The following is a 138349-nucleotide window of genomic DNA, read 5'->3' on the forward strand; positions in this document are numbered from 1 at the left end:
ATTAAAAAGAAATACAAAAAAAAATCCCCCTGTCAAGTTTCAACCTGGAGGTATGTTACACCAAAAATACATACAGTAAATCATAAAAGAAAAGAAAAACAGCCTCAGTGAACAAAAACACCGTGTTCTTTCTCAGACCAGGGTGGGACCGACCTCACTGATCGCCTCCAGGGTGAAACCAGACGACCGACTCCCAAAATGTTTTGACTTTTTGGAGGAAGAAATAAGAGGTTTTCAGGCCTCCCATACCAACCCCATCCAGTGATTCAAACATGAATAGCTGTTTAGTCCCTGTAGGGTATTAATGTACTCATTATATGCTTTCTATAAGGTTTTGTTGTTGCGAAAAAATACCTGAAAAGAGGTAGGGTGGCAAATATTGGTCAGTCAGACACTTGAAGCGTCTCTCTCCTCCCTTAGCAAGAGGGAGGCGAGACAAAGAAAATAAAAACGAACAGATAAGAAAAGAAACAGCTGAGGATACTACATTTCCCAGAGTATCAGCTATCCCTTCGCCAGGCTCCCAGGTAAGGTATACATAAAAGTACGAGGCACAGAAAGGAGTCATTACTTTGAGATTGAGGTATAGCACTTGGACTCTGCTGACCAAGTCGACATATAGTTTATGTATGTCTATAAATTACATTGAGTACAGGTAGTTAAGTCTGCGCCATTTTCCGACTGACGAATATTGCTGCCCATCCCATTGGCTCGATCCTGAGACATTTACAGTACTGAAGGCTACTGTCTCACGCCCGCGTCTGAAAACGACTGCGTTTTCAATGCAAGCAGCGTGAAGTGAAACTAAAAGCTAAATAATAAAAACAGCAGTCGGTTGAAAATAAAAACTGACGGTGCCATCTTTTATGCAGATGACAGTTCTGTTTTTTTAAGTTTGAGATATTCATTTCTGTTCACTACATTCATTTTGTGTGTATTTGTTAATATATATGTATATATAAAGATATATACTGTTCGCTTAAGTATATAATATAGTATGAGGTTTCTTTGAAACAGCAGTGAGACTCAGTTGCAAGAAGGAGGACTTTTTCGGACAGGGGGAGCCGTTAACCACGTGACTATAAACAATATTTAAAAACAAAACCAAGAAACAAAATGAATTTAAATAAATACACCTTAAATGGCATGCACCTCAGTAGATCAGGGTCGGCTGAAATTTGACTTTTTAAATTACCTGAATTTTCAAAAAGTATTAGCAAATTTAAAGCAAGTGCCGAATGTACATTTAGGGTCGAACATGTCTTCAAGGGGAGAGAGAGATTTTTTTTAAATATAAACGTAATGTAAATTATACACAGATAGTTTGGCTTTGGAGCACTCGCCCCTCTCAGGGGGATTCGGTTTAAGTGCTGTTGGAGTTTATTCATGCAAACCTGTGCATTAAGTGCCAATTAAACTATTCTACACACACATAACATGTTTTATAAGCACAAATCCATGCTTTGCATGCATTACATGAGGCATTTGTTCTGGGTTTTTAGTTTTCTAGAGGGCGGGGACATACTGTACGTTGTCAGACTGTTTTCACAGCTGGCTAAGCAGCTCCTCTGCCTTTTTTCAGAGGTGTGTTCAAAACAAGTGCTTTACTTTCGACACCGGGGCTTCAATCCTGTTTTAACTATGAGATCAGTGCATTGTCCTTCGCTGGGTCCAACTCACCGCTCAACCTTTTAGACACTTCAAATGCTCAGCATTGTCAAAGTGTTGGATGCATTTCATGCATAACATCCCCTGACAATTTTGTTTCAGGGTCTTTTCTAAAGCTTTTCCCATTGGCCATAAATACCTGCCAATCAAGCCAAGGGAACTACAAATATTTAAACTCAACTTGTGGATAACCAATAACCACAGAGGGTATATTAACATTGTATGAAACAGGTAGTACATTTTTCTAATTCTAATTAGATTGTGATTAATTCATAACTTAGAAAAAGTTTAAGATTAATAGTGTTGAAATCCTCTCATAATATATCAAATTGACCCAAAATCAGCCCCAAAAGAGTGGTGCATGCCATTCTTTAAGAAAATAATCAAAGAAAAAAAAAAAAAAAAAAAAGTAAAATATACAATACATTTGAAAAGGAGTGAATCATCATCATTTCATCTGAACAGAGGAACAGTTCTCATGTTACACATCTCACAGACTGGGCGAGCACCAGGCAGTGTTTAGGAGCGAAGAGCAACATTTACCACAGAGCACAAAAACATGAGCACCAGAAAGCTTTTGTCATCTCCCTCAATCTGTTCCTGATGGAAAATACCAGAGGAGCATTTTCCTCTCCGCCTGCGTCCTCTGAGGGATAATCCCCACCTGGAAAATGAGATGATGGTTTTTCTGGTGCTTCAGCGGCGAGGAGGGAAAACAACAAGACGACACTACGCAAAACTCAACTTCTTCAAGCTGACCATTTTTTTATCTTTTTTTTTTTTTTGAATCATGGAGGTAATCGAGAGGAAAACAAAAGAGAAGTTTGGGTCCAAGCTGCAGCTTTCTGAAAGTCTTCACACTAAAGCTTTTTTCTTCCATCTCTCTGCCCTCCGATCGCTCCCGGCCCTATATCCCCCAGAGAAGAGCTACACTACGTGCATAACCTCAAACAGCTTTCTTTCTCTCTTGAGTTCGCTTACTTTTGAAAAGTGCTATTTTAGAAGTTTACCGCTAGAAATTTCGCTCCCCAAAACCCAACATCAGTTTTCTGTTCTTTGTCGCGATTAATTTGCAGGTCTATCTGCTATGGCTCTGCCATATTTAATCACATGGCCCCTCCCACAAGACAAAGCATTAGTGAGAGGCGTGTCTTGTCCTCCTGTTTGTCTGCTATAGGTCCAACAGGAAATGACCATATTTGAAACCCACATTATCTGTCTCAGTTACCCTGAGTTACAATGAGGAGAAAAGAAATCATCCAGAATCACGGATTGGCTTTAACATCATCAGTCATAATAATTTATAATATATTAAATCTTCCTTTCCCTGGCTTCTATCAACTACCCCTCCCCACTGCATATTGCCCACCCATCATCCCTAAACGCCCCTCAATAAATGCACATTGTTGTAGTTAACTGCCGTTAAAACTGTCTGAGGTTTGAGGGAAATAAACGTTTAAAACTCATCAGCTAAGCAGTTTGATTAGAAAAGGAAAAAAAACATCAGCAATGTATTGTTGTTTGCTAAGACTAGCTAAAACTCAGTAGCTTAGACTGGCTAAAGCCTCGTATAGGAGCTAGATAATCAAGTTGATAGCAGCAGGGTTTCACATTCTGATCCTAAAAGGCCTTCATCCAATAAAGGTCTCCATGCAAGGGATGAGCTCCCTTCGGTCACCGTTTGGAGGGCAACCTGAAGGCGGCTCCAGCGTTCCAGGATCAGCAGTGAGACACTGATGGAGGTTCATGAGGTAGCAATCCGCCTTAAAAAGGCTGATCCATAATCAGTTTACCCCTCAACTTGTCTCTTGGCAAAAAAAAGAGGGTTTTTCGAGCTCCCTGGGATCTGATTATGGATCAGCGTACGCAGGCGATGTGCACCACTGACCCATTATGAGGTTGCGACTGGGCTTCGGAGACAGACCAAAATAAGTGCATGATGCAAGGGCAACAATGCCGAGGTAACCTGGTCTGTAAGCGCCGGACCAAAAGTGTAGTGCAAAAGAAAGCAAAACAAATGAAAAGATATCGATAAAGGAAACAAGTTGATTCTAGAAGTCAGTAGTGTCCACGAAACTCACAAACATGCATCCCTGAATGACTTTTGTGTCTTTTCTCATTCAAAAAGGACGGGTTAATGTTGCTTTCGTCCGCACAGAGATTAGCGGAATATCTTATGGAGGAAAGAAAAGATTTGCAGTTAAAGCGTCATGGCTACCTGGCAATAAGAGGATGGGTTTTGATTCACAACCCTGGCGAGGAATATCAATGGTATGATTAAACTTTACAGTTGGCTTCAAATGTAATAGACTGTTCACTTACCAATTTCAGATAGTACTCCGTAAGAGAGGGGAGCAATAAAGGGGCTTATGTGTCCATGGAGTTAATTTTCAACCTTCCCCTCCTTCCCATTATGTTCCCCAATTGGAATGTTCCAAAGCCCAAACTGCACTTTTAAGCAGCATTGGTTCAGTCTATCAAGTTCAGAAAAAGGGGAAAGGGTTTTTTTGGGCTGGGGATTATCAGCATGCTTATGGAAATTTCATTTGATTTATGTCTTTAGCTGCATTTGTTAAGCCCCTGGATATAAAAGCTAAACAAATGCTAATACAGCATTGCTTAAACCACGCTTGTTAAAAACCATCTGATTAGTTGTTTATCTCACGTTTGTTTTTAAGAATCCTCCTCATATTATCCCTGCGTTTGTGCTCACCCAGATACTGCAAAGTAAGTTGGCACAAATAAAGCCCCATCCATTTTCAAATTACTTTTGTCATTTGACTGAGGTTTACATGTGTATGTCGTTTAGTCGATTGGTTTGAAATTGTCTTCAATCTCTTCTTTTACATTGTCCTGGAGCTCAGCAGCAGCCAGTGGCGGCCCGTCGTCTCGCGGTGTTGCGTTGAGCCTGTTCTCCGACTCCCCAAGAGGAAAATCCAGGCCTCCTGCTTCCATCTTCATCATCAGCTTGAGCTTCTTCTTTGGGGGGTTCTTCAAGGTTCCAAGGCGCTCCTTCACCTTGTACTCCAGGGTGCTGTGCGGGATCCCGTACATGTTCTGAGCCTTGGACACACTCATCTTCCCGGTCATCACTTGGGTTATGGCCTCCTCCAGGATGTCTGTGTTGTACTGGCGATAACGGCCCCTCTTCTTCCTCGGCTGCTTGGAGTTGGGGTCCCCTTCTGCGTCAGAGGTGGAGTACGCTGGCCCAGAACTGGAGTGGTCCAAGTCGGAGCTCCAGTAGTCGGCAGCGCCATCCAGAAGGCTTCCAAGACTTCCTCCCCGGCGGTTCTGCTTGGGTAGGATGGCTCTCAGCTTCCGGTTTAGACTGTTTTCACCATGACATCCTCCCCCAATCCCCATGGCGCCATATCCGTACAGCTCGTTGCCATGGGGGTCCCAGGAGAGATCCATGCCCCGAACTTGTGGGATCTTTAGGTCGACAGGAGGCGAGTGGCCCTGGTCCCTCTTCCCCTCGTTGTGGTGGTGGTGTTGGGCTTTGGAGACATGATTGTGGTGGTGGGAACTTTTGTAGGAGAAGGCTCCGTGGTGGTTGTGGTGATTCTCCAGGAATGTAGGCAGGTCTTTGAGGTCGCTGAGGGCCCCGTTCAAAGCTCCACTGGCCTGCTTTAGCTTCATCAGGCTTTCGAGGTGGGCCTTGCTTCCCCAGAAAGAGGAAGAGCCCTTCTGGCCAAGCAAGGCGAGGGACTGCGCATGATTGAGCAAGCCTGCTGACTCTAAATTAGCCAATGAGAGAGCAGCAGGCTGGCTCAGGAGGCGGTGCTTCTGGCTGAGGAGCTCTTCCTTGATACGCAGCGAGCGGGCCAATGGCGGCTTGAAGGAGGTGGAGTTGGCGTAGTTCTCCCTCAGTCCGTCCTGCAAGCTTCTCTGCAGCAAACCGTCCTCGTCCACCTCTGGCAGGGTGTGTTCCGCTTTAATGGGACGTCTGGATGGAGAAAAACAGAACAATTTAGGGATAGCGTCGGGTGTCTTCAAAATCTGTAATGCGTTGATTCAGAATCGAAGTCCAATTTGTGCCTTTTTACCACATATTAGAACTATCATTATTAAACATCACTTCATTTCCAGTGAGTGTAATTGATTTTAAATTGAGGTAGGGCGAGAATGTAATTCATTATGTTTTTATCTTTAAAACCCATTCATTCTCAACAAATACTGGTTTTTCGAAATTGAAAATTGAGGATTTGAACTGCGTCTATTTTGAGTTGAACACAGTAACAAAGTCAAATTTAGACTTTGAGTTTAACTCATCTTCTTCTAGGAGCAGTTTGGGTTGTAAAAACATTAAACACAATTAAAAGGGCTTGAAATGTAGATATTAGCATACTTCTCATAAAAATTCTCAAACATTTGTATTGGCAAAATGGTTTCATTCTTGTTATACCATCTTTAATCTAGCAACTACTACTTTAAGAAGGCATTGTTTATCTCCAGAGTCACAATCTACATTTATTTTGTTGTTTTGGATAATAATTTGCTTTAAAATTGAGTTTCTTGAATTAAAATGCAGTCATACAGTATGCGAGCGTTTTTTATTTCTTTCTGAAAAACCATGTCTGCTGTTGAAACATACGCTTGCATTAAATTGCATCGACTCAAAACTGCTGCGGCCAATGCTCCTACTGCTGAGTAACTATAGCAACAGTGGAAAGGCTCTTTAAAAAATGCTCCCTTAGGTTTGTCATAGCGGGAAATGGCTTTCAAATCAACGGCTGGCTGGGGGGAGAAGAAACTTGAGGGGAAATACTGTATCTCTCCAGTGGAGACATAGTCTGGTGAGCTGCAGAGTTACCAACTGTGCCATGTGGGGAGTCCTCAGCGGGAGCTTTAAGACAGATTACCACAGTGGGCGGTCTCGGGCTCGATGGAGACAATACAGGGTTAACGAGAGGCTTTGGAGTCTGTACTCTCTAATAGAGTCATCAGGGAGGACGCGCCAGACAGATTCTGAGAATCAATGGGAACACGTATTTGCAAAAATAAAAGAATAAAAATAACACGCAACTTACAAATGATGTACATAGACTCTTATGGCACTACTTCTATTCTATTTGATTGTATTTTACTTGCACTATTTTATGTTTTATTGTGTTGCACTGTTGGAACAGCCTGGGACCTAAGATTTTCATCGACATACGGTACACTGTAGCTATGTACACATGACAATGAAAGCCTTGAATCTTGAATGACACTGATAGAAAGATTGTTTCAGAATCTGGGGGTATGCTTGGTGCTCCCCGAACAACAGTGTGTGCATTGAGGCTAAACATTTTGTTGGCAATTATATCCTGCAGCCTTTTGTACGTCTTTTCTCCATGAATATGTGTCCCCGGTGTTCCAGGGAACTCACCAAGTGTCAGAAAACACAACCCTCTCTATTTTCCTCCATACCCAAATCTATTAAAAAGGGGCTGCAACGGATCTGATACAGACTGATCCAGATTTGAACACTTCTATGACGTCACAGAAGTGGCGCTACGGCTATTGGGCCAACTCCACCAATCAGGAGGAGACAGCCACGGACATTGCCGTTGGAAAGCGCTGGAGACGCTGTAGTACATATGCCAGGCCTGTAGATGGTGCTGTTCTCACAGAATCAGCCCATGATGCAAAGACAGTGTTGAATTGAGCGAAATGAGGAATGGATAAAATGCATGATCTGTTTGGTATTTTGAAAAATAAGGTATGGTCCTACACTATATTATTCACATATAGCATGACAGGTCCACATGTCATTGTTACACCAGGAGTAAATGGAATAGCATTTAGTCCATCATGGGACATCTTAAACCAGGTCTGATTGAACTTTTTTGGTCATTCTTAAACAATCTAAGTAAAAATGTGATTATACAGAAATCAGTTATGCTTCTAAATAAAAATATAAAGAAATAAAGAATGTACAAACAAAAAAATGTAGTTTTTGTCTGAGGTCTTTCTACAAACATGGCCAGGAAAGTATTAACCAGTAACCTATAATACAAACTGCAACCTGGTGTCTTAAGGTGGTGGTTCAGTGGGGGTGGAAACTCTGTACAGGCTCCACCTCCTCCTGTAGTTAATATTACATGGCCTCATCATTAGAGACTCCTGGTGAGGCTCGGGGCCTTTAGGAGGGCCCGAGCACCCTGAGGGAGTAGACTGAGCCCTAAGGGGCAGTTCCTTGTTTGCCTATCGTGGAAATACCTCCCGATGGCAAGGTTTACCTGCTGGGTCCTTTGTCTGTGGAAAATTGTTTGACAAGGGTGTGAATGAACAAAAAGCTTTTTTGTTGATGTTTTTTTTACAATTTAAAGGAATGTATGCCTTTCTCTACTAAACTAAATGGAGAATTCATTTTTTCATGGGATATTGCCAATTCCCGAGGACAATGAATTATTAATAGTGAAAAATCAGAATTTTTACCATCTTCTTTCTTTCACTCTTGCAGAACCTGTGAGTTTTATAATGATCCTTACTGCAGTTATATTAGAACTTCATTCCTGATCGATTGAACTCTGATTCGTTTTAGCCAAACCACCTTTTTACAAACTGTTAATTTTTGCTAAGTAATAACCCATCATTGGACTACAGAAGGTCAGTCCAAAACAAAAGACCTGAAGTGTCACAGTCTTGAAACATCAGATACAACTCCTGGTTAAAGGCCAGGTCCATACTTGAAAATCTGTAGCTGCGTTTGCTCTATTGATAACTTTAATGCACTTAATTTCAATCAAGAACTAGTGGGATAAACACTGGCCTTGTTTGCTAGCTCTGTTTCTAGGCAACACTAGTTTTTACCGGAAAGAACCACTCTTGTGACGGCCATTTGGGACTTGCGTTAACTATCATTTCAAAGCAACACTTCTCATATCTCACTTTAGAAAGCAAGTGGAGGTGTGTTTACTGTTGGACCAGAGAGCCCACAGGGGGGGGGGGCAGATTTCTATGCCCACATCCTCCTCCACAACCACAGCCACGCAGAAATCCTGCATTCGGGGCAGGATTGTGTATCGAACCTCGACTAATCCATCTTTGACCTACAGATCAAATGCATTCCTTGAAATGGCAGCCGCGATTAGCGCTGATTGTTTATTTTCCCTCTGGATGCAGGATGCGAGTATGATGGCTACCGATTCAAACATGACTTCAAGGCAGAGTACTCATCCATCAATACATGACTGCACTAAGGATTGTCAATAGATCCACTGACACGGAGGAGAAAAGAGAAAACCGGTTTTGGGGGGCGTGGAATATAGATGTATAAGAGAACTGGATGAAACGTTGGAGGCGGGGCTAATTCATTCATTCCCTTTATTTACTTCCAAAAACACAGTGACTTTACTAAGTAACACTTGTGCTTCTATTGGCTAGCGCTCCAACACATTGTACGTGATAGGCTAAGGGGTGGGACATCTCTAAGCAGAGCACAACAGAGCCGGTCAGCTAACCAATCAGAGCAGACTGGGCTCTGGTTTCAGACAGAGGGTGAAAAGAGGTGCTGCAGCACAGGCAGTATAAGAACAATAAAGATTTTTTTGAACATTAAAGCATGGAGACATGTCCCAGTAGAGACACAACATACAAATAAAAAACACAAATCTAGCTTAAAAGGTCGCCTTTAAGTAATGTGAACTTAATATACTTAAAACTCAAAATATACATCATTTAAAAACGTCTCATACCCAATGTAATCTTGATTATTTCCCTAGAATATTGAGCACCCATATCTTTTTTTGTCTTTTTAAATTACAAAAAGTAGCACTGTGAACATTGCTTACAGTACCAAAAGCAGATTAATGGCGGTTAAGTATGACTGAAATGATTGAGCAGCTGGGAACCCAAGTAGAGAACTGTCTGAATCTAAACCAACACACAGGACAACTTGTCTAATCTGACAGTAAAACAATAACTGCTGATAAAATCTGCCTGATGGTTTTCATCCACTCGTGAAATCAATCTTTGTCAAAGGAGAAGCTTGACTGCGGTTGGGCATCTGACTTAGATTTGAATCATGATCATTAGAACAGTATCATGTTCTTCCCTCAGGCTAAACTCCACACAGTACTTAGTGTTAAGACTGACAAGTGCTCTGTGGCTCAGGAACACAACAGGCGTTACTGCTTCAACCTCTCCGCTGTTGTTTTAGGAGAATGGCCGTGGCGCAGAGGCTGGTTTGACTAATCCTGTTATCTTACCCTTTGACCCTGGGCTCAGGGGAGAAGCCGGGGAAGGTTTTGAGGTTGCCTGCGCTGAGGCTCTTTTTGGTGGAGAGGTCCAGGACGCCGTCTGAAGAGAAACAGGAAATAAAAGATTTAACACAACTTAGCGTGAATCAAAGCAGTAATGGTTTTAAAAGAACACACTGCACACGTAACTACATCTCTTCAGGGCTGGAAAAGTACTTTTTTATTATTTCAGGTCTCTTTTTTTATTTACCTGCTATTCAACTATTGCTGTAACTCTGAAAATGTCCCCGCTTTGGGACTCACAAAGGATTTCTGATAGAGATGTCCCGATCCGATCACGTGATTGGGGATCGGAGCCGATCACGTGATTTTCAAAAGATCGGAATCGGGAGAAAAAAATCGGGGATCGGGATTTTTTTTTTTTTTTTTTTGTATTCAATGTTACAAAACAAAAATGACCATGTTCAAGTCTTAAAGTCATCCTGAGGCCTTAGTTTTGGTTTCAAATGACACAACATCATGTATGTGTTGCTTCTTTGGGGCTTGTTTTCATAGACCTGGTTGCTTATTTCTCTCAAATCTGGCAACACAGTGGGCAGGGCGCAGTGTCTAATTGTAGCAGTAAGCTAACGAGTACTGAAAGCTTTATTTTGTTTTGATCCAATGCTGCACAACTGAACTGATCCAATGCTGCTGTGAAAGAAAGAAGCTATATCCATGTTGGATAGAATATCCAATTTAAATAAAAAAATAACCTTAAGGGACAACTTGAATGCTTTTTTTCTTTTTTTTTGTCTTAATGCATTGCATAAAGATCGGATCGGGAAAAATCGGTATCGGCAAATTGTCAAAATTAAATGATCGGAATCGGATCGGGAGCAAAAAAAGGTGATCGGGACATCCCTAGTTTCTGATTCTGTATTCCGATATTATACTTAAGCAAAGGGGGGGAAACAAATTGTAAAAATACTTTGTAACAAGTTCAAGTCCAGTACTTAAAATCCTGCTTTAAGGGCAAAATAATGAACATCTAACTATACGTAGGAACCAAAAGGACATGTACAGCTCATTTCAGCTTCAAATATATATTCAATTACTGGATTATGATTATTGATGCATTAATATGTCTATCAGAGCTGGTCGGGCTCGACTTAATTTGAATTATCTATTCTCTTCTTGAGATTTATGTATTTGAATGCATGCCACTTGTTTGTTAAAAGGCATTATAACGTTATTTTTGTATCTAATTTTATGATTAAATCTAGTATGTTTAAAGTAGAGACAAGAACATTTAAAATCCACATTTGTCTGTTCAATCACATTCATAATAATCTTTCTCCTATTTTAACAAGACAGAAGAAATACCTTGTTGTTTAACAATAAGAATAATATGTACCAATCAATCTTTGACTAACCTGAGCAGTTCACCATATTGGCAACTATGCTGTATGTTAATTAATTCTATCTGTTTCTTTGTTTACCATTTAAAAAACATTATCTTCTAAATCAAGATGAAGGAACAAACCTGAGGAAGAAAGAGATGAATATTTTAGATATGTGTTTGTGTGAGTTATACATGAGGCAGAATGCAGTCGATCCCATTGCACTTCTTTTAAATACAATCTATTAACGTCTCTAATTCATTTTTAGCAGCTTCTGCAACTGCTTGTTTCTGTGTCTGCATATGGAAACCACTGAATGAAAAAAGCCTGAGATACTATGTTGTGCTTCTGAACAGGTGGTCTCTCACTTAAGCAAGGAAGTCTGGGAAATATGGCCACATGCTGTGTGTGAAATCTCAGTTTCTTCGTGAATATGTTCGTCAGCAAATCAGGTCACAACACACACACACGTAGAAAATATGAATCATGATGTGTGAGAGGACATGAAGTCGAGGGGATATTAGCAAAGCTGATGTGCTCTCAAAATGTAAACACTATGGTAAGATAGGAAAATGGTGAGTTATTGATTAATAGACTCTAGATTTTGAAGACTTTTTAAATATTTTTCCAGACTTTTTTTAGTTCACGACTAGAGCGCTGTTTAAAATCGTTCAATTTTTCCTTCTTATCTGATGGTTTTTGCCTCAAAAAATCCAAAAGTTAATGCTTTTGAAAAGACTGATTTGGGAAACAAACAAAGTCTTCCCAGAGCAATTCTAACGTATACTGATAATTCATCTCAGTCATCAATCTGTGTGTTTTTCTGTTGTAATCCCTAAAGTGCAGTTGACCTTTTGACCCCCCCGTGAGCCTATATAGGCAGGACTCGTGACTGCTGCACTAATCTCACTAGCTTGTTGTTGTTTAGTCCAACAACAAATATATTCAAATGAACTGTACAGCCCAGAGGAATCAAACATATATTCAAATGAACTGTACAGCCCAGAGGAATCAAAAATATATTCAAATGAACTGTACAGCCCAGAGGAATCAAACATATATTCAAATGAACTGTACAGCCCGGAGGAATCAAAAATATATACCATAGTTATGTTTAATACACAGAATCTTACTTCCAAAATTAATCTTAATCAAAATGCACTTGAGTCACAAAATGCCCAGGGATAACCACCACGCTAAATTACAGTAATGAGGTCCTTCCTCGATGTTAACATGCTTGTTTTCACACATTATAAGAACTTACAGTATTAGAGAGTTATATGAAAAATGTATTTATTCTCAATGTGAAGATTATAGCTGCCAGATGCCCTCAGCTCGAATCAGATCATACACGGCAACTCGTCCTTACAAAGTATTATGTAACAGTCCTGCTCTGTGTTGGGTAAAATATGTGTTCAACAAAATCAAACTAAAGGACTTAATTGACTGAAATTCATCACAAATAAACTTTCCGAAGTAAACCAACTAACTGTGAATATCAATCTTGTTCTGGAGGAGAACATTGTGTTTTTCACTACATAATATTTGGGTTCTGTGTAATAAAAAAATATGTATAATCTTATCTCATAGTCATTGTTTTTTGTTACTTTAACTTTTTTTTTTTTTTTTTACAGTCAACCCAAATCATGCGTAAAGGCAACTCAGTATGGTCGCACCTGGTGGGGAAGGCGGGTAGTTTGGCTTTGGAAATAAAAAACAGTTTGAAAAAAGATTTGGACTTGCCGCTACATTCCTCATGCCCTCAAACTAAATCTGAGAGCAAAGGTTAAATCCTAGTCTCTCTGTGGGTTCACAATGCACCCTGTTCAATTACATTTGACTCATTGTCAACGTAAAAACAAATTTGATTGCTTGAGCATTTTAATTTTTCCTAAAATGAAATCTACTGAGTGTGTATATGATCCAGCTTTGGGGATTACCAGAGTCACATTTTGTCTAAAAGGAATCCCCCTGTATGTGTGGGAGAGAGATAATGGCAGAGCATGAGGTGGTTTGGAAATGCCTAAATCTTTTTGGTGAAAAACTCCAGAGGCTTACTGTAAGCAGATTCTAAAAAGCTGGTATTAAAGAGGGTCACTGATCATGATCATGATCATCAATGGTCACCGGTCACTGAGTTGAGGGTTGAAACAACGAGCTGTCGCTTCCGCTCTGCAGCCGGTTCTGAGAAGGACGGGCAGCCCCCCTGCTGGGTTGGTTTGATTACACTTCAGCCACAAGCTTTATTACAGAGATCAATGTTCTGCTGCAGAGGCTGAATCCTAAACAGGAGGCCGTTCAGAGATCTGAATGTGTTCAATGATAGTCTCTGTGTGTAGAAAGGGAATCTGTGAGAGCAGTCTGCTAATTACAGCTAACTGTAGTCAATGTGCATTTGCAACAATCAAACAAAACAAAAATAAATATGTTTTCAGGTGAACAATTTGGACCTGATTCAGATGTTTATGATTGTTTAGGTGTCTTTTAATAAGCAGGTAGTCATATCATTAGCTAGAACTAGCTGGATCTGATCGATATGGACCCAAACGCGAGTGAAGTCTAATCTGACGGGAGAGAGAGATCAGCTGCTGCTGACGAGTCGACACGCAGCTCTGCATGATCACATGCAGCGGTGAGCGGACAAAACACACTTCAGGTTAGAATATCACACGTAGCTATTTTAATTACCTCTCAAACTACCTAAACTAGTTATAGATATGTTTAGTTTTACGGTCGGGTCACTCATTACTGGATCCGCGAGCTGCATGATACTGACGTGCTGTCAGGAGAGGGAGAGAGCGCTCCGTTTATTATTCCCGTGTTATTGTCCAAAGTTACTGTATAAATTATTACTTTTTAATAATCTAGTTAATCTACTATAATTAGTTTGTTTAATATCCAATCATATCAATTTGTTTTAAAGCTCACCGGCACTTTTCTCATTTTGGCCGGAATATTTCAACTTTAACGGACATGTTGACCGGCGAAACAAATGTGTAACGGAAACTCTGGTGTGTGTGTGTGTGTGTGTGTGTGTGTGTGTGTGTGTGTGTGTGTGTGTGTGTGTGTGTGTGTGTGTGTGTGTGTGTGTGTGCTCTCACCCGGCTGGCTCGGTTCCAGTTCCTCCTCCTCCTCGTTCTTTTTGACGGACAGGTCGAGCGGGCCGTCCTGGTCGGCCATGAGAAGCTTGCTGAGGACGGGGTTCTGTGCAGAGGCAGCAGCCGTCCCCCCCCCTCCTGACCCGTTACTGGTCCCCGTGCCGTTGCTGCTCTGGATGCATGTCGGTGCTGAGGCGGCAGCAGCGGCGGAGTTTGGGCTGAAACCAGGTCCCGGGGTGGGGGAAGGAGAGGAGGAGGAGGAGGAGGCAGAAGATGGAGGGGAGCCGGGCGCGATCAGAGGCGCCGCTCTCGGCAGGCTTTGGTCCTTCATGGTGCCGTTGGGCAGGGGAGGAGAGTCGTCCTGAGTAGTTTTTGAGGTATATTCGGCAGCGAACTGGCGGATCATTCGCTGCATGATCTCACGAGCCACTAGAGGAATGTGAGGTTCTGAGAAACTTGGGAGGTCTGGGGAGAAATAAAAAAAACCAGAAGATAAGATTGCTGGCAATGTACATCAGAGAAATGAAGACACTAGAAATAAACAGTCCAAAATATTTCTGAAATATAAATAAAATAAAATAGCATTAAAAAGTTACAAACATGTGGAAAGTATACATTTGGAAATACAAATTTCGCAACAGCACACATGTCAGAATCCCGTACTCCAGGAACAACTCTTTATGTTCACCAGTTTATTCATCCTGAAAAATGTAATCCTGATGCTATACTGAAAATAATCAAACAGTCGCTCAGAAGCAGCTCTTAATCCTGCCTATTGCCCACCATGTCTGTGTGAGATTACTGCCTGCCATCCTCCCGCTGCAGCTCTCATACCTTCTCCCTAAAATCTACCCAGGATTCTCTCTCGATTTCACTCCAACGTCGAGCACTTTGTCGCTATTTTAACTTGTAAACGGAGGTGTGTGGCACAGTGGATAGTGCGTTGGTGTTGGGATCAGGGGCTCACAGGTTCAAACCCCACTGCAGTCAGCATGTCGTTGTGTCCCTGAGACACTTCACCCCAAATTGCTCCTGTGGGGATTGTCCACCGTATTGAGTCTGTCAGTCGATTTGGATAAAAGTGTCTAACAAGTGACATGTACTGTAAACCAGATAAATGTATGCATGATGATTCAGCCATGTGTTAATTGTGTTAAGGGTTAACAAATTGCAAATACTTTGTTTCCAAATTCTTACAAATTAGTTTTTGCTTCTTCTTTCTATTTTATAATCAGTGAAAATGCCATCTTGTTATATTTTGGACTGTGACACAGCCTGGGGCTTCTGGGAAATTGCATTTGGTGTTTTTTGGGCAATTTCCAGACATTTTTAAAGATAAAATGACCAAACTATTTTATAATTGAAGGTGAATAGAAAGTGATTTGTTGAAATATCACACAAAATTCCAGTGACCTAACATTTAAAAAATGTTTTTTATTGGTTCGTATAACTAGAGAGTATGACGGTTGAAAAAACCTTAGGCTGTGGCTCAGTGGATAGTGTGCTGGACTTGGAACACAAGTTGTACTCAGCTTAGATTCTATCATCATTCAGAGCATTTCATTTATCAAAACACAAGTACAGTGAGACAAAGATTCTAAATAAAAGAACAATTTCAAAGTGCAACAAATACCAAGAGACCGGTGAGAGTCTGGGAGGAATTACAGAAACCAAACGTCCAATTATCCCCTGCTGCGACAACACAAACATCAAACACTCATGCATTCATCTCATCGGGTAATTCCCATTGAGGAAAACAGAGCCACTCATTTGTTATTAATGCATTAATCTGCCATTGTCCCAGATAAATCAACTGCACTTATCTCTTTATAACCGCCACATGTAGTATATTTGGTTTCTCTTATGCGTGCCAGCGAGTCGAAACCTAAATCCTCCAAACAATACATTAGACCCAAAATATAATCCTGTGCTGAATTAATCCAAAAATAATATACGTTCTGCACTTAATCCACTGTATATACAGCACTTAATCCTCTCCAGTGAGCAAGGTTAAGGCACAGTAATATCAACGTTAATGCCGTTTTCAAACATGCCTTACACGACATCTGCATTATTTCTTCATATATTTCAAATTATCTAGTTTTTCTGAATTTAGATGAAAAGTTGAAGGGGTTTAACAGCTTGATTGCCATTTCTTCACATTGTGAACTAAAAAAACAAGTAACATAAATAAATGTGTGAAAAATACTCTTAAAACTTCTCCGTCTTACTTATTATTGTGAACTTTTGGCACTTGAAGGCCAACGGCAGCCTGAGGCTCTGCTGAGTGTTGGCTCAAGACTAAAAGGTGACTTCGTAATCATTCGTCTTTAAATGATGTATTATTTAATATCCTTGTTGGCTTGCTTTCTACTTTAGTTTAATCCTTAACTTTTGTATTAAAGATGACACTTTGTTTTAAAAAGTGTGATTAATTATTCAGGCAAACTTTAAAAACAATGGATGTTATTTTTCACAAGTCCGATGCCAAGCCTCTATTTATAAAACCAGTATGTGTCGCACATTGAGTTTGAGTTTGCATTGTTGCTCATTATTAAGCAATGTAAAAATAAACAGTGCTGTTAACACACAATTACAAAATGCTTTACAGATGATTAAACAAATCCATGTCAAACACAGGAAGACAACTGAGGTAACACAAGTCCAATCTATCAATGAGATATTTGAATCATAAAATAAAGAAAATATCCTTCAACATATAATCCTAAACACCTTTAATCCATTTTCAATAAAAACCTACAACTTAAAGGTCACTAAACCCACTTCTTCGTGTCTCTTCTACATCAACATGTGTCCCCTCTTCTTCATGTCTCTTCTACATCAACATGTGTCCCCTCTTCTTCATGTCTCTTCTACATCAACATGTGTCCCCTCTTCTCCATGTCTCTTCTACATCAACATGTGTCCCCTCTTCTCCATGTCTCTTCTACATCAACATGTGTCCCCTCTTCTTCATGTCTCTTCTACATCAACATGTGTCCCCTCTTCTTCATGTCTCTTCTACATCAACATGTGTCCCCTCTTCTCCATGTCTCTTCTACATCAACATGTGTCCCCTCTTCTTCATGTCTCTTCTTCATCAACATGTGTCCCCTCTTCTTCATGTCTCTTCTTCATCCACATGTGTCCCCTCTTCTTCATGTCTCTTCTTCATCAACATGTGTCCCCTCTTCTTCATGTCTCTTCTTCATCAACATGTGTCCCCTCTTCTTCATGTCTCTTCTACATCAACATGTGTCCCCTCTTCTTCATGTCTCTTCTACATCAACATGTGTCCCCTCTTCTTCATGTCTCTTCTACATCAATATGTGTCCCCTCTTCTTCATGTCTCTTCTACATCAACATGTGTCCCCTCTTCTTCATGTCTCTTCTACATCAATATGTGTCCCCTCTTCTTCATGTCTCTTCTACATCAACATGTGTCCCCTCTTCTCCATGTCTCTTCTACATCAACATGTGTCCCCTCTTCTTCATGTCTCTTCTACATCAACATGTGTCCCCTCTTCTCCATGTCTCTTCTACATCAACATGTGTCCCCTCTTCTTCATGTCTCTTCTACATCAACATGTGTCCAGTCTTCTTCGTGTCTCTTCTACATCAACATGTGTCCCCTCTTCTTCGTGTCTCTTCTACATCAACATGTGTCCCCTCTTCTCCATGTCTCTTCTACATCAACATGTGTCCCCTCTTCCTCATGTCTCTTCTACCTCAACATGTGTCCCCTCTTCTTCATGTCTCTTCTACATCAACATGTGTCCCCTCTTCCTCATGTCTCTTCTACATCAACATGTGTCCCCTCTTCTACATCAACATGTGTCCCCTCTTCTTCATGTCTCTTCTACATCAACATGTGTCCCCTCTTCTTCATGTCTCTTCTACATCAACATGTGTCCCCTCTTCTCCATGTCTTTTCTACATCAACATGTGTCCCCTCTTCTCCATGTCTTTTCTACATCAACATGTGTCCCCTCTTCTTCATGTTTCTTCTACATCAACATGTGTCCCCTCTTCTCCATGTCTTTTCTACATCAACATGTGTCCCCTCTTCTTCATGTCTCTTCTACATCAACATGTGTCCCCTCTTCTTCATGTCTCTTCTACATCAACATGTGTCCCCTCTTCTTCATGTCTCTTCTACATCAACATGTGTCCCCTCTTCTTCATGTCTCTTCTACATCAACATGTGTCCCCTCTTCTTCATGTCTCTTCTACATCAACATGTGTCCCCTCTTCTTCATGTCTCTTCTACATCAACATGTGTCCCCTCTTCTTCATGTCTCTTCTACATAAACATGTGTCCCCTCTTCTTCATGTCTCTTCTACATCACCATGTGTCCCCTCTTCTTCATGTCTCTTCTACATCAACATGTGTCCCCTCTTCTTCGTGTCTCTTCTACATCAACATGTGTCCCCTCTTCTCCATGTCTCTTCCACATCAACATGTGTCCCCTCTTCTCCATGTCTCTTCTACATCAACATGTGTCCCCTCTTCTCCATGTCTCTTCTACATCAACATGTGTCCCCTCTTCTACATCAACATGTGTCCCCTCTTCTTCATGTCTCTTCTACCTCAACATGTGTCCCCTCTTCTTCATGTCTCTTCTACATCAACATGTATCCCCTCTTCTTCATGTCTCTTCTACATCAACATGTGTCCCCTCTTCTTCATGTCTCTTCTACATCAACATGTGTCCCCTCTGTGGAAAGAGACTCTGAAAGTTTCAGGAACAAAGATTCTCTCTCTTTTTGATCAATTTCTATAAAAACCTGTCTGAAAATGAGCTGATCAGATTTTGGCCACTTTATGATGTCATAACGATGTTTTGGCTTGTGTAACCATTAGCCAATCACCAACCAAGGTAACCCCCCCCCTCCCTTATCACCTGAATCTCCTCTTAGAGCACCATTGAGTTCTTTGTAACCAAATGTCTCTCAGAGGGGCGTGGGGAGGGGCTCCTTATTTTCATCTAAAGTAACAGACAGAGAATCAGCACTTTTGAAACAGGGCTGAAACAGAGGGGATTATGGGTAATGCTGCAATGATCTGTTTGGTGTTTCAGCCAATCAGAGACAAGCTCTGGATATATCTGAGACCTGTAATATATTGATGACAAACAGTATAATAGGGGACCTTTTAAAATAAAATAAAAATGTTCAAGTCCAATTTTTATGAATACAAATACATTACATACTCAATACTGTGGACAATCCCCACAGGAGCAATTTGGGGTGAAGTGTCTCAGGGACACAACGACATGCTGACTGCAGTGGGACTCAAACTTGCTACCCCCTGATTCAAAGTTCAGCACACTAGCCACTGAGCCACAGTCTCCCGTATATTGTACCTTATGACAGTTTCCTGTTTTATGTCAGACTTGCTAAGCAGTCCGCTACAATGACTAGGAAAACACTACAAACTATGTGTAATGTTTAACAAAATCCATGAGCAACCAAAGCAGTTGTATTATTCCAATGTGTGGTATAAGCTTTGATTTCTATTCTGTTTCATCACTGAGGTGTGTACGTAGGTGTTGTTGCCAGATGTTGTTTGTGATTCATTTCTTAATCCCTCATTAATGCGATTTGACTTCTTCACCTAAACATGGCACAGTGTTATCCCTAACACTGATAGGCAATAAAGGAGCTCAAAGTGTAAAACAAAATGTACGCATGACTTTTGTGTGGTGTCAAAGACCCCAATAACATTTAGCTGATCCACCAAATAGTTTTACTGGATACACTGTGTGCTCGCTCTGCAACACTCAAACACGAGAGAGTTAGTTTGCTCGGAATGGGCTCTAATCACGCGGCAACATTTTGATTTTGGGAAATCTCTTGGGGAAACCCTGTGTTTTTGCTTGATAGGAAATGGCCGTTGTGTAACGCTATAGGTTTGTGCATAGGTACACAAATGGTCTCGCCTCAATATAACAAAGCAGAGTGGTTTCACAGCTGCACCTTTTCCAGAAACATTTCCGCGAGAGGTTCAGGAATCCTGCATTCCACCGAGAGAGGAAACTGCTTCAGAAAGCATGTTTGCCACAAGCAAAGCATCATCCTTTTAGACAGGTTTTCATCAGCAAGAGAAAGGATCTGATCAGCCAAGTGCAGTGCAGTGATTTCAACAGTGTATATAGTAGCATTGGCCAGCATCATTGCGCATGCCTACAACTTTAACTGTACATGTTGCTAGCCAAATATACTTTCATTGCAAATTAGATTTATATTGGCAGGTAAAAAGCAAAGATTATGAGTTTTTAGACTACATCTGTGACCACTTATGAGTTTGAATACAGCTTAAAACACTGTAAACATGACTATCATAGTGTGTGTCTGTATTTACGGTATGATTGTCTAGTGCCCTGGTCTGTGTGATGGTGTATCGGTCTTCAAGCAACATCTCTACAGGAGGCCACATTGATTAAGGCTGGCCATTGATTTGACAGACCTCTGCTTCCTCTCTCCCTCCGACCAGGAAAAAAAAACATCTTCAAATATACATCAATAAATGACATTCAGTTGATGCTTTCTATCCAGAATCCAAAGAGACTTACACTCTCCACTGTTAGCCATGCCTGAGGACACTTCAAGATATTGATAGCAGGGATTTAAAATCGTGACCCTCTGATTGGTAGACGACTACCAAAACCACACAGTATGTCTGTATAATGAGGTACATTCAAAAAGCACCACAAACTACATCTTCCAAATCCTCAAGTTGAATCAACACCTCTTAAACAATGTTTATGGAAGTGTCTCCCAGATAAAGTGTAGTCAGCCCAATCTTGGCTGAAAATAAGGTGCAATTTCCACTTCAATATCAAAATGTAAGTATGCAATTGTCATATGAATTATTATTGTCAGTCCTACAGTTTGATTACATCAACTCTCATTCTTGGTTGCTTGTCAGCGTGTGACACCTTTTGTGAAAAGTTTTTTATCTATTGTGCTGTGTTCATGTATTATTGTTATGTCTGGTAGCAAGCTGTTTCTCCTAGTGAAGGGTGTACTCTTCCACTCTTTTGAAACCTTCCTAAATTCAGTATTAGTTTCCTGCCCTCAAATCTCCACTGTGTTAAATAACCTTCCTAAGAGTTTCCAACATGGCCTCTCTTTTTAATGACGGCACTTTTAGTAAAGGTCGGAAAAGTGGGTCGGCCTCTCTGGCCCAGATCTTAACCGATTTGGGGTCTACCTTGAGGGCAGAATCGTCTTTTTGCTCCAATTTTAAAACTTTGTAAAAGTTAAATTTGGTGTCCCTCAGGAGTCGATCCCTGGTCCCCTTTTTATCCCAACCCTGCTAATTGGCATACTTAGGCAGAAGACACACTACTTGTGAAAATATCATTCTCTAACAGAGACCTGATTAAGTTTAGTGAAGTCTTCAACATGTGCCTCATGCATAACGTTTCAAAGTGCAGACATTGAAGAACATAGAGATAACGTTTACTCAACACGTTTTTGGAATCAGAAAAATTACAAGAAGATTTGACAACACTGTTTGGTTTTGTTAAAAATTAAGAGGACGTATATATTCTTGAAACGATGGCCTATTGTATTGCGATGAAAAACAATAAAAGCAGGAATTCCACACTGGTCCATTTCATTAATATCCCATGGATTTCCATAATAGAGAGATTTCAAGTCCTAAACGGTCTGGTTTCATAAAAAAACATGGTGGAAATAATTGAAAGCAATAAAAGTCTAAAATATTTGATACACTGATATGTTATGCTCTTATGGGACTCATCTTTTTTTATTCCCTCGTATTAACGAGTTTGTATAGGTGAAATTATTATACTTCAACTTTTTTCAGACATGCTATAATATGATATTAATATAAAATATCTTAATTAATTAATTAACTTTTTATTATTACTTTTTTTAGACATTGTGTGTGTGTGTGTTTGTGTGTGTGTGTGTGTGTGTGTGTGTGTGTGTGTGTGTGTGTGTGTGTGTGTGTGTGTGTGTGTGTGTGTGTGTGTGTGTGTGTGTGTGTGTGTGTGTGTTTTACCTTTTCTGTGTAACACAGCATTGAGGAAGTCGTGGGCCTGTCTCTCCAGCCGGCTGATCCGAGACGGCTCCGACAGCACCTGGCTGCCTCCACCTTTCTCTGCGCTGTGCTCCTATAGATACATAAGAGAAAAGAGTGTGTTAAGGCAAGGTCCGTCCAAAACATAAACCCCTCACACACCAATACATCACACGGTAAAACCCCCAGTTGTATTGTATATTGTTTAGATGTGAGCCTTCATAAGAGCCTGCTGCAGCTGATGTGCAGATTTTTCCATCTTTCCAAACACATTTTAGGAGTTCTGGTTCCCATGTTTATATGCCTGAAAGAAGATCTGCGGTTAACACAAGCTGAAGAGATTTTAACATTTTGTCCTACGACATAAAGTACGTCAGTAAATACCCCACTGTTGAATTTAAAAACAGCGTTAACATCAGCCGCTTTTAGCTTAGCGGTGGTGACGTGAAGTCATGTGACCTTCCTTTATAGCCTAACGTTAGCGTTTTACTTCAAACATCCCAACATTGATCTAATATGTAGAGATTAATCTTCTGAACAAAACGTGTAAGTATGCTAACCGTGTTTGCCACAGATTTTCTGAAATATTCTGAAATCCATATTTTAGCCGAGGGAAACAGGGAGATGCTAACTCCATCTCCACTGCCCCACTCAGTTGACACTACAGGGAGAAGTGATGTCTCACTTCTCTTCTTTTCTATCTGGCAGCCAATCAAACGGCTTCCTCAGGATATCCAAGGTCTCAGGCCCTGGCGAGACTCCGCTAGCCGCTAAGAGGAAATGTGTAGTCAGCTTTTATATCTAAAGGGCTTAATAACAATGTGAGTGTGTGTTGCCATTGTCTTCATTAACAGGGAATTTGGGTACGTCTGTTTACGTGAATGTCAACACTCTGAGATGAGTGTGTTTCAGTATTCCTGCCTCTCTTTGTTTCTCTTTTGCTTGCATGGCTTCAGATCAATGAATCAATGAATCCCGCCCACCGACGCTCCTCTGGCATTTCACAAAAAAGCGGAGGGTAATAACAGAGAGGTCTGGAGAGCTTTCAAGCCCTAACATGAATACACGATCGTATTGAGCGGGCAAAGGAATACAATTAAATCTGCTGCAAATGTTGCCTTATTATTCCCCCTTATTAGGACGTGCTCACTGCAAGTAGCTAACATCATTATTGACCAGTCAAACAATGCTCCAAAGATCCTCTAATCCCTGCCAGGCTTTGGTAAATTGATTTTACACTGTTGATTATTTACTCTCGTGAGTAATTACTGTATTACACGCAGAAACATTGTTGTATTTTATATTCCATTGGAGTGCCTGTAGCAACAATACTGTATTAGCATGAGCAGATGGGGCTGATGGGGGGGGGGGGGGGGGGGGGGGGACGACGTAAGGATGCTTTTAGGAGGCAGATGGCTGACCCCGCAGGTCGCACCGGGGTCAAGTTGAAAAACAAGCAACGGCCGAGGGAAGGACGCCCCTCCTAACTTCCTTCCCTCCCTCGTTCACTCGCTCAATCACATCCCAAAAATAAAGACGGAAGTAACGGACAAAGAAGTCCTTAAAAAGTCATCCGAGGAGGGGAAGGCAAACTCCCTTCGATGATAAAGACCGTGTGATGAAGTCAAACATGTGAGTATGTTGACATAAGGGCACATACATCTGTTTATCTAATCTTACATTCTGCTTTATTTGTATTTTAAATTTATAAAGCTATTTCTGCATTTATTTGTAGGTATCACTTGTAGGTTATAGGTTTACTCCCTTAGTGGTTATACTTTAGGTTATTTACTGTTCTTTGTTAGTTTCAAATCCTAAATTGGGTAATTTCATACCAACGATGATACAAACATAATTTAAAACTAATTATATGGAACTCTGTTTGATGCTGAAAAAAACGTTGATTTCTTATAAAGTCCAGATGAAATGAGCAGATGTTTTGTTTGCATCAAAATGTTGTCTTTTTTAAATTAATACAATATCAATATTGGAATTAATTGTAGAGCATGTGATGATATCAAAAAAGAGAATTACTATGATCCATATTTTATCACTGCTTTCCTCCTTACATTTGGGTTTCATCTTGTTCTATCGTTTGAGCGTTTGTGCCGTTGTGATGCTTCACGGAGAAGCAGGTACCACAACGTCCATCTTTCTGTGTGTGTGTGTGTGTGTGTGTGTGTTACACTCATTATTATTCTGCTCCCATCACTTTTCATCCCAACGAGAAACTCCGAGAGGAGGCACCGGACGCTATGGGAGTCTCACTAATTTACACCCATGTCACCCTCCTCCACACACACACACACACACACACACACACACACACACACACACACACACACACACACACACACACACACACACACACACACACACACACACACACACACACACACACACACACACACACACACACACACACACACACACACACACACACACACACACACACACACACACACACACACACACACACACACACACACACACACACACACACACACCTCCAAATCATTGTGTCGCGCTCCTTTCATAAGCTAAATTGGGGTCAAGACCATGATGGTTGAACAACACAAATGACAAACTTAAAAAAAAAAAAATGTGGAGCCTCGAACAAAAAGCTCAAAACAGACGACGGACCGAAACAAAATGTGCAGAAAGAGAACAAATATGGAACATTTGCATAACATGTATTGGGCTTGAAGGAATCATTTATATGTTGCAGAATATACACGTACAAAAATATCTTCAGAAACAATAAATCCATTTAGTTTTACATTATAATGAACCATCTTCTATCAAACATACAACGGTAAAGAAAGCACTGAAGATGGTTTTATATTGTATTATGTTTTTTACCCATTATCCATATTCTCTTTATATTTTATTCAAGACTGTCTTTCATTTAATTTAGATACTGATGATTCTTTTATTGTACGCCTTGTTGCACCATCACTTTGCAATCCCATACATGTATAAAGCTATACTGTTAGTTCATTTCTATAAGACTACATTGTGTGGTAATATGTTAATTTGCTTTCTTAGCATCGACTAAAAGCAGGACGAGCCGAATCACCTAGGTCTTAATAAACTTTCATAAATATAAATGTTACATAATTAGCATTTATAGTTTTGTCTACTCCCATTATTATATAAAACATATCAAATTTAAGCAAAACATCTTATCTGCCAAGTTGATTATAGCACTGCAGCATGGATATGTGGATTATTGTCTGACAGGAAGTAGAAATGTTGTGATGTGTCATACCCATGGCATGATTGTATAATAAGAAGTGGATACAGCGTGGGAGGCGGGGCCTCGTTCATTCCTATGAGAGCTGCTCATTGGCGCATGAAGACAAAATGGCCTAACTTTAGAGAGAGCGAAACGTCACGAAAGTATTGATATAATCATATAATCCATTCTTATTGTGCATCCATGGGTAAAGGTAAAACTCATGTTAGACCCTCCAGAAAAACGCGGGCAGAAATCCTTGATTATGCGATTAAACATGCGGGGTTTTTATGTGATTTTATGCGGTGAAATTGCGGGAAGTTTCAAAATATGCGGAAAGTTGCGAAAAAGAATAGATTTTTTTTAAATATTGGGCTGTCTTATTTATTCTCTCTCACACACAACCTGCCACTAACGTTAAACCCCTTTCCTATTCAATTAAACACATTCAATGTTTATTTATTGTAAAAGCAATTGGGCTATTTTAAATCCCACACACACACACACACACACACACACACACACACACACACACACACACACACACACACACACACACACACACACACACACACACACACACACACACACACACACACACACACACACACACACACACACACACACACACACACACACACACACACACACACACACACACACACACACACACACACACACACACACACACACACACACACACACACACACACACACACACACACACACACTTCTCTGCCTCATTCTGTTTTCATTTACTCGTTCGTTATCTGACCAGCTTCAATCTTATTGGCTACTCACTTTGTTTCTTGTAGGGTTTTGGAGATTGATCCCTCGGTGAACGTGAGTTGTTTGGCTTTCTTGTCCGCAGCGGCAGAAAGCATTTTCGAATGTTTGAATGAATCAAAGTGCTGATTATGCGGTAAATTCTGCGATCGCAGACTCGCGTTTTTCTGGAGGGTCTATGTAGTACTGAACACGTCACATGAACGTGCCGGGTGGCGCGGTCCCGTGGGTTAGATGCACGTTCATAATGCCCAGGAAAATAACTCTCAGAATAACGTTATTAGCACATTTTACAACTTGAGGACCGAATGTTTTTAATAAGGGCTATACAAACGTTCATACTGGGTAGTTTATTTAGTTTAAAACAAATTATCCAACGATTTACAGACGTCTCTTTCCCAATGCTAGTCAATGGGAAAAAGTATTTCCGGGCCCAGCGACTGATACGGTAGTGCAGTACCGCCGTTTGGCCACAACAAATATTTTCCTCGGATTCCGGCGCACTTCCTGGGGGCTTGGTCATACCTTGACTTTCTCGCGTCTTAAGCAGCAGAAGAGACAGTTGTCATCGAAGGACCAGTCCGACACTTCCTCCGGCTCGCAGTCTGGAGAGAGGAGAGGAAACAAAAGGAAACAGGTTTAATCCCAAATATATTGATTTTTATCATTTACTGACTTTTTTAATATGGATTTTTAAAGATAATTTGATATATTTATGGATATTTTTTTTCCACATACTATAATATGACGTTTTTAATAACTTCATCATGATTTTCTCTTACTTACTATGATATGACTTTTTGAGTCTTTACAACAAAATATATTGACTTTTAATTACTTTTTAATGATATGTAATAATATGACTTTTTATGATTGTTATCGACAAAATGCAGACTCTTTAAAGATTGATTAGAACTTTGTTGGATGTTCTACACTCTGACTTTCATGATTACAGATTGATTGTGGTGTTAATCTTGTATTTGCCCCGGTGACATCAGCTCTGTTACTTCTATATTAATTTATAATTGTGTCCTTATGACATTTGGCATCACTGTTTATATTGAAGCTTTACATTGAATTGAATTAAGAGAGAGGACACTGCTGTTGACTTGGTTACAGCTGTTGCCATGGCGCTGCATTTCCTTTAAAAAAAAAAAAACCTCAGTTCAGATTGAAACCTCAGAGTGACCGAGACACAGAGAGAGAGAGAGAAGATACAGAAACACATTAACAAATCAATACGATCACAATATACTGGACATACAGACATTGGTCCAAACGGAGCTCAGGAAAGAGAGAGAGGTTTAAAGAGGCCCTATTCTGCCTTTTCCCTTTCCTGTATTGTGTCATATAGGTTTGTGTGCATGTTTTATTTGTATTTAACCTTTATTTAACCAGATAAAAAGATGGAAATAGAATCTCATTTGCAATGCTGACCTGGCCAAGAAGGCAGCAACGTTACACATAACACAAACATATAAAATACAGAGAACATAACTAAGAAAACAAAAGACGAAATAGCAGTCACTACATTGTGCACATTAGGACAATAAGAAAGGTGCACTACTTATTACTTCAAGAGCAGCTGGTGGTTAGGACTTCAGACAACTTCAATTTAAAACATGCTATTGAGACAAGTAAATGGTCTGCAAAGGCTAACATCCCTGTGTTCTCTTAACGCCTCCATTGGACTCCTTTGTTTAATTCCTGAACATAGTGACATCACTATAAAACAACGTATTGGCTAGCACTCCAACACATTGTACATGATAGGCTAAGGGGCGGAACATCTCTAAGCGGTTGACACAATCACAACAGAGCCAGCCAGCTAACCAATCAGAGCAGACTGGGCTGTCCTCTCCTGAGCAGGAGAGGACTCTTTAAAGTAGAGACACTACACACTGATATACACCTGAACATCAGCAGGAGAGGACTCTTTAAAGTAGAGACACTACATACTGATATACACCTGAACATCAGCAGGAGAGGATTCTTTAAAGTAGAGACACTACATACTGATATACACCTGAACATCAGCAGGAGAGGACTCTTTAAAGTAGAGACACTACATACCGATATACACCTGAACATCAGCAGGAGAGGACTCTTTAAAGTAGAGACACTACATACCGATATACACCTGAACATCAGCAGGAGAGGACTCTTTAAAGTAGAGACACTACATACCGATATACACCTGAACCTCAGCACGAGAGGACTCTTTAAAGTAGAGACACTACCTACTGATATACACCTGATCATCAGCAAGAGAGGACTCTTTACAGTAGAGACACTACATACTGATATACACCTGAACATCAGCAGGAGAGGACTCTTTAAAGTAGAGACACTACATACTGATATACACCTGAACATCAGCAGGAGAGGACTCTTTAAAGTAGAGACACTACACACTGATATACACCTGAACATCAGCAGGAGAGGACTCTTTAAAGTAGAGACACTACATACTGATATACACCTGAACATCAGCAGGAGAGGATTCTTTAAAGTAGAGACACTACATACTGATATACACCTGAACATCAGCAGGAGAGGACTCTTTAAAGTAGAGACACTACATACCGATATACACCTGAACATCAGCAGGAGAGGACTCTTTAAAGTAGAGACACTACATACCGATATACACCTGAACATCAGCAGGAGAGGACTCTTTAAAGTAGAGACACTACATACCGATATACACCTGAACCTCAGCACGAGAGGACTCTTTAAAGTAGAGACACTACCTACTGATATACACCTGATCATCAGCAAGAGAGGACTCTTTACAGTAGAGACACTACATACTGATATACACCTGAACATCAGCAGGAGAGGACTCTTTAAAGTAGAGACACTACATACTGATATACACCTGAACATCAGCAGGAGAGGACTCTTTAAAGTAGAGACACTACACACTGATATACACCTGAACATCAGCAGGAGAGGACTCTTTAAAGTAGAGACACTACATACTGATATACACCTGAACATCAGCAGGAGAGGATTCTTTAAAGTAGAGACACTACATACTGATATACACCTGAACATCAGCAGGAGAGGACTCTTTAAAGTAGAGACACTACATACCGATATACACCTGAACATCAGCAGGAGAGGACTCTTTAAAGTAGAGACACTACATACCGATATACACCTGAACATCAGCAGGAGAGGACTCTTTAAAGTAGAGACACTACATACCGATATACACCTGAACATCAGCACGAGAGGACTCTTTAAAGTAGAGACACTACCTACTGATATACACCTGATCATCAGCAAGAGAGGACTCTTTACAGTAGAGACACTACATACTGATATACACCTGAACATCAGCAGGAGAGGACTCTTTAAAGTAGAGACACTACATACTGATATACACCTGAACATCAGCAGGAGAGGACTCTTTAAAGTAGAGACACTACATACTGATATACACCTGAACATCAGCAGGAGAGGACTCTTTAAAGTAGAGACACTACATACTGATATACACCTGATCATCAGCAGGAGAGGACTCTTTAAAGTAGAGACACTACATACTGATATACACCTGAACATCAGCAGGAGAGGACTCTTTAAAGTAGAGACACTACATACTGATATACACCTGAACATCAGCAGGAGAGGACTCTTTAAAGTAGAGACACTACATACTGATATACACCTGAACATCAGCAGGAGAGGACTCTTTAAAGTAGAGATACTACATACTGATATACACCTGAACATCAGCAGGAGAGGACTCTTTAAAGTAGAGACACTACATACTGATATACACCTGAACATCAGCCGGAGAGGACTCTTTAAAGTAGAGACACTACATACTGATATACACCTGAACATCAGCAGGAGAGGACTCTTTAACGTAGAGACACTACATACTGATATACACCTGGACATCAGCAGGAGAGGACTCTTTAAAGTAGAGACACTACATACTGATATACACCTGAACATCAGCAGGAGAGGACTCTTTAAAGTAGAGACACTACATACTGATATACACCTGAACATCAGCAGGAGAGGACTCTTTAAAGTAGAGACACTACATACTGATAGAAACCTGAGCATCAGCAGGAGAGGACTCTTTAAAGTAGAGACACTACATACTGATATACACCTGAACATCAGCAGGAGAGGACTCTTTAAAATAGAGACACTACATACTGATATACACCTGATCATCAGCAGGAGAGGACTCTTTAAAGTAGAGACACTACATACCGATATACACCTGAACATCAGCACGAGAGGACTCTTTAAAGTAGAGACACTACCTACTGATATACACCTGATCATCAGCAAGAGAGGACTCTTTAAAGTAGAGACACTACATACTGATATACACCTGATCATCAGCAGGAGAGGACTCTTTAAAGTAGAGACACTACATACTGATATACACCTGAACATCAGCAGGAGAGGACTCTTTAAAGTAGAGACACTACATACTGATATACACCTAAACATCAGCAGGAGAGGACTCTTTAAAGTAGAGACACTACATACTGATATACACCTGGACATCAGCAGGAGAGGACTCTTTAAAGTAGAGACACTACATACTGATATACACCTGAACATCAGCAGAAGAGGACTCTTTAAAGTAGAGACACTACATACTGATATACACCTGAACATCAGCAGCAGAGGACTCTTTAAAGTAGAGACACTACCTACTGATATACACCTGAACATCAGCAGGAGAGGACTCTTTAAAGTAGAGACACTACATACTGATATACACCTGGACATCAGCAGGAGAGGACTCTTTAAAGTAGAGACACTACATACTGATATACACCTGAACATCAGCAGGAGAGGACTCTTTAAAGTAGAGACACTACATACTGATATACACCTGAACATCAGCAGGAGAGGACTCTTTAAAGTAGAGACACTACATACTGATATGAACCGGAAAATGAGCAGAATATGTATTTTATAATAAAAAAAATGGTTTTTATGGCAACATGATCACACTGCTTCTAGTTACAGTAAACCTGGTTTTCGCAGCAGCTCTTCTAGCAATTGCATAAGTTTCTGTTATTCAAATCACATTCCTCACTTGTTTTTCCTGAGAGATGTGCGATCGATAAAAATACATTTCGGTCCCTCTCTTTCTCTGCTTCTGCGGCTGTAATGAACAGGTAAGAGGTCAGCTGTGTGTGAAACCTGTGGTTTTGTCACTTACAATATACCTGAGAAGACGCCAATTAGCTCGCGTCCCTCTGCTAATGTGACCCTGCAACCTGTGTGTGTGTGTGTGTGTGTGTGTGTGTGTGTGTGTGTGTGTGTGTGTGTGTGTGTGTGTGTGTGTGTGTGTGTGTGTGTGTGTGTGTGTGTGTGTGTGTGTGTGTGTGTGTGTGTGTGTGTGTTTGAGAAGACAACGCCGTCAACATGATTTTTAAGTCCCTGCTCGCCGTGTGTACATGCACTTAATTAACCAGGTGACTGTTTCTGCAAATGAAAAATAAAGTTTTCTTTAACCAACATTAAACCAGTTTAGCAAATGAAATACGTCGGCATCAGGAAGTGGATTTATCTGCAATTTAGACGTGTGTCTAAACACGGCTCAACATACGGCACACTTTTTTGCTTTCAAAACCCTTCATCAAATAGGGATATTGAGTATTTCTGCAGCACGAAGTGAGTTTAACTGCATAGACATGTCTCAAGGTTTTGAAACAGTTGTGATTGTGAGCTTGTGCTTGAAAATACTTCATACATGGAAATCAACAACGTGAAAGCAGTGAGTAAATATATATTTGAATAATGAGTGTGTGGGAGCATCTTGTATCGAAGACAGCACAATTTATCAAAATGTAGATATACATTTGATTATATACCAAGCGCAAATATTGAACAATGGAAATGACATTATTCTATAATAACGAGGCTTGTTTTTCGAATGAACGCATCAACGAATGACGTTTTGTTATAGTGTATATTTATATATCCTATTGTATAGTACAATATAAACGACAACACGGCTACATAGACCGCAGTCTTCATTACTTTTAACCTCGACATACCACACTGCCTACATTCTACACAATAAAAGCCCCGGGAAAATAATATTCTTCTCCAGGTATTTCGCCTTTTGTGTAAATCTGTCTTTCATTCTTTGTCTTTTTCCACAGCTCCACTGGAGATAACGTGAAAGCAAAGTATCACATACACTCTTTCTTTCTCCCCGTCTCTTTGCCCTGCGATTATATCCATGGTAGTCCAGGTTAATAAATGATCCATTTATTAAGCCCTCTTTAAGTAGTTTTTGTTTGGAAATGTGTTGAGAATAGGTGAGATCAGTGTTTGTATGTGAGAGAATAAGTAAGTACGTTTCTCCACGTGTTTGCTGAACTCCTCAGTGCTGCTTAAGTGTCTTAATGTCCGCAGGGTAAGACAAAACATAAATACACCACAACATTTTATTCTATGAAAATGAGTGATGGTGGTGGGTTTCAGTGTGTCTGCAGCTCCGTATGTGAACAAGTGCCTGCTTTACTCTGAGAGATTGTGTGTGTTTGAGTGGAAGTGTAATGCATGAGTGAAAATGACGTAGACAAGCCAGAAATATTCTAAAAATGCCTTAAGTTGGTGGGGGAGGGAGGTCACATGACTCCAGGACGGCAGGCTGACCTCGTTTCTCAGAGATCTGTTCGTTTAGGCAGGGTTGTTGGTCATTCTTGCTTTATTCTCATGGCATTCATTTTCTATTTGTGTCAGTTTTCATTGAATCAGATCACATTTTTGGTCACCATGTTTTAGGTTATATAAGTAAGTAGTGGAAGTAATATATAAGCGTGAACACATGGCTTCTGGGCTTGCGTATTCAGATTTTATGCATTACAAAATGAGTGACCTATAAATAAATGACACATTACATAACTGCAGACACACAAAACCGCTCTTGTATCCTCCTGAGATCCAGATTGGTTTTGTACATCACTTTAGGCCTGAACACATCAAGTGCTTCACAAAAAACTGAAAAACTGGCCTGTGAATAATTTTTGTATCGGGCTTTTATTCTGATATGTTCACTGTGCAGAGCTAAACAAATATCGACATAAGCCTTAAAAAAAATACATCACTTTTGGACAAGTATTTTTCACATTCTGTCTGAATTACTCTCTAGAAAAATGACATTTAAATAAATATATTAAAGAGGACATTTTATGCTATTTTTCACGTTCATGTTTCTATTAACCAGTTCAGCCCTGAGCCTGTTTTTCAGGTCTCAGGCTCGAAAATGACATTCCCAGAACAATTGATTATATCTTCACTTCTAAAAGGGTTAAATTAATAATCTTTTTTCTCAAAGTAATGATAAACCTGTGAGTTGGATGTAGAAAAGTCAGAATCAATATAGAATTATTTTAAATTCAGATTGAACAAATGCAAATTATAATATTCGTTCCAAAAAAAAGATTTACTTATAGTGAAAACCACCCTTGAATGATGGGATCGGAGACTAAAAGCTTTAGGAATCCAAACTATAACATATAATAAGTACCCTGTATCAAGATTGATGCAAAAAAAGTGACATTTGACCTTTTTGGAGAGGTTTAGCAAAACAAAACACCTCTGAATCTGTGGAATCTCAGCTTTCATATGGTATCTTGTTTGTGCAGATCCGATGAAGTAAAGATTGCTAACATGAGTTATGTGTTAAGTGCGTTAGCATTATTTCGTTTAGTGCTAATTCAGAGGCTCGGCGTTAGACTGGTGTTTTGTTTCGGTAAAAATGGTTCATATCGCTAGGTAGCTGAGTTTCTTCCCGTTAAGTGGGTATGACACATTCATAGTTTGTTAAATGTTGAGAAACCCTCAGATGCTGTTTATTGCAAGATGTTGCGGGAGCCCCTGCCCCCGGGTTTAACAGGTTAAGTGTCTCTACTGGGACATGTCTCCATGCTTTAATGTTCAAAAAGCTCTTTATTGTTCTCATACTGTCTGTGCTGCAGAACCTTTTCACTCTCTGTCTGAAACCAGAGCTGCTCTGATTGGTTAGCTGGCCGACTCTGTTGTGATTGGTAAACCACTTAGAGATGTCCCGTCCCTTAGCCTATCACGTACAATAGCCAATACATTGTTTAATATTGATGTCACTATGTTCAAGAAGTAAACAAAGGACACACTAACCTATATAACACACTACAGGAGAGGGGAAACCCCCAAACAGCATAATAATGCCTCTTTAACCGTCTAACTTGGGTGCTGTTTGGAAATATAACTTATTAGTTCCAAGTAAACAACGGTATATTTTTTCATTGAACCCTCATCTCTTGATCAGTCTGTGTGGGGGCCTCCTTTTCTCTGAGTTGCCTCTTAAATAAAAAGATCCACATTTAAATGAAAATGTAAGGAACATCTATGGTGAAAATCTATGTGTCAGAAACCCAACACCAGAGCAGACAGACTTGTTGTTCTGGAAAGCAGCTTCTGTATGTCACTCTCTGACTCTTCAGTCTGCTTTAAAATAAGCATTTTAGTGTTTTTAAAAACAGACAACGAGAGCATCAGAAACCAGCTTCTTGTTTTTCTTTCTCGACATCTGTGAGGATTTTTCAGCAAGCCATATTTGGCATAAATTACACATGGCCGTCGTATGAATGAATCATATTGTTATGTATTCTAAGCTCTTCTGGCAGTATTGGCAATTATGTTGGCATGGCAATACATGTCTGTAAGTATCGTATTGTATTGATTAATAGATAACGAAGCACTGTTTATTGTTATACTGGTATATTCTTCCATATTGTTTCTCACACTGAGTCAAAAGTATGTTTTAAAGCCTTAAATGAAACCATACATGTACAAAAACTCTTTTTCACAAGATACAGGAAAACTGAATCAATGTAATAATTGGCAGAAAAACTTCAATATGGTTCAATAGATTTATTTTCCTTATTGATTTGTTTGTTAGATTTACAGTTTTCAGTCATTTATGTGTCATAAGGTAAGATTTTTGAACATTAATTAGTAATATTTGTTCAAAATAAGGTTGTTTTTGATTTAAAATAAGTGGAACTGCATTTGTGTTTGTGTTTGTTTACCTTGGAAAAGAGTGATATCGTTGACTAGTCCCGGCCCAAACAAGCCTTCCAAGATGCTTTCAAAGCCTACGGGGAAAAAGAGATGTGATGTTAATGCAAGAGGACATGTTTGATATCAGAACAACAAAATGACAGCAGCTTAAATACATAACACAAACACCGTAAGGAAGCTGTCAAACTGCAAGTCGAAGCATTTTGGAGACTTTTTTTCATCTTTTGAAGGGTTAGGAACATGAACAACAAAGTGCTTTTCCCATAGGGTTTATTTTGCTGATGCACAGCCCCCACTGCTCTCCCATTGCAACCAACATTTTAAAATGAAAAATATAAAAGATAACAGCACAAAGCAGTTTTCAATCTGAAAGGTGAAAGGTGAAAATATTTGTTTTTAATTTTGGAAACTAATCCGAAAAAAATCACATTCACACATTCTTTCAGACAATGGAGCTGTTTTTAGATACACATATCTAGACAATGATGTGAGAGCATAACACACACACACACACACACACACACACACACACACACACACACACACACACACACACACACACACACACACACACACACACACACACACACACACACACACACACACACACACACACACACACACACACACACACACACACACACACACACGTGCACCCACACACACACACACACACACACACACACACACACACACACACATACACACACACACGCACACACACACACTTTTTTTCCTTCATATTATTTGAAGCAAATTAGCGCTTTACCTCTAATACACCAGGCTAATCTCACTTTTTTTATTAACTGTACATACATCTCGCTCTGCTGTTGCCTGGCAACCACATACAGCGAAACATAAATACATATTGCAATTTTCAAACTGACCCCCCCCTCCCCCCACCTCCCTCACCTCCTCCCCCCCACCTCATCCTCTATTAAAGGGAGATGGAGAAAGGGAGACAAAGACACGTGGATGTGTGTGTGTGTGTGTGTGTGTGTGTGTGTGTGTGTGTGTGTGTGTGTCTGTGTGTACTTTTGCATGGAACAGAAAAGGTTACTGGAGCAAAGACACACACACACACACACACACACACACACACACACACACACACACACACACACACACACACACACACACACACACACACACACACACACACACACACACACACACACACACACACACACACACACACACACACACACACACACACACACACACACACACACACACACACACACACACACACACACACACACACACACACACACACACACACACACACACACACACACACACACACACACACACACACACACACACACAGTTCAAGTGTAGCCACTTGTCAGGCCACATAATTAACACTGCAAGAATATATTAGCCGAGGAAAAAAACATCAAAATATTACGGTCTACCTCATGACAACTTTACAAGAAAGCAGAAGGAGTGTCTTTTTGTAGTACAATAACTAGTGATGTGAAATATTTTGTCAGACAGAAAGGCTCATTTTTAAAGCAATTAACTTCCAGACTTTGAGAAATACTTGAACTATCTGAAAGAGAACAAGATCATATTTTTAAATATGAGATAAAACACTCACTATGTGGTAAAAAGCAGAGACGTGCATCTTTAATTTGAGGGTATTGGTGGAAGTAAAGGGCCCTACTCTGCTATCTTTCAGGTTATTAGAACTGTATGTAGTGTCTCTACTTTAAAGAGTCTTCTCCTGCTGATGTTCAGGTGTATATCAGTATGTAGTGTCTCTACTTTAAAGAGTCCTCTCCTGCTGATGTTCAGGTGTATATCAGTATGTAGTGTCTCTACTTTAAAGAGTCCTCTCCTGCTGATGTTCAGGTGTATATCAGTATGTAGTGTCTCTACTTTAAAGAGTCCTCTCCTGCTGATGTTCAGGTGTATATCAGTATGTAATGTCTCTACTTTAAAGAGTCCTCTCCTGCTGATGTTCAGGTGTATATCAGTATGTAGTGTCTTTACTTTAAAGAGTCCTCTCCTGCTGATGTTCAGGTGTATATCAGTATGTAGTGTCTCTACTTTAAAGAGTCCTCTCCTGCTGATGTTCAGGTGTATATCAGTATGTAGTGTCTCTACTTTAAAGAGTCCTCTCCTGCTGATGTTCAGGTGTATATCAGTATGTAGTGTCTCTACTTTAAAGAGTCCTCTCCCGCTGATGTTCAGGTGTATATCAGTATGTAGTGTCTCTACTTTAAAGAGTCCTCTCCTGCTGATGTTCAGGTGTATATCAGTATGTAGTGTCTCTACTTTAAAGAGTCCTCTCCTGCTGATGTTCAGGTGTATATCAGTATGTAGTGTCTCTACTTTAAAGAGTCCTCTCCTGCTGATGTTCAGGTGTATCTAATTACATTTGTATGCTTCCCCTTCACATGATTTCAGCATTAAAAACACATGATCACATGGGTTTAGGTCATCTGACCAACCAATATGTTTCCAATGTTTCTAAATGTTTCTTTAGGGTCCATTGTCCAGTCTAAAGATGGTGTGACTTTAATAAAAAAAAAAACGTTAATCTAATAAAGCTGAAAACACCCTTAAATTAAAGCTGAGTCTTGACATTTAAACCTCACAGTTAATGGTTTATGTATTGACTTTGCCTTCATTCCTTTGACCTGCAGGGTTCAGAGTTGGTGAGGGGGATGGGGAGCATGTGATGCTGCAGCTACATATTTGCATCCTGTGGACGTTAATGAGGAGGGAGAGGGAAAAAAACACGGAGGAATTTAATATAAAGATGGCGATCATGTTCAGGTTCAGCACGGGCTGCAGTTATTTCTTGTTTCAACATCTTCCTCAGCCTTACATGTATATAGACACCGCGGAGCAGTGTGCATTATCACAACATCAGTGCCACTTTTTTACAAAAATATTTAAATCAATCTCAGTTCATTATGAAAATCTGCCCATTTCAAATCAATGAAGACCTTCTTGATTATTGCTCTGGACATGGATGTATAAATGCCAGTATATATTATTGCCATGAAAAAAAGTGACGTGTGTGTGTGTGTGTGTGTGTGTGTGTGTGTGTGTGTGTGTGTGTGTGTGTGTGTGTGTGTGTGTGTGTGTGTGTGTGTGTGTGTGTGTGTGTGTGTGTGTGTGTGTGTGTGTGTGTGTGTGAATGATGGAAATTCCTCACTACCAGTCCCTTAGCTTGTTTTTGGCCCGATGCCAGAAACAAATTACATTGTTTTATTCATTAAATTCCTGTAAGACCTAGCATGTGGTGATAGTATGATAGGCCACACACACACACACACACACACACACACACACACACACACACACACACACACACACACACACACACACACACACACACACACACACACACACACACACACACACACACACACACACACACACACACACACACACACACACACACACACACACACACACACACACACACACACACACACAGTGGTTATGTTTACAGGATGATATATCATAAGTAGGACTATTCTATTGGCTAGCGCTCCAACACATTGTACGTGATAGGCTAAGGGCCGGGACATCTCTAAGTGATTGACCAATCACAACAGAGCCGGCCAGCTAACCAATCAGAGCAGACAGAGACAGAGCTCTGGTTTCAGACAGAGGGTGAAAAGAGGTGCTGCAGCACAGGCAGTATGAGAACAATAAAGAGCTTTTTGAACATTAGAGCATGTCAGTGTAGAGATGCTTAAAAATTACATCCCATCACCATCGTATTCGTCCTCTATCCCAAAACAACATTCCTTTTTTTTTTACCTCCTCTGTCCTTGCTTTCTTAAATTACTTCAACACTATCCCCCCCACATTCACTCACACACATACATAAACACACACTCTGACACATCACAAAGATCCCTTAAACCTGCACATGCAAAATTCATGCAGCCTACAAAGGCAGCTTTGATAAAAAAAAAACGAAATCTTCAAAGAATTTTCAAAAGCTGCAATATTTCCCCCCGCTCTGAAGCTGCCATTATGCTCAGAAACACAGCTATGCTTTCAAGTCAGAGGGGGGAACTAGTTAGCGTTTCAGCGTGAGGAATCATCACGAGAGTCAAAGTTACACGAGCCAATGCAATTCAAGCCACAAGACAGAGAGTGTTTCCATATTTAAAGTGACAGTCACAAACGCATCAGTGGGGTAAAGAAGAGGAAGATGACTCCGCCGCGAGGCAGAGGCCGGGATCGGACAGATGAGATCCAGGATGTGATTGGACAAATGAGATTAGGAGATGCGATTGGCTGGATGAGATAACAGCGAAAAAAGTCTCCTGAGCCACGGGGCAAAAAAGCTCCAGAAGATGTAGTTCATCTATTGAACTGGAGCCAAAAGCATTCACACATGACATGGTACACTCTAAAAACGAATTCAGGCGACCTTTCAACTTAATTAAATGCATGGTTTCAAGATAAAAATGTGAGTTAATCGATTTAGATAAACATTTTAAGTTGCAAACATTGATTTATAAGTTGTGTTGACGTAATAATGTTGGTTATTACATCAACTTAATATTGTGTGTAATTTGAAATCTGATTTCTGCGTTAATTGACTTAAAACTAAATTCAAGTTGTAGCAAGTAATGCAATTGGCTTGATAGCTTAATTGTTCTACACCTTGAGTTAAGGATTTCAAGCCCACTCCCACTTAAAATGCCTGGACAAGTTCCGACAGTTAAGACAAATAGAAATATACAAAGGACATTTTAAGGTGAGTGTCATCTTTTGTCATTCAAATACAGTAGATAGCCTTGTGGTTGCACTGTATAGGCAAATTGCTGTTAGACCAAAATTAGCAGCCTTTGAACTGTGAATAGTTCTGTGAGAGGGTACAAAGCAGTAGAGGCTACTGTGAGAGTAAAAATACTTTGGTTACTATTGTGATATCGCTTTTTATTAAAAATGAATCTCGGTGAAGCAGATCAAGGACATGCTTCTGGAGGTACGATCGTTATCAGAGTTGTCTTTGAAATGCAAGTTGTTGGCAGTCACCCATTCAGAACATATTCATTTAGGTCATTTCTCTTTTTTTCCTTTTTCAAAAATAGCACAATACAATTGAATGCGCAGAGAACTATAGCCATCCGCTGCCTTGCCGTGTGCCTTGGAGGAAAGGAAGAGGACCTTTTCAAAGAGTTTAGCGACGCCATTAAAAATCCATACACAGTGTAAAAACACAGGACAAAAGCACTGCTCTCTGTCAGTTACATTTTGAAGCATATTGCACTTTTGGCCACACCCCAATCAATAATATCTTAGCAACGTTCAGCATGGATAGGTGTTGACAGCAATGGCATGGGAAAAGGATTGTGTACAATTTGAAAAGTGGCTTCTGCTCTTCACTTAACCAGTTCACATATTGTATGGTACTTGCACGGTTGAGATTGACAAAATCTGTCCACATGCATTTAAACACTAGGCAAAGTACTCAAAAGCAGCTCTGTGTGTCTTCAGGACCACATTGCCATGACGACACACACCTGCAGACTCAACAGGTGAAAGCAATACCAGCGTTGCTTTAGCAGCTGGTAATAATGAGTGACAGTTTAAAAAGTATGCAATTACCTAATTCATTATCTCTTATGCGCTGACCTATTATTCAATGTGCTTCAAAAGGACATGGATATCGCCTTCATCAGTGACCGGCCCACCCCAGGATCTGACCATACGATGGCAACCATCGTGGTGGAGGGAAACAAATGAATGAGCAAGCATTCTGCGTTAAATGTGTTCATACTGTTTGATAATGACTGTCGGCAGTGTAAACATCTTTGTTTCATCTTTTGTCAAATGTATGTGTGTGATCTGCAGATTGGTTCCATTGAGAGTTTGTTTCTGTAGTTTCACAACAACTTTACAGATTGTACATATTTGGCGCTGGTTTTGAATATGCAAAGGCCTCTAACTTCGTTGTGATGGCAGCATTTATTTGCTGTGTCCCCATTTCCCATGGTAATATGGCTAATGTGTTTATTTATTATTTGTGGGGCAATTTACATTTGTGTTATTTATCTTTTTTTTCAAGATTGAAATGAAGCTCAGCGCAAGTTCTTTCAGGAAGACTGGGTGTATATACATTCACTCCACAGCTGCTTATAATCAGCTCATCACAGGCGTTCTCTTTAACCTATTACATTTCACCTCATTCTCCAGCAGCCAATCAACGTGCTGCAGCCAAACTATAAAATGGTTCTCCTCTCTCCTGCAGTCAGCTGTGATTTCAGGTGTTCATGCAGCTTATCATATGGTTTCAATAAATGTTCAAACTAAATGAATTCTCTCTTGATTGAAACATCATGTGTTGAAATAAACAACTGCAGTTCAAAATAAAAAGTGAATCGCCTAATATTTTTGTTGTGGAATTAATTTCTTTCTTTAAAGGCAAAAACATGAAAAAGCTAAGAAAAAAAAAATTTGAATACAATATATTTGGAGCAACTTAATTTATAAATGGCTGTCAACTTAAAAAACATGTGTTCACAATGAGGGTAATTAAGTACATACAACTTAAAATTCCTTTTAAATCATGTGGTAAAACTAGTCGGAACAACTTAATCTTTTGAGTAATCAACTTCAAAACTTGTGTTTATGCTACCGATTATTAAGTAAGTGGTAATTAAGAACACCTCTGATGTAGAGGAAAAGCCTTCTCCCCTAACTCAAATAACTTTGTTGCTTTAAGACAATCTCATTAGAAGTTGTCTTAACTCAATAAACATTGATGCAAACTGTTGCGTTGATTTTCTTTGTTGAGCCAAGGCATTTGTTTTTAGAGTGTAGAGAGAGAGAGACCACACACACACACACACACACCCACACACCCACACACCCACACCCACACCCACACCCACACACACACACACACACACACACACACACACACACACACACATCTCTGAAACCTCCACAGTGTCCAGCCGCGCAGCCGAGAGCAGCGTGACACACTCTTAGACGCACACATGCACACAAAGACACACAAATACATGCATTGAAGGGGGGGTGGGGGGGGGGGGGTCACATGACACTGAGCTAATCCACATCTGCAGCAGAAAGGACAAACAAACAACCAATAACATGTAAAAATACAAATCAACACAATCCAATTGGGTTGATCAACGAAGTAAGGAAAGGTTTCAATCAATGGCAATATACAGGTAGCGTAATTAAATCAGCAGCTGCCTTAATTTGCCACCTGCAGAGTGAAGAGCTCTTAAATCTAGTCGATGTTATTGCAGAAAATCACTAGTTTTGGTGTGAATACCCAGCTTTTCTAACACTGTGTCATCACATGGAGTGGTAATATCAAGAGAATCATTTCTTGTCTCTTATTTTCAATGCCAACATACTTAAAAAATAATAGCCGTCCTCTTTTAACAATAAACACTTGATCAAAACAGGCCCATTTAAGTCGGTTTGCTTCAATATTGTTTTAATGTTATTTATTCAACGATAAGTCTGTTTTCATTTTGATTAGTTAATACATTACAGCAGGGTTGGTAGCTCGCTAGTTGCTCTTCTGAGCCGGCGGTCTCCGGTGCGTAAGTTTCCACCACAAGAAGCCGCATGAAGACTAGGGGGGAGTTCATTCAGTGGGATGGTGAGTAGATGGCGGGGACACTCCAAACCAAGTAGAGGATTGTTCCTCTTAAAGCACTTAGATAAACGTTGCTGAGTCTGTCAGGGTTCTTAATGACTTCCTTAATCTTGCTTTTTTTCTGTTGTGTAAAAGAAAACAAACTTTCATCAACCACGACAAATAAGAAAAGAATACAAATCTATAATGAATGAAGGACACTCAACCAAATCGTAAAAAGACACCACAAGCGTTGGGAGTCAAACTAACTAAGTAATCGACCACTATACGTGATAAAACAAGACTTCCACAGACATTAACACTGATGACAAATGTAGGTATAGACAGAGAGGCAGTATACGATATATTCCTAATAAGTAACGGCCAGTCTGTTGGTTGCAGAGACCAAACTGAATAACTGTAGGCTGTGCAAGAGGAGCACAAAGATGAGCCATTAGCTGTTTTCTCTTTGAATGGAGAACGTTTAATAAAATACCGGGAAAAGCTCGATGTATGGGCTTCTGTGTGGACATGGCAACAGGGAAATCCAGCCAGTACTACATAGAAACACGCAGGGAAAAAAACAACAAGAAACACTCCCAGTGCAGCTGAGAGCAACTGAGCTGCTCAAATATTCATCCGGAGCATGCTTGTTAAATCAAAACACACACACACACACAAAAACAGCATCTCTGCCACTTCTAACAGCTACTGGAAACCAACTCGACACTGAAGGAAACATCCCAATCTACATGTGAGTGAACAAGGAGCGAATGCACAGAAACAGGGAACTGACGTTTGGCTTTCTTGTGACCATTGGACCAAAGCTATATATAGTTGCTGCCTGAGCATTAATAATTTAGCATGACCAAAGCCCTCAAAGCAGGGCCCCTCGCCTGGCCCTGATCAAATCAATACCTAATTAACCCTAACAGGAGCTCCAGAGAGGAGGAAGTGAGACAACATGAATGAGAGGGATGGGGAGGTTCAACAAGCTTCAGACGTGACACTCTCTGTGGTCGTTGAATTTTTATATTTTCTCCTGACAACAGTGGTTATGGCTTTATAATTAAGGTTGTGTCTAAAACACACAGGGTTAGAAGCTCTTGAGTTCTTACAGTTAAACCTAAAGTATACGCCAATAGAGTGGTCCAGGAATGAGTCCTAAAACCCAGAAAGAATGGACCACTTCTGGATCCCTCGTCTTAAAGAAACCGTTTTTTTTAATGTTTTATTTTGTAAGATGCCTGAAATGAGGATTGTGGTTAACTCAAGCTGGAGACTTTAACGGGTTTCTTTCCACGACATAAAATACATCAGTAAATATTAGGGATGCACCGAATATTCGGCCACCGAAAATTAGAATGTCAGAGAACAGGGTTACGTTGGTAAGCTAACGTGTTGTTGTGATGACGTAATCAAAACGCGGCGACAAGCACGGCGCGCGACCATGCTCGCGGCTGGCTCACAGCCAACATGTCTGCCGCTTGGAGATATTTCAAAATATCAGAGAAAGAGGCGCGGATTGCGATTTGTAAAACGTGTTCAGCTGACATTTCTCGAGGGGGTGTAACTGCAAAGACTTCCACCACTTCAGGATTACTCCACCACTTGAAATCAAAACACCCGGACAAATATGCGGACTATGATCAAATCACAAGCACTGACAGCGAGAGACTGTTCAGCGCTGCCTCTCATGTGCTTGATGAGAAGAGGAACAGACTTATGGCTGATAGAGCAGAGAAGCTACTGTTCATTAAAAGGAACCTCCCACTTTTCCTTAATAAGTAGACAAGGCTGGCTTATCATAAGCTTATCTAGTTCTACATGTCTACTCTATACCCACTTTCCTGAACAATTTTCATTGTGAGTTATAATTCACCATCTCAGGTTATCATTAGGGGGAAATGACAGCAGCACAGTGTTCAATATATTGTACTTTCGGTATCTAAATGATACAATGTTGTTTACATTGCTCATGAGGACAGACCACCTTATTTGCAGATTCTTGAAATTGTAATTTAATTTGTAATTGATTGTGGATTTTGTATCCAGTTTTCACTTTATGTATCTTTATACAATGTTTACTACTTTGCTTATGAGGACAGACAGCCTTATTTACAGATTCTTGAAATTCAATTGTAACTTCATTTGTAAATAGTTACATTCATGTGGATTTATCCAGTTTGCACATTTGTATGCATGCACTTATAGGTGCATTTGTTGTTGTTGAAGGCCTGGCTGTCACAGTCTTTATTTACACTATTTTGTTGCAGGCCTACTGGCCTAGATGTTTATGCAGTTTTAAAGCACCTTGGCTTTGTTCTGAATGCACTTTGTTGTAGTTATCCTACAGAGAAAAGAAAATTCACTTGACTTGGAATGAATGTACTGTATTCATTCAAAAGTGCTGAATAAATGTTTTATGGACCCTTAATAGTATTTATTATTTAAGTTAAGTTTTGCCATAATCATGTCTTTTTCCATAATCAGGCAGCTGAACAATATTGGTAAAAAATGTATACCTTATATATTTATATTTCTATTAATCATTTTCGGCCTTTCGGCATTCGGTTTTCGGCCATCTGTTTCCTATTTTCGGTATCGGTTTCGGCCAAGAATTTCCCATTCGGTGCAGCCCTAGTAAATAATTATGTATCAGAATATTCAGCTTTGAAAATGTAAGAAAACGCGGAGAGAAAACCTTTGGGAGCAATATTTGTTTTGAACTTTATTTAGTGTATTCAGTGTGTTCTCTTTTGTCAGACCGTCTACACACGTTCTTCAGTCCTCGTTCAATCAAGTCAACCCGTGTTCATTTCAACAATGCCGGTGCAGGACGCCTATAATCCGCTGCAGTTTTGTCAGTGGCGAACCGCCAGGGCCTTCAAGGTATTCAGAGAATACCCTGGAACACTCAGATAAAACAAACAAAGCATCGATTTAATTATATAAATAAAATGTAATAAAATGAATAAATGAGAATCGTATCTGTGTTGTTGATCTGTAATATCACAGTGTCTACAGAAGGTCCAGTTGTGATAGACACGGTTCGCCACTGAGTTTTGTTAACTTCTTGCATCAGGGTCAGCATTCACATACCGGTTGTTGATTCTTTTTCATGCGACATCTAAAGATATAAAAACATAAATTGTTTTGCAAATTAAAAGTGCTCCAGGAAACCCCTTTAAATGATCAAGAGCCACTTAACAAAAACTCAATCTTCACCAACAAAAAGTCCCCCGCAAAAAAGGTATTCCATCACCGCCAAAGTCTTCTCTGGATGATATTAAACTTATAACAAAGACCAGAGATTTTGAACTATGAAGGTGAGAATGTAATCCAAGATGGAGGATGCTTTAGAAATCAATGGTGCAACAGAACTCTTTCATCTCAATGATCTTTGCTCTCCACATAGCTGCACATTTATTTCCACAGAGGCTGCTTCTTTTTTTTTAAAGAAAGTTAAGAATAACATTCAGTGTAATTCTTTGCACTTTAAACCCTGATTATAACCTTCATGCAGCAAAAACATATAATCCACCTCGGTGACAGTGAGAGACATGGCCGGGGGATTCGGGATTTGGAAAGACACGAGGACATCACATGACGAGTCGGCAAGCAGAAACACTAAAACTGAAATGTGCTGGCTGACCAATCTTCATATTTACTGTCATTTGGACTCAACTCAAAGTGACTATACAGTTTGCTTAGTTCAGCAGGAAGTAAAGTGACCTGTGAAATGAATGATACGTGCAGTTAATCTTATATATGATCTTCTTATGTCTCAGTATGTTCCTCTGCATGGTCTTCAATATTAGGAGGACATGTTGACGCACCAACCAAAGGAGCATGAACAAAGACTGCTATCATCTTTCAACATGCACATGACACCAGGAAAGATCAAACAATATACCATTTCACATGTTTCAGCTGCTTTTAAAGTTTGATAATAAAACAATTAACACATAACTACAAATGCTGCTTTATAGCCAACCCAGTCTCACGGCATTTCGTGTTTTAGTCACGAAATCAATTGAATCTATTGATTTGTGTTCACCAACACGATTTTGGCATTTTTTTTCGTGTCAAACTGAACGATTTCAGAAGCAATGTATTTCTATTGGTAGTCTGTTTCGTGCCTGCACCACGTCTTTGTGTCCGGTCGGGCCTTGGAAGACCAGAAGCTTTGTGATTCATAAAAACATCTTCTTACTCAACATCTTACCCTAAGCCTAACCCTATCCCTATTATTTGAAATTGTATAATGTCCGAGTCTTTTTTCCGTCCGCGTGGAAAAGAAATGGCTCAGAGCCTCAGAATACATCTGTATTTTTTGTCATCTTTTTTTCCTTCTAGTTTGTTATTATTTGGTGCAGGCACGAAACATACTGCCAATAGAAATTCATTGCTTCTAAAATTGTTCTGTGTCAGAATACTGAAATCTGTATTTTTTTTAATCTGTTTTTCCTTCTAATTTGTTATTATTTACATTGCTTTGAAAATCGTTCTGTGTGTCACACGAAAAAAAAATGGCGAAATCGTGTTGGTGAACACGAATCAATCACTTCCTGTTAGGGTGACCAGACGTCCCCGTTTTCCGGGGACAGTCCCCGTTTGTATTGGCCTGTCCCCAGTTGAAACTGTCCCCGGAAATGTCCCAGTTTTTTAATATACGTTAAAAACACATAGCAAGGTGAAATAAAACGTTTCATGTCAGGAAACACTGGGTAAACAGACTGTGGTCAAACCAGCCCCCACTTCGGAAAACACAGTCAAAAGCACGTTGTATTGCGGTGCGCGAATATCCTATGGATTACGGTAGAGGCCTGTAAAAACTGCCTTCAAAATAAAAGCGTAACAACAATAACAAATATACCTAAAAAAACACACCAAACATATTCATATACTGTATACTGGGGCTTAAATTAAGATATATGTACTGTATAATGTGATCAATAATAATTAAAAACAAACTACGTATAACTACCACATTATAACTGAGTGAATGTGAAATGTAAGTATACAGTTATGAAGGCATATCTGACATTTCCACTGGGTGACTAATTTCAATTGATGTTGACACCATCTCACAACACTCCTAAAATAACATTACTTTCTGAAACACAATTTAAAATGTATGCTGTTTAAAATCTTAAATTCGAAGTCAATCAAAGACTTATTTCACTTCAGGGTGACAGCAGGAGACCCCATCTAGTCACTCAGAGAGAATCAGGACAATCTGATGTAGAATTTCTAAATGGAATACTTTTGAAATCTCATACATGGGCTATCGTCCTTCTGTTTTTATACAAGAATAAATAAAAAACTGTCAAATAATCAAAGATTTGTTTCACTCCAGGGTGATAGCAGGAGACCCCATCTAGTCAATCAGAGATAATCAGGACAATCTGATGTAGAGTTTCAAAATAAAAGACCTTTGAAGTCTCATATATGAGCTGTCGTCCTTCTGTTTGTATCCAACAGTTCAAATGTTCGAATTACATTAAACCAGAATTGTCCCCCTTTTTTCTTTAACAGTGAAGAAAATGAGATATTGACCGCAAAACTCAAAATGTCCCCGGTTTTCATTTTGAAAATCTGGTCACCTGTTACCTTGTCTCAAAAGTCAACACCACACTGAAGAATAGCCGCCTTTAGCTTAGCGGTGGTGACGGGATGTAGCTCCTTAATAGCCTAACATTACCTTTTAATCCTAATTGCATTTACACTATTATACACGTGGAGTTAATAGGTGAAGGTTATCGAACACCTAGGTATCATAAATGTTTGTTTGTCACAGATTTTCTGCAATATCTCAAAATACATAGAAACATCCTGTTGCTTTTTGTCAATGCTAACTTCAAGGTTGGCCTATACCTGTAATCACTGCAGCCATTGTCGTTCGAACCCAGTATGTAGCACAATACAACACTTTCCTTGGTGTGTTTTCTTTCTCTATACGTTCAATTTCACAAAAAATGACACTGAGATCGATTCCTGTACATTCTGTGGCTTCTGTATTTAGGTGTCTCTGAAAGCTCTTTGAATGGCTCTTTCTTCTGTGCGAGGTTTGTGACATTGTTGTCACATGTCCCCCCAAGGACCAGCTGTCTGGTTTGACTGACTGGATGATGTTTGACTGACTGCTGGTAAGAAATAAAATCCACTACGACCTTGGTGCCTCTGCGGAGATTGAGGGTCTGATTTCAAAGCAACAGAGGACACACAACAAGCGAGAAAAAGGGAGCTAGAAAGCTTTTTATCACTGTAATCAACACGTGATGACATGGCAGCCATTTTAGTGCTTTCAAACTTTTCTAGTATTTAATTGCGGCCTGTTAGGGGGATTGTTTGTAAGAAATGACATCCTCATGGGTTCATTAATATGTATGTGGCTAAAATGTGATTATTTTTTGATGTGGTGAAATGAACGGCTGTCAGGATGTCTTCATCTCACATGAATAAAATAAAATATTGCTTATGCATCCAATAATTGCCAATTCATCTCCTTGTTTTTAATGCAGATAAAAAACATGTCTATTATTAAAATGAACTCAATAAAACACTTCAAACTAAAACTAAAGGAAGGTTACATTTGCCTACCTTTTTACTTCATTAGATTCTCATGCTTGAAATAATAGACACATCAGTAATGGATCTCAATCAGTTTTAATTGACTTCATTTGAGTCCCTCAACCCGATGGTCAAACAATAGAATTTTTTAATGCAAATTGTTAACAATCTCCATTTTCTTTTAAAGCGAGAAGTCATGAAGTGCTGAAACTCACAGAGATCAACAATATCCTTTCTTCTGTGCAGGAAACAAACTTCAGTGAATCTATTGAATCATTATTTTAGTCTGTGTGAGAACAAATACAAATATAAAAGCTTGTTTACTTCGTGTCACAACCACCTCTGGCAGTGTGTGTATGTTTGCATACATGTGTGTGTGTGCAGGGGAATGAGGAGGAAATGAATCAAGCAAATATGTGCATGATTGGCCAAAGGCGTGGTGAAACACAGACACTCAAACAAACTACAGAAAACACACACACACACACAGGAAAATGAAACACACAGCCTAAACACAGTGTGTCGATTCAATCTGACGGCTTCTGTGGAAACCAAATCCCTAATCTCATCTCATCTCTCTCTCTGAAGTATCCGGTGATGAGCTCAAAGGAGGCTGATGTGCACTGGCAGCTATTTCTGTGACTAACGCAACACAATTGCACATACATACACACACACACACACACACACACACACACACACACACACACACACACACACACACACACACACACACACACACACACACACACACACACACACACACACACACACACACACACACACACACACACACACACACACACACACACACACACACACACACACACACACACACACACACACACACACACACACACACACACACACACACACACACACACACACACACACACACACACACTTGCTTATTAATGCAGCAGAGAGTCTCTAAACGCAATCAAAATTGGGCGGTGCCTCACAAGAAAGGTGAATCAACCCAAGGATACACACTTCACATCAAAAAGGGGGGTAAGGAGGTTTCACATTATGCTTCTATGGCCGGTCACACTTCCAACATTTGAACATGGTCATGGCTCGAGGAAGGAGAAGAAGAAGAAGAAGAAAGTAGGTCGAGCTCTCTGATTGGCTGACGAATCACCCCCCAACATCAAACAGCAGCACATCGTATGACTGCATGTGTGTAACGAATCGCTTTCCTCTCACACTGAGTCAATGCATTACAAATGAAAACGGTTGGTCAAGGCGAATTTGGGAGTTTGCCGTTTCCCATAATGCATTGGGGTTGAATTGGACTCGGGGCGTGGTGCAGCTCGATATCTAGTTTTCTTTTCTGTTCACATTTTCTGCAGCAGCGGGAGGAAAGAGAAATAAGAATCAGTCCAATTACTCATCTAATTATCTAATTATTTCATTATGTGGTGGAGAGCAGGAAGGAGCATGAGGATGGACTCTGTGCTCCTTCCCTGGAAATACTTCAAATGATTACCTCTCTGGATGTTACTTCTGCTTTGGATGCTGCTCTTCCAGTGGAGATGTTACTCCTACTTTTACCAAATATTCCCGTCTGTTAATTAACTTCCTCATTACAAAGGCCCGGGACCCCCACTGAGAGGAACTGTTATCCACCCCATACAAGCATCCTGTAAATCCTGCTTAACCCATTTGCCCATTTCTGCTCAACACTACTTATTTTAAAAACCTGCACAGCTCTCCACTTTGAATATTTGTTATATTTTATTTGACTGTACTCAGCTTCTTACACATGTATATGTATGTGTACATATTGTGTTTTATTTTTAATTAGTTACAATACTTTAAAAAAGCTTTTTAAAGGATTTTTTTTTTGCTACGTATTCGTTTCTGTATGCACCATTCACATCAAATCTAATTCCTTATGTGTGTACATGATAATAAACTGATTCTTCTTGCTTCCCCTTCTTAATTGATCTGACTTCCAACCTGAACGCTCCCTCCCCTTTCTCTCCTTGCACCTCGTCAATTGAAGAAAGAGTGAAAAGAGAGGGTGGTGCTGAAGTGCTAACGAGAAACTAATTAAAAACAATTAAAGGAGAGGGGGGGAGTGTGTGTGTGTGTTTGTGCAAATGGAAGAAGTGTTGATGTTGGGGGGGGGGGGGGGGTTGTAGTGATTAGTGAGCTATTAATGAATGTGAATGGTAAATGGTGGATTCTTTCATTTTCTGCCAATTAACTTGCCAGCCAAAGCGGTAAACAACAGGGGTGAGAACACACTAATATACACATACGGTGCCTTCAAACACCGTCGTTTATTTCAGCTCTGCAGTGTTTGCGTGTTGAATTCACTGCAGTAAGATACCTATGAGGGCTTCAAAGTTAGTCAACGTTTGGGTTTCGGCTTCCCACAGTTAAATGAAGTTGACCACCTGGGAAATGAACGTTTCAAATGAGCGTTTGTCTTTGAAACATGGAGTTGCTTAGATTAGTTGTTATTACTTTTTTTGCTGTGTCTTTACAATATATAGATATTTAACCAATGGCTTTATGATTAAATTGATAGCTGCTTAATTTTGATATCTAGGGGGGCGGGGAACTAGTCTTAGGGTTTCTGTATTCATCATTTTGGTATTTATTTTTTAATTTGTGTTTCTAGTTTTTGTTTTGTTTTTTTAAAATATAATTTGATCTCTAAGTGGACCAGTTTGTTCCATTTAACTTTCAACATATACTAACACATGTATTCCATATCCCAGTATAATATATATTGCAGGAAAAGGAATTGCAACATTGGTTTTGTTCAAATTTAGTGCAGACATACCTGAAGTAGACACAATCAAGTGTTTGCTCAAATCCATGATTATTGGGATAATTCATCTTGAACTGAATACCATTTAAGGTAATCATAATTATAATGTTGGCCATAATATGCTTCCCTAGCTGCTGTTAAAGTAGATTTAGTTAAGTGAGGGAAACATTGCTGTGTGATTGGAAATTCCTTTAGCTGGTGTATTCATTATTAATTGCATTTTCGAGTAAAATAAAACACTTTATTTCTCTGTTATTATTCAATAGAAACACAAATCTCATAATAACGATGGTCTCTAGTTGCTCGTATCAAAATAATGAGGAGGACCAGAGTCACCCACCACAGAAATAATTAATAGAAAAGCTGTTTTATTGCTATAAAGACATGCATGTTAGTCGCCGGCAAAATCTAGTCTGATAAAATTAAGCGTATGAAATCACATCAGCTGATTATGATCTGCACAAAATCAGCTATTTATGTTATTAACAGTGTTCTATGCAGCCCAGCTAAGTCCATGATGCTCATTTAAAGATAAAGGGGGTGGAAATCGGATTTATTTGGACTCCCCACTGCTGCCAAAAATCCCTAAACTTGGCAGCGTGACAAGCGGCACAACATCTGTGTTGGAGAGGAAATGGGTCATGTGACTTTTGTTTAAAAGCTGCAGATTTGGATTGCTTCTGAACCGGCACCACGTGGGCCAGCAGTTTCTCAAATAACTGAACCCTGAATACCAAATAAGGGGTGGGATTCGTTTACATGTCTTAACGTAACTTCCTGTTTTATATAGACATGCTTTCGGAGAGATATGCTACAGTTTATATGAAGGAAAAGTTCATATTATAAAATATCGATACTTGGCATCCGTGTATCGATACAATATCGCCACGCAAAGTATCTCGATGCTATGCTGTATCAATTATGTCCCCCACCCCTAATGCTCACTAATGCCAAGAAGAAGAAGTTCAACGAAGAAACAAAAGACCAGATTTCAGTCGAGCCGTCGTACGTGCATCAATCTCTCTGGTCTTCAGGTTCGTCTATTTCTGTACCCTCACACCTGCGAGGTGTTACTGTTACCACGTCTTTGTGCAACATGTGAGAGACAACCGAAGAGCAGATTCTAATGATTGTATGGAAACAGCTTTTGGAACAAAGGAGAAAAAAAGAAATCAAGCATCCAGACACGTTCAAGGCTCATATGAGACAATACCAATCTTATTAAAAGGTTATATGTCACAATAGCAATGCCAACAAGTCTACGTTTTTCAAAACATCCTGGTAGGTTTGAATTGAAGCGGTCATCGAGTACGGAGTCCCTTAGGTGACAAGGAAAAGAAAAGAAAAAAAGTGGCTCGTGCACACGTGAAACTTTCTCTCGCGCATAATGAAGTCATTTTTTACATTTGTTTTGTCAACTTGAGGGGCTCTGTAAACTATAGATGTTTGATAGATACATACTGCTTGTTTAATCCAAACAGTCCAAAGCTCAAACATCATTTTTTCAATGATCGAAGAGTAAAATAAACACATTTAACAAACCGGAACCAGAAATAGGTATTTTCTTATAAATAAAATACTTTTTTAAAAGAAATTATGAAATTCTTGTTATGAAAAGTGGAAGTTTGGAGGGATTTAACATTACAAAACCCATAATGCATTGTAATTTGCGGCAAATCTGACGCGGTTGTACAATTCAGTGAGTTTAGAGTATTTTAAGGAGCTCAAAATTGCACAAAGAGTACAAAATTAAAATCATATTTATAATAATCCAATCAAATTGAATTGAGTTCAATGGATTAATTGGCTGTTCGCTTCAAAACAAGCAAAAACATAAGTGTAAAAATCATTTTCCGACATGTTTCGTCCCTCTACTACAGGGGTGGGGAACCTTGTTCCTCTCAAGGGCCATTTCAATTTTTACAACATCCTTTGAGGGCCGTACAAATTATTGAACTCAACGTCTGCTTAAAAAACTCAAATCACAGCCCATTCATTTCGCCTTTCTTTCATGCTGTGCAAAGAAAAAGCAACCTCTTAATCCAGATATTTGACCATGACCCGCACATGCATGCACCGTGGCATGACCACCAAAACAGAAAGATATGGACACAAGATGTGTGCAAATGTATTTAGTTTCATATCCATGTGGACATGATTTACGTGTGGCGGGGACATTTTCAAATGTTGAAGTTAAAAGCATCAATCTGGTGCACTTTGAGAGCAACATGAAGAGATCTATGGATACATCTCTCAACACCCATATGAAACAGAACTGTAAGCAGATCTTTTTCTTTATGGATATTTTACAAATCACTTCCCTTTCAAACTGTATTCTTGTTTATTAATAACAACTTTTTGTTACTGTCATATTAGTATTGTATAGCTGTTTACTTTATTCTCATATTTTTTCTATAACTATAATGATCATATAAAGATGTGCCTTTACCTCAATGGTTGGAGAAAGAGCTTCTTATATTCGTTAGCATAGCTAGCTAACCAGATGCTAATAACAACAAAGTTATTGACTGTATGATCAGTGTGACAGATGAGCAGATCGCCACTGGACTTTCAACTAAAGACACAGCCATGCAAAAACTGCGGCATGTGTACGGCTCCTTATGGGTATTGCAATTTGTGAAGTCCCGGCCCGGAGCCGCGTTCTGGTGCTCTCCGTTAGAACTACACTCCTGTCAGACGAGAAATATACCACGTGATGACACGTTAGGCTCGTGTTGTGTTCAAGGACCCTGACCTTGGCCAGGAAAAACAAGCTTGTTTAATTATTTTGCGGTCTAGATTTCTTGAATTATTTTCTTTTTTGCGTGTGTTTATAAATTACCTCGAGGGCCGTACCAAATGGTCTCGAGGGCCGTATACGACCCGGAGGCCGGAGGTTCCCCACCCCTGCTCTACTACGACACTATCAATCTTTTAGATGTCGTACGGCTTGAGAAAGCGTAACACTGTTCAGAGAGACTCGTACTTCTTTAGACAGTCACACAAGGTCCAAGGTTTCACTATTCAGTCACACTTCTTAATGAATGTCCTTGCAGTGGAATAAGCCATTTAGGATGAGAATCAAAGCACTAAATATGTAAAAGTCATCGACTTGATTAGATCAAATGGGTCAGTGTTGACTCGTGCAGGACTTAAAGAGACGCTAAATATCAAATGGACTTTTATTCTGCATTCTTTAAAGAAAATAATTTCCAAGTGCTTTCCAGCCTTTGATTGGCCAACTCCTCTCCACATGACTGTCTTTCAAAAAGCAACAAGGTCGCTATAAAAAGATGTGAGAAATATAACACAGAATGTCAAAGAGAGTCAACAATGAGACAAGAAATTAAATGAACTTTGTAAAGCCAGGAGAGCTGCGTTACCTTTTCTCCACCTCTAATTATATTCTTTTCAGTCACAGGAATATATTATCCACAGCGGGGAATGAAAAGACTCTAAAATATCATCTTGAAGTAGGGGGGGAGTTGGGAATGTAAAAGAAGCAGAAAAGGTTTTAAACTGTTACTGAGACAGAGACCTTGCCTTTTAGAGACCACCTCGCTTCAATGCACCGGGGGCCTCCAACAGGCACTTAAGACTTTATCATTTCTAAAGGGCAGCAATTTGCAATTCACTGGAAACAGAAACCTTTCAGATGAAGAGGGCGACACAAGGCTGCGCGTCTGCCACTGAAATCTTCAGTTTTTTTTTGTTGCTCTCACATAATGGACGCCAACAAACCTTTAGCAAACATGACAACCTTGGTGCAGCTGCAGGTTTAAACTGCATCCAACTGCTCATTCACCTTCAGCCTGCAATGGCCGCTCTTTGAAACGTTTGTAGAGGGAAGATACAAGATCATGTAGGGCAGCTTAGTCGAGAAAACATAAGTTCAGATCATCTTCAACCTTTCAAGCACTTGAGAGCTTTGCCTGAAGTCCAAGATAAACGGTCTGTTCGCCTAAATTCGATCAAAAACTAAAAAAAATGTTAGGACGTGAGATATTAAGTAGGCAAATGAACTCAAACACTTATTTTGCTGCAAAAGGAAAAACTCGTGCGGCTCTCATGTCAGGGCTACTTGAGTGAGTGTCAGCAAACCACCAATCACAATCATTCTTGATCAGATCACAGCAGGATAACCGAGCTCAGCTTGTTGCTCTGATAACGTGAGATCCAGAAGTCCGTGACTAAAATCCTTCATCCGGTTAAATATGGTTCAAGAAATACCAATTGTATTAAAGTTCAAGAAAGGATGGTTTGCGGACAAAAAAAACTGTCTTTTCTGCAATTCCTGTATTTTTTCATATCGCACTTCAGATTTTTCCAACATCGTGCAGCCCTAATATCTACTGATTTCTCTTTGTGCTGAGAGTTTGGGTTTTGTTCAACCAGGTTTTACGATGTTCTGATATAACATGTTCTGATACGAAACAGATTAATGTTCGATTTCTGGAAAACTCCATTACACCTTAAGGGCTACATCCATACTTGCCAACCTTGGGACCTCAGAAATCGGGAACTTCAAAACCACCGCCGGGGGGGGGGGGGGGGGGGTGGTGCTAGTTGATCGCCGGAGCTGTATTAGATTAACATTAACATGCTTATTGTAGTTGTAAATGCACTGTCTTGATGGAGCATATGTGTGGGCTGGACCTGTATTATAGGAAAGGAGTGAGCAGAGGGTAGAGTAGTTGTTGATTCTTGTTCTGTTTTCTGTGACTATCTGCCTCACCCTCTCAGAATGTCAGTCGCACGCGCTACTAAAGAGACGTGTTACCATGGAAACCAAACAATGGTGTAGCTGTATTAAAGTCCGAGTGGAAACAGTCCTGAGTAAATCGGATTTAGTCTGAAATCGGGAGAAATGCGGGAGAAATATGACCCCGGGAGGAAACCGGGAGAGGGCAATGAAATCGGGAGTCTCCCGCGAAAATCGGGAGGGTTGGCAAGTATGGCTACATCTCATCTGCGGCCTGAGTCGGACCAAAACATATATATTTTAGATCTAAATTGGTTGGAAAGGTTTCTACAATATAAGTGTTTTCTATTTGTGCTGTGAAGGCAGTTGTAAATTGGATGTCTAAAAGGTTAGCTTTGCTCTCATGTGTTGGGCGTTTTCCTAAAATGCCTTAATCTATTGCTGACGTGTTGCCCTACAATTAGACTATCATTGTGTTTTTCTGCACAATAGAGGAAAAGTGGTAGCCATGCTGAATGAATAATCAGAACAGCAAAGACAAATTGGGGAAAGCCTGTTTGAATACAAGTCCATAAAGATATCAATGATGGATAAAGAGTCATGCCACTCATTTCAAACATCAAATCACGTTAAATAAGATTGATTTATATCTTGTATATCTGGAAGAAGCTCTCCAAAGTCTTAGGTCTTGAGGACTGGGTCCGTCCTTGACACTAAAGTCAGTCTACCTCAGGCTCTACTCGTAAGCCTCGTAAAATGCTGGAATGTTTCTTTATAAAACACACAAACTGGAAGCACGGTTGGATAATCACCAGGTTAGGATATTACTTTTCTTTGGTCTCTCTACGAATCAAGACCACCATTGTTAAAATGCACTTCAGGTTTGTAAAGAGTTTGAACTGTTTCCAAAGAGGTCCACATTTTTGAATTTGAAGACCTTTATGAGCTGTTATTAGGGACCTCTTCAAGAAAGTAGTTATCTCAAAGCAACATTTCTAACACTGATTGCAACCCATTTCGGCATTTCTGGAATGTCATATTTCAGTGCTGTGAACACAGTCAATGAAATGCAATCATACAGCATCAATAGCATCCAAAACCTCATGTGTCTCAAAACCCAAACGATTGCATTGCCATCTACTCGAAGAGGTTAGCTAGACAATGTTCTCTGTGGCAAACTTTTGATGATATAACTGCACTTCTTTTGTCTGTTGGAAAGCATGTACAGTGTGGATTAGTCTCACACGTTCCCAGCATTTCTGGATGTGTGGGCTGTTATTTGGGAATTCTTCAAAGCAACATTTCTGACACTGATTGCAAACAACTTAGGCATTTCTGGAATTGCATTTCTCAGTGCTGTGAACACAGTAAAAAAAATAAAATCATAATCCAATAGCATCAAAAATCTTAAATATCTAAACACCAGAACTATTGCATTGCCATTTACTAGTAGGGGTTAATGCGAATATGTTCTTTTGATGTTATAACTGCACTTCTTCTATCTGTTGGAAAGCACAGTGCGGGTCAGTTTCACACGTTTCCACAAAAGGCGGTGGGATCACGGGGGGCTTGATCTGAGGTGATTGTCGTGCAGGCTGTTGGTCCCGGTTCATCACCACAGCGTCCTGCAGCTCAATGTAACAGGCTGCTTGTTACGGCGCGTGGCAAAGTTTCCCGCATTAAAAAGCAACACTGTGGGAAAGTTGTGTGGCGGTGGCACACGAGTCAACAACCACATGCTGAATCTCCTCGTTAGCATCAAAGAGCCGTGAAGCCGGAGCCTTTGTCTGCGTCGTTATCTCCCAACGCCGAGCTTCTGAGCCCAATCTTCCTCTGGTAATTACCATCAAGTTCTCTGCAAAGGGAGACATAATGGCTCCACTGTGTAACCCAAAAAAAAAATTCGATCATAATCCACTGCACAAATGACGCATTCTTCTACTATCAAATGAGAGACATCCGAGGCTCAGATGGAAAAGCAAATGAGGTCTAATCTTGTTAGTCGATGGTGTGTAACTTATCAGCAGCTTTTTCCTATAAGAAGGGTTTATTTTTAGCACTAACCCGCGTCTAGTTTGCACCCCTAACTATATAAAACCAACATAAGGGTGCAGAGTTGGCACGGTGGTCATGCTACAGGTCAGGAATCCCTTTGAGAAGGGTATGATCTGCTGCCAGAGCTTTCTTTGGCTCACAATAACAGTGGAGAGGTGGTTAAAATCCCTTTCAGGCATGCATTGAGACCCTGAAATCATAGACAATACCTAGAGGAGTTGTGTGTGAACGCAAATTCTTGGAACGGACATCAAACGGACAAAACCCCGTCAGATTCCTTGTACAAAGTTTATATAATGTACCATTCAGCCCATTGAGCGCTAAAGTGATGGCAGTTTCTATTGTGGCTTGCCTGAAGCAGGAAGAATTCGAACATCCGAGTGTCAAGACGAAGGGTATATACAATATATACAACGGCAACAGAAAGGTTTCATTTCAGAGACGTCTTCATTCAGGAAGTTCTGCCTGGAAGGTTAAACGCAAAACATTTCAAAGAACAACTAAATATTTGGTTGTTTTTGACCAAATTTCAAGCCATGAGTTTTCCCAACGAAAGAACCAGTCGTTTGCTACGTGTGAAACAGAAACTCCAGACACTATGGGACCTCTTTTTCTGGAGTTTATATTACAAATCTGCTTAAGAGAGTACGTTTTGCTTTTATTGGGAAGCAGCTACAGGAAATGTAGATTAACAAGAACATTCATTGTGAACATTGTCTCAAAGCACTTCAAGAAGTCAAAATACAGGTTTTTATGAAATCTGCTGTGGATGATCATGCCCCCCCCCCTAGAGGGTTATCACTACTCATTTTAGTTACCTTGACCTTTTTCAGAGCTTTTATTCAAGGCAGTGTTTACCCAGGAAATCAAGTTGATTTACTTCCTGAATAGAAATCTTTTGCGTCATGACGATGGTTTGTGAGTTTCTTAAGACTGCGGCTACTCTTTCTGAGCCTAAGAGAAATGGTTTAATCTTTTGACTCAGATGTTTTCCCAGAGATTGAAATGTTCTGTTCACGGGTCAAATGAGGCTTGAAATCTTCATTCTGCATGTGGCGTCATTTCAGCCCGTAAACATTTGACAAAAACAGATACATATTTATCTCAGTTTATGGAAATTTCCCAATATTTAATCAATGATCCCGAGCTTAAAGAAGGACATTCCCTTTCACGGTAAATACATGTTGTATAAGAAGTGAGCTGTGTGAACGTTATTATTTTTCAAGCATTAAAAATATCCCCTGAGTGCAGTTTAAAGTAGATCCAAGCCTTATACGGTTAAAACATATATATGAATAATATTTGTATTTGATAAATGCACTGATATTTATTATTTAAAATAAGATTTTAAACTTTTGAATGTTCACATAAATACAAGACTGTTTCCAGATTTGTTTAAAAAAGGTATTTAAGGGACCTGTTTTTAGAACAGACTTCAATCCCAGTCATGCGTTTTTGAAAAGCATGAAGATAGGAAGTAAACACGTCTGTAGAAAACTGTCAGAAATGATGTCAAATTATGAAGCGACCCAAAAAAGGGTTGCCTTCAAAGCAGATGCTTTTTAGATTGGTTTAGAACAATTAGACAGATAACATACAGATATCTACTGTAGTAGGATTCAGTGGCTCACTGCACCAGCACACATGCAAGTAGAGATGCTTCAGCACACAAGCCTGCCTGACACACACACACACACACACACACACACACACACACACACACACACACACACACACACACACACACACACACACACACACACACACACACACACACACACACACACACACACACACACACACACACACACACACACACACACACACACACACACACACACACACACACACACACACACACACACAGTGCATTAACTACACACATTATTTGTTTGTTTTGGAGCAGCGGAAACATCAGGCAGCGTTTCTAGGCGTAACAATGTCATCTGCTCCACACTCGACCTACATTACACTTGATTTAAAAAGAGTGTGCGTGTGTGTGTGTGTGTGTGTGTGTGTGTGTGACGTCATGCTCGGTGAACAGCTGAGCTACTGGACAGCAGAAAATCCAATTTGCTCAGGCAGTACCTCGGCCACCTAACGCACTGTTTGACACACACACACACACACCACACACCACACAACACACCACACACACACACACACACACACACACACACACACACACACACACACACACACACACACACACACACACACACACACACACACACACACACACACACACACACACACACACACACACACACACACACACACACACACACACACACACACACACACACACACACACACACACACACACACACACAGACACACACACACACACTGCCCCTCCACCCTCCTGTCCAAACATAGCAGCGGAGGGTCGTCGTGTGTGTGTTTTTTAAGCCTTTAATGCCAGTGATTAAAGCTCGGAGGCGAGTTGGAGGTTCTCCACTCAGCGTAAAGTCAATGTGTTTCTTTTTACGGCGCAGCGGACAGATGTGCCGCTCAGGAACAGATGTGAGAGACGATTAATCTGCACTTCTCATTCAGGATGCACTCAAATATTTTAGAGAATCTTTTCATCACATTTAATTTTATGTTAGGGCATATGGAAGAAGTTGAGATAAAATAAAGGTTGGACATTTTTTAACCGAGGCTTCTTTGGTGTCGTTGCTCCTGAAACCTCAATGTCAATTTAGACAAGTAACACTAGAGAGGTGTGTGGCGCAGTGGGTTGTGCGTTGGTGTTGGGGGCACAGGTTCAAACCCCACTGCAGTCAGCATGTCGTTGTGTCCCTGAGACACTTCGCCCAAAAAAAAAAAAAAAAAAATAGAAGTTTGTAGCAATTCTACAAAAAACGTCTTCAATTTAGAGACTTTAAGTGTGGTGTTACGTTTGAGAAGTCTCACAAATTAGATAATTTATTCAAGCAATTATGTAGGAAGAGAAACATGAGAGTGGGAGGAAAAATGGCTTCATGTCAGAATGGAGATAATTGTTTTCTGAATCGATTCATAACCTCAACAAATCCAAAGCATATAAAAACTTTTGTTCTGCTAAAGGTCGATACTGAACACAGTCTGATTTGAGTCAAGGGTTATTGTGTGAACTGTAGAGGAATCACACAAAAGCTTAACAATTATTATTGTAAGTTGCTTTGGATAAAAGCGTCAGCTAAATGTAATGTAAATTGTCTTTTATAGTTTTAACCATTCTCGAAGGCGTTGAGTATTGAGAAACGTGTCACGTCTAAGAAACTTATTGTGAAAGTGTATTCTTTATGTTAGTTTTGTCATGTCCCTTTGTCCTGTGCTTTATGTTTATTCCAATAAGTAATTCTCCCTCTCATGTCAGGCCTCCACGCTCCCCGCCCCTATCTGTCTCCTGTGTCCGTGATTGTTTTCCCCGCCCTGATTGTTTCCACCTGTTCCCCTTACCCTGTGTATATATTGTGCTAGTCCCCTCCTGTCCATTGCCAGTTCGTTTCCTCGTTTAGGATACACGTACAAGCCTACTCCACGGACATCTCACGTTTCCTCTAAGCTCATGATCATAGTCCTTGTTTTTCTAATTGTTTTTCCCTGTTTTGTTACTGTGACAATACCAGTAAAGTCTTTATTTTGAACACTACCTGCAGTTGAGTCTGAGTTGAGTCTGAGTTGAGTCTGAGTTGAGTCTGAGTTGAGTCTGAGTTGAGTCTGAGTTGGGTCTGAGTTGAGTCTGAGTTGAGTCTGAGTTGAGTCTGAGTTGAGTCTGAGTTGGGTCTGAGTTGGGTCTGAGTTGAGTCTGAGTTGGGTCTGAGTTGAGTCTGAGTTGAGTCTGAGTTGAGTCTGAGTTGGGTCTGAGTTGGGTCTGAGTTGGGTCTGGGTTGAGTCTGAGTTGAGTCTGAGTTGAGTCTGAGTTGGGTCTGAGTTGAGTCTGAGTTGAGTCTGAGTTGAGTCTGAGTTGGGTCTGAGTTGGGTCTGAGTTGAGTCTGAGTTGGGTCTGAGTTGAGTCTGAGTTGAGTCTGAGTTGGGTCTGGGTTGAGTCTGAGTTGAGTCTGAGTTGAGTCTGAGTTGGGTCTGAGTTGAGTCTGAGTTGAGTCTGAGTTGGGTCTGAGTTGAGTCTGAGTTGAGTCTGAGTTGAGTCTAAGTTGAGTCTGAGTTGGGTCTGGGTTGAGTCTGAGTTGAGTCTGAGTTGAGTCTGAGTTGGGTCTGAGTTGAGTCTGAGTTGAGTCTGAGTTGAGTCTGAGTAGGGTCTGAGTTGGGTCTGAGTTGAGTCTGAGTTGGGTCTGAGTTGAGTCTGAGTTGAGTCTGAGTTGGGTCTGGGTTGAGTCTGAGTTGAGTCTGAGTTGAGTCTGAGTTGGGTCTGAGTTGAGTCTGAGTTGAGTCTGAGTTGGGTCTGAGTTGAGTCTGAGTTGAGTCTGAGTTGAGTCTGAGTTGAGTCTGAGTTGGGTCTGGGTTGAGTCTGAGTTGAGTCTGAGTTGAGTCTGAGTTGGGTCTGAGTTGAGTCTGAGTTGAGTCTGAGTTGGGTCTGAGTTGAGTCTGAGTTGGGTCTGAGTTGAGTCTGAGTTGGGTCTGAGTTGGGTCTGAGTTGAGTCTGAGTTGAGTCTGAATTGGGTCTGAGTTGGGTCTGAGTTGAGTCTGAGCTGAATCTGAGTTGAGTCTGAGTTGGGTCTGAGTTGGGTCTGAGTTGAGTCTGAGTTGAGTCTGAGTTGAGTCTGAGTTGGGTCTGAGTTGAGTCTGAGTTGGGTCTGAGTTGAGTCTGAGTTGAGTCTGAGTTGAGTCTGAGTTGGGTCTGAGTTGGGTCTGAGTTGAGTCTGAGTTGAGTCTGAGTTGAGTCTGAGTTGAGTCTGAGTTGAGTCTGAGTTGGGTCTGAGTTGGGTCTGAGTTGAGTCTGAGTTGAGTCTGAGTTGGGTCTGAGTTGGGTCTGAGTTGAGTCTGAGTTGAGTCTGAGTTGAGTCTGAGTTGAGTCTGAGTTGGGTCTGGGTTGAGTCTGAGTTGAGTCTGAGTTGGGTCTGAGTTGGGTCTGAGTTGAGTCTGAGTTGAGTCTGAGTTGAGTCTGGGTTGGGTCTGAGTTGGGTCTGAGTTAGGTCTGAGTTGAGTCTGAGTTGAGTCTGAGTTAGGTCTGAGTTAGGTCTGAGTTGGGTCTGAGTTGGGTCTGAGTTGAGTCTGAGTTGAGTCTGAGTTGAGTCTGAGTTGAGTCTGAGTTTGGTCTGAGTTGAGTCTGAGTTGAGTCTGAGTTGAGTCTGAGTTAGGTCTGAGTTGAGTCTGAGTTGGGTCTGAGTTGAGTCTGAGTTGAGTCTGAGTTGAGTCTGAGTTGGGTCTGAGTTGAGTCTGAGTTGAGTCTGAGTTGAGTCTGAGTTGAGTCTGAGTTGAGCCTGAGTTGGGTCTGTGTTGAGTCTGAGTTAGGTCTGAGTTGAGTCTGAGTTGGGTCTGAGTTGAGTCTGAGTTGAGTCTGAGTTGAGTCTGAGTTGGGTCTGAGTTGAGTCTGAGTTGGGTCTGAGTTGAGTCTGAGTTGAGTCTGAGTTGGGTCTGAGTTGAGTCTGAGTTGAGTCTGAGTTGAGTCTGAGTTGAGTCTGAGTTGAGTCTGAGTTGGGTCTGGGTTGAGTCTGAGTTGAGTCTGAGTTGAGTCTGAGTTGAGTCTGAGTTGAGTCTGAGTTGGGTCTGGGTTGAGTCTGAGTTGAGTCTGAGTTGGGTCTGAGTTGGGTCTGAGTTGAGTCTGAGTTGAGTCTGAGTTGAGTCTGGGTTGGGTCTGAGTTGGGTCTGAGTTAGGTCTGAGTTGAGTCTGAGTTGAGTCTGAGTTGAGTCTGAGTTAGGTCTGAGTTGGGTCTGAGTTGGGTCTGAGTTGAGTCTGAGTTGAGTCTGAGTTGAGTCTGAGTTGAGTCTGAGTTGAGTCTGAGTTTGGTCTGAGTTGAGTCTGAGTTGAGTCTGAGTTGAGTCTGAGTTAGGTCTGAGTTGAGTCTGAGTTGGGTCTGAGTTGAGTCTGAGTTGAGTCTGAGTTGAGTCTGAGTTGGGTCTGAGTTGGGTCTGAGTTGAGTCTGAGTTGAGTCTGAGTTGAGTCTGAGTTGGGTCTGAGTTGAGTCTGAGTTGAGTCTGAGTTGGGTCTGAGTTGAGTCTGAGTTGAGTCTGAGTTGAGTCTGAGTTGAGTCTGAGTTGAGTCTGAGTTGAGTCTGAGTTGAGTCTGAGTTGAGTCTGAGTTGGGTCTGAGTTGAGTCTGAGTTGAGTCTGAGTTGGGTCTGAGTTGAGTCTGAGTTGAGTCTGAGTTGAGTCTGAGTTGAGTCTGAGTTGAGTCGTGCATTTGAGTTCATGCCTCAGAGTTCACCCCTTGACAATAACATTTTTGTGCGAGCAAATTCCAAAGAAATGCACTTTAATTGGATAAAACTAAAGAAAAAGCGGGAAATCTCCATACGTGAGAGTCTTGAAACAGCATAGAGAAATGACTTTAACAATTAATCCATTTTTAAAAGTTGCCGCTCTAAACTTGTTCGGGTATATCCGCGGTGAAATAAAGTAAATCTATAACGAGAGAGTCTTCTGTCAGATTTACCAACATGAAGTGTTTAAGAGAGGAGCTTTTTAAAAACCTGCAACACAGGTACATCTTGCTGCACCGCAACATTTCCAATTGAAATACTGACACCCAACACCCCCCACCCCCACACAAGAAGTGTCTCACCTATTCCCACGTCTACATGAGGAACACTGATTCCCGTTTTCATGTCTTTAAAACGTTACGTCATCTCTGTGCACACTGAAATGCAGGATGTTGAGACTTAAACACATCTTCAAATAAAAGTAATTCTCCATTAGGGCTGCACGATGAGAAGAAATAATCAGATATTGCGATTCGATTTGCGATATTTGTTTTTAAGCGACCCAACGGGAGTTTATTGTAAAATGCGGCCATATCTCCGGTCGTATCAACGTGCTCCCGTCTCTAGCACCCCCGCAGCCCGAGCTACGAGTGAAAGAACTAAACTTACATGAAACTTCCGTTGGGTTGCTTTAAAGTCAAGCTTCAGTTTAAGACTCACTCTGTAATAGAAACATGTGATGGAGCATTACTAACCTGACTCAGATGGTTTGTTTCAACAAGGAAAGCTCCATTGGAAGCCATTTGGAAAAGTGTTTCAAAAATACTTGGATCAATCTGTCTATCACCTCATGGGCCACTTCTGATTGGTTAAGAATGGCTGGTACATGTGGAGCACAGCAGCTCTGATTGGTGTGGATGACTGACACACAAGAAGAAAAATAAAAAAAGTTTTAAAAGAATTTGCTGGCTTTATAATCGCATCATTTAGAATCGCATCATTTAAAATCGATTATTCGTTCAGCCCTATTCTCCATCCCCTCTTCCAAGAGTGAAAACACAGAGTTAAGGAAAGTAGAGGATGCAATTTCACAATTAAAAACCACAGTGTACGCTAAAACTGAGAATGATAAAAGACCTTTTTATCCTCAAGTATAAACCAATATCAAAAGTGTCTGGTGAGTATCTGGTCAGGGTTTGAAGGATGCATCTTTTGTGAGAAACAGATTAGTTATTGCAGATATCAGCAGGTTGAATACTTTAAAAACAACACCAGAGAAGTGTCTCTTAATCTCGTCAGGGTTCAAAGGAGAGACGGTTTTTACAGATGATGCCAGCGGGTTAAATACTTTAAAAACGACACAAACATATCGTTATATTTGATATATTTTCCAAAACCTTTCCATAAATTTCTAAGAGTGCAGTGTTTCACCTATATACAAATAGTGGCGGAAATATTAGCGCCACTGCTAGGGGGCGCCAGCCAGGTACCCAAAAAAAAAAAAAATGGTTTTACTTTTCTTTTCTTTTTTTTAAATAATAAGTGGCGACCCTTTTTCATCTTTGATTGTTTGTTATGTAGATTTGTAGTATTTGTGTTACTGACATAGGCGACTCAGGCGGTCGCCTAGGGCGCCAGATCTGGGGGGCACTGCGCTGGTAGCTCTGGGAGGGAAAAAACATTTTTGACCGTTGCCGCTCATCCAAATGTTCGGCCTTGATGTAACAACATTCATAATTAAGTAAATGTAACACCCTTTTCACCCCGGTTACACGTTTAATTTGCCCTGTACGGTGGGCGCTAGGTTAACTAGGTAAAATAAGATATGAATGAACAACAAAAATAAAATAAGCTACATTTATTTGTTATTGGTAGGTTATTGGTTATGTTCACATACTTATTTGATTATTAAAATGTAAACCAATCTTTTTCATATGGGTGTTTTAGAGTTGTGCCCCCTAGATCAGGTCTCTAGTAAGTGTGTGCTCAAAGTGCACCAGATTGAAGCATTTTACTGTAAAATGTTCAAAATAAAAATCTTACCCCAGGACCCCCCTAGAGGATATCACATCCACCCCCCAATTCAAACATGTTCATACAATACTGAATATATTTGAAGCCATTTTGACGTCTATTACCTATGTCAATAAGTTTCTTTTTTTGCAGTGTATTTGTCTTTTGTAGAGATTTTTCATTTATCTTTACACATAAAATGTCGCCTAAAATCTCACCTAGGGCAGCAAATTGTCTAGAACCGGCCCTGGTACTAGGCCTCAAGAGCCTTTCTTGTGCTGACACATAGAAACAAATTGGCGGGGCGCACTTTGCACGCGCACACACTAAAAAATTCCACGTGCTCCGCGCTCACATTATGCTGGGCCCACGTGCCTTAGCACCGCTGCTATGACTCCATCCTAGGGGAAACACTGGAGTGGAAACAACGATTTCTCAAAAGTAAGAAATGCAGCCCGAAATCCGTCCTGCTGTTTGTTTTGGTGACACTTGTATTTTCAGATTATTTGTTATTCAAAATAATAAAAAAGCGAACTGTTCCTTCAAACAAACCGGTGAAGCGTTTCGTAATCTAGCACAGGAGAGACAGCTCAGTTTTTACAGATGATTTCCACAGGTTCAACTCTAAAAAATCTACCCCAAACACATCATGAAATATCCCAAAACGTATTTTGTACCGGCTTCAAAGTCAAATAAACCTGACTACATTCACAAATCCCCTATCCAAGAGTGGAAACACACATTTAAAAAAACAGAAAACTCACATTTTTCAACTACAGAATTCTCACGGAAACAATAAGAGCTTCGGCCCTAATTTAGTCGAGCTGTTTTGGTGACACATCAGCAGGACACCTCGACCTTCACCGCCAAACTGAACGCTCGTTTTTAATATGCGGACCCCCCCCCCGTGAGTCCCATTGTCCAGCAGCACTACCTCTCCTTCGGTACCGTGCTGTGTAGTTTGACGCCCTCCTGTTTCTGTTTCCCACACTTACACCTCCTTCTCCTCTAAAAATATACTCTGTCACTGCCGACAAATCTGCCAGCATTTATTATGGATGTGTGTGTGTGTGTGTGTGTGTGTGTGTGTGTGTGTGTGTGTGTGTGTGTGTGTGTGTGTGTGTGTGTGTGTGTGTGTGTGTGTATGTGTGTGATTTTGGGTGTTTTTTGGCTGCTGATTGGGTTAAAACCTCTTTAGCCGCCCGCCCTCTCCGCTGCTCTTGACCCGCCGGGGCACGTGGGTAAATTCCTGATGAGATTTAAACATGGGGATGAGACAAAAGAAAGCGAGCGCACATTCACACACTCTCTCTCTCACAGAGGGCTTATGTGCCGGTGTAGGTGTGTTTACAGAGTGTGTGTGAGGGCGAGAGAGCACGGAGAGGATGGATTGAAGGCCAGCTTTATAACACACACTCTTCATATCGTCTCTAACACTTCCTCCACCCTCCCCCTCTCTCAGATATATCCTTTTTATTCATCATCTTCCATCGTGTCCTCCTCTACGATTTAACATCCTTCTTTCATTTCCTTCCACCGTTTGATAATTACTTTATTCTTTTACAGTCTTCGATTCAGACTCGATTTTTTTATTCTCTCATTGAATCATTTCGCTGTTTTTATTCCCGCTTTCTCCACGATATCATATAAATATCTCCTGACCTCTTCCAGCTGCACTCGCACTGCCTCCTCTATCCACACACACACACACACACACACACACACACACACACACACACACACACACACACACACACACACACACACACACACACACACACACACACACACACACACACACACACACACACACACACACACACACACCTCACTGTCAGAGCTGCTGCGAGTGAATGTCACCCGGAGGAGACTCCAAAATAAAAGCGATTACCGACGCTGGAAACTCTTCATGACACGCAGTCGCTCACTGTCATTAATTCACTGAAAGACATGTTTACATCATATCAGCTTTTGGAGGAGGAGGAAGAGGAGGAGGAGGAAGAGGAGGAGGAGGAGGAAAGCGTCTTCTTCCCTCATACAAAGGATGTGAGCTCCATCCCCCCCGCTGTGCACAAACACATGCTGTAACTTTCTGATTTACTTGTATGCACGTGTGTGTGTGTGTGTGTGTGTGTGTGTGTGTGTGTGTGTGTGTGTGTGTGTGTGTGTGTGTGTGTGTGTGTGTGTGTGTGGAGATTAATGCATGTCCGGATTGAGGCTGATGTTACGTGGTCGCTATGCCGACACCTAAAGCACACGTCCGTATGAGCATGATCTGCAGCTGGAAACACTATCGCTGATCTGAGCATGAGGCCGAAAGGGATGCAGACACTCAGGACAAAAAGAGACGATCTCAACTTCTGTCACTTAAATGCGTCGCGCAGTTGGAAAATAAACCATGAATATTGTATATAAAATATTCTGAAGAAGCATTGAGTTGCAGAAGATAAACGGTGAATCTGTCCTTTAAATTAAAAGTTACTCTCAAAATTATGAAAAGCTAAAAACAAAAACATTTTCCAAAACTGTCCTAACATTGCTACTAAGTTTTTAAACTATTTAAATATTGAAACCGTTGTTTATTTTATACGAAAAATACATAAATATATCCTGTATCTCCATGAGTGGACACCATCAGCTGTAAGTTAGAAAATGTGGATTTGTATTTATTTTATTTTGTTTATTATTCAGTCCTTTTCAAGACAGGAAATGAATAATAACAACATTGAAATACATCCATTGAGATAAACAGCAGCTTCTTTGATGAGATTTATAGAGGAGAACGGACGTTTTCTCGTGTGAATCCACACACACACACACACACACACACACACACACACACACACACACACACACACACACACACACACACACACACACACACACACACACACACACACACACACACACACACACACACACACACACACACACACACACACACACCTTTTAGAATCAGACAGATGTGAGGATTGGAGGAAATCTGGGTGAGAAAACGAGGTCAGGAGGCCCAGGGCCGATGAGGGTGTGTGTGTGTGTGTGTGTGTGTGTGTGTGTGTGTGTGTGTGTGTGTGTGTGTGTGTGTGTGTGTGTGTGTGTGTGTGTGTAATGTACACTGGAGTGTATGCGTGTGAGATTCTTGTTTTCATTTGATTTTCACATGAAGTTTTCTGTGAACAGTTTGAAGCACAAAGAGCTGATTCACAGACAGCGGACACACATCCAGAGGTGATGTATCGATTCAATGACAGAAATTCCCCTAAAACACACAGAGGATTGTCCGCCGTGTGTGTGTGTGTGTGTGTGTGTGTGTGTGTGTGTGTGTGTGTGTGTGTGTGTGTGTGTGTGTGTGTGTGTGTGTGTGTGTGTGTGTGTGTGTGTGTGTGTGTGTGTGTGTGTGCGCAGTACAGGTGCATGATGACTTTTGGGTCCCTCTCTTTTATAATTTTCTTTACATTTACAGACTGTGCTTTTCTTCTGTCACTAGGAAACTTTGTACCCTCTCTAAACTTTTGACTTCAATAAACGTCCATACAGGAGAGCTTTAACAACTGGCCATAAATATTTCCATTTTTGCAAATCAAAGGTCTGCTGCGCACCCTTAGTTTGCCTGTGTGTGTGTGTGTGTGAGAGAGAGAGAGAGAGAGAGAGAGAGAGAGAGAGAAATAGAGAGGGGGGAGGTAGATCAGCTCCTGAGTTCAATATTGACACAGCAGCAGAGGAGCCTACACATTAATATTAGATGATATACTGTCACTAATATGGAGGAATGTTCATCTAGTTAGCCACACACACACACACACACACACACACACACACACACACACACACACACACACACACACACACACACACACACACACACACTTATAGCCGTGTGTGTGTATCTTTGAACTGTTCCCTAAACAGCTTCCTGCCCAATTTGTCTCCGGTCCAAAGGTGGACGGTCCAAAGAGCCGTTGATATGCCGCGACACACCTTAGTTCACAAAATGTTCACGACTCATTAACCACAGCCCAAACTGAATCACTGCAAAACAATGCCACTCAGATAAAGAAACACGCACAGCACCGTGTATCTAAGGAACAGCTTTTATTTTCTTGAAAAACACCTCTCAAAAACTTCCTGGTATTTGGTAAGAAAGTCCCATTCCGATTCTAAAAATACAAATGTTTAGAAATTAAAGCTGAGCCTATCCTTTAAAAAAGCTTTTCGGGTTATCTAACAACAATAAGGAATCATGACGTAAGTAAAAAGGCCTCCTCAAAGCCAGTGCCCCGTTCACATGCTCCTCTGATGTCCCATTTTCCAATTGTAGACACTTCCAACTTCATGGGATGAATTGGTAATGTGGGAACGAGGAGTGCAACAGAGACCATATTGTTGTAAAGTTGTTTAGTGTTTTTGCTTTTAAACTACATGTTGATATTGTTTTGATTGTGGTTTGAGCTTGAGGGGAATTTTCTCTGATTGTCTCGACATCCATGAACACAAATCTCACAATGACAACTACCGTAAAAACATAACGTCCCTTAACGCCCACTGTTCCACCAATCAATTTGTATGAAAATTTTTCCAGTGGTTTTCCAATAATCTTAATGACAAACAGAGAAAAAATAGGGTTATATTATCAGAAATAAGCTTATTTGTATATTGACAAGAGCTTGACACCACTCTGTAAATAAGAAGCTACAGAGATCGTTAGCCTAGCTTAGCACATAGAAAACAGGCAAACATCTCGCCTACATGTTCTGAAATCCACTGTTTTTATATTATTATTTACCGTGCGGTCGGGTCATTGGCTTCATTACAAATGCTTCAACCACTTCATCAAACAACATGGGACAATGCTTTTTCTGTTGAAGCAGAAAATGATAAGCTATGGTCAGTGGAGGTTAGCTTAGCTTAGCATACAGACGGACAACAGGCTAACATCTCGACTACATTTTTGAGATTCTGATGTTTTCATATCATTATTTTCCGCTGTCATCGTGAATATTTAGGGCTGTTGTTTCATTGGCCAGATTAGATAGATAGATAGATAGATCTTTAATTTTGTCATTGTACAGGTACAACGAAATTATAATAAACTCAAGGTGCCAACACGCAACAACAAGACAATCTAAAAACAACAAGACACTATAAAAACAATAAATGGGACTTAAAATAGACGATAGGAAATATGTACATAAATAAATAATAAATTAAATTGCACGATTCCCCTCGTATTGCATGGAAGGCTTATATAATTGAAATAATAGCAGCGTTTAGTGCACATATGGCCCTGGGAAAAAAAGTGAACTTGAGTCTGTTTGTCCGGGAAGACACGGTACAGAAGCGCCTGCCTGAGCGCAGCCGTACAGAGTGCTCGTTACCCGGGTGGTGTGGATCGTTGAGGATTACAACCATTTCATCAAAACTCTTTAAGCATTTCTTCCCTAGATATATTTAACATGTTGGAAATGTTCACAAAGTAATTAAAGTTAAGTGTCCTGAGAACCTGTGACCGCGCTTTAATCTCATGTCTTTCAGTTCGAGCAGAAACTGACACATTTTGGGACAAATTGTTTATGATCTTTCTAACAATGCCCTTTTTTCTCCTTCCAAGTATTGTTTTTATTTGATATGACTCACATGGCTTTGTCCTTATGGATCTGATCTCTGATTTTGCTCCTCAGAGTGCGACACAGTGCTTCTATTGTTGTTTAAGTGCCGACAGATAAAATGTCCGAATTGCAGAAGAAGCCTGCAGCGCCAATGAGCCGCAGAGAACGTGTGTCATGCGGTTACGGAAGCAAATTGTGTCCAAAACACTTTGGGAAACCGAAAATCTGAACCAGCTCAAGACAATCAAACTGTATGACAACAGTTAGCGTCCATTTCCTGTTTCAACATGACAACACTCCGACACAAAGCCATGCCCATACAGGAATGGGTTTCCTAACCAACACTTTGGGATTAACAGCGACTGAAAGCCAGACTCAATCCCTGAACATCAGTAGCAAACCTCAGAGATGTTCAACACATGGATACTTTAGGCTTTGTAATGTATATTTGTATTTAAATTTTAAAAATATATAATAATATTGGCCCCATCTGTCACTCTTTTATAGAAGACGTTCATGCAGATTATTTCCAAATTTGAACCAATAGTTGATTCATTGATTAGCCAATTGTCAGAAATGTATGTGATTAGATAAATAATGTAGAATGTTAAGTCATGAATCAAAGACATTGCAAACATTCCTTAATATCAGATTGTTTCAGAATGTAGAACTGATGCCTGTTTTTCTTTAAATCAGAAGAAACTATCTTTTGGATCTATGAAAAAAAAGCAATTTTAAGTTTTTTCTTCATGAAAATAGTGATGGGTATTTAACCATTTGATGAGGTTTTGTACTAAACAGTTAAAAGATTCCTTAAAAATGTGCCGCTGCATCAGCTGCTGTTATTTGCAACCCTCATATTCTCTGATATATCTATATTAAATCAAAGCTGCACAGCAAGATCATTTTAAACTGAGCTGGATTGTTGGATGTTGGATCGCTCTCACCGCAATGCTTCCTGGGAGTTGTAGTCAACTTCTTTCCTCAGCTTACTGTCTCTTCTGATGATTTCATCTGAGAGAGCACACACACACACACACACACACACACACACACACACACACACACACACACACACACACACACACACACACACACACACACACACACACACACACACACTCTTAGATGATGTTTCAAAGGAATTTGTCCTTCTGTTTTGACCCTTATGCATTACTGCGGCTCTGCGCTCCTCACAGTGCTCTCATTGTTTAAATCTCCAAACTGGGGCTCTGCCAGCTGACATTTTCCAAATTGCTCTTCGCATTCATTAATTTAGCAGAAATAAATGTGTGTCATGCAGCTTTTGGAGCAAAGCGTGCAAATGACCCTAAATTAGTCACAACAGGAAACAAATCTTTCTCACGCTCTGAACCTCAAACGTCAGCTGGACCCTTTTAGTTTGGTTTTTTCCAAGCGCTGAATAAGCAAATACTTTCAGAACATTTGCTCCACATCAATCACAATTTAATTCCCATGTTGAATATCAAACACATAGAAGACAAATTAATTAGATTGTTTTGTCCATATCATGCAGCTTTTTTCAGCTAAATAACTAAATCACATGCTCATACAGGGTTTTAGAAGCTGCTTCAAACGTGCCACGGCTCTGCATAGGCGTTCGTTTGCATCTGTACGTTACCTTTATTAATAAGTAGAAGACAAGTAGCACACGAGTGATTGAATAAAACGCCAACAGAGAGAAAATGTGGAGAAAGAAAAAAAAGCCCACCTGCCTACGCCTCAATTAAGTCTGAGATGTCTCACACAATCTGAGTGTGTGTGTGTGTGTGTGTGTGTGTGTGTGTGTGTGTGTGTGTGTGTGTGTGTGTGTGTGTGTGTGTGTGTGTGTGTGTGTGTGTGTGTGTGTGTGTGGGGGCATGTGCATGTGCATGTGCATGTGCGTGTGTGTGTGTGTGTGTGTGCGTGCGTGCATTATACTATAGAAATGAAAATAATCGGAGATATTTCAACGAGCAGCGGCCTTCTGAATTTGTTATTCATGCATCCAAAAAAACAAGTGGCAGAATTACAAATATGAGAGTTGAACAAATTAAGAAACATTTAATCTGAACTGTGATAGACGCCACGGAAATATTCAAATCACACGAGGTGAAATATGTATCAATGATATCTTGAATGAAGATCTGTCGTATTTAACGGATTCAAATATCTTTCTGGTACACATCCTCATAAAGAAATCTCAACGTACTCGTTTTAATGTATTTTTCAATGAGAATGAGAATAAGGATGCAAACATGATGACTGTAAAATGGCTTCATAAACAAAATGCATTATTATTATTCATTTAATTTATTTACGTGTTTATTCTGAAGATATTCTGTCCAGGGAATTAGCTAAACAAATTGAAAATAAACAAAATTGGCGCCTAAGACTGAATTTATTAAAGATTTGGCTCCATTTCCACCTTTGCAGCAACTTGGTAAGCTATTCTTCTTTAAGTTCATTTGGATCATTACGACACATTGCGTGCAAGAGGAGAAGCGATGCAGATGAAGAGAAAGTGAACTGTAAAGGAGAAGAAGAAAGGAGGGATGAGGAAGAGAGGAGGAGATAAAAATACAAGTGATATTACTCCTGACGGGAGCGACGGCGGTGACGCTTGACCTTCAGCTTCATTGCTGTGTGTGTGTGTGTGTGTGTGTGTGTGTGTGTGTGTGTGTGTGTGTGTGTGTGTGTGTGTGTGTGTGTGTGTGTGTGTGTGTGTGTGTGTGTGTGTGTGTGTGTGTGTGTGTGTGTGTGGACACCTAACTGAGGGAGACACGGTGACCTGCAGAGATCCTCACGCTGCACAGCTGGCCCGTCACCTCCACTTACAGTACCACCATCTGCATGTACAGTAACCGTGTGTGTGTGTGTGTGTGTGTGTGTGTGTGTGTGTGTGTGTGTGTGTGTGTGTGTGTGTGTGTGTGTGTGTGTGTGTGTGTGTGTGTGTACAGTATGCCGGGTAAAAGCCAGAAGCAGAGGCTTGTGAGTGTCAAGGTGCATTAAATAATTTCACCGTCCCGCCGCACGATGTTATCATACAGTATTTGTTGCCAGGTTTGTTTTGTCACTAATGACAACTGCACATTAATCAGAGGGCGTGGTAGAGTTACAAAATAAAATATTCGTAGATCTGTAAACGTTTGGCTACCATGAGTTTAGCCTGATCGTTTTTTATTTATTCGTTTATTTATGTATTTTTGAAAACATATTTTCTGCGTTTAATTTTTTTTTAATTCCTAAATTATCGTCGAGAAAAGAACATTTGATTTATCTTGAGGGACAGTTTTTGCAGTAGTAGAAAAATAATATATACTGCAAATACGAAATACTAAATGTTTTTTTTAAGTATTACTTATTATATTTCATATTTTTGGGTTTCGGAAAAACGAAACAAGACATTTAAAGACATCCTCTTGACGTGTTTCAATATAAATAACATATAAAGAGCTGTATGAACCTTACATTTACAGAAATTGTATATAAAGTCATATCTAGACGGTATGAAGATGTCAGGTAATGTGTTTGTCTGATAGCAGACACTGTGTCGACTCTCACTGGCAGTAAGTAAGGGACATAATGTAATGAACATTATTGTATGCCGTTTTTCTAAAGCAAACGATCAATTGAGAAAACAATCTGCACAATAATAGCAAAAAAAGGAATACTTGCAGCTGGAGTTTGGGTTCAACAGCCTTTTATCAAATCTGAGCCCGATCTGAATCAGTCCATTCATCCATTCAGAAACCCCTCTCGTTCGAGCTCTTCCACGTAAGGATTTGCTGTTTTTAATTTCATTGTAAATGTGTATATTTGTCAGCTTGACTTTGCTCAGAGCCGACAGAGAATATTGAAATCCACGCTCTGAACAAAGGTTGCTTTCTAATCTCATGCACAGATTGAACACTGCATGTGAGGCCTTTGTGAGAGTCTCTCCATTACCTCAAGGTGAAGACTCTTCACGGCACTAAAGACTTTGTCGGAGAAGATTCAGGCTTTTCTTCAGCAAACCCGCTTCGGCTGCAAACAATGCTGTATTCATGCAGGAGACAAACAGAAAAGTCTACAACGAGTGCATGTATGTGACCGTGCACACCTACACATGAGCAGCAGGCAGTCTGCAGGAGAAAATAACCCGGAGAATGACAGGCTGCAGAAATGAGAGGTGGGAGTTAAGGTGGGCTGAAGAAACGTCTCGCAGAAAATCAGGATGTCGTGTATTACTCACTGCGTGTGGAGACATTTTAGAGATGGAACACCTACACCTGAGAGAGCCTGCATGTTGCTGCCAGCAGCGATGAAACAAAGCACTATGTGTTGAGTTAAAGTCAGTTGAGAAGATAGAAAGGGCAATCATTCCTAGAGTTGGGATTCTCAAATGTCCGAATGAACTGCTTTTTTCATATCTTAAAGCTTTGGATCATAAGGCACATTTTCGTTGGATATTTGAAGCTGAAATGTAGTGTAGCAATTAGTGCTGGGCGGTATACCGTATGATGTGCATTTTTTATAAACTGCAACACCGTATAAAAAGTGGCTAAGGTTGCGACAGCGAAAAGAGACTTCGGTTCCATCATGAATCATAAAATAAGTATTTTAAAGTGCACTCATTGTCAAAACAGTGCTTTTGTTGTTATGTGGTATACGCAAAGTTTGCACAATAAAATGGTTAGCATGTTGCAGCTGTGTCATGCATTCTGATTCTTGTCGCGTAATACTCACTGCGTGTGGAGACATTTTAGAGATGGAACACCTACACCTGAGAGAGCCTGCATGGTGCTGCCATCAGCGGTGAAACAAAGCACTATGTGTTGAGTTAAAGTCGGTTGAGAAGATAGAAATGCAATCGCTGTCTTCTCCCTTCTGTCTGTCTGTACCTGTGTACTCTCATGTTCCGAATAACCCAGCTTCCCCCAAATGTCTTTTTGGTTTCTATCTACGCCGGGATCCTGAGTCGTGGCTGATCCTGTTGCTGCGGTCCTGAATCCTGGATCTTGAATCAGCAGCGAACCGCTTCAACACGTGTATTTCGGTTTATTCACGGCATTCATTTTGTTATTCTACAGTATTGTTGTTTTATAGTTATTTGTTAATGTAACCCAATTTGTGTTCTTTAAAATTGAAAAGGATATTGCATTGCGTTTGTTACTTTCGTTGCAGTTGTATCTGTTTTAAGTGTAATTTGGCTTGGCTTGTATGGACATGCTTTTATTTTGAAGGAGAGTTAGCGCTAATGACAGGAAGTTGTTGTTGCTATGGAAACAACATGGCGGAGATTAACGGAGAAAAGTCATATCTACATATAAAGACGGAGAAAGTAAACAATACATTTTATGGTTAAGTGTTAGCACCCCCCGAAGAGGCACAAGCTCTTACGTTGATATTGGAGATTTCAATAAATTCAACAAAAAAAACAGAAAAAAAAACGAATAACGAAATTGAAACCTGAATAGTAGCCTGCTCCAACGAACGAATATTTGGATATTCGGGTACAGCCCTATTATAGACACATGAATTTCCAAAGATTTGGTCTACCTAAGTTGTAATTGTATTATCTCTTTGATTTACACACGGCATCTATTGCACGTCTGTCCGTCCTGGGAGAGGGAGCCCTCCTCTGTTGCTCTCCCTGAGGTTTCTCCCATGTTCCCCTTTAAACTGTGGGTTTCTCTCTGGAAGTGTTTCCTTGTACGATGTGAGGGTCTAAGGACAGAGGGTGTCGTATTGTCATACTGATATTCTGTACAAACTGTGAAGTCCACTGAGACAAATGTGATATTTGTGATATTGGGCTATATAAATAAACATTGATTGAATCGTTGTTAGAGTTGGGATTATCAAATGTCAGGATAAACTGAAAATTAAATATCTTGAGTCAGACTTTAAAATATAAAAGTCTATATATAAAAGTCTTCAGCCTGGATTGAAAAGGACCTGCAGGTTTCTGGGAGTTTGTTCCAGATATTTGGAGCATAATAACTGAGCATGTGTAGTTCTGACTCTGGGGACGGGAAGCAGACCTGAAGCAGCATCACGTAGCAGCAGGTCTGAAATGCATTTCGGGCCTAAACCGTTCAATTCTTTGTAAACCACCAGCAGTATTTTGAAATCAATTATTCTACTGACCGGTGTTACCCGTGATACTTCAATAATACTTCCTACCATGAAGCAGAAGAGACGCATTCCTGGTGCAAAGCCACAACACCTTTTTTTGTGCTGTTCATGAATTCACAATCTGTTTATAACTTTTCTTCATATAAAAACATGTTTAATTAAAAATGTTCAAGTTAATAAAAAGCATAATTATGTTTTCTTATTGTTTGATCAAATACTTCCGAATGTTATTGTAGACGCTATGTTGTCTGAATGAATGCAGAATTATAGAAAGGTTATTTTGAAGACAAGATTTAATGAAGACTTTACCTGTAAACCTAAATGATCATATCTGGTTAATTAACTTCTGTAAAGCTTTTAGTTTTGATTCATCTTCACATTAATGTTTTCAGAATCACTCACTAGATGTACTGAATTACAGACGGGGCTTTAATTGTTGTTTTTAAAGAGCACAGTTTACCGGCGTCTCTTATTTCGAGGCCATATCATAACGAGTCTCTTTCTCTTTGAATTGCAAATCACTTCCTGTTCAAACCTCATCTGTCCTCCCTGTTTGATGAGAGCAACAAACCTTCCTAAACACTCTCTGTCTCCCCCCCCCCCTCCTCTCTCCCTCTTCCTCACCTTCGTTTGTCTCACTCTATCAGGAACTACATTTCCCAGGGTGCACCTGTGGGCGGCAGCAGTGGTTTGGAACGCTGCCATGCCCAGGGGGTACAGAGTCTTTAACACACACACACACACACACAAACACACACACACACACACACACACACACACACACACACACACACACACACACACACACACACACGACAAAGGAGTTTCTCTGTTAATATTGACTACGCATTATTAAATATTTCATATTAAACATTTTATCTGTATTGTAATGCTTTTTAATTTATCTATTCTCTCCTTGTTTTTGAATTGAAACTTTTGAGAAAGAAATACTTTTGCAGAAGAAAAGCCACGGACCGGTCAAGTTGCAGTTTCATTATCTCCTCCTTGAAGATATTTCAGTGAAGTTGTTATAATTAAGTTCTTGAGTCATGGCTGCGGCTGTGGCTCTCAGTGACCCTTGACATTTACATTTTAATCAGTTCATCTTTGAGTCAAAGTGGACGTTAGTGCCATACTTAAAGACATTATCACAAGGTGTTTCAGAGAACGGTGCAGAAAACCGTAAAAATATGCATTATTTGGTCAATAAAACGTCAGATAATAATGAAAAAAGTGTGCCGGAAAAGCCCAGAAAAACAAAAGCCAATATCTTGTGTTCTCAGTCAGAGAGAGAAGCAGAGATACATCTGGAGCTAAAGGTAATAATTAGCATTTTACTTAAAATAAAATCACTGGCTAATGATGAATTTTATGTTAAAAAAAGTTACCAAAGATCTTTCTGTCTATCAACCAATCACAGCAGATCAGTGCATGACTTCCTGCTGCAGTAGAAATAAGTCTAAGTGGACGTTTGTTGGGAACATTTGGAGAAATGATAACCCCCAAGACAAAAAGGGGACATCTTGCACACCTTGTTTCTCAAGTGTGATATCCAGTATGCAATCATATCAAACTGAGACAAGCAGAGATGCACCACTGAGATGATAATTGGCCTTTTTGCCTTCCGATGAATTTATAATCAAAACATTAAACAAAAAAACATTCTGCTAATCACCGCATGACTTCTTGCTGCAGTGGAAAAGCTTTTCATGTTTTCTTTGAGTCAGATATTCAGTGTTCGATTGTATGAAACACATACAAGCAGAGATAAGCTCGAGCTATAGATAACATTTAGCATTCTTGCTCGAAAAGCCACTTGATTTTGGTTCCAGCATCGAGAGAGTAACCAAAGACCTTTAGCTAATGAACTAATGGATACAGATCAGCGCACGACTTCCTGCTGAAATGGAAGAGCTTCGATATCTTTGTACCAGGGGGAGAGGGAACGACCTGACAGACGTTTATTTACATGACAAAGTTGCAGATTATTTCCTCGGTGATCCTCGGCAGACGGTCTGTCCCTTTAACTCTGAACCGTGACAGCTTAGCGCTGCTTAACCGACTGCTCCGCTCCATTATTATCTCATTAGCCGCTTCTTCTTGTTCACGAATATACCGAGGTGCTACTTAGTATTAATTCATGGCTAATGACGGTCTGAATGACACACACTTTTATTTTAATTCCATTAGAGATTTCAGAGTATAGTCATTAAAATAATAACCAGATCCTTGAGTTTAATCGCCACCAGAAGAACCTGAAGTCCCCCCATAGAGAAGCGAACACAATGTCCTCACGTCACACACACACACACACACACACACACACACACACACACACACACACACACACACACACACACACACACACACACACATTCATGCTGTTGATCAAATTATCCCCCGAAAAAATTGCTCAAATATGACCTTCCACACAAAAGCAGCCATTATGGAAGAATAAGTAGGAATTCACTAAAGGTGGGTCCAAGTAAACATTCCTGCACACCTCTCAGCGGCACTATGTCTGTGTGTGTGTGTGTGTGTGTGTGTGTGTGTGTGTGTGTGTGTGTGTGTGTGTGTGTGTGTGTGTGTGTGTGTGTGTGTGTGTGTGTGTGTGTGTGTGTGTGTGTGTGTGTGTGTGTGTGTGTGTGTGTGTGTGTGTGTGTGTGTGTGTGTGTGTGTGTGGTCCAAACAAAAATGATATACCGTGCATGAACCCACATGGAGTCAGTGTTAAAGCAACTGTAGCAAGGAGGTCAGGTAGCTCACATAACAAAAGAAACTCACACACACACACTCACACACACACACACATACTCACACACTCACACACACAGTATACAAACAATGGTGCCTGCTCCAATTTTGGTGTGTGTCGGGGACGCCGTGTACAAAGTTTAAGGAAATGGAGGACTTTGGTCGCTGTGAGGCCGAAGGAAAGAGAGGCAGGAAGCTGAGTGTTGTAAAACGTCAGGTAGAGTTCAGATCTCCAGACTTATGTGTCAGACGCGTAAAGGATCAGGTTCAATGTTACAAAGTACCTACATATTGTCATTAAAGAGGCCCTATTGTGCTTTTTGGGGGGTTCACTCTCCTGTCGTGTGTTGTATAATGGTTTTAGTGCATGTTAACGGTCTGCAGAGGCTAAGATCCCTGTGTTCCCTCAAGAGATTCTCTCAAAGTGAAATAAGGGCAAAAAATAAAATAAGATATTTATTTTTTAAGACTGAAAATCTGGTTCTTGCAACATTAAAAGATGGGTTTGAGGTGGACAGAAACAGATTGGGTTTATCAGCTGGTGAGTCCTGCTACTAAAATATTAAGCAGTAATCTGATATACAGAGCAGCTACAGCACAATGTTTTCATTTATTTAACAGCTGAGTATTAGCCTGTCAGCACTCGCTGGCATCTGATTTACTGTAAGGGAAGTTATTTGGGTTATTATATATTATCGTGGCTCGCAGTATCCGGAGGAATAACAAAGGAAGGTCAGCGCACAACAAAGGGTCACCTGAACGGAGTATAATTACTCAGACATACTAACAGAGAGTTTCATAATCAAGAAGAAGAAGAACTGCGTTTTCATATTGGTGTTGATAAATGTAGAAACTATTTTCCTGCTCAATTCCTTTTTCTATAAAATGTAAATACATCTCAGGGGTTTTCTAGAAGAATACACTATGAGGTCATCTCCTGTGGCGCTGATCTTAAGATATATCAATTATCTCGAGAACACGACGCCGGCGCGGACGTAAACAATAACGTAACGTCAAAGCTGTCTCTGTCGTCTGACGCTCTATTCGACACCATTTCCACATGTTTTGAGTCATTATGCAGCTTTTGAGCAACATAAATGTTGCTTTCTGAGGGCGCAGCGCTCCTGTTACCCGCTTTAAACAAACGACAGAACATTAGACACCAGTTTTTGGCAAGGAACCTTTTTGGCGTATAATGTCTCCCATACATTTCTCTCGAAGAAGCTCCAACCACAATAATTAAAAGCTTCCCCACCCCCATCAGAGGAGAGCTCCCTGGGGAGGAAAACTGCACAACCCAGGAAAAAACAGCAAAATAAAACAAGGAAGTGGCTTCCTATTAAATATAAAAATATATAACAACAACTAGAAACAGGGTCTTATTTAGGAAGTCATGTTTTCCTCCTCTCCTGAGACTTTCGTAAAGCTGTCACTCTAAACCGGTTTCATAAAAAAAGGGTTATTTTCTGAAGACATTTCACTTGTTTTTGAACCGCCTGCAGAAACGAGATGAAGCGGTTAAACTCCACAGAAACAAAAAATGTCCACTCGGGGGGCGATGAAAGAAAGAGGTGTGCAACCGGAGAGACGATGGTGTGGCAGTTTAGATGAAGGTGTGTGAGCGTGTTTGAACGTGAGAGCTGCAAAAAAGCACAGTGGACGATAAAAAAAAAGGTCCACACACACACACACACACACACACACACACACACACACACACACACACACACACACACACACACACACACACACACACACACACACACACACACAAACACACACACACACACACCTTCTGTCGACACTCAGTGCCAGTGGTGTATTTTGCTTCTCCACAGATTGCAGTCAACCCCCTCCCCTCACCCAAAGAGAGCAGCCCTCCTCCCACGGGACTCCTGGTTGGCATGGATCGGCCCCCGAGATATCTCCACACACACACTTTCACACACATGACAGGGGGGGGGGGGGGGGTGCATGTGTAATGAAGAGGGTACGCAGAGATTCACAGTGAAAAGGGTGGACGGCTGCCACCTTTCCCCCCCCCCCCCTCCCTCTATAAATGTGCCATGTTTTGTTTTCCTTCTCCAAAGCTCGAGCACAAGTAGAATTAGCGAGATGAGAAAGCGGCGGGCAGATCTCTCGGGGCGTCCATCTGTCCATTACTGAAATAAAAGCCCAACGCTTAGAGAGGGAGGAGCGCCGGGACCACGGATTGAGACGATGAGACGAGGATTTGACTCTGAGTAAAGTGAGTCATCCAGGGAATAGATGGATGGATGGATGGATGGATGGATGGATAGATAGATAGACAGACAGACAGACAGACAGATAGATAGATAGATAGATAGATAGATAGATAGATAGATAGATAGATAGATAGATAGATAGATAGATAGATAGATAGATAGATAGATAGATAGATAGATAGATAGATAGATAGATAGATAGATAGATAGACAGACAGACAGACAGATAGATAGATAGATAGATAGATAGACAGACAGACAGACAGACAGACAGACAGACAGACAGACAGACAGACAGATAGATAGATAGATAGATAGATAGATAGATAGATAGACAGACAGACAGACAGACAGACAGACAGATAGATAGACAGACAGACAGACAGACAGACAGACAGACAGACAGACAGACAGACAGACAGACAGACAGACAGACAGACAGATAGATAGACAGACAGACAGACAGACAGACAGACAGACAGACAGACAGACAGACAGACAGACAGACAGACAGACAGACAGACAGACAGACAGACAGACAGACAGACAGACAGACAGACAGACAGACAGACAGACAGACAGACAGACAGACAGACAGACAGACAGACAGACAGACAGACAGACAGACAGACAGACAGATAGATAGATAGATAGATAGATAGATAGACAGACAGACAGACAGACAGACAGACAGACAGACAGACAGACAGATAGATAGATAGATAGATAGATAGATAGATAGATAGATAGATAGATAGATAGACAGACAGACAGACAGACAGACAGATAGACAGACAGACAGACAGACAGACAGACAGACAGATAGATAGACAGACAGACAGACAGACAGACAGACAGACAGACAGACAGACAGACAGACAGACAGATAGATAGATAGATAGATAGACAGACAGACAGACAGACAGACAGACAGACAGACAGATAGATAGATAGATAGATAGATAGATAGATAGATAGATAGATAGATAGATAGATAGACAGACAGACAGACAGACAGACAGACAGACAGACAGACAGACAGACAGACAGACAGACAGACAGACAGATAGATAGATAGATAGATAGATAGATAGATAGACAGACAGACAGACAGACAGACAGACAGACAGACAGACAGATAGATAGATAGATAGATAGATAGATAGACAGACAGACAGATAGATAGATAGACAGATAGACAGACAGACAGATAGATAGATAGATAGATAGATAGATAGATAGATAGATAGATAGATAGATAGATAGATAGACAGACAGACAGACAGACAGATAGATAGACAGATAGACAGATAGATAGATAGATAGATAGATAGATAGATAGATAGACAGACAGACAGATAGATAGATAGATAGATAGATAGATAGATTGATAGACAGATAGATAGATAGATAGATAGATAAATAGATAGACAAATAGATAGATAGATAGATAGATAGATAGATAGATAGATAGATAGATAGATAGATAGATAGATAGATGGATAGATAGATAGACAGATCTTTCTCTAGGAAAAATGGTCACAAGGGAACCCAAAATCTTTCGTCACCAGACTCCATTGACAGAAACACTATTTTGACATCACTGATTGTCGTAAATCAAAGTCCATTCAAACTCGACAGGAACAAAATAGACCTCATCAAAACTGTCTTTCTAACAATCACAGTTGGAGCAGAAACTGAATAAGAAGAAGATACAAAACACAACCGGTTAAATAACCTTCTTTTGATGCCAGCTTGCATGTTAGTGACCAGAAAGCACCAGAACAAAGTGAAATGCATACAGGGTGTTTAGCCCCTGCATAAACCAACTGGTTGTGATGGAAAATGGCTCATTATGGACCCCAAATCTATTACCAATATGTATGAATACGTCACCTAATGACCGCTATGTTGAAGCTTTAACCACAATGAAACCCACCCTGTACTTCCACTCTCTTTCAGCTCAACTGGTTCTCTGTATCTGTAGAAGCTGTGTCTGCGAAGTGTTGGATGAAAAACAGCAATCTGCAGACCCTCACACACCTTCCTCTTCCTCACACTCAAGTCTGTCTCACTGCCACAACCTTTCAGCAATCAAATTAGCCACAGCCTCTCCGCCAGAATATGTGCCAGAGGAATCAGCCGTTGGGCTATAATTGCTACCAACTAATAATGTTAACCTTTCTTTGGCGTACGGCTGACTTTATTACCAGAACAGGGCAGGTGGACGACTGCATTCTTACACTCCTCTGTAATAAACCGGAAGATGTCCACCTTTGTTACCTGACCTTCTTAAACCACATGTCTGCAACAAAAGAGCATTATTAATAACACGCCTGGTAGAAGAGAAGGTTGGGGGGGGGGGGGCATTGGGTGATTTCATTTTCAAGACCACACTCTTTTTTTGAGAGAGAATAAAAAGTGTTTTTCTGAATTTTGTAGTCTGAAGGATTCTGAAATATCAACCTCGTGCCCTTTTCCAGTTGACAAAGACAAACAGTTTCCTCAATTGAAAATGGGTCTTTCATTTCCAAGCAAAAATGTGAAATATTTGATACTTCCAAGTTCACTTTTGAATCAAGAGTTTTAAGTTGTAACCTTTAAATGTCATTTTTCAAGCAAATATGTTCCCCGTGATGCATTAAGATGGCAAAGAAGTGCTGCTTCTCTTGGTTTTATATGATTTTAAGGTTGAATGCTTCTTAGATATCAACCGTTAAATCAAGAGATTCATGTTTTCCCCTTGTGCCTTTTTAAATAAAGGAAAAAAACTCTCTTGATTAATTGATTAGTCTTTAAGTTTTTTAATTCACTTTACGTCATTTTTGAAGCAACAATGCAAAAAGTCCCTCTGTCATTTCCTTTATTATGTATATGATTTTCCGTTAGTAGAAATACTTAACACTCTTAAAGACAGCTCAAAATGAAGACGGTACATGCAACACTCACACTCTAATATACATATGCCACATTTCTAAAGGACACACAGCAGATTTTGAACGCTTCTCAATGTGCGGTGGTCTTCTATACAGAAACAGAAATATTCAAAACTCATAACGATAGCCCAAAAACACGTGCTTTTACACACTGGTTTTTCCACATTTCACATGCACTCTAAGCACTCTTAGAAGCACACTTTTGGGCAGAGTTTGAAGGCTTCTCAAATATAAAAAAAACGCTTCTCAATGTGCTGCTTTTCATGGTCTCAGAAATATTAAAAACGAATCAAAACACATGCTTTTACACACTGGGTTTTCCACATTTCACATGCACTCTAAGCACTTTTGGAAGCACATTCTTCTGCAGGTCAGAGGACATGTAACATATCTTCAGATGTTTCAGTTTCTCACAGTTTCAGAGCCGATTAGTCCTCAAACAAATAAACATGTCAGACTCTGACCGCTGCTGCGCTCGGCCCTAAAACTCGTCATGCATAGCAAACCAATGAACGTCAACAACCACAAATGAAGAGATATGCCAAACTCACACACACACACACACACACACACACACACACACACACATACACACACACACACACACACACACACACACACACACACACACACACACACACACACACACACACACACACACACACACACACAAAGCAAGCTTCAACATCCAACTGTGCATTCATTATTCTGCTTTGTGGCATTGTTATCCCCTGTGGAATCGATGTGATATGGATTCAAGGTGCACAACAGTGAGATTACAGCATGTGTATCATGGTATCTGTATCATTTCTCTTAAATGAGCTGAGAGTACTTGGAAAACTGAATTAAATAGATGGTTTTTTTCAATCTAGCTCTCCAAAATGTGTTAAAAAGGGCAGGAAACATGATTCTGCTGCTTCAAACTCACACAAATAATGACCCAGATAGCATTTAAATATCACTAATTGGAATATAAATGTAGGCAGAAAGGAGGCAGTGTTATTATTATTATTATTATTATTGATATGTGAAGCTTAAAACTCACTTTTGCTGAGTGGAAACTCATGTTGGGGTTATGATCACAATGTAAAATCACACATTAAATGATGAAACTGATGCAGGAGCAGGAAAGCCTTTCGGTGCCTTTTGTTGACACAACTGATTGTGATTCCTGGCGGCTTTGTGCTGGAGGTCAGAGATTACCCAACCTTTTGATTTGACACTATATCCTCTCATTACGGAGGGTTTTTTGTTACTAAAAAGCCCCACTAGCCTACTCGGATTCAGGCCATGTGGGTTATTATTATGCAGCGGTTGGATGGGTAAGTAGGTGACAGTTCAACGCGCAACATCTGGACTCAGAAGTGCATCCAAACACAAGTGGAGCTGCAACACCCCAACGCTCCATAGCGCAGATAAAAGCCAGATTGAGAGCCGAGGAAACCCGGAGAGGTTAAGAGATCAGAGTGGAAGAGTGGATCATAATCTGGTCATAATATCGGGATGGGTCGATGTAACCGGATTAAACTGAGCTAATGAAATACACCAGAAACGGAGGCGGAGGAGGGAGGAGGGAGGGGGGTTTGGGTTGGAGATGTATGGATGAGGAAATCCAAAATAAAACGAACTAATGAGGAAATCAGGGAGAGGTCAATAATGTTTCAACAAGACAAAGACACACGTCATGGCCGCTGCTTTGTAATTGTCCCTGCAGTGCCATACTGTCAGAAACATTACAGCATAATAATTCATAAATGTGGTTTTATTCTAAGTGCGCCGCGCAAACATCATAAACAGAGTTCCCAGCAAACAGCAGCGGCTTTTCAACAAGTACAAACCCCGGTTTAGAGAAAAATAAAGACGCATGTCGACCCCCGCCTATATACCTCCCCCCTAAAATACAAAATTATTTCCCCAATGCAGCAATGCGCGCTCCCAAAAGCCGATTTCCAGGGAAGTGGAAGGGGGGAGGAGGGGGGAGTCATGTTTGGAGATTGAGAGCGCGCGCCACCACCACCACCAAAAACTCAACCCAGCGGCGCGCACTCCGGCACGAGCCTGCCTATAGCGAAGGATCTGATTGGCTGAGGCGCAGCTCCATCTGAACCACGTGACATGCCCTGCTTACAATAAATAAACAGCTATGGAATAATGTATAAAAATACTCCCGTGGCTCAAAAGCAGCCAATAATGTGGATAAAACACAACTGACCTGCCCCACAGGTGCCAGACAGTGCACGTGAACACCTGTCAACAGGAGGAGTCCATCCCGAAAAACTTCAATCTTTTTTGGATCCGTCCGGTGGGAGGCAACAGCCGCGCGTAACAAAAAAATGACAGCTCCATGTACAGCATATAGGTTTTTTCCAGTTGGACATTATACAGCCGCGTGAAAAACACCAACCTATAAACCCACAGTTTACCACACACACTCACACACACAATGCCAAGCGAGCTTACCTACACAGTGAATGAGTTTGTGCCTCCAAGAGTCAAGTTCCTGCCGAAAGCCGCGCCTCTCTACAGTGCATTGCTGCCTTTTGCACAGACTCGCCATTTTCTGTCGGCCCCTCCCGTGGGCGCGCACATACTGCTGGGTGCTTCCCTGCGCGCACGTCACCGGTGGTTTTTATTCTAGTGCTGCCGGGTGGAGTGAGATATGAAGGGGCTGCAGCATCCCCCTTTTCTATAGCGCTCATATATATGTCCCACCCACTAAAAAGCAGCCCCCTCCTCCACGCCTCCCAGCATCCCTGCGATGAGCTGTCATTGGTGCTTTTAATGGGATGTTCCAGTGTTTTAATGTGGTGGACAGGCCGGATTGGGGAGTAATGGATTACATGTATCCGGATATAAAAACAAGGTAACTGTATTCGATTATAATTACATTGAAAAGTAATCAGATTACCTATTGGATTAGAGTATTGCAATACATTTTTAAATAAAGATCGATATGTTGTACTGAGTTAATTTTCTTTATAGTTTTCATTTCGGCTACTTTAATTCTTCTTTAGTTTAAAATACATTTCTTTTTTCAAGCAGTAGGTGGACACTTGATGTATTTAACAACAATACAGTCCATGCTTTGGATTAAGCATAAACAGTATTTGTGAACTATTTAATTAATTTGATTAATTTGATTAATTTGATTAATTTGATTAATTTTATTTATTTTATTTATTTTATTTATTTTATTTATTTTATTTATAATTTTTAAACTTTTTTTTCTGTTATAATTGTTTCGTATTATTTACTTATTTTTGTTTTTATCTTTTTTATTACATTTTTTTATTTACTTTTTTTTATTACATTGTTTGACATGTAACTAGTTCTTGTAACAGATTACATGCATTTTAAAGGAAACCCCCCACACCTTGTGCAGCATCCCCCTTTTCTATACACTCACATGTCCCACCCAGCAAAAAAAAAAACTCCCCTCCCCTCCCAGCCTCGCTGCGATGAGCTGTCGTTGGTGGTTTTAATGGGATGTTTGTGTGTTTTAATGTTGAGTGTCTGTAGGGAACAGCACACGGCGCCTGGGCTCCAAATGTGCCATGGATTTAAGCTATGTGTGTCAAAGGGCGCGGGTTTAATGCGCATAAAGACACTGCATTGTTTAAATTAACAGATATGTTACAGTGGGCTGAAAACTGCAGCTAGAGATTTTAGAGACTGTACAAAGAGGCTTTGTTGCATTGGTTGGGATACTTTAAAAATGTAATCCGTTACAATAACTAGTTACATTTCAAAAATGTAATCAGTAACATAATCTTAGAATAAACATTTAAAAGTCACCTGATCACTTCTCGTTACTTTTGGATAACTTCTAATACAATGCAATTAAAAACAAAATAACAATAAGATGTTGTTTACTTAAGTGTATCAATGTCAGTTTATAAACCAAGATATTTCATATTAAAAATGTAGAAAGAGTAATAGTTTTCAAATGCTGTTTGAGCTCAATACACTTATTCCAAAATGTATTGTAACACTGTTATCCTAATCTCAATTTTTTAAAACATAATTGAATACAGTCACCTATTTTTGTATCCTGATTATAATGTTGTTATGTGTAATCCGTTATATACACTATGTTCACATTTGACTGCAGGCACCTTTAACTAGAACATAAAACGGTGCAATATATAATTAAACACTGGGAAACATAGTATTGACTTCTGTCCTTCTGCAGCCACTCCATTGCTTTACTTGTTCACGTTTTAAAATGCTGCTACCTTTTTTATTCTTGAAATGTTTAATTAATATATTTTTCTTTTAATATGTGTGCTCACTTATTCAAGGTTCAAGGTTCTTTGTTTGTCAAACGAACATAGCTAAATTGTAGTTATGTCGATGAAAATCTTGTGTCAAAGGCTTCTCCAACAGTGCAACACAAAACACAGATAAACAGAAAAATATAGTGCATGTAAATATTACATTGATCCTCTATCTATGGTGTCTGACAGTCAGGCAGTTTTAATAATCAGAAATCCTTTATTACTCCCACAGAGGGAACATTTACATACAGCAAAGAGACAGTACTGATAGAGACAATATCAAACAGCATCCGCACTAAAACCACCGGACTCAGGGACAGTTTCATCCCACAGGCCATAAGGCTGTTAAACACCTGAACTACAATATTCATCTGGCTGATACTTAAAAATGATTGATCTATTTACCTAATATATCATATTTCAATGACTTGCATATGGACTCTTATTGCACTATTTCACTTTTTCAAACTATTTTCTTCTTGTATTTACTATTTATCAATCAATCAATCAATGTGTAATTATAGAGCCCAATATCACAAATGTTACATTTGTCTCAGTGGACTTCACAGTGTGTACAGAATATCAGTATGACAATACGACAGTCACGACACCCTCTGTCCTTAGACCCTCTGTCCGTCCTTAGACCCTCACATCGTACAAGGAAAAACTTCCGGAGAAAACCCACAGTTTAAAGGGGAACATGGGAGAAACCTCAGGGAGAGCAACAGAGGAGGGATCCCTCTCCCAGGACGGACAGACGTGCAATAGATGCCGTGTGTAAATTGAAGAGATAATACATTTTACAGCGTAGGTAGACCAAATTTTGGAAATGCATGTGTCTGTAATAAGAATATGAATCCACGAGGATGTCAACAATCCTGTGGGAGCCATCAGGGAAGTATGAGGAGAGTCAGGCAGGACCACAGAGACAGGTTCAGCCACGACTCGAAGTCCAGGACTCAGATCCAGAACTCAGGATAGAGGATCCAGGACTCAGATCCAGGACTCAGGATAGAGGATCCAGGACTCAGATCCAGGACTCAGGATAGAGGATCCAGGACTCAGGACCACAGCAACAGGATCAGCCACGACTCAGGATCCCGGCGTAGATAGACACCAAAAAGATATTTGGGGGAAGCTGGGTTATTCAGAACATGAGAGAACACAGGTATAGACAGAAGGAAGAAGTAAGGTGTCCCCCGACAGTCCAAGCCTATAGCAGCAAAACTAACGTGTCTACTATTTTCTTTTTACTACTATATTCTACGTTTTCTAAAATCGTTTGTTTAAATATGCAAATAAGGCTTATGTTAGCTTTTGGTGAATTTAGGAGAAATCTACAAATTAAAATAGATAAAGTTGATAAAATAAACACCTACAAACTAATTTCTGGTGTTTTCTTTCAAATAGTCTGAACAAAATCTCAAAATCGAGTATTATATAAGAAAATTAAGTCGAAAATCAAACATATTTTGTACCTTTAGAACAATGTCTTGCAACTTTTGCACGAGTTTAGATAATGATTACCTGCTGTACGCTGTGATTAATCATATCCTGTGGTGCATTGTGTGAAACAACACTGATTGGATATCAATCAAGAGAATGTTTCATTTAATGCATCTATTGGAATATACAGTGTTATATAAACCAACTTACTAAACAAACAGCAGTAGTGACATATTTATACTTTACACATTTTAATTGGCGTTAAAATCCTCCTAAATGGCTTGATTAAGAAGCGGCTGCAATTATTGATATATGTAAATCTGTTGAATCAGCATCATTAACACAACGTAGCCCATGCTAATTAATAATCAGAATTAGTTATAGCCTTTTGCTTAATCCCTTCCCCTGAGGAACAGAGTCAGGGCGGCAGTTCTGTCTCATTTGGGTCATCTTGATTCTTCCTGTAGCTTTTTGCTGAATGAAACCTCATTGGCTTTGAATCCATATCACTTCGAGTGACAAACCCTCAGCACCTCATTGCAGATGTTTTAGCGCATAGGCAGAAACATAAATCAAGTTCCATAAAACTCGCCAAAACGCGGGTCTAATCACCAAATTGAAGCATGAAATGAAAGAGTGTCGTTAAGAGGAAGCCCTTTTATAATCCTACAGAGACGGTGGGCAGCACATAAAAACAAGGCAAGGGCAAAACGCTTTAACAGAGGAGCACTCCGGCTAATTAAGTCGTTGAACCCGTTGCCCTCGACAAAGATGTCTCATACCGAGGGCTGAGCTTAATGGAAGAAAAGCAGCCAATAGGAGCGCGTCTTGAGTCGAAGTGGAACGTCGCCAGCCAATAGGAGTGGGTGTTGATTTGAAGTGGAACGTCGGCAGCCAATCAGAACACTGCACCTAGCGGACTCGCTGAGGCAGGAGGAAGTAGAAGCTGAACAGGAAAAAAGGCGAAATTGTCGCTGAGATGAGCAGAAATCCTCCGTTGTTTTCAGTGATGTAGAGAAAACGGACTGAGTTGCTCTTAAATAAAACAGGTAAACCGTTTATTTTATCTCGGCTCGTTGTGTGAGTGTGTGTGTGTGTGTGTGTGTGTGTGTGTGTGTGTGTGTGTGTGTGTGTGTGTGTGTGTGTGTGTGTGTGTGTGTGTGTGTGTGTGTGTGTGTGTGTGTGTGTTTTTGGAGGCTGGCAGCGTCATGCCGGCAGGATGAAAGGGATTACCGTTACTGTGGCAACATTAGATGGAGGGATACACACTCCTCCTCCCGGTTAATATGACAGCATGCCTGATGGCATTTGGGAAATTATTGAGCCTAATGAACGAGCTTCAGATGTTTCCTTCTCACTCTGAAGCTTCATTTCTCTGTGAAGCTGCTGTCAGTTTGTCTGTAACCTCGTTCAGAGCCAAAGGAGAGGATTTCCTCAGAGAACCACTGTAAACACAGCTGGGTGACATGACAGAGGATTTCATATTTTAAGTGTCAAACAGCCATAATATGCAAAGACAGAAGATAAATAAGAAGCCTAAATGAATATAAACACCTCTGTTGTGATGTCACCACTGCTAGATCACCAAAAGGGCATAAGTCACATGACCAAGGGGCACAATCAGGTGACCCACCTTTAAGGTGAAGTATTATTTTATTATTACACGGCTTGGTTGAGTACTCTATCCTGATTGGTCGAATTGGACATTTCAGAAGTTGTTAATATTCAATATCACACTGCTGCTAAGCAAAAATAATGACCGTTGCTAAGGAGGATCAAGGGAGAGAAAGAAAGAGGGGGAAAGACAGAGCGCTGGACGTCAGATAAATCAACAGAAGAAGAAGAAGAAGACAGGAAGTAAACACTAACGAGGCGTACTGTCGTTGTACATTATCGCTTACTTCGTACACAGCTTCTGAAACCGGTTCTGTTGAATATTCGATTCTGATTGGTCAATTTGGATATAATGCGGTCTGTTGTTTCTGTAGAGCAGACGTTAAGATAAGAACAAGTCATGTTACATCAATCAGCAGAAAGAAATACAATAACAACGTCAGCTGAGGTAAAGAACAACACACACGTTTTCCGTTACTTCATCATAAATCACCACATAATGCTTTATATATAAAAAATATGTATTTGTGGTGAGCACAAAACCTTGGAGTCACGATGGCTAAACTGTCCGGAGCAAAGAAAAAAGAAAGAAAAGAAGAGAAGGACAGAAGTTAAAGGACACAGTTAGCTGCAGGGCAAAGAAATCAACACATGAAGACAGACAGGAAGTAAACACAGAAGGAAACAGCAGAAGAAGACAGGCAGGAAGTAAATACCTGAAGACCTTCTCGTATACGATCTCCGTATGACATGCCACTGTAGGCCTTATACAATGTATGGCCAAAGGTTTGTGGAGAAGACTTTCAGCGTATTCTCTACAAATGACGTGATTACGTTTCTTTTCCACTGAGCTACCTGGCGACCAAACATGCACATTTTCATGTCGTGTCACGTTTATCACGACACATTTGTTTACTTTGTGCGTGTCATTCGAGCTGTGGTCATTATTAGGTGCTTAGTAAATGAAATGATTATGTATCAAAGCTAGTATTGTTTCAATAATGAATGAAAGAACTAACCCTACAACCGGCTCAAACTCAATAGCGTGACATCAGTTAAAGAAATGGTGATATTTGGTCAGACATAATGATATTTGACACAGTACATGTCGCCCAGCCCTAGATAAAGCTGGACACACACAGTATGAGCTCTCAGCTGTGTGTGTTAGCATGTCAGGGTCTCAGGTGATGATCTGATCTGTTTCTTTCTGCAGGACCCATGACCCTGACACGAGGTTCCTTCAGCTACTCCAATGGCGAGGAGTACCACGGCGAATGGAAAGAAGGCAAGACTGAGCGTCTCTCTGTTACTCCTCCATCATCACCACCATCATCATCATCATCATCATCACGGACACGTTTGCATGCAAGTGTGGTTACAGTGTGATTAAAACCACAATGCATGTATGACACAGCCCATGTAAATAACACACCTGCATTTGATTCATGTAAATAGGCTCTTCATGGGACGTGAGGATAATCACAGTACAGAGTTATTCATCTGCATACACATGTTTCATCTTAACGGGATTTCTCGATTCAAGGTTAGTCTGAGAAAGTGCTCGGCTCAGTGGATGAAAAGTGGAGAGGATGTCAGTCTACATATTTCCTATCTATATATACTTAATATATTATTAAGATCATGAGGGGGAGAGTCAATGAGACAAATGCTTCAGCACAAGTAGATCTATAAGGATATGTGAGCGAGTGAACACACTATTTTGCCGCATTTGGATCTCTTGCCTTTTCGACTTAATTGAGGCAGTTTTCTTAAAGTCATTACAATGGATTTCCTACCTCTGCCAATCCTCTCTTGCATTTGTGTTCTTCTATTTACTTCTGCACAGTCGAAAACCAACTTCACAATCTGTTGTCAGTGACAGTTTTGGGGGGTTTTCCCTTCCCTGTAGTGTGTCATATAGTTTTGTGTGCATGTAAATGGTCAGCAAAGGCTACGATCCCTGTGTGTGTGTGTGTCCCCCCCCCCCCCCCCCCCTGCCTGAAACACCTCCATTGGACTCCTTTGTTTACTTCAGCAACATAGAGACAGCAACACTTGCTCCAACACATTGCTCGTGATAGGCCAGGGGGCGGGACAGGGAATATAGAAATGTAGCCAGAAAGCTGTAATATGAATGTATGCATATACAATAAATTACTATTAAAAAGTATAGTGTTTAAAACATAGAGATATTGAGGAGTCTTTTTCTTAGTAATGCACGTTGATTGTTGTGGATGTACTTATGTTAAGCTATGCAATTCTTAACATCATTGTGATCGACCTTAGTGCAAACATATTTGGGCTCTCGTCCCAAACACAACCTCACACTGATTCCACCTCGCTGGCAAGGAAACACTCAGCCACTCAGTTGCTTTTTGAACATTAATAGCTGCTACTCCCATTCTGTAAACTAGTGTTGTCACCATAGCAACATTTTTGTATCGATACCGATAGCAAGTAAAGTCAAGAATTGCGATTTCGATTAAAAAAGGGGAAACCGTCTTACATGTCATTATTCTGCTTTATTTCAAACCTGGAATTTTTTTTCAGCCAAAACACAAACTTTTGAACAATGACAACAATAAATGAAATAAACTAAAGCAATGGCATTCAAGGTAAAATGACAAGTGTTATGATATTATGGTCATGCCGAGTCAGATCGCTGTCCCTTTCAGCTGAACACACACAGCTCTTATTAAAGGGCCCATGTCATGCTTTTCCGGTTATGAAGGTTTTTCTGCATGTAAACGGTCTGCAGAGTCACAAACCCTCAAAGTACACTCTGTAGCAAGTAAAACTAACACAGAGAAGACCTGTCTATGCTGCCCCAGAACGCCTCGTTTCTCTTTTTCTTCATGGGCACAGTGACGTGCCCATACCCTAAATGGACCAATCCGCGGAGCCGTTACGTTAAGTCCGTGGATTGGTCCAAATAGAGCAATCCGCGGACTTCCTCACACACACTCACACACTCAATCTTTTCTCAGCTGCAGCTCCTCCGATTTCTCCTCCCTGAGACGGCGGGACGCGGCGAGTCGGTCTGTGAGCACACACACAAACTCCCAGCCAGGCTGCGGGCCTCTGTGTGTTTCGGGCTGGGTTTCGCTGTGTCTCGCTGTATCGCAGACGGCCCACTGGGCTCACAGGGAGGGGGGGCAGGAGCTCCAACAAGCCGTGTAGGACAGAGAGTGAATACACATACTCTACAGAGATGCTGTATGAGAAACCAATGTGAGTTTGGAACATTGAACAATGTAAATCTATTCGAGTAGACCTCAACAATGGAATTATGATCAGTAGAAATGGCCATGACATGGGACCTTTAAAACAATGTCATTCTTAAAGTACCAATACTAATGAAATGGAGGAATCGTAACGTTTTTAACGGCAGGGTATCGCGATACTTTTCTAGTATTGGGGCACCGTGCAACACTACTGCAACTCAGATCAGCACCATGGACAGCAACAACACCTCCAAAATGTATGAAAGTTAATACAAAAGCCTGCACTAGATGCAAACATAGCTTTGTGTGACCGTCAACAAATCTCCACAGGGATTCAAGAGAACAACATGTCTATGGATAGAGACTGGGAATGCACATTACTGAGGATGTTATTAATAATAGGACTAATTAAAACAAAACGTTAATTGATTTCAGTCTGAATCCATCCCCCAGATCCTTATCAGGAGAAATGGTTAAATCAAGAAAATATAAAAAATTATTTTGCACGGGTTAGAAAAAAAAGGACTTTCAGTAGTTTGCTTTTTAATGATCCTGCACTTACACTAATTTAATCTAACAGGCAACAAACTGGAAATAAAAGGTGTCAAACTGAAGACAGTAACTAGAGGAACATGTACACAGACACACAGACACACAGACACACAGACACACACACACACACACACACACACACACACACACACACGCACACACACACACACACACACACACACACACACACACACACACACACACACACACACACACACACACACACACACACACACACACACACACACACAGAGCCCATCTGGTGCCAGTGAGCCCGCTGAGGATTTCACACTACCTAAACCAGTATGTGCAGTTTAACAAAAAACACTGAGACAACCTTTAGGGCAAGGTTAATCAAAGAACAAAAGTTTGGCACCACAGCGAGCGACAGGCGGGGGGGGGGGGAACATATGCTCTCTGCATGCCTAGTAGAAAACTGTTAAACTGGTTTGGCTGCTGATAATATGCTCAGGTTTAAGAGCACAGCAGTGTTTATTTCTTTCTCCAGTAATAGATCTGTGTGGGGGGTTTGGAACGGCAAAGATTTCTTGGCTTTGTGCAGGTGTTTTGGCACTTTTTTCAAATTCAAGAAAAAAAATCTTGTACCACATATTCAACAACAATCAATCACTTTATTCATTGCTTTTTGGGGGTTTTCCCTTAGTTTTGTGCATGTCTGCAAAAGCTAAAATTCCATGTTTCTATCCCACACTGATATACACTTGAACATCAGAAGGAGAGTACTCTTTAAAATAGAGACCCTACATACTGATATACACTTGAACATCATCAGGAGAGAACTCTTTAATGTAGAGACACTACATACTGATATACACCTGAACATCAGCAGGAGAGGACTCTTTAAAGTAGAGACACTACATACTGATATACACCTGAACATCAGCAGGAGAGGACTCTTTAAAGTAGAGACACTACATACTGATATACAACTGAACATCAACAGGAGAGGACTCTTTAAAGTAGAGACACTACATACTGATATACACCTGAACATCAGCAGGAGAGGACTCTTTAAAGTAGAGACACTACATACTGATATACACCTGAACATCAGCAGGAGAAGACTCTTTAAAGTAGAGACACTACGTACTGATATACACCTGAACATCAGCAAGAGAGGACTCTTTAAAGTAGAGACACTACATACTGATATACACCTGAACATCAGCAGGAGAGCACTCTTTAAAGTAGAGACACTACATACTGATATACACCTGAACATCAGCAGGAGAGCACTCTTTAAAGTAGAGACACTAAAATACAGTTGTTAAACCTGAAAATACACATAGACATAGGAAATGACTTCCTTTTAGTGGGCTTTCCTTACTTACTTGTAAAAAGTGTTTTCTACCTGCTGTAAAAAAACTCCAATGAAGTATCTCCCCACCTGTGTAAACAGAGCTGAAGTTCCCCTTGGAACATATTTAGTTGCATGGAACAAACCCTTTTAAAACAGATGTGTTTTTTCTTTACAATGTCCATGTCACTCCAGACTTCACTGTGTAATACCTAACTGTGTGTGTGTTTGGAGTCATAAACACAGTTTGATGGTGCGTCTGCGTCCATGCATGTGAACTCACTGTTTGCACACAAACATGCAGCGTTGTGTTGCTCAGAGGTCTTCGGTGTCATATGAATAATTCAGCGGTGCGCTGCTTGAAGGAATCGGGTTACAGGAAGTAGCTCCAGAGCAGCCAGTCCGAGGCCATTTGCCCCACTGTACAGTCGTTTAACATCTATGCATTTCCGCTATTGATTGACATAAAAGCCGGACAAATTCAGCTAAACCGTAATTAGCCGGAGAGCATGACCCGACACGGCGTTACAAAAGAGCTGAGAGACGGATTAGAGTCTGTCTGCAGGGATCAAATCCAGAAGGAAATGACTGTCCCTTACTGCTGATAATCTGTCCCTTCAGAAAAAAGTAAACTGTTGGCATCAGAACGGTCCGTTAAGCGCTCTCACTCTCGCTTCTTGATTTCATTAAGGACATCAGTCATACTTTGATACTCATCTAACGCTCGATGGAGGATTCTTGGCGTTTGTGGACTGCAGACTCTTTGACAAATAAATAAAGTTATTTCTTCAGATAATTTTACGTTTTTCGCATGACTTTCCAACTTCATGCAATCAGTATCAGCTAGATTTGTTTTAATGATTAATCAATTCATTGTAAGGCCTATAGAATAATAAACCAGGCATCACAATGTCCCAAAGTCCAACGTAACGTACTCAAACATCTTGCTATCAAGCTGTTCAAAACGCAAATTTAATCTCGAATGATTTGCAACAGTAAATAGCAACATACGTCTATTTTTAAAAACAGATAACATTTTGTCTTTTTGTTTCATAAATTATGATTAAAGCATCATCAAAGTTTTTAAATTATTGTCAATACTTTTTGCTGAACTAACATACACTATTTGACTAAATTCAATCATCATAATTGTTTTAATGTTGCTTTGGTTGTAGTTACAAGTGTCTACTGTAAATGAGACGAATTCATGTGACCGTGCTGTAGTTCCTTTATAGCCCAACATTAGCGCATTAAGCTAAGCGGTGGTGACGTGAAGTCATGTGACCGTGCTGTAGTTCCTTTATAGCCCAACATTAGCCACCTTTAGCTTAGCGGTGGTGACGTGAAGTCATGTGACCGTGCTGTAGTTCCTTTATAGCCCAACATTAGCGCATTAAGCTAAGCGGTGGTGACGTGATGTCATGTGACCGTGCTGTAGTTCCTTTATAGCCCAACATTAGCGCATTAAGCTAAGCGGTGGTGACGTGAAGTCATGTGACCGTGCTGTAGTTCCTTTATAGCCCAATATTAGCCACCTTTAGCTTAGCGGTGGTGACGTGAAGTCATGTGACCGTGCTGTAGTTCCTTTATAGCCCAACATTAGCCACCTTTAGCTTAGCGGTGGTGACATGAAGTCATGTGACCGTGCTGTAGTTCCTTTATAGCCCAACAGTAACCGCATTTAGCTTAGCGGTGGTGACGTGAAGTCATGTGACCGTGCTGTAGTTCCTTTATAGCCCAACATTAGCCACCTTTAGCTTAGCGGTGGTGACGTGATGTCATGTGACCGTGCTGTAGTTCCTTTATAGCCCAACAGTAGCCGCATTTAGCTTAGCGGTGGTGACGTGAAGTCATGTGACCGTGCTGTAGTTCCTTTATAGCATAACGTTACCTTTTTACTTCAAAAATCACAAAGTGGTGTTAAAATCTGGAGATTATCCTACAGAACAACACGTGTAGGTATCATACACCTTTGTAAGTGACGGATATTTTTATTTGTAATATTACAAAATCCAATGGAAAAATCCCATCGGCTTTTTGTTGAGGAGGCCGTTGCAATGATAACTTCTGTCTGTCTATCTTCACCGCTCCATATAGGGCTCCAGATCTCCAAATCTCTTCTCCAAATCTCCGGTGAAAACCCTGCTGAGATTAGGCAGCACATTAAGCAGCCTGACAGATGGATGACTAATTGACTTTACCATTAGCTGGTAGCAACACTCACTAAGCAAATCCCAATCCTCTGTAAGGAATCCCCCGACCCTTTCCACTAGTTTCATGCCACTTGGCGAGCTCACGATAAATCCATTTTGTCGCATGAAGCTTCTGGAGAATCTCTGGACCTCCTCAGTGTCCAACTGTGCCACACATCCAGTTATTCTGCTAAATCCCACCGGGCCTACTAATAGAAGTTGGCAAAGAGAAACACTCATCTATTTCCCTCCTGTCTCTTCAAGCCTCCATCCTCCTGAGCCTGGAGATTTGTCGCATCATTAAAGGTCACCTGTTATGCAAAATTCCCTTGTTCATGTCTCTTCTACATCAACGTGTGTCCCCTCTTCTTCATGTCTCTTCTACATCAACATGTGTCCCCTCTTCTTCATGTCTCTTCTACATCAACATGTGTCCCCTCTTCTTCATGTCTCTTCTACATCAACATGTGTCCCCTCTTCTCCATGTCTCTTCTACATCAACATGTGTCCCCTCTTCTCCATGTCTCTTCTACATCAACATGTGTCCCCTCTTCTTCATGTCTCTTCTACATCAACATGTGTCCCCTCTTCTCCATATCTCTTCTACGTCAACATGTGTCCCCTCTTCTTCACGTCTCTTCTACATCAACATGTGTCCCCTCTTCTTCATGTCTCTTCTACATCAACGTGTGTCCCCTCTTCTCCATGTCTCTTCTACATCAACATGTGTCCCCTCTTCTTCATGTCTCTTCTACATCAAAATGTGTCCCCTCTTCTCCATGTCTCTTCTACATCAACATGTGTCCCCTCTTCTTCATGTCTCTTCTACATCAACATGTGTCCCCTCTTCTTCATGTCTCTTCTACATCAACGTGTGTCCCCTCTTCTCCATGTCTCTTCTACATCAACATGTGTCCCCTCTTCTTCATGTCTCTTCTACATCAACATGTGTCCCCTCTTCTTCATGTCTCTTCTACATCAACATGTGTCCCCTCTTCTTCATGTCTCTTCTACATCAACATGTGTCCCCTCTTCTTCATGTCTCTTCTACATCAACGTGTGTCCCCTCTTCTCCATGTCTCTTCTACATCATCATGTGTCCCCTCTTCTCCATGTCTCTTCTACATCACCATGTGTCCCCTCTTCTCCATGTCTCCTCTACATCAACATGTGTCCCCTCTTCTTCATGTCTCTTCTACATCAACATGTGTCCCCTCTTCTTCATGTCTCTTCTTCATCAACATGTGTCCCCTCTTCTTCATGTCTCTTCTACATCTACATGTGTCCCCTCTTCTCCATGTCTCCTCTACATCAACATGTGTCCCCTCTTCTTCATGTCTCTTCTACATCAACATGTGTCCCCTCTTCTTCATGTCTCTTCTACATCAACATGTGTCCCCTCTTCTTCATGTCTCTTCTACATCAACATGTGTCCCCTCTTCTTCATATCTCTTCTACATCAACATGTGTCCCCTCTTCTTCATGTCTCTTCTACATCAACGTGTGTCCCCTCTTCTCCATGTCTCTTCTACATCATCATGTGTCCCCTCTTCTCCATGTCTCTTCTACATCACCATGTGTCCCCTCTTCTCCATGTCTCCTCTACATCAACATGTGTCCCCTCTTCTTCATGTCTCTTCTACATCAACATGTGTCCCCTCTTCTTCATGTCTCTTCTTCATCAACATGTGTCCCCTCTTCTTCATGTCTCTTCTACATCTACATGTGTCCCCTCTTCTCCATGTCTCCTCTACATCAACATGTGTCCCCTCTTCTTCATGTCTCTTCTACATCAACATGTGTCCCCTCTTCTTCATGTCTCCTCTACATCAACATGTGTCCCCTCTTCTTCATGTCTCTTCTACATCACCATGTGTCCCCTCTTCTCCATGTCTCTTCTACATCAACATGTGTCCCCTCTTCTTCATGTCTCTTCTACATCAACATGTGTCCCCTCTTCTTCATGTCTCTTCTACATCAACATGTGTCCCCTCTTCTTTATGTCTCTTCTACATCAACATGTGTCCCCTCTTCTTCATGTCTCTTCTACATCAACATGTGTCCCCTCTTCTTCATGTCTCTTCTACATCAACATGTGTCCCCTCTTCTCCATGTCTCTTCTACATCAACATGTGTCCCCTCTTCTTCATGTCTCTTCTACATCAACATGTGTCCCCTCTTCTTCATGTCTCTTCTACATCAACATGTGTCCCCTCTTCTTCATGTCTCTTCTACATCAACATGTGTCCCCACTTCTCCATGTCTCTTCTACATCAACATGTGTCCCCTCTTCTTCATGTCTCTTCTACATCAACGTGTGTCCCCTCTTCTTCATGTCTCTTCTACATCAGTATGTGTCCCCTCTTCTTCATGTCTCTTCTACATCAACTTGTGTCCCCTCTTCTTCATGTCTCTTCTACATCAACATGTGTCCCCTCTTCTTCATGTCTCTTCTACACCAACATGTGTCCCCTCTTCTTCATGTCTCTTCTACATCAACATGTGTCCCCTCTTTTTCATGTCTCTTCTACATCAACATGTGTCCCCTCTTCTTCATGTCTCTTCTTCATCAGCATGTGTCCCCTCTTCTTCACGCCTCTTCTACATCAACATGTGTCCCTTCTTCTTCATGTCTCTTCTACACCAACATGTGTCCCCTCTTCTTCATGTCTCTTCTACATCAACAGGTGTCCCCTCTTCTTGATGTCTCTTCTACATCAACATGTGTCCCCTCTTCTTCATGTCTCTTCTTCATCAGCATGTGTCCCCTCTTCTTCATGTCTCTTCTACATCAACATGTGTCCCCTCTTCTTCGTGTCTCTTCTACATCAACATGTGTCCCCTCTTCTTCATGTCTCTTCTACATCAACATGTGTCCCCTCTTCCCCATGTCTCTTCTACATCAACATGTGTCCCCTCTTCTTCATGTCTCTTCTACATCAACATGTGTCCCCTCTGTGGAAAGAGACTCTGAAAGTTTCAGGAACAAAGATTCTCTCTCTTTTTGATCCATTTCTATAAAAACCTGTCTGAAAATGAGCTGATCAGATTTTGGCCACTTTATGATGTCATAACGATGTGTTGTCTTGAGTAACCATTAGCCAATCACCATCCAAGGTAACCCCCCCCCCCTTATCACCTGAATCTCCTCCTAGAGCACCATTGAGTTCCTTTTAACCAAATCTCTCTCAGAGGGGCGTGGGGAGGGGCTCCTTATTTTCATCTAAAGTAACAGACAGAGAATGAACACATCAAGAGCAACTCACCTTTTGTCCGTTAGCACATTATGACTTCTGAAGTTAAAGCCTAACATGTTGAAGATTATAATAATGCTGCCATCAAGACCCACCCTATTCATTTGGCTTTTAAGCTCATTTTATTCACATTTCTTTTATTAAGCCTATCATGTAGAATGTGTTGCAGCGCTAGCCAATAGAAGTGCAAGTGTTACCTAGTGATGTCATTATATTACAGAATTATATCTTCCCTCTTTGATGTCGAACAAAACCTTTAAATTAAGGAAACGATGCCGTCATCTCTTAAAATTCACCAGTTTCCAAAAACATTAATTTCTGTAGAACCTTGAAAAACATGTTTGTTTATTGGAAACCTAATCAGTGCGGCAGAGGACGTGTCCAGGGCTAAACTTACAGACCAACTCACTTATTATTATTTAGGGACTTTGGAAATATTATAACATCATTTTAAATTAATATTTTGCAGAAAATATGTCCTTTCAGAATCAATAGTTGCCGTCTTTGGACTTTGAAAAGAAGCTCTTATAAAATGTGGCTTTTCACAGCAGTTACATATTCCAGGTGACGAGTTTTTCTGAGAATATTGTCTGTATTGTGGCCAAAGTTATTCCTAGAGAAACTTCCGGGGGCCAGCTATTTGTATATATAGTCCTGAATTTTGAAGTTCAACAGAGCCACTATTTCAAGTATACTACGTCATCGAGTGGCGCCGAATGCTGGGCATTTAACATGCATTTAAACAGTCCTTCGGCGCCACTCGATGACGTAGTACACTTGAAATAGTGGCTCTGCAGCAGGTTCACTCCACATTGAGAAACGGCCAGACTCTTCACGCTAACGAAGGATCACTTCTCCTTCAGGGCAGGGAAGGCGACTGTCCCGCAGCTGCTGCCTCTCTGTTGGACTCTGGTACGGCACGTTACTCAAGAGACATTGTAAAAAAAATGAGTGGGGGGCGAACGCACTAACCACTCCGCCAGCGCCACAGCGCGTGCCAGATGACAATGTCTGGCGTGCCAAATTTGGCCCGCGGGCCGCCAGTTGATGGTCACTGCACTAGAGGTTGATTACCTTATCAGTTCAGTTAAGTTAGCAAAATCAATCAAATACACACGGCATCTATTGCACGTCTGTCCGTCCTGGGAGAGGGATCCCTCCTCTGTTGCTCTCCCTGAGGTTTCTCCCATGTTCCCCTTTAAACTGTGGGTTTTCTCTGGAAGTGTTTCCTTGTACGATGTGAGGGTCTAAGGACAGAGGGTCTAAGGACAGAGGGTCTAAGGACAGAGGGTGTCGTATTGTCATACTGATATTCTGTACAAACTGTGAAGTCCACTGAGAAAAAATGTAACATTTGTGATATTGGGCTATATAAATAAACATTGATTGATTGATTGATTGATTGATTGATTGATTGATTGATTGATTGATTGATTGATTGATACAGTATAGGTCAATTATTCTTGATACTTTAATCTGCTTTGAGAAGCACAACAGCCTACATCTCAGCTCTCCATGGGGTTTCATTTATTTTGTTGGCAGCTCATTCTTTAAAACAGAAGCCTCAGATTGCTTATAAAAAGAGGAAATATAAAGGGTAGAATTCAAGCTTGTTGGCTTTCTTTAATTAACTAAGATTTGTTTGACATTTTTTCCAACTTTCATTGACTGAATGTGTTTGAAAAGTGGGCCTACTAACACATGAATACTACTGTGTAATATATGTTTACAGATGTAGTTAAGAAGTGCAATATATGAGAAGCACAAGTTCATTTGTGGGCCGTATTTCATTATACACTCTGAACTTGCTGAGTGCCGTTTCAAAATGGGCCGCGGGCCGCATTTGGCCCCCGGGCCGTAGTTTGGACACCCCTGATTTAAAATGATCTGTGTGTATGTGTGTGTGTGTGTTTCCTCAGGTCTGCGTCACGGCCTGGGTCAGCTGACCTTCAGCGACGGGACGTGTTACACTGGACAGTTTGAGAACGGGCTCTTCAACGGCTGCGGGACGCTGGTCTTCCCCGACGAATCCAGGTCTGTGTTTCACTTCCTGTTACCCTGACCTTTGACCTTTAAAGTTAAAGCACTCTTTAGAGCAGTAGTTCCCAGCCTGTGGGCCTTGCAAGTGGGCCGCCAAATAATTTGCAAAGCATTTTGATTTGTGTGGAAACATTTTCATTATTAAGACCTGTTTTTATTTGAACCTCTTTTCCTTTCTCGTTCTCGATCCTCCTTAGCAACGGTCGTTAAAGTCCTTGACAGCGGTCTGTTCTACTAGATTTACAACGTGTCACATGTTCTGAATCAACCAATCAGAACTCTATTTAGCCTCCGTAGTGTTTATGGTTGAATGTGGGCCACAAACATCTTTTAGATTCTTAAGTGGGCCCTGAGTTGAAAAAGGCTTGGAACTGCTGCTTTTGAGCATTATCTAAAAGCTTGACCGAATGACACTGAGCCTAAATACCTCTTCAACCTCATCTGGGTTTTCATTCCATCAGAGTTTCATTTTATAGAAATGAATTTACTTTAATATTGTTAAAATTACCTGGCAGGATGTTTTCTGGCAAAACTTGACACTCAGGAAATGTATTTTCGTCGATTATGATTAATCACTTATTCTGAAATGTAAAGAAATAGAGGAAATAAAAAAATCTGAAGCTGAGGCAAGCTCTTAAAAAATACCTTTTTGTTATAGTTTAAGTATAAAGCCTTAACATATTTAATTAACAATGATGTATGACAGGGAAAGCAACAAACCCTCCTCTTACCATACGTTCTAATTACATACTTTGTTGCATTGTTTTGCTATTTTTGCTTTAATAATGTAATTAATGAGCAAAATAGTTGCCAAATATTTTTCTGATTATCTGAAAAGTAATTTCTACACATTTGGCTTCAACTTCATGAACTCAGTATCAGTCTGAAACTCCTGACAATTAAATAATGAACCACAATGTCCAAGGTAACATCTTAAACATTGTGTTTTATCTGACTCAAAGAACAAAAACCGAGATATAATTAAATTAGTAAAAAGCAAATATCATATAGTCGTCTCTTACAAAACGTATTATATTCTGTGTTTCCGTTTGATAAAGGATTGAATTATGTTTAATGATTTCCCACAAAAGAAGGCAGTTAAGAGTGACTTTAGTTAACCTTAGTCTTAGTTATTAATAAATACAATGTGGTTCATTAGTCTCAGAAAGATCTTGAGTGTTAGGAAATAAACGAATAAAGAAATATTACCATTAATTCTTCGATTTATTAAACTAAAAGTTCTCTAACTTCTGAATATTTGCTTAAATGTTTTCATCAGAGCATTTTTAAAGACGTATTGTTTTTGAAGTACTTCATTCCAGAGCAGACGAAAGCATCTGCTTCATTTCTTCATTTAGGAGAAATAACTTCATTGAAGTGTGTGACCTGTGAAAACATGCAGTCTGCAGAGATTTGTATTCTTTGTGAAGCGCAGGTGCAACGTTCAAGTGCAGCAGAGGATGTGTTCAGGACTAAACTTAAAAAACAATTATTCAGGAAATATTAAAACATCAATTTAAATCTTTTCAGAAACAAAGGTGGCTGTCCTTGGACTCTTAAGAGGCTCTTAAAAGAGTGTTGCTTTTCACAGAAGTTACATATTCCAGGTGACAAATATTTTGTTGAAGTTTAGTTTTATTTTGTGTCACGAAATCAAAATCTTCTTTTATCTGGATGGGAGAAGTCAAAGCGGTTGAATGTTGAAAGGCTCTTTGTATCCGCCTCACCCCATCTGTGGCTCCAAGTAATCCGTTTGATGGAATTCAATGTTTCATACAATACTTCTTATCGATGTTTTGAGCTCTTGTTCTGCTCCTGGCACTTCAGTCTTTTGTCAGTGTGAGGCTGTTTGACATTGGAGCGATGACACATGTTAATCATGCTGGGTATGTTAAAATAAAAAAAGATTTCTCACAGTTTTTTGTCTCAGCTGTCTTTTAAACTGTGAAACTGAAAACTCCTAACGAGGGGGTATGAATACATTGATGACTGCTTGGTAAAAAGTTGGTTTCAAAGATGTGTGATTTGATACATCCAGGGACCCACATTTAGCAGCTTTTTACCAGCCAAAACAGGTGGCTGCAAATAACAATACTTCAATCAGGAGAGACGATTTTGATGTAAGAATAGATGTGTGTTGCCAGGAATACACAAATGAATGTAATGGAGTTTTGGCGATTAGGCCCCGTTGTGCTGGAGTATAATTTGGGAGGGGCTAACCAATCCGATGAAACTCCCCGGGGTCTATACACTGGTGGTGGTGAATGGATTGTTGGGTTCGGTCTGAAGGGGAGTGGCTTAGCTTGACCCTGGTGGGGGTGAATGGATAGTCGGGTTCGGTCTGAAGGGGAGTGGCTTAGCTTGACCCTGGTGGTGGTGAATGGATAGTTGGGTTCGGTCTGAAGGGGAGTGGCTTAGCTTGACCTTGGTGGTGGTGAATGGATAGTTGGGGTCGGTCTGAAGGGGAGTGGCTTAGCTTGACCCTGGTGGTGGTGAATGGATAGTTGGGTTCGGTCTGAAGGGGAGTGGCTTAGCTTGATCTTGGTGGTGGTAGATGGATAGTTGGGGTCGGTCTGAAGGGGAGGGGCTTAGCTTGACCCTGGTGGTGGTGAATGGATAGTTGGGGTCGGTCTGAAGGGGAGTGGCTTAGCTTGACCCTGGTGGTGGTGAATGGATTGTTGGGGTCGGTCTGAAGGGGAGTGGCTTAGCTTGACCCTGGTGGTGGTGAATGGATAGTTGGGGTCGGTCTGAAGGGGAGTGGCTTAGCTTGACCCTGGTGGTGGTGAATGGATTGTTGGGGTCGGTCTGAAGGGGAGTGGCTTAGCTTGACCCTGGTGGTGGTCTTATGGATAGTTGAGGTCGGTCTGAAGGGGAGTGTCTTACCTTGACCCTGGTGGTGGCGAATGGATAGTTGGGGTCGGTCTGAAGGGGAGTGGCTTAGCTTGACCCTGGTGGTGGTGAATGGATAGTTGGGGTTGGTCTGAAGGGGAGGGGCTTAGCTTGACCCTGGTGGTGGTGAATGGATAGTTGGGGTCGGTCTGAAGGGGAGTGGCTTAGTTTGACCCTGGTGGTGGTAACTGGATAGTTGGGGTTGGTCTGAAGGGGAGGGGCTTAGCTTGACCCTGGTGGTGGTGAATGGATAGTTGGGGTCGGTCTGAAGGGGAGGGGCTTAGTTTGACCCTGGCGGTGGTAACTATAGCTGGGGTCGGTCTGAAGGGGAGGGGCTTAGTTTGACCCTGGCGGTGGTAACTATAGTTGGGGTCGGTCTGAAGAGGAGGGGCTTAGCTTGACCCTGGTGGTGGTGAATGGATAGTTGGGGTCGGTCTGAAGGGGAGGGGCTCAGCTTGACCCTGGTGGTGGTAAATGGATAGTTGGGTTCGGTCTGAAGGGGAGGGGCTTAGCTTGACCCTGGATTCAGAGGGACAGGAGGTGAAAAGAGGTGGAGGAGGGTTGCGTCGAGTCACCTGAAATGACAGCTGTCAGAGGGAAGAGCCGATTTAAAAGAGTTAGCGGAGCGCTATGATAGGCTTGTGAGAATAGAGCGAAGTGATTGGTTAAGCTGGGGAGTGACGCCCCCGATCACTTATTGAGAGGAGAGAGAGAGTAGTAACATGGAAATAGTAAATGAATGAGTAAAGACGGTCTTCCTGGTTGAACTTGCACTGAGCTTCATTACTGAGTTACTGCAAATTCCCTAGCTGTTTGCAGGAGGAAAGAAAAGGTACAGCATCAGTCTGAAACTCTTATTTATTTATTGTGTCTATTGTTTACTGCAGTGAGAGTCGCCAAAGAAATGTCGTTATACTTTGTATGATGACAATATAGATATATTATATTCTATTTTAAACTCCTGATAATGCTGCTACTGAAGTTGATCAAATAATGAACCGTAAACTACAAAGCCCACGCTAACGTCTTAAAATATTTTGTTTATCTGACTCTGAATCGGAGATATGATTAAATTCGTAAAAGCAAAAATCATATAGTCTTCTCTTACTCTTGGTGTTTCTGTTTGATAAATGATTGAGTTATGTTGAATGATTTCCCACAAAAGAAGGCAGCTAAGAGTGACTTTAGTTAACCTTAAGTCTATTTTATTAATAAATACAAAAAAAAGTTAGCAGCTTTTTGGTTTTGGCTCAGCTGTTTCAACACTTGGTCGTTAACCTTCCTATTTAACACTGATCGGTACACAAAAACAAGTTTCTCCAAAGATTTGAAGCGAGACATTTCATGTATTTGTTTTTTCTGTTGATGTTTTATTTGTAGGTATGAAGGTGAATTTGTGCAGGGTAAATTTCAAGGCGCCGGCGTCTTCACGTGCTTCGACGGGATGAGGTTCGAGGGCGAGTTTAAAAGCGGCTGTGTGGACGGATACGGTAAGAACTCACTACTCAATTATTTATTTTACATGTAGTCACTTGTGTGTTGTATGTTTGTATTTGTAAATGGAGACTTTAGCCGCTTTCACACCAAGTACTATGCCGTACTTAGTTCCCAGCACTTAGTGCCAGCACTTAGTACCGCCATGGAACTAAAGAGCCGATCGCGTTCACACCGGAATAAGTCCCTGAGAGAAGAGTCCCCGGCCGGAAGTCCCCGGAGTTGGGGACTGGCTTCAGTAGAAGCTGCTGGGACTCCCAGCAGCTTCTACTGAAGCCTTCCGAATAAATCGCCAGAACGCCGACACCTCCATGTTTTCTTTTGTGTTGCCATAAGTTATTCTCTCTCCGTTGATGCGCAGGGCTAATGCTAATGCTAATAATGCTAATGCCAGCAAATACAATGGCAGCTTCACAAAACTTTTCAGAGTTTTACGGGGCGTGGTTTGCAATTCGCCCAGCCAATCAGAAATTGGAACTTTTTTCTCCCCAGGAAAGTACCACCTCTCTAGCAGGCACTAAAAATGGGGGTAAAAGTTCTCACAAACTAAGTGCTCTTTTTGGTGTTAACGCAAAATCCCAGGAACTATCGGAACTAAAGGGGAAAAGTACCCCAGTGTGAAAGCGCCTATTGTTATGTTTCTGTGTTTGTGACCTGCCTTCAGACTTAATTATATTTACAAAATACATCATATATTTTATGCTAATGTTCATTTAGTGCACTGTCCCTGTCAAAATTAAAAAACAAATGAAGAAATCTTATCAGAAAGTTCTTCTTTAGTCAAAGTCAAATTCAACTTTAATGTCAATCTTACTCAGTTTGTGTGTACAGACAGAGAGATCGAAATGACGTTTCCAACAATCCTGAATGTAAAATTATACAGTATACAGATATGTATAAAAATGTGTATAAAGTATGTATATCCTATATTCACAATCAACACATATGCACACATTAAAATAAAAAAACACAACAATCAATATATACAAAATAACAGTATATAAAGATTGTCCGTAAAATGTGCATTTATTGCAGATTGTCCATAGCAGCGTAAAAACGTGTGCTGGAATTGAGTGTCTGATTGTGTGGGGGGTTATAGTCCAGTCGGGGCAGGGGCGAGAGGGGAGAGCGAGGGGAGAGAGGGGAGAGCAAGGGGAGAGAGGGGAGAAAGGGGAGAGAGAGGGGAGAGAGGGGAGAGAGTTCAGCCTCCTGACAGCCTGGCGTAAGAAACTGTTCTTTAGTCTGGTGGTGCTCGACCCCAGGCTGCGGACCCTTCTCCCTGAAGGCAGGAGGGTGAAGAGGCAGGTGGAGGGTGAAGAGGCAGGTGGAGGGATGGGTGGGGTCACCAGCAATGCTGAGTGCTCTGCGGGTGAGGCGGGTGTTGTAGATGTCCATGAGTGATGGGAGTGAGTCACCGATGACCCTCTCAGCAGTGTTCACGACGCGCTGCAGGGTGTAGAGGTTCGATGCTGTGCAGCTTCCGAACCACTATTTATTTAGTATTTAAGATACTCTACCAGGTTTAGGGTTAGCAGTGGTGCAAAGTAAAAGTCAGTAATTACAATTCTGAGGTAGCCTTTAGAAGTAAATGAATATAAGAAATCAATAATATAACACATAACACGTCTTAGACAAATACTCGATTCTGATTGGTCAATTTGCAACAGGTAAAGATGTTGATTTTAAAAGAGATGTAACATACGGATTATGTTAGAGGACATTTCTTGATGTTTATTTTATTATCTCAATCTTTGACTTTGAATTTCATTACTTTACTTTAATATTTCCTTAAAGGTAATTGTTGTAACCTTTTGAATCGTGTGTCACTCCTACATTAAGGGGATATTTATTATTCAGTCTTGAGATTCATTGTCACTCTCACATTGTCGCAGATCCCCTCATTGTTCTGATACCTGATGCTTTAAATACTTTTAAATTATATTAAACAGAAAACGTGTTAATTGTGTGGTCGGAAGCTCCCCTGTGTGTTTCTGAGACTCTGGAGGTAATCAACACGTTTTTATTTGCGTCACCTTGACAACTGGTTCTTTTTTGTGCTTGTAAAAGTAAAGACGTAAAGTAAAGATTCCTCCAGCTTCCTGAGATCTAATGATGTGATGTTTTTAGAGGAAGGGGCGTCATTCCTAAAAGTCTTTTATGAAGTTTCTTAGTTGAACATTAACCCAAGTTCAGATAAAAGTTAACTCAACCCCATTATATGAAGGAGGGGAGACGTCAAACAAGAGACAGCAGATTAAGGCGATGAAACTCAAACTAGAGGTCAAGTCTCAGCTTAGTTATTCAATATGTTTCTTTTTGGTGAGGCTGTGGCTCAGTGCAGTAGTGTGCTGATGTTTTGGTTCAATCCCCACTCCCTGGGCAAGACACTTCAACCCAAATTACTCCTGGGGGGGATTGCCCACAGTATTGAATAGGGATGTAACGAGACCAAAAACTCACGGTACGATAATATCGCGATAAAAAAGTCCACGGTGAGATATTTATCGCGATATTTAAAAATAAAGGAAAAAAATGCGATTATCTTTTTTTTTTTTTTTTTTTTTTTTTTTTTTCTTTAATAATAAATCTGATTTGTAGGCCTACTCCATTTTAGTAGGATAGTAGTATTTTAAAGTGTCAACAATATAATAATCAGACCCTGCAATAGAATAAATCAAGTTTCACTTTAGTTTTTCAAGTAACTCAACTCTAACTCGCTCACTCAGCATCATCAAGGTTATCTTTTAGGAATATGAGCATGTCCACATTTCCAGGTAGAAGCTGGGATGTTTGGGCGTTTACAATATCCCCTGCTGTGGAAAAAACTCTCTTGCTTGGTACTGATGTTGCTGGGACAGAGAGATATGCTTTGGCCATGGGTGACAGGCAGCAGTGGGTCAAACTGTGCATTGTCTCTCCACCACTTCAAAAAAAATACAGTTGTTGCCAAGAAGGTGAGGCTTATTGACAGGGCGAGATATAAACATACTGTTGGTACTTGTCAATGTCTCTAGGTATGTACATGTAGGCCTGTAAATACCATGTCCTTTTGTGTTATCTATTGTTTTATGTTCATGTTGTAATCTACTTGTTGCCATGTTGGACAGGTCTCCCTTGAAAAAGAGATTGATGATCTCAATGGGACCATCTGGTTAAATTAAAGTTTTAAAAAATCTATATATATAAAAAAAAAATGTGTTTAAATCATGGTAGATTTTGTCAGTCTCACGACGGTATTGAGACATTTATTTACCGCGATATCGCGATATTCGATATATCGTTACATCCCTAGTATGAATGTACAGTATGTAAGTGACTTTGTATAAAAGATATTTAAAAGTTGTTTTTGGTTTTATTTCTTTAAGTTAAACGTGGGGTAGGTAATTTTAGAGAAACCAGCTCGAGTGCCCTAGAATTTGAAAATATACAGCCGGAAAAAATCTGCCCCTTCCTTCAGACTTCCTTACAGAGCCCCTCCTCCAACACACACGAACGCGCACATGACCAATGAGGGCACGAGATAAGTTTGTGCACAGATGGAAGGCTGACAGGCAGGTAGGCCATCCAGTTACTTTAGCCGGGCCGGCTCAGATGATTGGTCGTGCTTTTTACAGCGCCACGGCTTCCACAGATGACTTTTTTTTATGTATTTATTGGCAAAGCATTTAAGATATTAATCGCTATCGGGATGTTAAGAGCATTCCATGGAACATAACAAAAAGTGTATCTCGAGCCGGTTTCTCAAACGTACCTACCCCACCTTTAACATGTTTTTACACAGGTGATGTCATGACAAATACATTTTACAGCGCGATTAATAGCTCCAAGTTAAAGAATGGTTAAAGATTGGTACGGGGGGATGAAGTATTTTTGTAGATTGACCCTGAAGGCTCCCTCGACAAAAATCAGTATGTAATGATTTGTTACCCGGAATAATTGTTGCTAGCTAGGTAGCTAACAGCGTTGATCGTAACTTCCTGTGATGGCACAGCAACCATGCGCGATCTGAAACAACACATCACGGTCAAAAGTCACACTGGGTAAATGTAAACGGTGCCGACATCGCATGCAGTGAACTGAGCGAAGTTTACCGATTTAAGACAAAGGAAGTGAATGTACTTCAACGTCAGCATCTGTACTTGGTCCTCTCTGCTTGCATCTGTTTGCAACTCATATATCAATATTCCAATTATTTGTTTATAGACTAGCTGCACTATTTATATTATATTTTCTTTTATTTACTTGCACTATTAACTGTATTATTGTGAGCCTGTGACCTAAGCATTTCACTGTCATAACTACACTGTGCACACATGACAATACAAGCCTTGAAGCTTGAATCTTGAAATATCTCACTCGGAGTCTCTAATGCAGGAATACTGACGTTTCTGGATGGAGGCCCCGGCGGCAGCCACGAGGGTCTGTTTGAGAGCAGCCAGCTGGTGAGGAGGGAGAGCAGCCAAGGGGCGGTGCTGAGGGCGCAGGCGGCCGCTAACAAGGCCAGAACGCTGGCCATGTGACCTGGACTACATCACCCACAGTGCCCCCCCCAAGAAGAACAACACCCTCTTGGTTTGATGAGAAGTGATTTATTAAAGGTCCCCTATTATACTGTTTGTCATCAATATATCACAGGTCTCAGATATATAAAGAGCCTGTCTCTGATTGGCTGAAACACCAAACAGATCATTGCAGCATTACCCATAATCCCCTCTGTTTCAGCCCTGTTTCAAAAGTGCTGATTCTCTGTCTGTTACTTTAGATGAAAATAAGGAGCCCCTCCCCACGCCCCTCCGAGAGAGATTTGGTTACAAAGAACACAATGGTGCTCTAGGAGGAGATTCAGGTGATAAGGTGGGGGTGTGGGGGGGGGGGGGGGGGGGGGGTTACCTTGGTTGCTGATTGGCTAATGGTTACATAAGACAAAACATCGTTATGACATCATAAAGTGGCCAAAATCTGATCAGCTCAATTTCAGACAGGTTTTTATAGAAATGGATCAAAAAGAGAGAGAATCTTTGTTCCTGAAACTTTCAGAGTCTCTTTCCACAGAGGGGACACATGTTGATGTAGAGACATGAAGAAGAGGGGACACATGTTGATGTAGAAGAGACATGAAGAAGAGGGGACACATGCTGATGTAGAAGAGACATGAAGAAGAGGGGACACATGTTGATGTAGAAGAGACATGAAGAAGAGGGGACACATGTTGATGTAGAAAAGACGTGGAGAAGAGGGGACACATGTTGATGTAGAAGAGACATGAAGAAGAGGGGACACATGGTGATGTAGAAGAGACGTGGAGAAGTGGATTTTGCATAATCGGTGACCTTTAACAGATTTTTCCTTTAGTTTCCGTCTCGTTGAGCATGTCAATGTTTTTTTTTTCGATTTTTCATCCCTGTACCATGCAGTATTCTCTCGAGTAGAAATCTCCAGAGAGCTGTGATGTGTTTACTGTATGTATCTCTTTTTTTTCATTTTCTTGCCTCCGATTAGAAAGCCACTGATTCAGGATCAGCTGAGTCAAACCCAGATGAACTGCTCTGTTAACACACTGGTGCTAAATCTGCTCCAGGATCAGATCGCCTGACAAAACAAAACTCAGAAGTGCTAACGGACATTTTCCAGTAAACATGGATTTTTGTAATACATGTATTTATTTTTAAATCTGGTTTAAACTCATCTAATTTTTCTAATATTTTTAAATAGTTTTCACTTTCCTTTCAAATCTAATTGAATCCCTTAATTGACTCTAATTAGGTCTAGCTTCAACATTTGTAATCAAAGTTTAAAATAACTCAAAGTTAAAGATTTAATTAATATATGCAATTGTGTTTTGTTGCCTTAGAAAATATACTTTTCACTGTGGCAGTCTAATGCCAACAACATGACAATTAGATGCAGAAGATAACACATTGCATTTGTAAAAGGATTACATATGTCTATCACATTTAAAATGACTGTTCTGAGCACCTTATCATTAAAAAAGCTGCTTGCTGAAACTCAGAGGCTTGATAGTCTATGCAAAGCATTCTAATTTAAGAACCTCAAGGTACAACATTTTATCTCAAACCCAAAATCCTTGCTTACTGGTTTCCCTGCCTTCCTGTAAAAAACCCACATCCTTTCTTGTTGGTGCTCTTTAAATACAACCTGTGTACTGTAGCTAGCGAAATGTAAGAAGGGTGTTGATCTAAAGTAAATGTGAGCAGCATATTTTGTCGTTTTATTTCACTCAGTGCCGTTACAGCTCTCAGATCAGTCCGTCCGTCCGTTCGTCCGTCCGTCCGTCCGTCCGTCCGTCCGTCCGTCCGTCCCCCCCCCCCTCAGTGCCGACCACACAGTGCCAACAGGCTGCAGCTGATCCAGAATCAGTCGTTTGTCATGAGGTGAACAGCGGAGGGGAAACGGTAGGCTGCGGTGATGTGTGCAATTTATTTGTCTGAGGTGCAATTTGATAATAACGTGCAATCTTTGCCTGAAAACAAGATTCCCCTCCTCCAGCAGGTTTTTCTCGGGGCTTTGTCTGTCTCAGAAAGGCTTTGTGTCAAAATGAGGCTCATCTGATGAAATACAGCCTCTGTGTCAAATAACAACTCTCTGAACTGGAAGGGTTTCATTACAGAAACACATGCAAAGGACATTTTGTATGTTTCCAACAGCCTAGAGGTACAACATGTGCTTTACCCTAATGTCAGGTCCATCCAAAACAAACTAGTTCTTACTGATATTTGAATAATTGATTCACCTGTGGATTATTTTCTAGATAACACAATTCATTTGGTCTTTGAAGTCCAAGTCTTATTTAATTACTCCAAAAGTCAAAGATGTTCATTTAAAAGCACCATATTCTGGTTTCTGGGGGAATTCCCTTTCCTGTAGTTTGTTAACATAGTGACATCACTATATAACACTTGCACTTCTATTGGCTAGCGCTAACACATTGTACGTGATATCTAAGTGGTAGAAAGACTGGGCTCTGGTTTCAGACAGAGGGTGAAAAGAGGTTCTGCAGCACAGGCAGTGTGAGAACAAAAAAGAGCTTTTTGAACATTAAAGCATGAAGACATGTAGAGACACTACATACTGACATACACCTGGACATCAGCAGGAGAGGACTCTTTAAGGTAGAGACACTACATACTGATATACACCTGAACATCAGCGGGAGAGGACTCTTTAAAGTAGAGACACTACATACTGATATACACCTGAACATCAGCAGGAGAGGACTCTTTAAAGTAGAGACACTACATACTGATATACACCTGAACATCAGCAGGAGAGGACTCTTTAAAGTAGAGACACTACATACTGATATACACCTGGACATCAGCAGGAGAGGACTCTTTAAAGTAGAGACACTACATACTGATATACACCTGAACATCAGCAGGAGAGGACTCTTTAAAGTAGAGACACTACATACTGATATACACCTGAACATCAGCAGGAGAGGACTCTTTAAAGTAGAGACACTACATACTGATATACACCTGAACATCAGCGGGAGAGGACTCTTTAAATTAGAGACACTACATACTGATATACACCTGAACATCAGCAGGAGAGGACTCTTTAAAGTAGAGACACTACATACTGATATACACCTGAACATCAACAGGAGAGGACTCTTTAAAGTAGAGACACTACATACTGATATACACCTGAAGAGGAGCATAATAGGGCCCCTTTAAATGTGCTAATGTGATATATATATAACAGAGGAAAGCAGGACACCTAGAAGCATTTTCTTCCATTTCTGCATAAGAATGACAAGAAATCTATTATCAAAACAATTTTCTGTCCATCAACTAATCGACAAATCGGCTAATTGCTGCACCTCTCAAGACTTTATGAGTATTTTTGATGTTTCTTTGCATGTTTTTGGAATGAAACTCTTTCCAGGGAGGCAAAAAAAACACTTTTCTCAATCTACTTTTCACATCCCTGATTAACGATGTCACTTATGATGTTTGGTGTTTGCGTATACATCACCAAAAATCCCCCCACACCGCCCTGAGAAAATAAAGAAAGAGATGTTACCTTCACTGTTGTGAACCTAACAAAGCTTATATTCACAGTAAAAAAAAATCATGTGTGTGTCGTGCCTGCTGGGGATCTGTGTGTGCAGTGAGAATGGTGTGTAGCCGTGCAATATGTGTGTGTAGTGTGTCGATGGGTAGGGGGAATACTAAATGGGGAATGGAGTTAATTGTCGGTTATGTGATTATCTCCGAGTGCGATTAATTTAGGATGTGGTTCGAGGGCTGATGTCCTCCCCACTGACTGCTCTGACAGTGGCATTAATACTGAACTGATGGAGGCATCTCACACCTTTTTAATTGGCTCCGAAAAGAGACACTTTTGTTAAATGTTAAACGGAGCGACTGTTGCCTTCAGCTGAAGTGGCTTTCAGACACTGTGTTAAAACCGGGCAAAAACCTTGTGACTAGTTTCTAGTGATTGTTTTTTTTAGATACAATGATCCCTCGCTCCTTCACAGTTTAGGGATTATGAAACCCTTTAAATACACACCTTTAAAACTCAACTTGAAACGTTGCCGTTTGATATTAACATAGGTTTTTACTGTAACTGTAACTGATTTTGTGTTTCACTGTGAAGAGTCTCCATGAGGAAGAAGTGAGCAGTGGAAATCTACACTAAAACAGAATTGACACATTACCTAGCACCTCAGATAGATGTTTAAAACTGATCTCAAGAGAGTCTGTCAATTTATTTTCTCAGACAACTTGAGACAACTATAAAAAAACGTGTCTGAGAAATGTTACACAGCAGCCCAATGGAGCTTAGAGTCCAATGTTAGCTTAAAGTGGACCTATCATGCGATATTTGAATAATATATTGTAGGGCCATACCTATATAAAACATGTCTATGAAGTTTTTTTTTTAAATACCAAACCGATCATGCATTTTAGCCATGCCTCATTTGCTCTATTTGCTGTATTCCAGCCCTGTCTTCACAAGGGCTGATTCTGTGGCAAATTAGCTGCACCACGCCCCCCTTCAAAGGAGGGGGGCGAGGCACGGTTACCATGCTGTTACCATGCCACGGCAACCTCTCATTCACCTGATTGGTGGAGAGTTGGCCATATAGGCGGAGCACCCAGTTTCTGACGTCAGAACAATTTCAAATCTGTATCAGTCTGTATCAGATCCATTGCAGCCCCGTTTTTAGAGATTTGGGTACGAAGGAAAAGAGAGAGGGTTGTGTTTTCTGACACTTGGTGAGTTCCCTGGAACACCGGGGACACATATTCATGTATAAAAGAAAGACATACAAAAGTGCATTTTGCATGATAGGTCCCCTTTAACGTCCAATGTTAGCTTAGAGTCCAATGTTAGCTTAACGTCCAATGTTAGCTTAAAGAAACAGAACCAAAATACTGTATGGAGAGGGAAAAATTCAGCTACAACCAGTAGGCGGTGAGCTAGCTTAGCATTAAGACTTTGTGCAAAGCTGAGCTACTTTGATAGTTTCTTATGTAACTCTGCATGAAAGCAATTGAGCATTTTTCTTGACACTAGCTATAGAGAGGCGAAGTCCCACCCTTGTTTCGGAAAAACTATGTATTGAAGTCAATGGAGAGAGAAAGATTATCTTTCGATCCCGTTTGAATTATGCCACGAATTACACATATGATGTTTTTCAATTTAAAAAATAATTTCCATGTAAAAAAAGTCACAGTTTGTCGTAAAACTGTTGAAATATAAGACTATGAAAAATACGCAACTAGAAAGACTACAAATCCCAGAGTCCCGGTCCCGCATGCTGGCTCTTACGGAACCGACTCACTCCCCTTGTGTGTATGTGCAGCTCTCAACATGCCCAGACTTTGATTGATTTTCACCTCTTTTAATACTTTCCGCCTCATTCTGAAAGAAAGAAGTGGAATGTGCCAACGTGACGGCCGTCTTGGTGTGTGGTGCGAGGCGGAAGATGTAGTTCATTGAGCGGTTTCAAACAAAAAAAAAGTGTTACTTCAGTTTTTTTTACTTGCAAAATTATCTTTTAAATTGACAAACATCATATGTGTAATTCGTGGCACAATTCAAACGGAATCGAAAGATAATCTTTCTCTCTCCATTGACTTCAATACATAATTTTTCCGAAATAAGGTCCCATGGTGGTCCCCCGAAAGGGGAGGGACTTCGCCTCTCTATAGCTACCGTAGGCTAACAAACTGTTGATGGGTGCGTTCATTTAACCAATCTAAAGTCTATACTTAAATGAAAGTGTTGTTTTAAGAAACATTAAATAAATACTATCTAATTGTGGACTGCAATATAAAGTGGGTCTTGCTTGTCAGGGAGGATGATAATGTAAGAGATGATTATGATGAGACTTTGGTGCTAGTTGTAAGCTATAGCTAACACTACAGTACGAGTAAGAGAAAATGTAAGCCACTTATAGCTAAACAGTATTTTAGCCACTAAAATGCGGTTGTACCCTGTTATTTTATCCGTAAACATCCACTAAGTTCTCAGGGTTATCGTTAGACACGACAGATATCCAAGATTTTCTTTTCCAAACATAGAAAATTAACTGTTTGATTAGAAGCTTCAAACGTGATATTGCAGTTGAAATTGAGATACAACAACATTGAACATCTACAACTGGATTGTTTCAACAATAATACGTTTATAAGTTGATGTTGTAGCTAATAAAATACCAGAATCGACACCATAATGTGTCCTGAGATGCATTTGGGTCAATGCTCTCCACACAATGTTTACCTGCATGCAACCAAAGTGTTTTGCTGATAGTGTTCGGACTAGAAACAGAAACCAGAACACTTCAGACACCCAAATCTTTTCCCGTAAATGCATATTAAATTCATAGAGATGACTTGGATCCAGTATAAATCTGCTCATCAGACTGAGTAACAATTAAGTGTCTTTCCAAAAACTGTACTTTAAACAAAAGTAGTGTATATATTTTTATAAAATGATATTAAAGGCCAACCAATGTAGGTCATCCAACAAAATATAAATATGAATATATGTGATTTTATTTGCTGAATCTCAAAATAATGAATATAAAACGATGTGAATATTCTGTTTTAGACGTGATTTCAATGATTGGAGGAGACTTGATGCCTTTTCAATGGGTTATTCTATCAAAACATGTCTTGATTCTTGTTTTGTATTGATGATATATGACTGTTTGGTTTACACCAGGACTCTGTTGTTGTTATTTCCTGAACAATCTTTAGTTGAATGTGAATTTCTGTCGTTTTTTTCTGAGTTTTCCGAGAGCAAAATGTTTACTTGTGTCACTTATTCTTCACACACGTGAGGAGCGGAGGAGTTCCATTTTTTCCACTCGTTCCACACACACAGGGTGTTTCTCAATCTCGAGTAAAGCTGCTCCAGAGCCACTATTTCAAGCATACTACGTCATCGAGTGCCGCCGAAGGACTGTTCCAATGTCCAGCATACTTGGAAATCTACCGAGCTCGGCGTACTTCGTTAGGAGAAATTTCGAGGCTGCATATGCGTAGACTCCGCAGTCTTAAAATCCCCACAATGCTTTGCGCAAGGAACAATTTCCCAAAACTGTGGCGGAAAATGTAAGGCGGGGCCTCTCATATGACGCACACCTGCTCGCCTGTTCCACTCTTTGTTTTCCGAATACCAGGAAGTATTCTTGCCTCGCTTCTGAAGCAAGATGCTCGGCAGACATGTGCTACCAAGCAAGCGTACTCGCGATTGAGAAACACCCACGCACACACACATTCACACTCACACTCACACTCACACACACACACACACACACACACACACACACACACACACACACACACACACACACACACACACACACACACACACACACACACACACACACACACACACACACAGAAACACACACACACACACACACATACCATGTATATATCACTTCAGGGGACATTACATTGACTTACATGTATTTCCTGGAGACTTACCCTAACCTTAACCCTAACCAAGTCTTCACCCTAAAATTAATGATTCCCCTTATGGGGACCTCCATTATGTCCCCATAAGGGAGGCGAGTCCCCACTCGTGACTTTGTAAACAGATTTAGGTCCCCGCAAGTATAGTAATGCTAGGCCACACACACACACACACACACACACACACACACACACACACACACACACACACACACAAGCCATTACCATAATCACTACTGTAATGAGAAAATAAGAGCATCCCCTGTCTCTGTAATTGTTGTTCAACTCGAGACTGGAAAAAACTAAACTGAAAAAAGACCCAGAGGGAGTTTAACAAGTGCCTGAACAAAAACAAAAACAAGTTCTTCTACTGTGCTTTGAATACTTTGACTGTTTTATTAATAACCTTTTCTTAAGTGTCAGTGTTTTTTTAAAGCTATTTCTTTTCTCTGCTTGATGGAGGAATGCAGTGTGTAGGCGGAGGACTCGATGTCCCCGCTGAAATGACATCCTGACTGCTTTTAATCTGCTCTGGGCTCATTTTAAGGCAGAATAACTTCATGCAAATATCTGTAAGATAGAAGATAAACATTAGATGTTACTATATTTGCATTTGAGAGCTTTTAGAATGATAATTCAGGAAATATACTTTGATTTATGACAGCAGAAGGATTAGAAATGAAATGGTCCAGGTCCCACATTATCTACGTCACACCTTTATTTGGAAATTCATAATTGTTTGGTCTTTAAAATGACCAAAAAAAAGGAAAACATTCTAATTTGAAACCCCAAAATAAACAATACAAATAATTGTTCTCAGTCAAATATGATGTGTCTTTTATTAATATGTTGGTCCAAACCCCCCAATTGTCCTTTTTAATACGATTATAAAACAGAAATACACACATTTGAACGACTGAAAACAGCATTTTTTGCCATTTAAGTCTGAAAAAATGGAATAGTATGTTTTAACCTGTCAGGTATCATAATCAACCCATTAAAGGACTTATTAAAGCTCTGATTAAAGTTAAGGCCTAGATATTTGTTTCTGTTCAACCAGGAGTAGTATATTCAATGTGTTTAATTAGGTTAATTTGGCTTTAAAGACATATTGCTCAAAATTAAACACGTGATTGTTCACCTGCAGATAAACAAGCAGACAACTGATGTCAAAATGCATCCTGAAATATTTTGGTGAGTTAAATCTAGATAAAGTGAGACTCTCCGATTCTCTGGTACTGTCTTTGTGTTTTTAACTCGGGGCTTCGTCCTCGTTTCTGCACCTTTAAACACTGAAACCGTCTGAACACTGAAACGTGAGGCCTGTCGTCACGAAGCCATAATGTCACTTTTACTGTCGTTTCTGAGGAATCTGTTGCAAAATGATGTCACTGAAAAAGATGTGTTTGGGTTTTTAAAATGGAAATTAATCAACAGAGGAACAATAAAGAAAAATGCATGAAATTCAACAACAAGCTTCTCCTTCTTTGCCCTTTTGTGTTTTCGGCGAGCAGACATATGAAACACTCACACCTCAGAACAATGAAACACCTCACACACACACACACACACACACACACACACACACACACACACACACACACACACACAGTCTCATTTGTTCAGTATAAAACCCCTAAATGTCCCACTTCAATATGAAAAAGGCAGGGACATCTTTAGAGATTAAAAACAGCATTCTTCGATTGAAAATGATCAAGAAACAAGCCGTATTTGGGCTTTTCAAATGGAAATGAGTCCACACAGGAACAATACAAAAAAAACACAAAAAACCTCAGAACAATGAAACACACACAAACACACACGTCAGCAAACACACACACACAAATTGAGCAATTTTGAACTCTGATCATACATCTTGGCAGGTCTGGAGATTATTTGTGGAGCTCTGCTGTCAGAAAACCTCCCCCCCACCCCTCATCCTCCCCTCCCCCGCTCTGCTGTCACAAAAATAGCTTTAAGGTGTGTTTAGCTTGGACTTTAACCCCCCCGCCTATCGCGTCTCCTTGGAAACTGTCCATAGTTCCCTTAATTTGTATCATCTCAATCCCGAGTGCTGCAGCAGTTTGGCCTGTTTGCCCCTAATCACAGCGCCTGTTTCCATGGAGAAGTATTTAAATATGCTCTGCAGATCATCCTCACCTCACATAACGGCACAAGTGTTTTATTTTGTTCACGAAAAAAAGATATATCCTAAGATCAGGATTGATATCTGACTCTGGTTTTACACAAAGGTGTTATCGTCAGATGCTGCAGAGGAGTTGTCAGAAATGAAAATGTGAAGTCCTCCCACAATGCAACATGCTATACTTTCATATCATTTTAAAAAGCAAAGAATCAAATCAGCATTTTTTTTGGTCGTTTTTGCAAGTACAAAATTAGTTGAATAGTTTTTTTCAAGTGTCACCGTTGACCTACATGTGGACATGTTGATGAGTTCAGATAAGGAAACAGGAAGTGAAATAGCGCACAATAGAACATTGTTCAAAGCACTGCAATGGTGACAACGCAGCAATAAGTAAACCACGTGTTAAAACAAAATGTAGGTTTTCCTCTGCTCTGTTTTTTCTATCTTTTTCAATTTTACATATATTTGACCTATTTCTGCATTCACTTGGCCCTTTGTGATCACTGTGGCACTTTTTAATTGTTTCTAATGTATATTTATGTTGCATTGACGGAGGACACTTCTAGCTGTTCTGCATATGACAACTAAGTATTTTAATCTTGATGATTAAAGTCTGTCGTACAAATATCGCAAGAATACATAAATATGTGGATATTTGGATGTTCATTTTCCAAACATATGACTCCTCCTCCTGGTTATTATTTCCATCTAACTCCACAGAGAGGGATCTCCCATTTTCCATTTCATGCCGTCCTTAAAGAGAGGAGGCTTTGTGTGTTATCTTATCAGTGAAGCTTCACGGCTCCCAAAAGCGTTGGCCATGTTTAGAGAGGAAGTGCACGCCGAATACTGATAAGCGAGGCCGAGCTCTGAGGGAAACACACTGTCACGGCACACGAGAAATAAAAACCAGCAGCATCTCGGAAGAACACGCAGCTTGCATCGTGCGTAGATTTTGCCTGATTTTAATTGCTCTGGGTTCCCAGAACAGCACATAGCTCTGTGTGTGTGTGTGTGTGTGTGTGTGTGTGTGTGTGTGTGTGTGTGTGTGTGTGTGTGTGTGTGTGTGTGTGTGTGTGTGTGTGTGTGTGTGTGTGTGTGTGTGTGTGTGAGGGTAAGCATGCATGAGTGCGTTGGGGGAGGTATATAATAGGTATATTCAATCTGCTAAATACAAATTTCAGCAGCTCTTCAACTCTGCAGCTCCAGGATGAGAGGAGGAGAGGAGGAAGGGAGGAAGGGAGGAAGGATACATCAGAGTGATGCTGTTCTCTTCTAATTAAAAATCAGCTGCTAACCTTAAAGTGGACCTATCATGCTATATTTGAATAATAGTGTAGGTCCATACCTATATAAAAGGCATATTTATACTTTTTATTTTTCAAAATACCAAACAGATCATGCATTTTAGCCATTCCTCATTTCGCTCAATGTAACACTGCCTTTGCATGGGCTGATTCTGTGAGAACAGCACCATCTACAGGCCTGGCATATGTACTACAGCGTCTCCAGCGCTTTCCAACGGCAATGTCCGTGGCTGTCTCCTCCTGATTGGTGGAGTTGGCCCAATAGCCGTAGCGCCACTTCTGTGACGTCATATACGTTTTCAAATCTGGATCAGTCTGTATCAGATCCGTTGCAGCCCCTTTTTAAGAGATTTGGGTATGGAGGAAAATAAAGAGGGTTGTGTTGGGTTTGACGATGGTGTACATTCTGCATTAGAGGCTGTTGTATCTCATGGGTTAAATAGTCTGGTCCTATTTGGAAGGTTAACATTGAAGAGACGGATGTTCGGTTGGTTTTCAGGATTAAAATAACTATTAAGCGCCTCTCACTGTGAGGTCGGAGGGTTGTTGGTTTGATCCCAGTCAACATGTCGATGTATCCTCGAGCTTAAGATATTGTGCTTAACCCAATAGTGTTGGCCAACGCTCTATGAATGTGTGAATGTTAGCTTCCTTGAGCATTGTATAGCGTCCTCTGCTTCTCTATGAATGTGTGAATGTTAGCTTCCTTGAGCCTTGTATAGCGTCCTCTGCTTCTCTATGAATGTGTGAATGTTAGCTTCCTTGAGCCTTGTATAGCGTCCTCTGCTTCTATGAATGTGTGTGAATGGGTGAATGCTGTCTTGTTTATGTAAAAGCGCTTCGAGGAGTCGTAAAGACTGGATAAAATGCAATATAAATGCAGCACATTTACAATTTGAGTGTCCTGATGTCTACGAGAACCGACACGTAGCCTGCAATGTTTCAGGTTTATTCTACTTATGGACCTTTGTTGCCTCTCATCCATAGGCGGAGTTTGACATTTGCTCTTGGAGGGGGCAAACCTTATTTACTGACGTCAGTACACAGTCCCAACTATTGCGTGGGGTGCTACGGATACAGTAGCAATAAAGCCAGCGCTCACCTCACTGAGTATGACTTTTCCACACGAACACAACTCGTCCAGTCATGCACACACACTCATAGGGAAGGGGCGGTCTCTCCCCCCAGCAACAGTGCATTACATAACTGTAAAACGTATCATAACTGTGCACATATTATGCTTATTTGATAACTACTATATCCCTTGGTTACTTGAACACGCTACAATATTATTAACGAGTGTCCTACCTTATTAAAATATTGATATACGAAATATTTGTATTAGAACAGTTTTCAACGCCCCTAATCACCCCCCCCCCCCCGCCAAAATCCATCAGTCTGCGTCACATAGAAATGTTCAAATGCAAACACACTTAGGGTTGGACCGATGTAACCACACCTAAAACGCAATATAAGTGCATCTAATTCAAATGTATGAACAGGTTTGGTTGATGTTTTACGATTATTTATTATTAGTACAACATCATCAGTCATGTACGGAAGAGAATAAGGGCCACATGTGAATTATGTTTGGAGATCTGACCAATTTTGATCTCAGAACTCCCCAAAAAAAATCACATGTGACCCTAATCCTCTTCGGTAGTCATGTGACACTTAAGAAAAAAGTAATTAAAAAAATCTGATTAGCTCTGGAAAAACATCTGATTGAAACATTTGTTTTGTAAATTATTCAAAGATTTGGTCCTCTTCTCTGTTTCAAATTCATATATTTTTTGCGTTTTTCAAAATCTATATTGGCTTTTAACATTACAGCCCTCGGGGAAAAGATAAAAGAAATTGCAGTAATGTAATCACACAGACGCCAGACCAGCCCACTACCACATATACTGCAGATATATTTATGCCTTTTAATGTGTGCATATGTATATATATATGACTATGTTCATGTATGTATGTATATATATATATATATGTGTGTATATATATTTGTATATATATTTGTTTTGTATTGTGGGAAACTGTCTGTACATACAAAGATTGGTATTCTCATTTTACCTGAATATATTTGGGTTTTTGATCCGTCCATCCATCCATATCTCTCTCTCTTTCTCTTTCTCTTTCTCTCTCTCTATCCATCCATCCATCTATCTATCTATCTATCTATCTCTCTCTCACTATCTATCTATCTATCTACCTACCTATCAATAAAGTTAACATTGACTTACCCATCTGTAAAAGTTCACATTTTATCTGAATATATATTTGTGCTTTTGATCCGTCCATCCATCCATCCATCCATATCTCTCTCTCTTTCTTTCTCTTTCTCTCTCTTTCTTTCTCTTTCTCTTTCTCTTTCTCTTTCTCTTTCTCTTTCTCTCTCTATCCATCCATCCATCCATCTATCTCTCTCTCTCTCTCTCTCTCTCTCTCTATCTATCTATCTATCTATCTATCTATCTATCTATCTATCTATCTACCTACCTATCAATGAAGTTGACTTTGACTTACCCATCTGTAAAAGTTCACATTTTATCTGAATATATATTTGGGCTTTTGATGTCGATCGGACAAAACAAGATGTTTACCGAGCTTGGTTTTAAGAAATAATGAAGGGAATTGTTTCAGATGTTTTTTCAAAATAATGATAAATATTAACAAAAAATAATGTATTAGTTGTGATTTAAAGTATAACTCAATTTTAACAGTTTTACAAAATAAATTTTTGACCAAATATCATCAGAAATTGTTTACATTTCCCTTAAATACAACCACTTATCTTAACCATTTTGTCGTTTTGTTCAAGATAATGACTTCTGAATATACCCTGAACTGTATTTAGGACTCTTAAGTTATGCCACAAGCTATTGTCAGCAACAGATTTAAAAACAATCAAGCTCTGCTCATACATTGTTAAAAAAAATTGGAGGAGTGACTCGGGTAGTAATGCAAAATTCAGTTTGGATTTTGCCCAAATGATAATTGAGCTTTGATCTGAAAATTAAAATATGATTAAAACTCCTCTAGAATTCAGACCTGCCAGGCTGTGATCCACACGTTCACCTTCCTCTGTATTACAGATCTCCCTCAGGCAACTCATCAAAGCACATCTAGATTTTAAGAGCAGGACACATTAATTTTATGGTTATACTTTAACATTTCAACATGCCATCGCCTTCTATCTGCAGGTGCTTCAGGCGCCTCGAGGGAAAAGAAAAAGACCGGAGAGAAGTGTGCGTGAGCAGATTGAAGGAGGGCGAGGGATGGAGTCGCATGTGTTAATGTTGGAGAGGATGAATAACACTTGAGCTTAGCTAACAGACCGGAGGAGGAAGAGGAGGGGGGGGGTTACTGAGGGATGTGAAGACATGATCTACATATTCAACATTTGAAGTCCCGTCAAGGAAAAACCCACACTTTGATCACATCTCATCCCTCTGCAGCGTTCAGTGGATCCAAAGCAGATATTTGCTGTTGGACTTTTTGCTCTTCGGCTCAAAAGGTGTTTGAACTTCAGCAAAGACCTTCAGGTTGATGTGACGCTGACCCTGCAGAAGAAGTGAGAGAGATCTTTTTATCGATGCTTTGAATTCGGATCAATTAAGGGGAGTGGTGTGGAAGAAGGTCTCTTTACAGCTTCTAGAAATGCACTGAAAATGGTATGGCCTTCCTCTCTTTGACTCTTTCAACAACTACATGTTTTACTTAAAATCTTTACTGGAACCAGGGTCTAACTTTAGTTCTCGGTCCCACCCAAAAGTCTCTGCTAAAGGGGTAATACGTCTCTTTTGTCTTTAGTCTGATGGGCAGGATTAATACTCACAGAAGTCTTTCTTATTGGTCAGAAACTCTCTGAAAATACATGTCATTTGTTAGACTGTACTTACATACATGCAGTGCTGTGGATAATCCCCACAGGGTCAATGTAGGGTGAAGTGTCTCAGGGACACAACGACATGCTGACTGCAGTGGGACTCAAACTTGCTACCCCCTGATTCCAGCACACTATCCACTGAGCTTTAAATGAAGGCCATCCTATCTTTGGACCACAACAAGTTTTACTAAAAATGTTTACAGGAACTTTACCTGCAGTTCAACGGAAGGAACCAGGGTAACACTCGGTTCTAGGTCCCACCAAAAAGTCCCGGCTTTACAGTAATACCTCTCAATACAAGCAAATCATTCAAGAACTGGGTTGAATCAGGAACTAAAAACGAGTGGCTCTTTCACAACACGTTTGGCTAGTCCGAATCACTTCTGGTTCATTTCTGATTTAGTCTGATGGGCGGGAAATGTACCCACATAAGTCTTTCTTTCTTCTTTCTGATCAATTAAAGCAACTGGTGCAGAAGATGGTGTTGCTGCATCTTCTAGACATTTACTCAAAATGGTGGCTCTTAAATGAAGGCCTTCCTCTCCTTGTCCCTTTCAACCACAACAAGTGTTACTCAAATCTTTACCTGCAGTTCAACAGAAGGATCCAGGGTCTAACTTTAGTTCTACATCCCACCCAAAAGCTTCTCCTAAAGAGGGTCTCTCTACAAGCAAATCATTTGAACCAGGAACACGTAGAAGTCTTTCTTATTCGTCAGAGACTTGGAGTTGAAAAATGTACAATCAGTCAAGGGTCTGCAGTTCAGAAGAAGACAGATCAATGCTTTTAATTCTGATTAATTAAGACAACTGGTGCAGAAGCCAGTCTCTCTGAATCTTCTCAAAGTGACAGCTCAGAAATGAATGCCATTCTTTCTTTGACGCCTTCAAGCACAACACGTTTTAGTGAAATCTTTAGTGGTGCTTTCAGTTCAACAAGAGGAACCAGGGTCTAACTTTAGCTCCAGGTCCCACCCAAAGGTCCCTGATCCAGGGGTACTACATCCCTTTATAATCAAGAACTGAATCAGGAACAGAGCAACAAGGGCACTTTCACAGCCAGTCCGAATCATACTTTTGGTTTGTTTTCCCTTTGGTCTGATGGAGCGGAAATGCTTACAGAGGTCTTTCTTATTCGTCACAAATTCTGATCAATTAAGGAAACTGGTGTCGAAGCTGGTCTCTATGCTACGGTGGAAATCTAGCCATAATGGTAGCTCTTATTTTAGAACTGCACGTCCATTTACAAGCAAACAATTCAATCACGAGGTTAAACTATGAACTAAGAACAATAACTAAAGGTACTTTTACAAGCAAGAGCATGTTTGGTTAGTCCAATGGGAGAACAGGACTTTTGGTTTTTGATAAGGAGCATGCACAAAGGAGCACGGCTGAAAAGGAACTAATAACTATTTCTCATTGGCATGTAGCAGAATTTGTGTCGGATACATTTCGCGATACATGGAAATAAACATACCCATTTTGAAGTATACTATATACGTGCTCTACTTTTCAAGTGTCCATCTCAACAAATGTCCAAATAGGCAAACCCTGTGTGCACACTCCCACTCCTCTGCAATCAAACCAAACTATGATTTGCTTAAAGACGGTACGGGAACTACTTTTATACACAACCTCCGACTGGTTGCTTTGGTGCGCACTAGAGTACAATTACTACATTCACAACTGCCTGAAAGAACAATGCCAGAGTCTGATTACAACTGACTGATAATTGCCTGCTGAAGGGCTCTGAGATCATATTTGCACACCTGTTTCTAGCTAATCTGAATAACTGTAACAATAAGGGCAAATGACTGATTATGATCTGATAAACCAAGATTAAACAGCATTAATGTAATCTGCAAACAACCAACAATTAGCCAATGAATACTTAAATGCCTCGACTACAGTGTGAAAATATAGGAGTTCACAGAACAGGTCTACAGGTGATGAGCATTAACTCTCAAAAAGATTATTCCTTTCTTTGCACCATCACAGTATAACAAAGTCGCTCGGCTCCTGCGGCAATTACTCATTACTGTCAGGTAAAATACAGGTCGTCTGAAAAATCAATGCACATTTTTTTCGTGTCTCTGCAGAGGGCTCAATCTGAGGCACTAAATGGGTCATGCAGCTGCTCAATTATGCTTAATTTTAGCTCCAGAAACGCCCAGTTTACCTAGCCGTTAATCAGGTTGTCGCTAACTTTGCCGCCTGCTGTTCCCTGCAGCTCTCTGATTGGACGGCACCCAGCTGACAAGATCCATACGAGGCTGAGGTCGGAATATCAGCCCTAACACTCTGAAACACTTTGCTTCTACAGTCGGTCTGTTACATGGCCTAGAAAGGCTTCGTACTGATCATTAACTACATCTGTTTCCTCTTTTTGGTGTGGATTTGCTTCTCTTTTTAAGTTTTATCAGACTGATTCAAGATTCAAAGCTTTATTGTCATTACAGTGTACATATGGCAATGAAAAACTGAAGTCACAGGCTCCTCCAACAGAGCAACATGAATATATATAGCACATAAAACAAATAACACTGATCAAATAGTGCGAGAGAATGTTTTGAGATGTGCAAAAATGTAAATAAAATAGAAATAGTGCAAGAAGTGTCTACAAGTAAATGGAATATGATAATCCACTCTGATCCACTCTGCCTTTTATTAAAACCATTTGTTCTTTCCTTTAGGAACATCACACTTGCCATATGACCTTTCAAATGTAAGACCACGTCCATGCTAAAGTTGCTAACTCTAAAAAAGCCAATTACTAGTTTCCATGTTGGCATTTGAAAGGCTTTTGTTGGTAAAGATGCTGAATGTATTTTCAAAAACGCTGAATTATCTGCTATCTTGTTTTGTTTGCAAAGTGTTTGTTACAACATCTGCTCAGGAGTGGGAAAGACAGCCTGGAAAAACTGCTATATTTAGATTTTTGTTTTATTTGATGGCCTTTAAGAGGAATGCTCCCACTTCCCTGTCAATCTTTAGCTAAGTAAGGCAAGAAAAAAAAAGAAAATGTGTCTTTACTCATCGTTCCTCACATTCCTTCCTCTTCATTTTTCATTTTTTAGCTAAATCATACCAAGTGTTTTGTTCAATACTGATATGATAGCAGCTTCAGAAAGTTCTACCTCAACTGCAGACAGCTTGGTCGTATTACATTACAGCCTCATCTCTTTTTATGATCGTCTCAAACACGCCCCGATATTAGATAAACACTGGAAATCTGGTGGTGGGGGGGGGGGTCCTATGCATCTGCCAGAAAGAAAAGAATCACAAGCTTGCATATGTGTGTGTTTCCAAGGCATGGCCACTTTAGTTTGCATCAGGGGCGGACTGGGGGAAAAAAGTGTCCCGGGGATTAATTGACAGACAGGCCCACTTAATGCGCGGCATGTATCGGCCGGCCGGCGACGAAAGCATGTTACTTAACAAAAAACCCTATTCATTTAATGTTATTTTGGACCATTATTCATATAGTAATCACATTACCTGAGCCCTTGAGTTGCCTAGCAAAATAGTTACAGCATATATTTAGTGATTTTAATGTTAACAGATCATTGATGCAATAACATTTCGACCCAATTTGCCTGACCTAGTCCAAAATTAGGGACTAAATCTATGGATACATCTCTCATCAACACCCATATGAAACAGAACTGTAAACAGATTTACTTTTTCTTTCAACATTTATTTGAGAAGCAAGTGGAGGCAAAAGTGACTGCACCCAAAACAATAAACCTGCTAGCTAACTAGCCTAAACTCAGTAACAGAATGTGGGCAACACGTTCTTCTCCACAGCCGCGCGACCTCTGAGTCAGACGTCACTTCCCCCTTTTCTTTCCAACGGGTACAGCCACTCCCCCTGAACCCCGTTTCCCTGCCTACAGTCTTGCTCATTGGTTTCATGGTTTTTGGAAAACTCCAAAGCATCAGTATTTCATACACACACATATGACTTGTTAGAATTCAATCATTGTGAGTTTGAGTGAAAACAAAGACTTGGCACCAAGCAGAACAATTTGTTTTATCATGTCTTAAAGCTGCTATGGTGTGTGTTGCACATCAGACAACAAAAGATATCCAAAGTTTCCATTTTCTTTATTTTCACTTAGAAAAAACGACAGAAGAAGAAAGTATCAGTGACTTCAGGACATCCATACAAAACGTCAACAATGGGATCAGGTCGGTCATCACTTGTACGTCTGTGAGAATCACTTGATCACGGCTACATCAACATGCTAATAATGCTAAAATCGAAGCAAACGGATCAAATGTTCAAAGTCAAAGTAGTGAGTGTAGATGCTGCATTATAATTGAAAACACTGACAAGCCAAGGAATTCCCAGTTTAAGTGTTAGCTGCTTCCTGAAAGACATCCATCCAATGTTTCACAATATCAACGCTTATCTAACTGACCGTTGTATTTGGGTTTTTGAAGATAAAAAATGCACATTATGCTTAATAATTTGAATCAGAAACTGTATTTACCGCCAGTCACATGACAGCAAATGGTTTTGTATCTTAATTACATAATAAAAGTTATCTGTGACTCCAAAAGCCTGATTATAACCAGACGAACAACTTCTCCTCAACATGTTATTGTAATCTTATGGTGTCCATGTGCTAATTTATATCCTGCGTTAAATCTCAGGACCTTCACATATGTGGAAGGCCAGAATAGAGTGCAATATATACATTTATATATGTATAATGCTCAGTGTGGAGAGCAGCTAACCACAGGGAAGCATGGGGGAGAGACTGAAGGGGGGAGGGAGGAGGAGGAGATGGGAAAAAGGAGGAAAGGGGGAGGGGAAGGGGAAGGTATCTGGGAATCTTTTAAGCTCTGTTTTAATCTGGGTCGCCGCCGGAATAGGAGAGGGAATATGGAATATGTAGAAAGGGAAATATAGGGAGAGAGGGACCGGGCATTACATGCTACAATACACACAGAGAGGTCACCATAACGCCTGGGGGGTAAAGAGAGAGAGAGAGAGAGAGAGAGAGAGAGAGAGAGAGAGAGAGAGAGAGAAAGAGAGAGAGAGACTGACAAACTGTCAGGTGTGGAGGGATGATGAAGCGACAGAGGGAAGAGAGAGAGAGTGTGTGTGTGTGTGTGTGTGTGTGTGTGTGTGTGTGTGTGTGTGTGTGTGTGTGTGCGTGGTGTGTGTGTGTGCATGTGTGTATGTGTGTGTGTGTGTGTGTGTGTGTGTGTGTGTGTGTGTGTGTGTGTGGCCTAGCATTACTATACTCGTGGGGACTTAAATCTGTTTACACAGTCACATGTGGGGACTCGCCTCCCTTATGGGGACAAAATGGAGGTCCCCATGAGGGGAATCATTCATTTTAGGGTGAAGACTTGGTTAGATTTAGGGTAAGGGTTAGGGTTAGGGTTAGGGTTAGGCATGTGTTGGTTATGGTCAGGTTAGGCTAAGTCTCCAGGAAATGCATGTAAGTCAATGTAATAACCCCTGAAGTGATTTATACATGGTATGTGTGTGTGTGTGTGTGTGTGTGTGTGTGTGTGTGTGTGTGTGTGTGTGTGTGTGTGTGTGTGTGTGTGTGTGTGTGGTGAGATTCCAACTTGATGTCCTCTCCATGCCATCCTCCCTGTGACGCTGCAGCGCTGAGGGCAGATTCTGCTGACTCGTCAAACACACACACACACACACACACACACACACACACACACACACACACACACACACACACACACACACACACACACACACACACACACACACACACACACACACACACACACACACACACACACACACACACACACACCCACCCACACACACACACATGCCTCGAGGGTCTGAGATCCTCTAATTGAGATCAAAGTGTTGCCCTTGACACAGAGAGGGGGGGGGGGGGGCGTCGCCTCCATGTGGAAACTAACAGAAACTGCATCTCAGATAAAGATGGAGGAAGTTCAAAGCCAAGTACCTGCAGCTTTATTATTTTTTTTATTTAAAAGAACAAACAGTTTTAAATTAAATACCACAGTGGGACCTTCAGCTTGTCATTGCTTGAGCTAGTCTTTATGGGTATTTGAAGACGTTTTTTTATGACAAAATTGATACGATATAACATCTTAAAGCATTTAAAGCCACACCTAATACATGGTTATATGTCCATCACAGTAAGTGACTGCAGCTGAGGCCTACATTTCTGAAATAATAGAATTTCATTTTTTTATTAAAATCCACAGTAGGACCTTTATCTTGTTGAACACCAACTAAACTACAATATTTGGCAGAAACTCGTGAAATAAATGGTTATTTCCTGTAAACAAAGTCATTTCACTCAGTAGCACCACTTTTTAAAAAACAAATATGGCACCTTAAACTATCTTTAAACCAAGTCATGGGACAGAGTGGCACAGTGGGCAGATCAAGGGAGAGGGGTCTGCCTGCAGACCTCCACTCTCAGGACAGTTCCGGTGCAGACCTCCACTCTCAGGACACCTCCACTGTCAGTACAGGAAGTGACGATTCTGACGTGTGCTAGCTAATAGTGATGCTAATGATAGCTAATTCCTAATAGTAGTATGTCGTTTGTACAGTGCTACTTATATGTTATGTAAAGCCTGCATACTTATATGTGTTTTATTTCTGTATTGTTACAGTTTTACAAAGTAAAAGAAGAACAGTAAAGTCAAGAAAGAAAACCTTGCATCTTTATTGGAGGACTTTTAAATGTTAGCTAACTGTCTAGCTACGCATAGGGATACGCGCTGTAAGGGCAGAACAGTTCAATCTATCTAAGTGATGAAAAGTGATACTGTACTGATATTAACTACAATACAAGGTGTCCCTATATATATATATATATATATATATATATATATATATACATATATATATATACATACATGGCGGAGGTGGGGAGGTTCCAGCTGGGAACCTCCACCCCGCTGCGGGACCCGTGAACGAAGAGACACGCAGAGTCTGGGAAGTTTTCATTGTGATTTGAAAACTTCCATCAAACGAGTCCTTCGGTGTTCGTCAGAATCGTCACTTCCTGTGCTGACAGTGGAGGTGTCCTGAGAGTGCAGCCTGCACCGGAACTGTCCTGAGAGTGGAGGTCTGCAGGCAGGCTCCCATGGATCAAGGGGGCGTTGGGGAATTCCAGTTCGTGTCCTTGGACAAGACACTTCACCAGAATTTGCTCCTGTGGGTATTGTCCACAGTACATTACCATTATGGATGATCTGTATTTGTAAAGTGCTTTGAGATTCATTGAAAAAGCGCTATAATAAATATAAGGATTATTATTTTTTACTTATAGAAAACTACCCTTGGATGATGGGTTAGTAGACTAAAAGCTTTAGGAATCCAAAGTACAACATATAATAAGTACCCTGTATCAAGATTGATGCAAAACAAGTTAAATTTGACCTTTTTAGAGAGATTTAGCAAAAAAAACAACTTCTGGGGTCATAGAGTGGCGAAGTCACGCCCATCTACTTCCGGTCCATGGGACCTTATTTCGGAAAAATAATACATTGAAGTCAATGGAGAGAGAAAACTTATCTTTCGATCCCGTTTGAA

The 138349-nt window shown here is 40.6% G+C and overlaps 2 protein-coding genes across 2 annotated transcripts; one reads left to right on the plus strand and one right to left on the minus strand.

Moving 5' to 3' along the window:
* Positions 1–3062: 3062 nt before the first annotated feature.
* On the minus strand, positions 3063–89735 carry lcor (ligand dependent nuclear receptor corepressor; the record flags this gene model as incomplete). Its single annotated transcript, XM_079675124.1, has 7 exons — positions 3063–5614; positions 9864–9954; positions 14338–14799; positions 22370–22481; positions 26937–27016; positions 35486–35551; positions 89639–89735. 7 exons carry the CDS (start codon positions 89733–89735, stop codon positions 4474–4476), a joined length of 2049 nt encoding a protein of 682 aa, XP_079531250.1. The 3' UTR covers positions 3063–4473.
* A 3978-nt stretch (positions 89736–93713) lies between these two features.
* On the plus strand, positions 93714–116333 carry LOC307026446 (uncharacterized protein). The gene is made up of 5 exons (XM_079661833.1): positions 93714–93950; positions 95729–95800; positions 106975–107089; positions 111365–111474; positions 115853–116333. The coding sequence occupies exons 2-5, from the start codon at positions 95734–95736 to the stop codon at positions 115996–115998; spliced, it is 438 nt and encodes a 145-aa protein (XP_079517959.1). The 5' UTR covers positions 93714–93950; positions 95729–95733; the 3' UTR covers positions 115999–116333.
* The last annotated feature ends 22016 nt before the right edge of the window (positions 116334–138349 follow it).

Source organism: Notothenia rossii, assembly GCF_949606895.1.
Source record: "Notothenia rossii genome assembly, chromosome: 1".
In the NCBI taxonomy this organism is placed as follows: Eukaryota; Metazoa; Chordata; class Actinopteri; order Perciformes; family Nototheniidae; genus Notothenia; species Notothenia rossii.

Excerpts from the sequence above, each read along its gene's own strand:
- LOC307026446 (XM_079661833.1), top strand. The coding sequence starts at position 95,734 with ATGACCCTGACACGAGGTTCCTTCAGCTACTCCAATGGCGAGGAGTAC. Across the intron at positions 95,801-106,974 it reads CCACGGCGAATGGAAAGAAG|GTCTGCGTCACGGCCTGGGT; the intron begins GCAAGACTGAGC and ends GTGTTTCCTCAG. Across the intron at positions 111,475-115,852 it reads CGGCTGTGTGGACGGATACG|GAATACTGACGTTTCTGGAT; the intron begins GTAAGAACTCAC and ends TCTCTAATGCAG.